This window comes from Erythrolamprus reginae, chromosome 1 (assembly GCF_031021105.1).
Source record: "Erythrolamprus reginae isolate rEryReg1 chromosome 1, rEryReg1.hap1, whole genome shotgun sequence".
NCBI lineage: Eukaryota > Metazoa > Chordata > Lepidosauria > Squamata > Dipsadidae > Erythrolamprus > Erythrolamprus reginae.
Genome location: NC_091950.1, coordinates 16,614,666 through 16,758,844, shown reverse-complemented (window position 1 = coordinate 16,758,844; position 144,179 = coordinate 16,614,666). Strand labels below are relative to the sequence as shown.

The window sequence follows — 144,179 nt, the reverse complement described above, 5'->3', positions numbered from 1 at the left end:
TACTTTGTAATCATCCACTGGAGGTTCTTATATCTCTTTCTTTCACAAAGTAACTGTAAAAACATATAATATCTTATATATTCAAAAACCTCTTAAAGTATAGCTTTTCTCTATCTAATATTAAAACATTACGATAACCTTTACATTAATCGCTGGTCATCAAATTCACTTCTTATTTGAATCTTACAAATCTGTTGAGCTCATTATTCCAAAAAGCAAATAAATGTTGACCCCCATCATTTTTCAGAAAAGATTGGACAGCTGTTTGTCCAGAATGTCCAACTAGAGGGGGTCCAGCTAGATCTGTTGCAGCATAGCAAATTATGTTAGGAATAGGATTGTATTAAAAATCTGGACCTCTAGCATAAAAAAAATACTCTGCTTGACCCTGACTCTATAAAACCAGGACAGGAGGACACTAATCTGCCTAATCTGCATTCCTGGGAAACAAAAGGGGCTCAAATAAAACATCTCACAATAAACAAAGTTTTCACCACTTCGGACAGGACCAAAGGGGGGGTTATATAGGATCAATATAGGATTATAGGATCAAAGGGGGGAATTTATATTGCCTAAGGCATACAACAGCAGGACAGGGTGATTAAGGAAGATTAGCCAGATAAGGAAGAAGGCTTCAGAGAAATTAGGTGTGGATAAACATCTGCTCTTAGGAAGTTTCTAGGAAATTGTTTCTTGATATCTATGGGAAAGGAAGAACTCAAGAGATACTTTTGAAGTTGTGTTGCTGGATGTATCATTTGACATGTATATGTAATTATCCCCCATTTCCTGTTCCTAAAGCTTCTGAACAGTCTTCATTCAAGTGTAGCCCCACAGAGGGCTTATTATGGGAATCTTATCCAAAGGTCACCAAAACGTGACCAGGTTACATTCCTCACTTTTCTTCAAAACGTGCATCTCACATTCTAAAAATCAGTCATCCCCTTGCTTGGACCAAAACCATCCCCTTTCTGGTTTGCCCCTACAAAATGGGCGTGAACGAGAACAATGGATGGATTCCTCCATTCATTCACACGTCGATCCTTACAATGCCTCTTGTCCCCTTTTGACCCGGAGTCATGGACTCCTCTGGGTTTCCCCCAAATCGGCCCAGAAACCCCTCTGAATAGCAGAATCGCAGCTTCCCCTGTCAAACCCTGGGCAGATCACAAGGGCAATAATAATAATTATTATTATTATTTATTATTATTATTATTATTATTATTATTATTATTATTATTATTATTATTATTATAGAAACATAGAAGACTGACAGCAGAAAAAGACCTCATGGTCCATCTAGTCTGCCCTTATACTATTTCCTGTATTTTATCTTAGGATGGATATATGTTTATCCCAGGCATGTTTAAATTCAGTTACTGTGGATTTACAAACCACGTCTGCTGGAAGTTTGTTCCAAGGATCTACTACTCTTTCAGTCAAATAATATTTTCTCATGTTGCTTTTGATCTTTCCCCCAACTAACTTCAGATTGTGCCCCCTTGTTCTTGTGTTCACTTTCCTATTAAAAACACTTCCCTCCTGGACCTTATTTAACCCTTTAACATATTTAAATGTTTCGATCATGTCCCCCCTTTTCCTTCTGTCCTCCAGACTATACAGATTGAGTTCATGAAGTCTTTCCTGATACATTTTATGCTTAAGACCTTCCACCATTCTTGTAGCCCATCTTTGGACCCGTTCAATTTTGAACGGGTAATAATAACAAACAACAACAACAACAACAACCAATCCTAGATGCTTGGGAAATATTCAACTTATGATATTGTGATACGAAATCCAACATACAAATCTCATTTGCTATGTATTACTCTTTTTTGTCAATAACAATAACAACAATAATAATACATCACACAGTCCTAGACACTTGGGAAGTGTTCGACTTGTGATATTGTAATACGAAATCCAGCATATCAGTCTTGTTTGTTGTATATTACTGTTTTATGTGAATAATAATAATAATAATAATAATAACAACAATAACAACAACAACAACAATAATAATAATAATAATAATAATAATAATAATAATATATCACACAGTTCTAGATGCTTGGGAAATGTTCGACTTGTGATATTGTGATATGAAATCTAGCATATCAATCTTGTTTGTTGTACATTACTGTTTTTTGTGAATGATGATGATGATGATGATAATGATGATGATAATGATGATGATGATGATGATAATAATAATAATAATAATAATAATGATAATAATAATACACTACACAGTCCTAGATGCTTGGGAAATGTTCAACGTGATATTGTGATATGAAATCCATCATATCAATCTCATTTGTTGTGTATTACTGTTTTTTATGATGATGATGATGATGATGATAATAATAATAATAATAATAATAATAATAATAATAATAATAATACATCACACAGTCCTAGATGCTCAGGAAATGTTTGACTTGTGATAATGTGATACGAAATCCATCATATCAATCTCATTTGTTGTGTATTACTGTTTTTTATGATGATGATGATGATGATGATGATGATGATAATAATAATAATAATAATAATAATAATAATACATCACACAGTCCTAGATGCTTGGGAAATATTTGACTTGTGATAATGTGATACGAAATCAATCATATCAATCTCCTTTGTTGTGTATTACTGTTTTTTGTGAATAACAACAACAACAACAACAACAACAACACAGTAATAATATTCTTTCCTTAGAGAAACCTTTCTACTGGACCATTGACTGGGAATGAATAGAACTCCTGTATCAAATGTGTTCTTTTCGCAAAAGGACCAAGGAATCTGAGCTGGGATGGGCGGGAGAGAAAGAACCGCTTATTTAGAAAAAACGGGCCATTGTTCCTTCTTCTGAAGCCTTTTCTGATCTTCCTGGACCTTTATTGTCTTTTTCCTCCCCTTCATTTCGGGACTCCACCACCCCACTCTTCCTTTTGTCTCTCCTTCCCTTTTCATCTCTTTGTCTGGCAGCAAACTCCTTCTCCCGTTCTCTCCCTCCACTCCTCACCTTGAGAAATTCTGTCAAATGCTATTTCAAATGCATGGGGGTTTTCCCCCATGCTCCCTCCCGCTTTTTGTCCCCCAGTCTAATAGATCCCTTTGGATTCTCTTTGCTGGCTCTGTTATTGGGGTTTTTTTGGGGGGGGCACACCACCCCGCCCGATTACAAAGGGAAGGTTGCCGAACGAGCGGACGTAACCCGTTCCTTAGCAGGCAAGCCAGCCAGCCCAGTTCAATCTAGGTTAGGAGATCTTGGGATTACGGTCGGTTGTCAAGAGATAACCTCCAGATTCCCCCCCCCCAATTCTGCATCGGATCCCACCTACCTTTGATCTTCCCAACGACAACGCCGTCCTCATGCTGCCTTATCCAGAAGATCCCTCCAACGGCTTTTCAAAGCGGAGGTCTTCACCTCTGCCCATCCCATATATATATACACATAAATGACCTATTGTTCTATTCGGGGGTTTCAAAGGCGGGGAGGAAATAAACATTCCGATGCGTCTGGGTTTCTCCTTTTCAGGGGGTCTCCCCATTGCAAATGACAGGTCATGTGACTGGATGGATCGACGGCATAGCTTTGCACGCTCACACACACACATCCACGTGAGTGTGCCGCTCCCCCTCTCTTTGCTAGCATCCCAGTCTGGCTTTCTCTACATAGGGAGCTGCCTTCCATGCAGTGATGGGCTCCTATAGGTACCCAAAAACCGTAGAAAAAATTTTCTTTTTTTTTCTTTTTTTCCCTTCTGGGCTCTGGGTATGTTTTTCCTATCGCAGTAAATGAGGTTGAATGTGTATATAGGGTGGGTTCCAAAAGTAATGCAATATTTTTTTAAAAAAGTAATTTGCACAAACACTTAAAATTCTTCAAAGTACTGTCCTTGGGCCTCTACACATTTTTTTCCAGCGACTCTGCCATGACCGGTACGTGCTCTGGAAGGCGTCTTCGGGGACCTCTCGCAAGATCTTCGTGACTGTTTTACTGACTTTGACTTTTTGTGTGCTGATTTTTCCCTGCTTTGAAACTAAACCAGAGCAAAGTGTGTTTCACTTTGTGAAAGAAGAAGGACTGTGAATTGCCTCACAACTGCAAGCTAAGTATCTCAGAACTGATAAGGGACTTGTACAAATTACCAGTTTGTTTGGAGACGAGTGCTCTTTGCTATACCAAAAGAGGGCTTGGTTTAAGTGAATTTTCATTATAAAGAACATTGTTTGAATTTTCAAACGTGTGTGTGTCTGAAATTTGCTTCATACATCTAACATCTGCCTTGTACATCTGACATTTGCCTTGTACATCTGACATCTCCGGGACCATCTTCTGCTGCACGAATCCCAGCGACCAGTTAGGTCCCACAGAGTGGGCCTTCTCTGGGTCCCGTCAACTAAACAATGTTGTTTGGCAGGACCCAGAGCAAGAGCCTTCTCTGTGGCGGCCCCGGCCCTCTGGAACCAACTCCCCCCAGAGATTAGAATTGCCCCCACCCTCCTCGCCTTTCGTAAGCTTCTTAAAACCCACCTTTGCCATCAGGCATGTGGGAACTGAGATACTCTTTCCCCCTAGGGCTTTACAATTTATGCATGGTATGTTTATGTTTGTTTTTATAACAAGGGTTTTTTTTTAGTTGTTTTAATATTGGATTGTTACATGCTGTTTTTTTATCACTGTTGTTAGCCGCCCCGAGTCTACGGAGAGGGGCGGCATACAAATCCAATAAATAATAATAATAATAATAATAATAATAATAATAATAATAATAACAATAATAATAATAATAGTCATCTGACATTTGCCTCATACATTTGACATTTGCCTCATACATTTGACATCTGCCTCATACATCTGACACCTGACATTTGCCTCATACATCTGACATCTGACATCTGCCTCATACAACTGACATCTGACATCTGCCTCATACATTCCAGCGGCCGGTCAGGTCCCACAGAGTCAGCCTTCTCCAGGTCCTGCCAGCCAGATAATGCTGCCTGGCGGGGCCTAGGAGAAGAGCCTTCTCTGTGGTGGCCCCAGCCCTCTGGAATGAGCTCCCCTCAGAGATCCATACTGCCCCCACTCTCCCTGCCTTCTATAAATCTTTAAAGACCACTGCCTACAGGCCTGGGGCCATTTATATTTTAACACCTTGCCCCACCCAATGAGTGAATGTGTGATGTATGATGTATGAATCTGTTGTTAACTTTTAATGGTGGGGATTTTCATCTGCAAATTTTATTTAGGTTTCTATAAGTTGTGAACCGTCCTGAGTCTCAGGAGGAGGGCAGCATAGAAATCAAATCAAATCAAATCAATAAACAAACAAACAAACAAACAAACAAACGTATTGTTACAAGTGAGCTTATGAAGAGAAGAAAAACAATGGGATGCAGATCTCTGTGGGAAGAATGAGAAAGTACAGTAGAAGGGGCAAAAAAAAAGAAACCCACCCGACTATTAATTTTCTCTATCAACTTCTGGGAAACAATTGGACACCATCCGCTGTGGTTACCCAAGGGAAAAACCTGGGCTTTTACTAGTTGGCCCCATTTTCCTTCCCAACATTTTCCCCTCTGCCCTCCACCTCCCTCTCTCCTTGTATGCTGATTTATCCCTCCTAAAGGACAGGCGTGCTTTGAGTGACACATCAAGAAATGAACCAGCTGTTTTGCTTCTAAGGACAAGGGGCGAAGGAGAGATATATTAAGGAACTAGTAGCTGGATACACACCCTTCCCTATGAAACTGAACTCCTTAGCATCAAGTAGAACAGGGATGGTGAAGCTATGGCACAGGTGCCACAGGTGGCACACGGAGCCATATCTGCTGGCACGCAAGCTGTTGACCTAGCTCAGCTCCAAAGTGCATGTGTGTGCCTGCCGGCTGATTTTTGGCTCACACAAAGGCTCTGGGAGGGCATTTATGGCTTCTAGAGAGCCTCCGGGGGGGGCATTTTTACTCTCCAGGGAATCCTTTGGAGCCTGGGGAGGGCAAAACATGAGCCTACTAGGCCCACAAGAAGTTGGGAAACAGGCCATTTCTGGCCTCCAGAGGGCCTCCGGGGGGCAGGGGAAGCTGTTTTCGCCCTCCCCAGGCATTGAATTGTAGGTGTGTATGCTCTTTCGGCACCCGAGTGAATAAAGGTTCGCCATCACCGGAGTACAATGTCTAAACTCCCAGCCTGCATACTGGAGGAGTCACGCACTGGCCACGCCCACTGGCAGTTGGAAGAGAGTTCTTTTCAGGTGGGGAGGGGGAGTAGAACGCATCAGAGCATGTTAATAACAGTACAAGAAATAACGAATGATCTGATGATCCTTTCGAAAAATCCTTTCTTAGAGAGCCCCTAGATGCCAAGAGGAACGTACGTGCCCAGTTTCAAGTCTGTAGGCTTTATGGTTCTGGAGATTTCATGATGATGCGCAAGTGGTATTGGACAGTTGCCAACTGGCTCTTGTGGGTCACGTGATCCCTTTTGTGATCTGACAAGCCAAGTCAGATTCAATTAACAATTCTGTTACTCATTGAATGACTCCAGTGATTTCCTTAACAGCGGCAGGGAAAGGTTGTAACAATGGGGCAAAACTCACTTAAGAACTGTCTCACTTAGCAACAAAAATTTGGGGCTCAATTGTGGTTGTAAGTTGAGGACTAGCGGGATATATTTTTAAAATCTTAGCTGGATTGGAGGATGGTTTGTTCCTGGCTCTTAGGAATGCTGGCTGTAGGGCATGTCCCTGTTCCCAGGCAATCTACTGAGACGAACCAACCGGGTGTGGGGTTCCCAAGGACAGGACGGCTTTGCTCTAAGGCTGAGTAGACACTGGCCTAAGGCATTAAAGCTTCAATGGGGCCCACGCTGCCCTGTCCTTCCCAATCATTCTGAAAATGCAAATGTTAATTGCCGGGAGATGAACAGCATCGGTCAATGTGGAGGCCTAGGGTGCCATGTACCCTTGAGCTGACACTGCCCAAGGATACTGTCAGAAACGGATCCTTTCCTTTGATAATACAGGGTCATAGCCGGGAGCTTGATTAAGTATACTTAGGTTGTGAGAACTCGGAAACACCCTTCCTTCCTTCCTTCCTTCCTTCCTTCCTTCCTTCCTTCCTTCCTTCCTTATTTCTTTACTTACTTACTTCCTCTCTCCCTCTCCTTCCTTCTTCTCTTCTTTTCTTCCTTCCTCTCTCCCTCTTCTTCTTTTTTCTCTTCTTCATTCCTTCTTTCCTCTCTCCCTGTCTTTCCTTCCTTCTTTCCTTCCTTCCTCTCTCTGTCCTTCCTTCCCTCTTCCTTCCTTCCTTCTTTCCTTCCTTCCTCTCTCCCTCTCTTTCCCTCCTTCCTTCCTTCTTTATTTCTTTACTTCTTTACTTACTTACTTCCTCTCTCCCTCTCCTTCCTTCGTCTCTTCTTTTCTTCCTTCCTCTCCCACTTCTTCCTTCTTCTCTTCTTCATTCCTTCTTTCCTCTCTCCCTGTCCTTCCTTCCTTCCTTCTTTCCTTCCTTCCTCTCTCTGTCCTTCCTCTCTCCCTCTCTTTCCCTCCTTCTTTCCTTCCTTCCTCTCTCCCTCTCTTTCCCGCCACCCTTCCTTCTTTCCTTCCTTCCTCCCTCCTTGTCCTTCCTTCCTTCTTTCCTTCCTTCCTCTCTCCCTGTCCTTCCTTCCTTCCTCTCTCCCTGTCCTTCCTTCCTTTCCCTCTCCCTTTCTTTCCTCCCTTCTTTCCTTTCTTCTTCTCCTGTCCTTCTTTCCTTCCTTCCTCTCTTCCTGTCCTTCCTTCCTTCCTCTCTCCCTGTCCTTCCTTCCTTCTTTCCTTCCTTCCTCTCTCCCTCTCTTTCGCTCCTTCCTTCCTTCTTTCTTTCCTTCCTTTCCCTTTCCCTTCCTCCCTTCTTTCCTTCCTTCTTCTCTCCTGTCCTTCCTGTCCTTCCTTCCTCTCTCCCTATCCTTCCTTCCTTTCTTCCTTCCTTCTTTCCTTCCTTTCCTTCTCCCTTTCCTTCCTCCCTTCTTTCCTTTCTTGCTCTCGCCTTCTTTCCTTCCTTCCTCTCTCCCTGTCCTTCCTTCCTTCCTCCCTCCCTCCCTCCCTCTCTCCTCTCTTCTTCAGTCCTTCCCACCCACCCACCAGAGAACTGTCTAGCTCACCTTGGATTCCACTGACTCTTATCTATTGCCAATTTGCTTTAACCGCTAGATACTTCTTTTAGGGAGTTTACGCTTCCAATAAATCCTCATATTAATTTGAACTGCCTGGGTTTCCTGGTTTCCTTGGCACTTGACACGCTCCATGTTTTGACCTAATTCCTTCCTACTACAGTATTGGTAAAGAAAATGCTTTTTTCATTCCCTGCTGTTTTGTTCCATTACCCATCTGTTAGGAGAAGGGCCTCCAGGCTGAGATGAACCATAAATGCTGTCTAGATCTGTTTTCTGTCAATTCCGTATTCATTCTTTTGGTATCCATCTGCCTCCCTTCAATACACAGCTAGTCCTCCACTTATGGCAGCAATTGAATCCAGAATTTATGTTGCTAAGTGTTCTGTCGGGCTCTCTGGTAGACTCCTCCCAAAAATTCACAGGTACAAATTTCAGAGTTGAAGTCCAAATATCTTCAAGTTGCCAAGGTTGGGAAACGCTGATTTACAGGGCAGTTTTGGATCGGGGTGGAATTTACAGGTAGCCTGCAACATCATAAATATGGATCAGTGGTCAAGCATCGAAATGTAAATGACACAGATGCTGCAATCCATGTGATTGAAAATAGCTGACACTGATTTAATGACACATGTGAGTAGAGCTAGTCTTCAACTTATAATGGTCCATTTAATGACAGGTCAAAGTTACAACGGCACTTGTAAATGTGACGTACCACTGTTTTTCCAGTTGCCATTTTTGCAGCATCCCCAGGATCGTGCGATCAAAACTGTACAAGATGCTTGTACAACTGGTTCATATTTATGACTATTGCTATGAACCAAGGTCATGGGATCCCCTTCACTTAACCACCAGGTTACTAACTTATCAACTGCAGTGATTCACGTAACAACTGAGGCAAGAAAGCTCATAAGAACATAAGAACCTAAGAAGAGCTATGCTGAATCGGACCAAAGCCCATCGAGTCCAGCATTCTGTGTCCCACAGTGGCCCACCAATTGTCCTTGGGGATCTTGAGCAGAAAGAGAAGGCAAAACCCTCCCTTTCCCTTGACCCCCAACAAGTGGTACCCAAGGAAACCCTGCCTGCCTCAACCAACATAGAGACGACACTTGGACATCCGTTTCAATAACCACCAAGACACTTGGCATCCATGAATCTGTCTAATCCTGCCTTGAAGCTATCAAGTCTGACAGCTGTCATGACCTCTTCTGGAAGGGAATTCCATAAACCGACAACCCTCTGGGTGAAGAAATATTTCCCTTTGTTTGTCCTCACTGTCTTACCTAGGAGCTTTAGGGAGGGCCTCCTCATCATAGTATTGTGTGATAGAGAAAAGAATTTTTCTCTATCCACCTTTTCTATCCCACGCAGGATTTTATACACTTCGATCGAGTCACCCCTTAAACGCCGTCTTTCAAGGCTGAAGAGACCAAGGCGTTGCAACCTGGTTTCATAAGGGAGGGGCTCCACTTCCTTGATCATACTTGCCGTTTTTTGCACCTTTTGTCATAAAACAGGGCAGAACTCACTTAACAAATGCCTCACTTAACAGCAGAAATACTGGGTCCCATCCATGGTCATAAGTCCTTGACGTACAATCATAAGGGGGCCTAATGTGAACAACCTGGTTGTATGACCATTTTTAGTAGCAGATAAATAATTGTCAAGGGAACATCTGCTTTTCTATCGGTGCTATTTTGTTGAAAACCAGAAAAATTCAATAATGCACCACTGACAGAAGCTCAGTTACTGGATGATTATAAATACAAATCATCTATATAATATATAAACATTATTTAAAATATCTATTACAGTAAACCGATAAATACACAAATTAGGACCTCTTCATGTCTAGTTCAAAGGATTCATGTTTTTATTTACCACAAAAGCATTAAACTAATTACCAAGAAACCAAAAACAAGACATTATTCGGTGATTTTTTTTAATTGACACTTTGAATGAACCAACTCCCCCCTGTTTGAATAAATCTCTCTGAAGGACTTAGTTATAAAGCCGAGTGATTCTATCGAGGGATAAAAATTAATCATATTCCATTTTGTCTCATGAAAATTGTCAATTGCATTATCGGGAATCTTTGCATTTTTAATTCCTTGGTCAATTACTCAACGAAAGCAATAACTCAGATCTTTTTATATCAGATTTTGATTACAGATACCACTGTAAGATTTGATCTGGTTTTTAGTTTTGCAGAAAGTGGATTGGAATAAGAAACTCAGCCCTTTATAGGTAGTAGTAGCAGTAATAGTAATAATAATAATAGTAATAATAATAGTAATAACAATAACAATAACAACAACAACAACAACTATTATTATTATTATTATTATTATTATTATTATTATTATTATTATTATTATTATTACGCACTTCTATTTCTACTAGTTTTTCTCTTTATTCCTATCATCCTTTTCCTCCCACTTAGGACTGTATGACTGTAACTTGTTGCTTGTATCCTAAGATTTGTATTAATATTGATTGTTTCTTCATTGCTTATTTGACCCCTATGACAGTCATTAAGTGTTGTACCACATGATTCTTGACAAATGTATCTTTTTCTTTTATGTACCCTGAGAGCATCTGCACCAAAGACAAATTCCTTGTGTGTCCAATCACACTTGGCCAATAGAATTCTATTCTATTCTATTATAACAACAACAACAACAGAGATGGAAGGGACCTTGGAGGTCTTCTAGTCCAACCCCCTACTTAGGCAGGAAACCCTACACTACTTCAGACAGATGGTTATCCAACATCTGCTTAAAAGGTCTACAGATAGTGCTCGACTTAACAGTATGGCCATAATTCATCAGAACAAGTAGACACAAGAATAATTTTCCCCACATGCCATCACTCCATTAAACAACTAATTGCCACAATATTGTCAAACTACGTTGGGCAGCATAGAAATCAAATAGATAAATAGATAGATAGATAGATAGATAGATAGATAGATAGATAGATAGATAGATAGACAGACAGACAGACAGATAGATACATTGATACATATATGATAGGTAGGTAGGTAGGTAGGTAGATAGATTATTATTATTATTATTATTATTATTATTATTATTATTATTATTATTGTTATTAATTAGATTTGTATGCTGCCCCTCTCCGTAGACTCGGAGTGGCTTACAACAGTGATAAAAACAATATATAATGACAAATCTAATAGTTAGAATATAAAATAACAATAATACATTTAAAAAGTCTAAAAAACAAGGAACCCCAATATATAAAAACATAGATAGATAGATAGATAGATAGATAGATAGATAGATAGATAGATAGATAGATAGACAGACAGAGATAGATAGAGAGAGAGAGAGAGACAGACAGACAGACAGACAGACAGACAGACAGACAGACAGACAGACAGACAGATTAAAAAGGCAACTTTGGGTAGCACACTACCACGACAGCAAACCATAATATTAGAGTAACCACATTCTTACCATCCATTTTAGCTCCTCTGTTAAGGGAAAGAGATTTCTCCATCATTACATTTATCTGGGAAAACTAACTGGCATGGGAGATTAGCCAATATTTTGCTTTGCCCAAAAAAAAAAAAAAGTAAATAAAAAAGGCACTTTTAATTCCCATTTTTTCTCTCAGTTAAATCAGCTGCTATAACCAACTGCTTTTCCATTTTTAAATTGCTGGTTTTCTTTGTAGCGCTTGACTTGTTTAGAGTGTGTTTATGCTTTCAAATATAATGTTTTGGTGAGATCTGCCGTTTTATTTTTAAATAGATTGCCTTGGTGTGACTTGCCATTATATTTTCAAATTTATTATCCTGCGGAGGTCTACTATTTTATTTCCAGATCTATCATCCTGCTGAGCTCTATCATTACGTTTTCAAAATTTCCCATTTCTGAACTATCCATCTCCCTCAGAAGCATTCTGGCATCTTAATACAAAAATATTAAAATACGGTGGTACCTCTACTTAAGAACTTAATTCGTTCCGTGACCAGGTTCTTAAGTGGAAAAGTTTGTAAGTAGAAGCCATTTTTCCCATAGGAATCAATGTAAAGGCAAATAATGCGTGCAAACCCATTAGGAAAGAAATAAAAGCTTTGGGTGGGAGGAGGAGGAGGAAGACGATGAGGAGAGTCACTGCCAAAGGAAGAAGGAGAGGCAAATTTGGGTGGGAAGAAGAGGAGGAGGAAGAGGAAGACAGTTGCTGCCGAAGGAAGAAGGCGAAGTGAGGGGAATCAAAAAAATCCAAAACTTTAAGACTTTTTTAAAAAAAGAGGGACTCTGAGGCAGCGAGGAGGAGCATATGTCTCCCATACACCTGGCGCGAGGCTGCCTCCCATACACTGCGCCAGAGAGAGAAACCCAGGTAGGCGAGAGGGGGGAACCTCCCGCTCCTTTGACCAAAATGCAGCTGCTACTGCTGCTGCTACCTGCTTCCCGTTCCTTCCCATGCTGAAGGGCTCCCCTCTTCTCTTTCTCGCTCGCTTTGTAGCCGGCACCTTTCCTTCACTGTGGTGACTCCTTGGTTTGGCTGAAGCCGAAAGGCTCCTCTGACAGCCCAGAAAAGCCTGAGATAACTGGGAATTACAGGGGGAATGGCAGGAAACTGGCTGGACCTTCGTGCCGCTCTCAAATTTCTTGAGAAATTTTTCCGGGCTCGGGTTCTTCAGTAGAAAATGGTTCTTAAGAAGAGGCAAAAATATCTTGAACACCCAGGTCTTATCTTAAGTAGAGCTGTTCTTAAGTAGCGGTACCACTGTATTATATTTATATATACAGAATGTATGTACACTGCTCAAAAATAATAAAGGGAACACTTAAAAACAGAATATAACTTCAAGTCCATCAAACTTCTGTGAAAGCAAGCTGTCCACTTAGGAAGCAACACTGATTGACAGTCAATTTCACATGCTATTGTGCAAATGGAATAGTTGTGCAAAGGGAATATTCAATGAGAATATTTCATTCATTCAGATCTGGGATGTGTTGAGCGTTCCCTTTATTCTTTTTTTAGCAGTATATGTATGTATGCATGTATTTATGTATGTATGTATTAGGTGGGGGTTGCTACTTACTGCCGCTACCGCTAAGATGTACGTGTAGTTCCGTGTTGCCGGCGTACACACACACACGCTCCAGCGAGATTTTGCTTCTCCTCATGCCCAGAAAACTAAATTTTGCAAGAGGACTCGCACACGTGAGATTTTGGCGAACAGTCATACATGTGATAAACAGTCATAAGTCCGTTTTTTCTGTGCTGCTGTGACTTCAAATGGTCACTAAATAAACCTTTGTAAGGATTCCCTGTACATTTTCAGACAAAGAGTAATATAGAATTACTGGAAGCAACTAAAGTAATCTGAGTTTAATTAGGCCCTAGAGAAATGAAAGCAATCTGGGAGTGAAACATTTAGAATAGAATAGAATTTATTTATTTATTTATTTATTTATTATTTATCAGATTTGTATTTATTTATTTATCAGATTTGAATAGAATAGAGTAGAGTAGAATAGAATAGAATAGGATAGAATAGAATAACAGAGTTGGAAGGGACCTTGGAGGTCTTCTAGTCCAACCCCCTGCTTAGGCAGGAAGACCTACACCGCTTCTGACAAATGGTTTTCCAACATCTTCTTAAAAACTTCCAGTGTTGGGTCATTCACAACTGCTGGAGGCAAGTCATTCCACGGATTAATTGTTCTAACTGTCAGGAAATTTCTCCTTAGTTCTAAGTTACTTCACTCCTTGTTTAGTTTCCACCCATTGCTTCTTGTCCTATCCTCAGATGCTTTAGAGAATAGGTTGACTCCTTCTTCTTTGTGGCAACCCCTGAGATACTGGAACATTGCTATCATGTCTGGAGGACAGAAGGGAAAAGGGGGGGGGGGACATGATCAAAACATTTAAATATGTTAAAGGGTTAAATAAGGTTCAGGAGGGAAGTGTTTTTAATAGGAAAGTGAACACAAGAACAAGGGGGCACAATCTGAGGTTAGTTGGGGGGGGGAGATCAGAAGCAACGTGAGAAAATATTATTGTATAATATTATTATATGTGAGGACCCGGATTGTGGGGGCAATAGGCTGGCTCTGTTAAAAAGTGCTATTGCTAACATGTTGTAAGCTGCCCTGAATCTAAGGAGAAGGGCGGCATAAAATTTGAACGAACGAACGAATGAATGAATGAATGAATGAATGAATGAATAAATAAATAAATAAATAAATAAATAAATAACTGAAAGAACAAACTTCCAGCAGACATGGTTGGTAAATCCACAGTAACTGAATTTAAACATGCCTGGGATAAACATAGATCCATCTTAAGATAAAATATAGGAAATAGTATAAGGGCAGACTAGATGGACCATGAGGTCTTTTTCTGCCGTCAATTTTCTATGTTTCTATGTTTCAACAGGGAACGAGATTTCAAAGGCCTCGGTTGTCATTTCAGGACCTTGGACAGAGGCAGCCTCCAGTCCACCTAGCGTTGATTCTCACCAGCATTTCTGCTCCTTAACGCTTTTCGGGACTATTCGATTACAGGCGGAGAGATTCCATTTAACTACGTGGGAATCAGAAGATAGCCCCACCTGCTATGAGTCACCGTTTTACACATAGTTTCCCTTGGCAGGCTGAAAGCCCTAGTAAATATCACACACGCAGTGAGAAAATCCTGAGCTAGGTGGGCCTTTCATGGGTCTCACCAGAAGGTCCTTTTAGGAAGTCAGATGGTGCCGCATGGTGGCTTATTTGCAAACGATTAAAATCACATGCAGAGTCATCCATATGACAGCTAAGTCTCATATTTTCTCTCTGTCTTTGCTACCCTCATCTATATTCCCAGCCTCTGGGGCATCCTTGTTTCCCAATTCCTTGTGCTAAAATTAGAAATGAGGATGAAAGTTCTAGCCGGAAAGTCAGTCCACTGAGCAAATTAAATAGGTATTACCTATCAGCCCAGGTGTTTTCAGAGGAATTGCTAGTCTGGAAGAGCAATCATTTTATATTTCCTGATGCTCACTGTGTTTCATTGTCCGAGAGGGGCAGACAAAAGGCTTATTTGGAAAAAACAGCGTAAAAGGGGTAAGATCAAAAGCAACGTGAGAAAATATTATTTTACTGAAAGAGTAGTAGATCCTTGGAACAAACTTCCAGCAGACATGGTTGGTAAATCCACAGTAATTGAATGTAAACATGCCTGGGATAAACATAGATCCATCCTAAGATAAAATACAGAAAATAGTATAAGGGCAGACTAGATGGACCATGAGGTCTTTTTCTGCCATCAGTCTTCTATGTTTCTATGTTTCTATGTCTTCTATGTTTCTTTGTTTATATCCTGCTTTTACTATTTTTATTGAAAATACTTACTGACCCCTCACATCCTGGAGATAAATTGTTTCAACTCCTAACCTCAAAATGATGCTGTAGAGCACTGCACACCAAGACAACTAGACACAAGAACAGTTTTTCCCAAACGTCATCACTCTGCGAAACAAATAATTCCCTCAACACTCTCAAACTATTCACTAAGGTTGCATTACTATTACTATTAGTCTTCTCATCGTTCCTATCACCCATCTCCTCCCACTTATGACTGTATGACTGTAACTTGTTGTTTGATCCCGCTATATAGAATGCTGGTGAGACCACATTTGGAATACTGTGTCAATTCTGGAGACCTCACACAAAAAAAGATATTGATAAAATTGAACGGGTCCAAAGACGGGCTACAAGAATGGTGGAAGGTCTTAGGCATAAAACGTATCAGGAAAGACTTCATGAACTCAATCTGTATAGTCTGGAGGACAGAAGGGAAAGGGGGGATATGATCAAAACATTTAAATACATTAAATAAGGTTCAGGAGGGAAGTGTTTTCAATAGGAAAGTGAACACAAGAAGAAGGGGGCACAATCTGAGGTTAGTTGGGGGAAAGATTAGAAGTAACGTGAGAAAATATTATTTTACTGAAAGAGTAGTAGATGCTTGGAACAAACTTCCAGCAGACGTGGTTGGTAAATCTGCGGTAACTGAATTTAAACATGCCTGGGATAAACATAGATCCATCCTAAGATAAAATACAGGAAATAGTATAAGGGCAGACTAGATGGACCATGAGGTCTTTTTCTGCCGTCAATCTTCTATGTTTCTATGTATCCTTACTCTTTATATTAATATTGTTTCCTGATTGCTTATTTGACCCCTATGACAATCATTAAGTGTTGTACGTCATGATTCTTGACATTTGTATCTTTTCTTTTATGTGCACTGAGAGCATATGCACCAAAGACAAATTCCTTGTGTGTCCAAACGCACTTGGCAATAAAGAATTCTAGTCCATTCTATTACAAGTAATTCAAGGCAGCATATCCAACGCACCTTCTTCCTCCTACTTTCCCAACAACAACCCTGTGAAGTGGGTTGGACCGATAGATAGATAGATAGATAGATAGATAGATAGATAGATAGATAGATAGATAGATAGATAGATAGATAGATAGATAGATAGATATGAGAGAGAGAGAGAGAGAGAGAGAGAGAGAGAGAGAGAGAGAGGGACTACGGTAGCTTAGGCGACTTAGGTCACTCAGCTGCTGGCTTTCAAGCCTAAGGCAGGACTAGCACCCACCATCTCATGTTTGGTATATTTGGTCTACTATTGGAGGAAAGACATGATAACTTATGTATCTAAGAGGATACTTAACAAAAATAAATAAATCCTTGGGATAAAATGTATGGAAACTTTAAAAAGCAACAATAAAAAAAGAACAATTAGAGAAGGAATTTACTAAATTTGGATCTCAGCAAGTGGTATTTTTTATTTTTCGTTAGACAGTTAATACTTGAATTATTTTTAGTCCTAATTCTAGATGGTTTACAGATTATAAAATAAGGATATAATGCAATTACATTAACCATCAGTTATTGGATGCCGACTTTATAAAAGGAACCAAAGGATATAATTGTTTTAATTGGGTGGGTGGGTGGGTGGGTGGGCGGGTGGAAGGAAGGAAGGGAGAAAGGGAGGAGAAAGAAAGAAAGAAAGAAAGAAGGTGGAAAATGAAAGAAGAAAGAGAGAGAGAGAGAAAGAAAGAAAGAAAGAAAAGGAAGGAGAGAGGGAGGAGAAAGTGGAAAGAAAGAAAGGTGGAAAGAAAGGTGGAAGGAAAGAAAGAAAGAAAGAAAGGGAAGATGGAAGAGAGGGAGGAGAAAGGTGGAAAGAAAGAACAAAGAAAGAACAAAAAGAAGGAAAGAATAAAAAGGAAGGAAAAAAGGGAGAAAGAAAGAAAGGTGGAAAGAAAGAAAGAGAAAGAAAGAAAGGGAAGATGGAAGAGAGGGAGGAAAAAGGTGGAAAGAATGAATGAAAAAAAGACAGAAAGGGAAGATGGAAGAGAGGGAGGAGAAAGGTGGAAAGAATGAATGAAAAAAAGAAAGAAAGGGAAGATGGAAAAGAGGGAGGAGAAAGGTGGAAAGAAAGAACAAAAAGAAGGAAAGAAGAAAAAGGGAGGGAGGGAGAAAGAAAGAAAGAAAGAAAGAAAGAAAGGTGGAAAGAAAGAAAGAGAAAGAAAGAAAGAAAGGGAAGATGGAAGAGAGGGAGGAAAAAGGTGGAAGGAAAGAACAAATAAAGAACAAAAAGAAGGAAAGAAGAAAAAAAGAGTAAGAAAGAAAGAAAGAAAAGGAAGATGGAAGAGAGGGAGGAAAAAGGTGGAAAGAATGAATGAATGAATGAAAGAAAGAAAGGAAGGAAGATGGAAGAGAGGGAGGAAAAAGGTGGAAAGAATGAATGAATGAAAGAAAGAAAGAAAGAAAGGAAGAGAAGATGGAAGAGAGGGAGGAGAAAGGTGGAAAGAAAGAAGAAAAAGAAAGAAAGAAAGAAAGAAAGAAAGGGAGAAAGAGAGAAAGAAAACCTGAACTTGAAAGAATAATGGGGAGAGAGAACAAAGAAGTGGCTACCGTGTTGGGTCTCCCGTCTCCAGCCTGCAGCCCCTCAGGGCGATTAAACAAACAAGCTGTTGTGATCCATTTCTGCTGACTGAAATTTCATCTGAGTGCCAGGGAAAAGGGCAGATGAAAGGAGAAGGAAGGGAGAGAGAAACCCCAACCAGCACAAACAAAGCAGCCCCTAGAGCCCCCCCTTCCCCCCTTCTCCATCCCACGCCCCCCCCTCCTGCTTCCCTTCTGCTTTCCTGAATGCAACATGTGTCCCCGCCAGACTGAGGATGGGAGGGGGGCCAAGATGGGAGTCCCAGGTGGTGGTGGTGGGGTGGGTGTTATTAGTGATCCTTTCCCACCTCGCTTGGCTTTCTTGCTTTCCTTCGATTTGACGTCTGCGGATTTAATTGAGTTATTCCCTTTCGGTATTTGGCTCTTTACTTTCATTGCAGGTAGTCCTCAAGTTACGACTGGTTGCTTAGCAACAGTTTGAAGAGCCAACAGACCCCAGGTAGCAATAGCAAAAGCACTTAGGTTTACTGTATATAGAAACATAGAAGACTGACGGCAGAAAAAGACCTCATGGTCCATCTAGTCTGCCCTTATACTATTTCCTGTATTTTATCTTACAATGGATATATGTTTATCCCAGGCATGTTTAAATTCAGTTACTGTGGATTTGCCCACCACGTCTGCTGGAAGTTTGTTCCAAGGATCTACTACTCTTTCAGTGAAATAATATTTTCTCACGTTGCTTTTGATCTTTCCCCCAACTAGGGGAATATACCCGCCCCATAAATCTCTAAGCAGTTTCTAGAGTTGCCCCCAACAATCTGGGCCCTCATTTTACTGACCCCGGAAGGATGGAAGGCTGCGTCGACCTTGAGCTGCATCAGGATTGAACTCATGGCAGTGGGCAGAGTTTGCCTCCAATGCTGCACTCTAACCGCTGTGCCACCATGACAGGAAGGAAGGAAGAAAGGAGGGAGAAAATGGAGGGAGAGACAGAAAGAAAAGAAAGAAAAAAGGAAGGAAGGAAGGAAAAGGGAGAAAATGGAGGGAGAGACAGAAAGAAAAGAAAGAAAGGAAGGAAGGAAGGAGGGAGAAAATGGAGGGAGAGACAGAAAGAAAAGAAAGAAAAACAGGAAGGAAGGAAGGCAGAAGGGAGAAAATGGAGGGAGAGACAGAAAGGAAGGAAGGAAGGAAGGAAGGAGGGAGGGAGAAAATGGAGGGAGAGACAGAGATAAAAGAAAGGAAAAAAGGTAGGAAGGAAGGAAGGAAGGAGAAAATGGAAAGAAAGAAGAAAGGAAGAAAAAACAAAGAAAGAAAGAAAAACAGACTTATATACCACTTTACAGAGTTTTACACTGTGTTATTTTGTAGATATTTTATCTATTCAAGGACGTTTCTATTGGGCTTTTAAAAAATCCTACCGTGAATCTGTATGTCAGGCCGAAGCCATCATTTTTGAGTTAAAGACTTTGGCCTCCCACAAGTAGAATAGTACTGGGGGAATTGGGGAGGGGTGCTTGCATGAGAGGGAAAGATACTAGCCACAACATATTCTTCCCAGAAGAGTCAAGGTCATCCTTTGTACAGCACCAGACGGAAGTACAAGGGAAGATTGTGGACGTTGGGAGAACCGGAGTGGTCCGTGGGATGAACTTGTGCATGTGGGGATGAGGGATGAACCTTAACAGGTGGAGAACTGTAGGAAAAATTAGTATTGGAATGACTACAGTTTGTAACCTGTTCTGTCTGGGTCCCCCCAGACGCCAACACCAACCAAAAAGAGTATCCAGACACACTGGTAAAAAGCAAAGGCAATTTATATAATTCAAAGCAAACACAGGCAACAAAAACTGTTCTTACAGACAGGAACACTATGAAGCTTCACAGAGGTTTCACGAAGGCCAGGCAATAAAACAGGATTCTTGCTGGCAAAAACAACGCTGGAGATAATAAAACCCACGCCTCCCCCAAGTCTTCCAGACTTCTAGGCCACAAGCCAAGATCAGAGACGCCGAGAATCGAAGCAAGGTCACAGGACTCCCAATTGATAACTCTCCACAAGACTGTAAGGGCGGGCCTGCCTTTTCAACCCTGCTGAGGAGAACCACACCCAAACCCAGCTATTGCCAATTCAGGGATGGAAATACCTTTCTAATTGGCCCCTTCTTTGAGCTGCACGTCGCTGCCTCATGTCTATTACAGTATAGCCTGTGCGTCTTCATCCAATGAATCCAGGCTACTAGCTGGGGAGAGCCCCCCCCCCCCCGACGTTCCTCTCCCCCATCTGCCTGGTCCTCCCCCTCCTGTTCACTGTCCTCCTCCTCTGGGCATGGATCTGGCAGAGATCCAGCCGGTCCCTGATGAGCCTCAGGCTGAATCACAACATAACCCAACATGACTCTGTCAATAAATTGGAACTTATTTATCTATTTGTTTATTTGTTCATCCTTCCATCTATCGATTCATTGATTGATTGGATTTATTGGATTTGTATTTAACTTGGAAGAAGGACAAGATTTGGACTCTAATTTATTCTTCAGATGTTATTTGGGACACCGTATTGATTTGGCCCGGACACATACGTACAGTCAAGCTAACAATCTGCATAAATGCATAAGTAAAATATTCCCGTTGGACTTTTTCCAACTCAGGTCAATAAAATTCCGGACACCAGAGAAATCCATAGCTTTTCCCTCCCAGTGATGCTCCCTCCCAGGGATCGACATCAAAGCAAGATGTTGAAGGAGTGAGGATGCCCCGTCGTCGCCCAATCAAAAGAGAGTGGGATCGCCATGGCAACCAGACTGACTGTTACCTAGGTTTATCCCCAGCTAGCTTAGCTTTCTCTGCACTGGCAAATGGGATCCAGAAAACCTGGAGAGGATGAAAAGAGAGGAGACAGGGGCCAGGTATGTTAGGACAGTGTTTCCCAACCTTGGCAACTTGAAGATATTTGGACTTCAACTCCCAGAATTCCCCAGCCAGCGGATGCTGGCTGGGGAATTCTGGGAGTTGGTCCAAATATCTTCAAGTTGCCAAGGTTGGGAAACACTGCGCTACAAAGAACATCAATCTGACTACATCAATGATGGGGAAGCTTTTTTTTTTTTGCCCACATCCATAATTTTTAAAATATACAGTGGTCCCTCTACTTAAGAACTTAATTCCTTCCGTGACCAGTTTCTTAAGTAGAAAAGTTTGTAAGTAGAAGCAATTTTTCCCATAGGAATCAATGTAAAAGCAAATAATGCGTGCAAACCCATTAGGAAAGAAATAAAAGCTCGGAATTTAGGTGGGAGGAGGAGGAAGAAGGGGAGGAAGACAGTCGCTGCCCAGAGCAGAGGGAGAGGTTTATTCCCTCTCCAAGCGCCCAGAGAAAGGAAAATGCTTTGTTCGCTCTGGACTGCCAAAGCCTCCTTAAGCGCCATCTAAAGGCTCCTCTGGCAGCCCAGAAAAGCCCAAGATGGCCGGGATTAATGGGGGAATGGCAGGAAACTGGCTGGGCCTTTGTGCCACTCTCAAATTTCCGTCGCTACAGAGCATTGCACACCAAGACAACTAGACACACGAACAGTTTTTTCCCGAACGCCATCACTCTACTAAACAAATAATTCTCTTAACACTGTCAGACTTTTTACTAAATCTGCACTTCTATTTCTACTAGTTTTTCTCTTTATTCCTATCATCCTTTTCCTCCCACTTAGGACTGTGTGACTGTAACTTGTTGCTTGTATCCTAAGATTTTTATTAATATTGATTGCTTCTTCATTGCTTATTTGATCCCCATGACAATCATTAAGTGTTGTACCACATGATTCTTGACAAATGTGCAACAAGACAAATTCCTTGTGTGTCCAATCACACTTGGCCAATAAAATTTTATTCTATTCTATCCTATTCTATTCTATTCTTAATATGGCTGGGAATGAACAGAATTCACAGCCATTGAAATAAAAAAGAGGGTTTAGAACCATACCTGTAGCTCGTTTTTTCCCCACTACTTTCTGGAGGGCTGTTAATGATGGAGAAATTTCCTAGAGAGGCCATTCCAGAAGACAGGAACGTCAGAGGGGCTTCAGAAAGCCCCCCTCACTCCTCAAAATTGGGACACTACCAGTAATGGGCTGCTGCCCCCAGAGGGGGGGGCACAGTGGGGGTAGTAAGTTTATGCACTATTTATTGAATACTTAATCTTTTTTTATTGTCCTTCCTTCTCTAGTACCTTAGTATGATCCTTAATTTCGTTTAAAATAGGAGATAATTCAATAGTATGTTTTTACCCATAAACGTTTTAATCATTTTCATCATTATCTAGAATTGAACGTTTATAGCAATTAAGGAAAATGGAGCTACAGTGGTACCTCGAGATACGAGTTTAATTCGTTCCGGACCTGGGCTCTTAAGTCGAGCAGCTCTTATCTCGAACGACTTTTCCCCATAGGAATTAATGTAAATAATTTTAATTGGTTCCAGCCCTCAAAAAACTCACAAAGTTAGTCTAAATTATGCAGAAAGACATGTTTTTAATGAAGAAATGTACATGTACATATAAATGAATAATGAAGTTTCTTTCACTTAACTTGTAAACTTTCTTAAACTTTTAAATTTACATATGTTCAACTTCTCTGCCACCCAATCCTGTAGGACAGAGGTCCCCAACCCTTTTTGCACCAGGGACCGGCTTTAAGCGATCAAGAGAGGAATGGGTGAATGAATGGACGGAGGGTGGGAAGGAAGGAAGGAAAGAGGGAAGGGACAGGAACAGAGGAAGGAAGCAAGGAAACTTATGAAAGGGGAGAGTAAGAGAGGAATGAGTGAAGGGAGGGAGGGAGGGAAGAAGGTGGGAAGGAGAAAGAAAAGAAGAAATAGAGGAAGGGAAGGTAAAAGAGAGAAAGAAAAAGAGCAAGAAAGAAAGCAAGAAAGAAAGAAAGGGGGAAGGGACAGGAACAGAGGAAGGAAGCAAGGAAACTTATGAAAGGGGAGAGTAAGAGAGGAATGAGTGAAAGGAGGGAGGGAGGGAAGAAGGTGGGAAGGAGAAAGAAAAGAAGAAATAGAGGAAGGGAAGGTAAAAGAGAGAAAGAAAAAGAGCAAGAAAGAAAGCTGCAAGCACCCCCCCGAGCCCCCCAGGCCAGCTGCAACCTTTTAAAACACGCGCGCCGCTTCGCAGCTGTCTCCTGAAGCCGAACGCGGAAGTTAGCGTTTGGCTTCAGGAGACAGCTCCTTGGCGCTTGTATCTCGAATTTGGGCTTGTAAGTAGAACAAAAATATCTCTCCCCTCCCAGCTCTTATCTCGAGTTGCTCTTAAGTAGAGCAGCTCTTATGTCGGGGTTCCACTGTACTTGCCTAATCTGTTATCCTACTGAATCTTGTGGGTTCAGTACAAAACCTTAAAATGTGACTGTGCTCCTTCACAAATAATGCTGTCTATCATTTGTCCTTTTGGGGGCTATTCAAATTATCTTGGTCGGTAAGCCACTCCCACCCAGTCCCATGACTTTTAAGCCCCACCCCCTGTTACATGATTGTCAAGCCACTCCCACTGGGTCACATGGTCGGCAAGCCACTCCTACCCGGTCACATGACCATCAAGCCACACCCACAAAATAAGCCACGCCCCATCGTGTGGTAGTAAAAAAAACATTTCAGCCCTTCATTGGACACTACTAATATTTTCTCCTAGGCAACTGATGCCTTGCGTATCTCGTGCCCAAAAACGTGCCACAGCTAAAGCAACCAAAGCACTTTGAAGATGCAACATAAATTTTTTAGCATGCAGACCATAAAAGAGTACAACAGTGCAGTACGTGGGCCTTCTCAGAAAGTACTGGCAGCTTTATTTTATTTATTTTATTTATTAGATTTAAAGGCTCAGGGAGGCTTATAAGGGTTGGCACCAGGGATGAAATACTTCCGGTTCACTGATGCTGTCAATCATGGAGAGCCGGTCGCAAAGGGAATGTGAGGCTCCGCCCACATGCCCCGATGTCACCATTTGGGTTCTTTATTTATTTATTCATTCATTTGTCCAATACATAAATACATAGGAAGAAAATAGACATGTGATCATTTAAAAGAGGGTGAAAGTGAACTTAGAGGAGAGGATATATGAAAGGAAGAGAATATATAAGAGAGGTGAAAGAAGGGAAAGACAAGTGGACAGGGGACGAAAGGCACACCAGTGCACTTATGTACGCCCTTTACTGGCCTCTTAGGAACCTGGAGAGGTCAATCGTGGAGAGTCTAAGGGAGAAATGTTGGGGGTTAGGGGTTGACACAATTGAGTCCGGTAATGAGTTCCACGCTTCGATAACTCGATTGTTGAAATCATATTTTTTACTGTCAAGTTTGGAGCGGTTCGTATTAAGTTTGAATCTGTTGCGTGCTCTTGTGTTATTGCGGTTGAAGCTGAAGTAGTCATTGACCGGTAGGACGTTGCAGCATATGATCTTGTGGGCAATACTCAGATCGTGTCTTAGGCGTCGTAGTTCTAGGCTTTCTAGGCCCAGGATTGTTTGTTTGTTTTGTCAAGTATGTATCGGTGGTATACAAAGATATAACAATATTTATATACACAATACTAGTAAGAGAGAAACATTAGGACAGGGAACAGAAGGCACTCTGGTGCGCTTATGCACGCCCCTTACTGACCTCTTAGGAATCGGGTGAGGTCAACAGTGGACAGTCTAAGGGTAAAGTTTTGAGGGTTGGGTAATGATACTACAGAGTCAGGTGGTGAGTTCCATGCATCAACTACTCGGTTACTAAAGTCGTATTTCCTGCAGTCAAGTTTAGAGCGGTTTACTTTTAAGTTTGTATCTGTTGTGTGCTCGTGTATTGTTGTGGTTGAAGCTGAAGTAGTCGTTGACAGGAAGGACGTTGTAGCAGATGATTTTGTGGGCCTATGCTTAGGTCGTGTTTAAACCCATGTAGTTCTAAGCTTTCTAAACCTAGGATTGTAAGTCTAGTTGCATAGGGGATTCTTGTGTAGGGCAAAGCGTTCTGCGCATGCTCAGAGAATATAGGAACCCAAATGATGGCATCTGGGTGGGTGGGTGGAACCTCACGCTCCCTTTGCGACCCCCTCTTCGACGACCGACAAGCACGAGCAAACCAGGAGCATTTTACCCTAGGTTGGTGGCCTGAGCAAAGGAGAGCAACAGCGTATCTACTTTTGGCCTCCTACTTTACAAAGGCAGGAAAAAGCAAAAGGCAGAACCGATGGGAGTGACAGCCCGATGTTGGAGCATTTTTGATAAAAAAGATCCGAGTGACCTCCTTATTTGTCCCTTCAGCATCAGCAGCAGCAGCAATGTTTCACTGAGGACAAAAATCCCGTGTGACTCCTTTTTTTAATTTGGGAAAGATAGTCGAGAAGAAAGATAGTCAGTAAGGACTGTGATGTTGATGCTATTATACATCATGGCACAAACAATCTGTCCCAAAAAGATGTACAGTGGTACCTCTACCTAAGAACGCCTCTGCTTACAAACTTTTCTAGATAAGAACCAGGTGTTCAAGATTGTTTTGCCTCTTCTCAAGAACCATTTTCCACTTACAAACCCGAGCCTCCGAAACGGTAACCGGAAAAGGCAGGGAGAAGCCTCCATGGGGCCTCTCTAGGAATCTCCTGGGAGGAACAGGGCTGGAAAAGGCGGGGAGAGGCATTTGTGGGGCCTCTCTAGGAATCTCCTGGGAGGAACAGGGCTGGAAAAGGTGGGGAGAAGCCTCTGTGGGGCCTCTCTAGGAATCTCCTGGGAGGAACAGGGCTGGAAAAGGTGGGGAGAAGCCTCTGTGGGGCCTCTCTAGGAATCTCCTGGGAAGAAACAGAGCTGGAAAAGGCAGGAAGAAGCCTCCGTGGAGCCTCTCTAGGAATCTCCTGGGCGGAAACAGGGTCTCCACCCTCCCTGTGGTTTCCCCAATTGCCCACCTTAATGTAATGCTTTTACATTAATTCCTATGGAAAAAATTGCTTTTTCTTACAAACTTATCTACTTAAGAACCTGGTCACGGAACGAATTAAGTTCGTAAGTAGAGGTACCACTGTACAGTACTCCTAAAAAAGATGTAGCTTTTAAGCAGATATTGGATAACCATCTGTCTGAAGTAGTGTAGGGTTTCCTGCTTAAGCAGGGGGTTGGACTAGAAGACCTCCAAGGTCCCTTCCAACTTGGTTTTTATTATTATTATTATTATTATTATTATTATTATTATTATTATTACTACTACTACTACTACTACTATTACTACTATTACTATTATTACTATTATTGTTGCTGTTGTTGTTGTTATTGTTGTTGTTGTTGTTATTATTATTATTATTATTATTATTATTATTATTATTATTATATCCATCAGGAACATTCAATGGAGCCTCCAGAGAGAGAGGCAGTCTACCTCCGCACGTCAGAGAACGGAGCAAATGACAAGGGAAGGTCACCGCCTTCTTTCGGCTAGGCTTGGCAAACTCCTTCCCAACTGCCTGACTTCCAGCCAGCCACATCGGGTACCGACCGAGAGAGAAGTGACCCGTATCTCTTGCAATCCAAGAAGGCGGCATCATTTCCCCCTGCTGGGCCAACCCACCCCCTCCTGAAAGGCGGCATTTGCTCTTGTTCCCCAAGGGGCATCATCTCCCATGAGCCTCGGCCAACAAGCTTTGGGAAAGGGGAGGATGGGTGGAGGAAGATGGCACCTTTTGGCCCTGGATCCCTACGGAGCCTCCGTCTTTGCCAGACAGACAGACGCTGCCAATTGCAAACCCGACGCTTCCACTCCCCAGCCTTGGCAATCCTTCCCATCACTGGACAGCAAAGGGGAGCAGAAACGGTACACGACCATCGCTCACAACAGGAAGGAGAGAAGGGACAACCCCTAGACAGAGCACACAGAGAGAGAGAGAGAGAGACAGCACACACAAACACACACACACAGAGAGAGAGAGAACACAGAGAGAGAGAGCACAACACACACACACAAACACCACACACAGAGAGAGAATACACACACACAAACACAAACGCACACACACACAGAGAACACATAGAGAGAGAGCACATACAAACACAAAACACACACAGAGAGAGAATACACACACAGAGCACATACACACACACAAACACACAGAGAGAGAGAAATAGAGAGAGAATACAGAGAGAGCACACCCACCCACATACAAACACAGAGAGAGAGAGAGAGAGAAAGAACACAGAGAGAGAGAGCACACATACACACACACAAACAGAGAGAGAGAGAGAAATAGAGAGATAATACACAGAGGGCATACATACACACATACATACAAACACAGAGAGAGAGAGAGTAAGAACAAGAGAGAGAGCACACACACACAAACAGAGAGAGATAGAGAGGGAGAGAGAACACATATACACACACTCAGCCCAAACACACAAACACACACACACAGAGCACATACACACACACAAATAGAAAGAGAACACACAGAGAGAGAGAGAGAAATATAAAGAGAGAACACACAGCACAAACACACAAGCACAGAGAGAGAGAGAGAGCACACACATACATACACACACACAAATAGAAAGAGAACATACACACACACAGAAATATAAAGAGAGAACACACACTCAGCACAAACACACAAACACAGAGAGAGATAGAGAGAGCACATACACACACATAAAGATATAAAGAGAGAACACACAGTCAGCACATACACACAGGGAAAGAGAGAGAGAGAGAATACACACAAACACACACTCATATGTGCACAGATCCTATAGCACAACCCAACCCAACATGAGGCAAGCCACGACGCTACTTGTCTAGCGGTGGCTCTTCAAAAACCGCAAGGTGGGTTGTTAAAAATAAAAAAACTGCAGTCTGGGATGGATCGACGACAGACACCCTCCCAATTTATTCTCTGCCTCCCCACCCACCCACTCTTGCTGCTCCTGGGTCCTTGTCATGTCCCCTGCAGCCCCGGAGCAGAGGGTCCTCCGACTCTTGGTTTTAATATGCTGCTCAGGTCGGCCCTGGCTGGCACCGGGAGAAGGTTGGTGGGGCCAAGGCTGGGAAGGCATCTCCTTTCCTTCTTCATCTCCCTCCCTCCCTCCCCATCCTGCTGCATTGGCCCCCGCCTGCAAGAAAGGCTCCCCCCACCCCAAATGTATATATATATATCAAAACACAGCGAGGGGCCTTACCTCCTCCCCGAAGAAGGTGGAATGGAGGAAGGAGAGGACCCACAGGAGACCCATGTAGTCCCCCGCATCCTTCTGCTGCCGCTCCGCCTGTCTTGCTCAGATGGGCTTGGCTTTCCGGGAGAGGGGGAGAAAAGCCTCGCAGTGCAGGCCTGGAGGCAGCAGGGGGCAGTGGGGAGCATCTGGTGGGGAGCTGGGAGGGGACGGGGAGAGAGATGCAACATTGGCAGGGCCTTTAGGGCGCAGCTGGGCCAATCTGATCGGATAGGAAGGAGCTGACATAATCTTCTACGCTGGGTAGGTGTGCCTGAAATGTGGAGCTCGGAACTCAAGATGCTGAAGCAGTTCTACGGAGGAATCATTGAGTCTGTTGTCTGCACCTCCCTCACTGTCTGGTTCGGTTCTGCAACCCAATAAGACAGACACAGACTTCAGAGGAGAATCAGTACTGCAGAAAAACCCATGGCTCACAACCTGCCTTCCATTGAGGACCTGTATACCTTAAGTCTGCGGAAAGGGGCGGCATACAAATCTAATAAATAATAATAATAATAATAATAATAATAATAATTAATATCACATTAGTGTTTGTTCTTTGGGTGTGAGCGCCTAGAGCCCCTTGGTAGTTGGGCGGCATACAAATCCAAATAAATAAATACTCTATGCCAGGGGTCCCCAAACTTGGCAAATTTGAGACTTGTGGACTTCAAGAATAACTGGCTGCAGAATTCTCGGAGCTGAAGTCCACAAGACATTACTCCAAACAAACTTTACTTCTTATAACCCATATAAACACAGCAACAAGATTAGCAATAGCACAATTATGGAAGAACGAACAGACCCCAACGGAAAATTTAATAATAGATAAAATATATAATTGTGTGGAAATGGACAAAATTACTAATTCAATTAAGGGAAATAAAATCAACAAATCAAAAAGAACATGGCAAAAATGGCATGAATGGATTTAAAAGAGAATATAGAAATAATATAATAACAAGCAACAGTACAATTGAAAAAAAAAATGACAGATACCTTGTAAATATTTTTATGTATTACTCAGGAATTGTAATAAATATTAGACAACAAATGTACAAGATATAATGCACACTAAGGAATGTAATAGGTTAAAAAATAATATAATTTACTAACAAAGATGGTTTGTGATCTGTAAAACGGAACAAAATGTGATCTGAATTTTCTTCAATGTGAAAATTTAATAAAGAAACTTTTTTTTAAAAAAGTTGCCAAGTTTGAGAACCTCTGGTCTAAGCCATGATTTAGATTGTCCAAACCAACATTGTAAGATTAATTAATGGTTATTGTTTCATAAAAACTCAGCCGGCAAATTTGATAAGCCATAGATAAGCATGTCAGGGAAGGCCAAGACTGAAAGGCATCTAAAGAACTTAAGCTACATCTGTGTGTATATACAGGTAGTTCTCAATTTATGACCGCAATTAAAGCTGGGACTTTAGTCACATCCAATAATTGCTGCCAACCTGCCGTCCATTGAGGACATGTATACTGCACAAGTCAAAAAGAGGGCGGGGAAAATATCTACTGACCCCTCGCATCCTGGACACAAACTGTTTCAACTCCTACCCTCAAAACAACGCTATAGAGCCCTGCACACCAAGACAACTAGATACAAGAACAGTTTTTTCCCCAAACACCCTCACTCTGCTAAACAAATATTCTCTCAACATTGTCAAAAATCTACACTAAGGCTGCCTTACTACTACTATTAGTCTTCTCATCGTTCCTATCACTCACCTCCTCCCACTTATGACTGTATGGCTGCAACTTTCTTGCTTGTATCCTTACGATTTATATTAATATTGTTTCCTGATTGCTTATTTGTATCCTGTGACAATCATTAAGTGTTTTTTAACTCATGATTCTTGACAAATGTCTCTTGTCTTTTATGTACACTGAGAGCATCTGCACCAAATTCCTTGTGTGCCCAACCACAGTTGGCCAATAAAGAATTCTATTCCTATTCCTATTCTCCTCTATTCTCCTTCTATTCTATTCTATTCTATCCTAATTTTCTATTCTATCCTAATTTTCTATTCTATCCTAATTTTCTATTCTATCCTAATTTTCTATTCTATTCTAATTTTCTATTCTATTCTAATTTTCTATTCTATTCTAATTTTCTTTTCTATTCTATTCTATTCTAATTTTCTATTCTATTCTAATTTTCTATTCTATTCTAATTTTCTATTCTATTCTATTCTAATTTTCTATTCTATTCTAATTTTCTATTCTATTCTAATTTTCTATTCTATTCTAATTTTCTATTCTATTCCATTCTATTCTAATCTTCTTTTCTTTTCTAATTTTCTATTCTATTCTAATTTTCTATTCTATCCTAATTTTCTATTCTATCCTAATTTTCTATTCTATTCTAATTTTCTATTCTATCCTAATTTTCTATTCTATCCTAATTTTCTATTCTATTCTAATTTTCTATTCTATTCTATCCTAATTTTCTATTCTATTCTAATTTTCTTTTCTATTCTAATTTTCTATTCTAATTTTCTATTCTATTCTAATTTTCTATTCTATTCTATTCTATCCTAATTTTCTATTCTATTCTAATTTTCTATTCTATTCTAATTTTCTATTCTATTCTAATTTTCTATTCTATCCTAATTTTCTATTATATTCTAATTTTCTATTCTATTCTATTCTAATTTTCTATTCTATTCTAATTTTCTATTCTATTCCATTCTATTCTAATCTTCTTTTCTTTTCTAATTTTCTATTCTATTCTAATTTTCTATTCTGTTCCATTCTATTCTAATTTTCTATTCTATTCTATTCTATCCTAATTTTCTATTCTATTCTAATTTTCTATTCTATTCTAATTTTCTATTCTATTCTAATTTTCTATTCTATTCTATTCTATCCTAATTTTCTATTCTATTCTAATTTTCTATTCTATTCTAATTTTCTATTTTATTCTAATTTTCTATTCTATTCTATTCTAATTTTCTATTCTATTCTAATTTTCTATTCTATTCTAATTTTCTATTCTATCCTAATTTTCTATTCTATTCTAATTTTCTATTCTATTCTAATTTTCTATTCTAATTTTCTATTCTATTCTAATTTTCTATTCTATTCTATTCTATCCTAATTTTCTATTTTATTCTAATTTTCTATTCTATTCTATTCTATTCTAATTTTCTTTTCTATTCTATTCTATTCTAATTTTCTATTCTATTCTAATTTTCTATTCTATTCTATCCTAATCTTCTATTCTATTCTAATTTTCTATTCTATTCTAATTTTCTATTCTATTCTAATTTTCTATTCTATTCTATTCTAATTTTCTATTCTATTCTAATTTTCTATTCTATTCTAATTTTCTATTCTATTCCATTCTATTCTAATCTTCTTTTCTTTTCTAATTTTCTATTCTATTCTAATTTTCTATTCTATCCTAATTTTCTATTCTATCCTAATTTTCTATGCTATTCTAATTTTCTATTCTATCCTAATTTTCTATTCTATCCTAATTTTCTATTCTATCCTAATTTTCTATTCTATTCTAATTTTCTATTCTATTCTATCCTAATTTTCTATTCTATTCTAATTTTCTTTTCTATTCTAATTTTCTATTCTATTCTAATTTTCTATTCTATTCTAATTTTCTATTCCATTCTATTCTATCCTAATTTTCTATTCTATTCTAATTTTCTATTCTATTCTAATTTTCTATTCTATTCTAATTTTCTATTCTATCCTAATTTTCTATTCTATTCTAATTTTCTATTATATTCTATTCTATTCTAATTTTCTATTCTATTCTAATTTTCTATTCTATTCCATTCTATTCTAATCTTCTTTTCTTTTCTAATTTTCTATTCTATTCTAATTTTCTATTCTGTTCCATTCTATTCTAATTTTCTATTCTATTCTATTCTATCCTAATTTTCTATTCTATTCTAATTTTCTATTCTATTCTAATTTTCTATTTTATTCTAATTTTCTATTCTATTCTATCCTAATTTTCTATTCTATTCTAATTTTCTATTCTATTCTAATTTTCTATTTTATTCTAATTTTCTATTCTATTCTATTCTAATTTTCTATTCTATTCTAATTTTCTATTCTATTCTAATTTTCTATTCTATCCTAATTTTCTATTCTATTCTAATTTTCTATTCTATTCTAATTTTCTATTCTAATTTTCTATTCTATTCTAATTTTCTATTCTATTCTATTCTATCCTAATTTTCTATTCTATTCTAATTTTCTATTCTATTCTATTCTATCCTAATTTTCTATTCTATTCTAATTTTCTATTCTATTCTATTCTATCCTAATTTTCTATTCTATTCTAATTTTCTATTCTATTCTAATTTTCTATTCTATTCTAATTTTCTATTCTATTCTATTCTATTCTATCCTAATTTTCTATTCTCTTCTAATTTTCTATTCTATTCTAATTTTCTATTCTATTCTAATTTTCTATTCTATTCTAATTTTCTATTCTATTCTATTCTATTCTAATTTTCTATTCTATTCTAATTTTCTATTCTATTCTATTCTATTCTAATCTTCTTTTCTTTTCTAATTTTCTATTCTATTCTAATTTTCTATTCTATTCTAATTTTCTATTCTATTCTATTCTATCCTAATTTCCTATTCTATTCTAATTTTCTATTCTATTCTAATTTTCTATTCTATTCTAATTTTCTATTCTATTCTAATTTTCTATTCTATTCTAATTTTCTATTCTACTCTAATTTTCTATTCTATTCTATTCTATTCTAATTTTCTATTCTATTCTAATTTTCTATTCTATTCTAATTTTCTATTCTATTCTAATTTTCTATTCTATTCTATTCTATTCTATTCTAATCTTCTTTTCTTTTCTAATTTTCTATTCTATTCTAATTTTCTATTCTATTCTAATTTTCTATTCTATTCTATTCTATCCTAATTTTCTATTCTATTCTAATTTTCTATTCTATTCTAATTTTCTATTCTATTCTAATTTTTCTATTCTATTCTAATTTTCTATTCTTTTCTAATTTTCTATTCTATTCTATTCTATTCTAATTTTCTATTCTATTCTAATTTTCTATTCTATTCTAATTTTCTATTCTATTCCAATTTTCTATTCTATTCTATTCTATTCTAATTTTCTATTCTATTCTAATTTTCTATTCTATTCCATTCTATTCTAATCTTCTTTTCTTTTCTAATTTTCTATTCTATTCTAATTTTCTATTCTGTTCCATTCTATTCTAATTTTCTATTCTATTCTATTCTATCCTAATTTTCTATTCTATTATAATTTTCTATTCTATTCTAATTTTCTATTTTATTCTAATTTTCTATTCTATTCTATTCTATCCTAATTTTCTATTCTATTCTAATTTTCTATTCTATTCTAATTTTCTATTTTATTCTAATTTTCTATTCTATTCTATTCTAATTTTCTATTCTATTCTAATTTTCTATTCTATTCTAATTTTCTATTCTATCCTAATTTTCTATTCTATTCTAATTTTCTATTCTATTCTAATTTTCTATTCTAATTTTCTATTCTATTCTAATTTTCTATTCTATTCTATTCTATCCTAATTTTCTATTCTATTCTAATTTTCTATTCTATTCTATTCTAATTTTCTATTCTATTCTAATTTTCTATTTTATTCTAATTTTCTATTCTATTCTATTCTAATTTTCTATTCTATTCTAATTTTCTATTCTATTCTAATTTTCTATTCTATCCTAATTTTCTATTCTATTCTAATTTTCTATTCTATTCTAATTTTCTATTCTAATTTTCTATTCTATTCTAATTTTCTATTCTATTCTATTCTATCCTAATTTTCTATTCTATTCTAATTTTCTATTCTATTCTATCCTAATTTTCTATTCTATTCTAATTTTCTATTCTATTCTAATTTTCTATTCTATTCTAATTTTCTATTATATTCTATTCTATTCTATCCTAATTTTCTATTCTATTCTAATTTTCTATTCTATTCTAATTTTCTATTCTATTCTAATTTTCTATTCTATTCTAATTTTCTATTCTATTCTATTCTATTCTAATTTTCTATTCTATTCTAATTTTCTATTCTATTCTATTCTATTCTAATCTTCTTTTCTTTTCTAATTTTCTATTCTATTCTAATTTTCTATTCTATTCTAATTTTCTATTCTACTCTAATTTTCTATTCTATTCTATTCTAATTTTCAATTCTATTCTAATTTTCTATTCTATTCTAATTTTCTATTCTATTCTAATTTTCTATTCTATTCTATTCTATTCGAATCTTCTTTTCTTTTCTAATTTTCTATTCTATTCTAATTTTCTATTCTATTCTATTCTATCCTAATTTTCTATTCTATTCTAATTTTCTATTCTATTCTAATTTTCTATTCTATTCTAATTTTTCTATTCTATTCTAATTTTCTATTCTTTTCTAATTTTCTATTCTATTCTATTCTATTCTAATTTTCTATTCTATTCTAATTTTCTATTCTATTCTAATTTTCTATTCTATTCTAATTTTCTATTCTATTCTATTCTAATTTTCTATTCTATTCTAATTTTCTATTCTATTCTAATTTTCTATTCTATTCTAATTTTCTATTCTATTCTAATTTTCTATTCTATTCTATTCTAATCTTCTTTTCTTTTCTAATTTTCTATTCTATTCTAATTTTCTATTCTATTCTAATTTTCTATTCTATTCTATCCTAATTTTCTATTCTATTCTAATTTTCTATTCTATTCTAATTTTCTATTCTATTCTAATTTTTCTATTCTATTCTAATTGTCTATTCTTTTCTAATTTTCTATTCTATTCTATTCTATCCTAATTTTCTATTCTATTCTAATTTTCTATTCTATTCTAATTTTCTATTCTATTCTATTCTAATTTTCTATTCTATTCTATCCTAATTTTCTATTCTATCCTAATTTTCTATTCTATTCTAATTTTCTATTCTATCCTAATTTTCTATTCTATTCTAATTTTCTATTCTATTCTATTCTATTCTAATCTTCTTTTCTTTTCTAATTTTCTATTCTATTCTAATTTTCTATTCTGTTCCATTCTATTCTAATTTTCTATTCTATTCTAATCTTCTGTTCTATTCTAATTTTCTATTTTATTCTAATTTTCTATTTTATTCTAATTTTCTATTCTATTCTATTCTAATTTTCTATTCTATTCTAATTTTCTATTCTATTCTAATTTTCTATTCTATTCTAATTTTCTATTCTATCCTAATTTTCTATTCTATTCTAATTTTCTATTCTAATTTTCTATTCTATCCTAATTTTCTATTCTATTCTAATTTTCTATTCTATTCTAATTTTCTATTCTATTCTAATTTTCTATTCTATTCTAATTTTCTATTCTATTCTAATTTTCTATTCTATTCTATTCTATTCTAATCTTCTTTTCTTTTCTAATTTTCTATTCTATTCTAATTTTCTATTCTATTCTAGTTTTCTATTCTATTCTATTCTATTCTATTCTAATTTTCTATTCTATTCTAATTTTCTATTCTATTCTAATTTTCTATTCTATTCTAATTTTCTATTCTATTCTAATTTTCTATTCTATTCTATTCTAATTTTCTATTCTATTCTAATTTTCTATTCTATTCTAATTTTCTATTCTATTCTAATTTTCTATTCTATTCTAATTTTCTATTCTATTCTATTCTATTTTAATCTTCTTTTCTAATTTTCTATTCTATTCTAATTTTCTATTCTATTCTATTCTATCCTAATTTTCTATTCTATTCTATTCTATCCTAATTTTCTATTCTATCCTAATTTTCTATTCTATTCTAATTTTCTATTCTATTCCAATTTTCTATTTTATTCTAATTTTCTATTCTATTCTATTCTAATTTTCTATTCTATTCTAATTTTCTATTCTATTCTAATTTTCTATTCTATTCTAATTTTCTATTCTATTCTAATTTTCTATTCTATTCTATTCTATCCTAATTTTCTATTCTATTCTATTCTATCCTAATTTTCTATTCTATTCTAATTTTCTATTCTATTCTAATTTTCTATTCTATTCTAATTTTCTATTCTATTCTAATTTTCTATTCTATTCTAATTTTCTATTCTATTCTAATTTTCTACTATTCTATTCTATCCTAATTTTCTATTCTATTCTAATTTTCTATTCTATTCTAATTTTCTATTCTATTCTAATTTTCTATTCTATTCTATTCTATCCTAATTTTCTATTCTATTCTAATTTTCTATTCTATTCTAATTTTCTATTCTATTCTAATTTTCTATTCTATTCTATTCTATCCTAATTTTCTATTCTATTCTAATTTTCCATTCTATCCTAATTTTCTATTCTATTCTATTCTATCCTAATTTTCTATTCTATTCTAATTTTCTATTCTATCCTAATTTTCTATTCTATTCTATTCTATCCTAATTTTCTATTCTATCCTAATTTTCTATTCTATTCTAATTTTCTATTCTATTCTAATTTTCTATTCTATTCTAATTTTCTATTCTATCCTAATTTTCTATTCTATTCTAATTTTCTACTATTCTATTCTATCCTAATTTTCTATTCTATTCTAATTTTCTATTCTATTCCATTCTATTCTAATTTTCTATTCTATTCTAATCTTCTATTCTATTCTAATTTTCTATTCTATTCTAATTTTCTATTCTATCCTAATTTTCTATTCTATTCTAATCTTCTATTCTATTCTATGAGCCGAGTAGTTTAAAGATAGTATTCTCCCTCACACACACACACTAAAGCTACCCATCTGGGGCCCTAAAGTCAGGGAGGAATGTTCTTCCTGCTTTTCCCAGGAGGACTGTGGGGTGGGGTGGGCAGGAGGGGAGGGGGGGGGAAGAGAGAGAGAGGGAGTAGCAAAAAAAATCACCCTGTTGGCCATCAGTTAAGGTGGGACCTCAAGTCCACAGGTGATTGAATTCAGCTCTCAGGCTTTCCAGCCTTTTAAATCAATCAATCAATCAAACAAACAAACAAACAAACCAATGACCTCTTCTTGGGTCTGAGTGTCCTTTTAGACAGCTTGGGATACAATTAAAGGAAAAGATGATATTTTTAAATGTTATTTGTTTTATTTAAATGGCATCCTCTCCTTCCTTCCTACCTTCCTTCCTTCTCCCACTCATTCTCTCCTTCCTTCCTCTCCCCCTCCCCCTTGTTTCTTCCTTCTTCCCCCTCTCCCACCTCCCTCCCTCTCCTTCCTTACTTTCTCCCTCCTCCCTCTCTTTCTCTCCTTTCCTCTCTTACTCTTTTCTTCTTTCCTTCCTCTCTCCTGCCTCTCTCTCCTTCCTCCCTCTCCTTCCTTCCTTCTTTCCTCTCTCCTTCTCCCTCTCTTTCTCTCCTTCCTTCCTCTTCCCCTCTTTTCTTCCTTCCTCCCTCTCTCCCGCCTTCCTCTCCTTCCTTCCTTCCTTCTTTTCTCCCTCCTTCTCCTTCTCTTTCTCTCCTTCTTTCCTCTCCCCCTCTTTTCTTCCTTCCTCCCTCTCTTCCTCCACCTTCCTTCCTTCCTTTCCTTCTCCCTCCTTCTCCCTTGTTCTCTCCTTCCTTCCCCCCATCTTTTCTTCCTCCCTCTCTCCCTCTTCTCTCCCTCTCCTTCCATCCTTCATTTATTCATTTCTTTCTCCCTCCTTCTCCCTCTCTTTCTCTCCTTCCTGCCTCTCCCCCCTCTTTTCTTCCTTCCTCTCTCCCTCCTCCCTCTCCTTCCTTCCTTCCCTTATTTCTCTCCCTCCCTTTTCTCCTTCCTTCCTTTTCTTTTCTTTGTCTTTCCCTTTCCCTCCTTCCTTCCTTTCTTTCTATCCTTTCTCTTTTTTCTCTTTCTTTTCTTTCTCCGTCTCTTTCTCTGCAAGCTAATGAGAGGAAAAGAAAAAGGCCTGGGACTTTTATTTTTTATAACCTGCTTTGACGGTTTGTATAAACTGAACCCTGGACTATAAACTCATTAATAAGTAAATAGTCTTCAAATTCTAGGCCAAGAAGGCTACAGATGGTGGATATGAGGAATCAAATGGCGCTATCCAGATAACCTGACCCAGACCTTTGCATCACAGACTGCTTTAAATCCCCCCTTTCCTCCCCACTCACCTGCTTTCCCCATCTCACCTGCTCCTAACTGCTCCAGACTGGAATCTCCGCCCTGGCCTTTATTTATATCCAAATATACCCCAGAAGGAAAGCACTTCCTGTTCTTTCTGCTTGCTGCCCTTGACAAGAGGAATGATCTTGACAGGCACCCATTTGTTCAGGAGATCTGGATCATCATCCCCTCCAAAATCTGACATCCATAGAGCAGATCTGGGTATTTTACCTGTGCTAGGTGAGTGTGCTGGAATTGCAGTCTCGTGGCATGGTTTGGGGTCTGGCTGAAGCTTGCAGACTTATTTTTTTTTTCCAGGGATCTGAAATCCACCTCAATCTTGCTTTGGAAGGGGAATAAAACCAAGAATCCTGGTGATAAAATTTGCCTAGGAGATTCCTCACTTCTCACAAGGCAAAATGGAAGTGTCTTATCCTTTTGTCTCTCGCCTACAAAGTTCAGGTGGAAAGTTCTCATATAATTTGCCTTTTTCATTAGAGCAGGAGTTATCCAACCTTGGCAACTTAAAAACCGGTGGACTTCAACTCCCAGAATTCCCCAAACAGTCAGCACCTCTGAGGTTACTATGGCTGGCTGGGGAATTCTGGGAATTGAAGTCCACACATGTTCAAGTTGCCAGGGCTGGACATCCCTGCCTTAGAAGCAACAGCTGGTTTCAGCTTCTTTTGACACTTAGGGGAAAAGTTAACTCTTTTGTTAAAATAGGGCAATGAAGCAAATTCTTTCTCTCAGTTAATACAATCGTCTCCAGCTTGCTTCTTGGAAATTGTGATTAGTACTGTAGTTTCAAGCTTCTAGTCCTGCTGAAGGATTGTGCTCAAAATGAGGCCCTGGGTTTTGAATTAAATTAACACCAGGCATTGCCAACCCATTTTAGATTATAACCCTGAGTCTTAATTATTTTTAGAAAGAAAGAAAGAAGGAAGGAAGGAAGGAAGGAAGGAAGAGAAAATGAAAGACGAAAAGAAAGAAAGAGAAAAAGAAAGAAAGAGAAAGAAAGAAAGAAAGAAAGAAAGAAAGAAAGAAAGAAAATCCCTCAAAGTTATTTAGATCAGCCTCCTTCAACCTGGAACCAGACTAATAGTTCAGAATCTCATATAATTTAGAATTTGCTTACTTCAATTTGCTTAATTTAAGATTTGCATAGCGCTGAGGTGACCAGATTGAAAAAAAAACCCCATGGATTTAAATTATGATATGGGAAATGACGTTGAAGGCTCTTTTAATATCGTAATTGCAGCCCACTGTGTATTTAAATATACTATCTCCCTTGGAATAATATTTTTAGCAACTGTCATTATAATTTGTCCTTTAAATGTGAATATAACTGGCTCAATTCCAACTGTTAATCATAATTAATTATCTGGAATTCTATCTCCCTCCTGGGCTGTGGTTTGCCACCCACTCCTAAAGAGCTTCCAGAAGTGTCCACAAAATTCAGAAAACCCGTGAAAGATAAGAGGAATTGTTTTCACTCTAAGCCAGGTATCTATGGAGATTCTTGGTTACCAGAAAGTCCATTTGACTCTTGAAAAAAACAACCTTTGGAATGTATAAATATGTATGTTGTTGACATGTTATTGACATAAAAATGGAAATTGTGGATATTAATGTAATGTAATTATAAATCCAGCAAGTCTGAGTAAACAGATCTCTAAAGATCTCCCAGGAGCTCTGGAAATAAAGGTTCACAGGCCACCCATCCTCAACTTTTCATTGTGCGAATCCGGTCAATTGTGGCTTATTTGGTGAACAATACCTTAGTGTGATGTTTGAATATAACTTTCTCCCTTGAGCCAAGCTTTGAACTCCTGCTCATTACTAAAGGGCTGTCTGTTGTTGCCATGCCAACAGTGCAGAAGTGGTTTGCCATGGCCTTCTTCAATAATGTTTTTCATTCTCTTGGCTACTCTTCTACTGTTCCCTATCCATGAATTAGCCAGGTCCAACTTGGTTTAATTGGGGGCGAGGGTGGGGGATTATCCAAGATCAGCTATTCATGGCCGAGTAGAGTAGAGTAGAATAGAATAGAATAGAATGTGCGAGTCTGCGGAGAGGGGCGGCATACAAATCCAATAAATAAATTAATAAATAATAATAATAATAATAATAATAAGAAGAAGAAGAAGAAGAAGAAGAAGAAGAAGAAGAAGAATAGAATAGAATAGAATAGAATAGAATAGAATAGAATAGAATTCTTTATTGGCCAAGTGTGATTGGACACACAAGGAATTTTTCTTTGGTGCAAATGCTCTCAGCGTACATAAAAGAAAAAGATACATTTGTCAAGAATCATGAGGGACAACACTTAATGATTGTCATATGGGTCAAATAAGCAATGAAGAACAATCAAAATTAATAAAAATCTTAAGGCTACAAGCAACATTACAGTCATACAGTACTAAGTGAGAGGAAAAGGATGATAGGAATGATGATGAAAAAAAACTAGTAGAAATAGAAGTGCAGATTTAGTAAATAGTTTGACAGTGTTGAGGGAATTATTTGTTTAGCAGAGTGATGGCTAAACACATCATTCTGGTGTCTAGTTGTCTTGGTGTAGCGACGTTTTGAGGGTACAAGTTGAAAGAGTTTATGTCAAGGATGCGAGGGGTCGATAAATATTTTCACAGCCCTCTTTTTGACCTATGAGGTATACAGGTCCTCAATGGAAGGCAGGTTAGCAGCAATTGTCCGTCTTGGAGTGAGCGGCATATAATTGCAACAAATAAATAAATATTTTCTGCAGTTCTGATTATCCTCTGAAGTTTGTGTCGCTTATGGCCTGCAACTCCCAAAGGTAATTTTTTAAAGAGGCAACTGGACTTCCTTCTGGAGAACGCCGAGAAGCCCCCCGGCTGTTTAAAAAGGTGACAGCCAGGTGGTGACGCTTCTTGGCGGCCTCTCGAACTCAAACCCGAACTTTGCCGAACCTCTGGGTTCAGGTTTGGGAGAATGCTGAGCAGCCCCCCGGTTGTTTCAAAAGGTGACAGCCACGTGGTGGCGCCCAAAGGAGCGCTGTTTTTGCTTTTTTTTTTTCCTTGCACGCATTACAGTGTTCCCTCAATTTTCGCGGAGATGCGTTCCGAGACCGCCTGCGAAAATCGAATTTCCGTGAAGTAGAAATGCGGAAGTAAATACACTATTTTTGGTTATGAACAGTATCCCAAGCCTTCCCTTAACACTTTAAAACCCTAAATTGCAATTTTCCATTCCCTTAGCAACCATTTAGATTATTACTCACCATGTTTATTTATTAAAGTTTATTAAAAAATATATTTATTAAAGGCAGATGAAGGTTTGGCAATGACATATGATGTCATCAGGCAGGAAAAAACCCACAAAGTATTTTTAAATTAATATTTTTGAAAAACCATGGTACAGTGTTCCCTCGATTTTCGCGGGGGATGCGTTCCAAGACCGCCCGCGAAAGTTGAATTTCCGCGAAGTAGAGATGCGGAAGTAAATACACTATTTTTGGCTATGGACAGTATCACAAGCCTTCCCTTAACACTTTAAACCCCTAAATTACCATTTCCCATTCCCTTAACAACCATTTACTCACCATTATTACTGGTACTCACCATTGAATAAGACACTTAGTGATCCTGATATTTATAAACATAATTATTTATTAACAATAATTTTTTTTTTTTTTTATTTGCAAAAATTATTAGTTTGGCGATGATGTATGACGTCATTGGGTGTGAAAAACCGTGGTATAGGGGGGGAAACGCGAAGTATTTTTTAATTAATATTTTTTGAAAAACCGTGGTACAGTGATCCCTCTATTATCGCGAGGTTTCCGTTCCCAGACCCCTCGCGATAATCGATTTTTCACAATGTAGGGTTGCGGAAGTAAAAACACCATCTGCGCGTGCGCGCCCTTTTTCCCATGGCCGCGCATGCGCAGATGGTGGAGTTTGCGTTCCCCGCCGCCCACGCAAAGGGGAAACCCCGATTCGGCTCCTCGCTGCTGCTGCGCTACCGAGCAGATCAGCTGTTGGGCGGCCGAAGGAACCTTCCCTGGGTCTTCCCCTCTTGCTGGCGGGCGGGCGAGCGGCGGGCATCAGCGAGGAGCCGGGGTTTCCCCTTTGCGTGGGCGGCCGGGAAGACCCAGGTTGGGGGTTTGGGGGGGTGCTGGGAAGCCCCCCATGCTGGCGGCGACCTTTTAAAACAGCCGCGCGGCTTCCCAGCTGAGTCCTGAAGCCAAACGCCAAAGGTGAACTTCCGCGTTTGGCTTCAGGACTCAGCTGGGAAGCCGCGCGGCTGTTTTAAAAGGTCGCCGCCGGCATGGGGGGCTTCCCAGCACCCCCCCGAACCCCCAACCCGGGTTTGGGGGGGTGCTGGGAAGCCCCCCATGCCGGCGGCGACCTTTTAAAACAGCCGCGCGGCTTCCCAACTGAGTCCTGAAGCCAAACGCGGAAGTGGTTTTTTTTTTTTATTAATTTTTTTTTAAAATCGCGATATAGCGTTTCGCGAAGATCGAGATCGCAAAACTCGAGGGATCACTGTATAGACTTTTCACAAAGTTTGAACCCACGAAAATCGAGGGAAGACTATAATCCCTTTTACATTGTTTCCTATGGGAAACATTGTTTCGTCTTATGGACCTTTCGCCTTACGAACCTGCTCCTGGAACCAATTAAGTTCGTAAGACGAGGTATCACTGTACTAACAAGTTGCCTCTAGAAATAGCATCCTAGAGATACTTGATTGAGATTCTCCAAAGACACCAAGGGGTCTGAAAGTAAATTGGGACAACTGAAGGACATTTTGACACCATTCTCAGCTGGGCCTGGAACTTTTATTTTAAAAGGCACCTTAACTTCGTTACTGCTACATAACGATAATATGGAATGGAACGGCTTGCCTCCAGAAGCTGTGGGCACTTCATCACTGGAGGGTTTTAAGAAGAGACTGGACAATCACCTGTCTGCGATTGTATAGGGCAGTGATGGCGAACCTATGGCACGGGTGCCACAGGTGACACATGGAGCCATATCTGCAGGCACGCAAGCCATTGCCCTAGCTCAGCTCCAGTGTGCATGTGTGTGCCGGCTAGCTGATTTTTGGCTCACACAGAGGCTTTGGGAGGGCATTTTTGGCTTCCAGAGACCCTCCGGGGAGATGGGGAGGGTGTTTTTAGCCTCCCCTGGCTCCAGGGAAGCCTTTGGAGCCTGGGGAGGGTGAAACATCAGCCTACTGGGCCCACCTAATTTGGGAAACAGGCCGTTTCGGGCCTCCAGGGGGTAGGGGAAGCTGTTTTCGCTTTCCCCGGGCATTGAATTATGGTGTGGGCACTCACGCATGTACAATAGTGCACACACAAACTCTTTCGGCACCCGAGGGAAAAAAGGTTCGCCATCACTGGTATAGGGGAATGATAGCAAACCATTTTTACCTTGGGTGCCAAAAGCAATGTGTTCATGTGCTATTGGCCTTCTCCGGGTCCCGTCGACTAAACAATGTCGTTTGGCGGGCCCCAGGGGAAGAGCCTTCTCTGTGGCGGCCCCGGCCCTCTGGAACCAACTCCCCCCGGAGATTAGAATTGCCCCCACCCTCCGTCTTTCGTAAACTACTCAAAACTCATTTATACCACCAGGCATGGGGGAGTTGAAATATTCCTTCCCCCTAAGCCATTACAAGTTATGCATGGTATGTTTGTGTGTATGTTTGGTTTTATAAATAAGGGTTTTTAGTTGTTTTATTATTGGATTGTCACATGCTGTTTTTATCATTGTTGTTAGCCGCCCCGAGTCTACAGAGAGGGGCGGCATACAAATCCAATAAATTATCATTATTAAATTATTATTATTATTATTGTGCATGCATAAGTGCCCACACCCATAATTCAATGCCTGGGGAGGGCAAAAATGTCCTCCCACATCCCCCCGGAGGCCTTCTGAAAGCCAGAAATGGCCACTTTACCAACTTCTGGTGGTTCCGATAGGCCTGTTTTTTGCTGTCCCCAGGCTCGAGTTTACCTGGAGAGGGTGAAAATACCTTCCCCTGCCCTCTTGGAGGCCCCCGGAAGCTGAAAATGTCTTCCCAGAGCTTCCGTGGGATCCGAAAATCAGTTGGCCAGGGCACATGTTCGCACTGGAGCGGAGGGAGGGCAACGGCTCATGTGCCAGCAGATAAGGTTCCTTGTGCAACGCGTGCCATAGATTCACCATCACTGGTTTAGCATCTCCTGCTTGAGGGGGGGCTGGACTAGAAGACCTCCAAGGTCCCTTCCAACTCTAATCTATTCAAGGGCATGATTGCAACAAACGTGAGCTGCTAGCATAACAAATCACTGTATTTTTGCAATATTTTCCATCGCAGCCGAAAGCCACCACGCTCAACGCCATGGAGAAAGAAACGGTCGTAACTCTGCTCAGCGGCACCCCCGGTCAAGCCCCACGGCTGTGCCGAGTCAGCCTGGCCAGCCTCGCAGTTTTCCGACTGGGATTCCTGGTGTTAGGCGCCACGACGGTTTGGCGGGACGAGTCGGCGGACCTGCGGTGCAATTCCACCCAGCGGAGCTGCCTGCTTGCTTGTTGGGATGAAACCTTCCCCATCTCCCCTTACAACCTCTTCCTGCTGCAGGTGGCCAGCCTCCTGACCCACGGCTTGGCCTGTGTGTTGCTGTTTCCTTCCCCGGATGTCCAGCGCAAAGGCCTGCGGGGCAGCGGTCCAGAGTTCAGATTGCATTTGGTCAACCTCTTGGCAAAGATTCTCCTGGAGGGCCTCTTCGTCTTGACCTTCCATAGCCTCTACAACCAATATCCAGAGACCCTTTACTTCCCACCGTCTGCGTCTTGTCCTGAAGCCACACGGTGTACGATCCAGGGGGCCAACTGGAAGGAGGCGTTCGGCCTCTTCATAGCCGCGGCATCCTGGGCTTCTATCACGGTGGCCGCCGTTGCTTTGTGTCTTGCGATCAGGGAAATGCTACAAACCGCCCGCTCGGCCTGCAAAATGTCTCCAATGGGAAGGCCTCTTCTGAGTTCGGTGCGCTCGCCACCTTCCGAATGGGACCCAATGTGGAAGAGATCTTCCAGCGGGGGTCCGGTTTAAGGCGTCTGGTCATTTGGAAATCTTCGTCGTCACCTCAGCGGCCTTGTATGGAGATCAACCGCTGGAAGTCCTCAACTGACCAGGACTGGGACCAGAATTTGTTCTTTAGCAAAAGCAGTTGTGTTCCATTTTAAAACTTTTTTCTCATAGTTGTTAATTGTGTGGTTGTTAAGCAAATCCAGCTCCACCCCCCCAAATTGATTTTGCTCATCAGAAGCCGGAAAAGATAAGCTCAGACGATGATGTGACATCTCAATGCTGCAACATCATAAGGACATGAAAGTTGTTGAGAGCTCAGAAATCAGATTGTGAAACTAGAAACATAGATTGACAGCAGAAAAAGACCTCCTGGTCCATCTCGTCTGCCTTTATACTATTTCCTGTATTTTATCTTAGGATGGATCTACGTTTATCCCAGGCATGTTTAAATTCCGTTACTGTGGATTTACCAACCACGTCTGCTGGAAGTCTTTTCTGATAAGTTTTATGCTTAAGACCTTCTACCATTTTTGTAGCCCGTCTTTGGACCCGTTCAACTGTGAGGGATGCTGCGGTGGTCAGAAGTGCAGGTCTTAAAAGTCACCGTCTTTCAAAGCCACCGTAACTTGGAACGATTGGTTAAAGAACGTTTGGTAAATTAATGATGGTTAAGTCAAGAATTACCTGCACAGGTACCTTACAAGGAGGTGGTGGTAAATATGTTGAAAGTTTGGGACCTTGTGGTGCTCCATCACCATCAAAGCGACTGTGGGCTTATTTATCTATGCAGGGTTTGAAATGCAATCTGTCTGTATCAGAGGTCTTCAAACGTGGCAACTTCTAAAACTCCACAATTCTCCAATCAACATAGGCTAGTAATGCTAGTTGGTTGACATTGGGATAGTCCAGAGGTCTTCAAACTTGGCAACTTTAAGACTTGTGGACTCCAACTCCCATAGCTGGCTGGAGAATTCTGGGAATTGAAGTCCACAAGTCTTAAAGTTGCCAAGTTTGAAGGCCTCTGCACTACTTGATGAACTGAAAATCCTACACACTCAAAAGCCAGACGTAAGTGAGTCAGGGGCCTTCTTACTCAGAGATCAGACCAAACCAGCTGTTTGGGAAATGTTTTTATTTACACATAAAAATACCCTTCCCCAAAACTCTTTTATTTCAGAGGAATGAACCGAGAGGAGTGGGTGGCTCCGATTCCAGGTCGGCCGTGTTTCACCGGCTTGTATGTGATGGAAAATTCTCCCAAATAGTGGCCAATCATTTCAGGCTGAAAGAGGAAAAGAAAAACAAATTAGGTTTATTATTTATTTGTTTTATTAATTGGATTTGTATATGCCGCCCCTCTCCGTGGACTCGGGGCGGCTCACAACAAACATAGAATACATAGTAAAACAATTTGATCCAATTATCTTTGCCGTCAGGCCTGGGGCCACTAGATCTATCCCCCTGACCAATGAGTCTGTTTAGAGTGACCTGAATGAATGATAAATTGAATTTTTAAAAAGTTTTTAGGATCCTTTTAAGTCTTTTTAAAAGGATCCTAAAAACTTTTAAAAAATTCAATTTATCATTCATTCAGGTCACTCTAAACAGACTCATTGGTCAGGGGGATAGATCTAGTGGCCCCAGGCCTGACGGCAAAGATAAGTGGGGAGAGCTAGTTCCAGAGGGCTGGGGCCCCCACAGAGAAGGCTCTTCTCCTCTGCCCCGCCAGCCGGCATTGTCTGGCTGACAGGACACTGAGAAAACCCACTCTGTAGGATCTCACTGGATGCTGGGATTCGTGTGGCAGAAGTTAAGATTTGTCTCCATCAAAAATGTAACAGAAGTGGAGTCTTTCGGCAGGAAAATTGGGAGAGTGGTAGTTTTATAAATTAGGCGGAAAATAGGCATGAGGGACACAAAAGGAATATCAAAGTACATTTTTCTGTTAATGCAACAAAACAAAACATTAGCTTCAGAACTAAAGTACAGCTTGTCTTCAACTTACATTCTTTTACTGACTGTTCAACATTACAACAGTATGGGGGAAAAGTGAATTATGACCCATTTTCACTCTTATAACCATTGCAGCATCCATGTGGTCGGTCACATGATCAAAATTTAGATGCTTGGCAACTGGCATGCATTTATGACGGTTTGCAGTGTCCTGGAGTCACACGATCCACTTTTGTGACTTTCTGAAAAGCAAAGTGGATGGGGAAGCCAGATTCACTTAACAACCATGTTACTAACAAGTGCAGCGATTCATTTAATAACTCAAGCAAGAAAGGTTGCAAAATGGGGCAAAAAGTCAAATTTTTCACTCAGTAACAAAACTTTTGAGTTCATTTGTCGTATGTTGAGGACCACCTGCATCAGGATGTCCAGGGGGAAAGCATTTTGAAATTCCAACATTTCCCTGTAATTTGTGATCTAGTTAAGGCGCAGTTGTAGATGGCGTCATACTAAACGGCTAAGCCATGGAGAAATATCTGTAACTGAGGAAGCAAGTTGTTGCCACAATTATGCTCATTTTTGCTTGACTCTGACAAGTAGTGCAATCCGTTTTTTTAAATAAATGATTTTTCCGACTTTTAAACATTTTAATAGTTTCTTTTTTCCCCCTGATTCGTATTTTCCGGCCTATAAGACGACTGGGTGTATAAGACGACCCCCTAACTTTTCCAGTTAAAATATAGAATTTGAGATATACTCGCCGTATAAGACTACCCCTCTTCTGACTGTCAAAAACTGAGTCTAGGTCTATGATGTACTTGCATTGAGAAAAAAATCATTTCTGAACATGATAACACAATATTTTAATTACTAATGATGAAGATCTTATTGTTAAAATTATGAATGAATTATTTAGAGAGAGAGAGCCAAGTGGGAGCACTCTTCTGTCTATCTCTCCATATGTCTCTGTCTATCTGTCTTGTCTGCATCTCATATTTTTCCTCACCACAATTAAGTTTATTATTATAACTCATCATAATTTGTCAACACAAAAAGGTGAACCTGGCTATTTTTCTTTCTCCTACCATCTATTCTGTAGGCATCTTTCAGTCTAACATGCAGTATGCTGACACCTATGTGAGAATCTATTATGGAATGAGAATCTGTATGTGATATCATGATATGGCAATCCAAACAGCCCATCCATTTTTTCCTCTTTCCGCACTTTCTGTCTTTATCCTCTTGCAATGTCACTTAAACAGATTTTAACTTGTCGGGTTTAATTAGTGACCCTGCCAATTTTCAGTACTGTGCAGCGTGCTATGATACAGAGCAGGGTGAATAATATGACCTCAGCTTTTAAAGTTATTTTAAAATGTTGCCTAAGAAATATGGAAAGATGATTCTTTTTGGAGGAAAAGTACATTTTCAATGGTTAAACATAAGAACAAATACAAACAGGCAGAAATAAATGCATCCAGTTTAACATTCAATCATTTCCCTGGCTCTTTTTATTGAAATGAACAAGTTCATACATTCAATTTTGCAACCACTAATAATGTTGGTCAAGTAGGTACAAAAATACCTGGGGAAATGATCAAAGTCTTTCTCTCTGCCCCTCTCTCTCCCTCTCTTTCTCTCTCTTTTTTTTGCTTTCTCTCTTTCTCTCCCCCTCTCTCTCCTTCTCTTACTATCTCTTTCTCTCTCTTTCTGTCTCCCCTCTCTCTCTCCCTCTCTTGCCATCTCTTTCTCTCCCTCTCTTTCTCTCTCTCCCTCTCTTGCTCTCTTTCTCTCTCTCTTTCCCCCCTCTCTTTCTCTCTGTCCCTCTCTTGCTAACCCCGTCTCCCTCTCTTGCTATCTCTTTCTCTCCCCCCTATCCCTCTCTTTCTCTCTCCCCCTCTTGCTATCTCTTTCTCTTTCTTTCCCCCCTCTCTCCCTCTCTCTTTCTCTCTCTCCCTCTGTTGCTATCCCCCCTCTCTCTTTCTCTCTCTCCCTCTCTTGCTATCTCTTTCTCTCTTTCTTTCCCCCCTCTCTCCCTCTCTTTCTCTCTCTCCCTCTCTCTTTCTCTCTCTCCCTCTGTTGCTATCCCCCCTCTCTCTCCCTCTCTTGCTATCTCTTTCTCTCTTTCTTTCCCCCCTCTCTCCCTCTCTCTTTCTCTCTCTCCCTCTGTTGCTATCCCCCCTCTCTTTCTCTCTGTCCCTCTCTTGCTAAACCCGTCTCCCTCTCTTGCTATCTTTCTCTCCCCCCTCTCTTGCTATCTCTTTCTCTCCCCCTCTCTCCATCTCTCTTTCTCTCTCTCCCTCTCTTGCTATCTCTTTCTTTCTCTTTCTGCCCCCCCTCTCCCTCTCTTTCTCTCTCTCTCCTTCTCTTTCTCCCTCTGTTGCTATCCCCTCTCTCTCCCTCTCTTGCTATCTCTTTCTCTCCCCCCCTCTCTCCCTCTCTTTTTCTCTCAGCAGCGGCAGCAGGGTGATCAGCTGTGAGGCGGAGCTACGGAACCGAGGCACCGACGGCGGCGGCTAGACATGTCGTGTGTGGGCGAGCCTGCGCTCTGCGCAGCCGCGCCCAGCTAGGAGGCGGTGTTCCCACCCCCCACCCCCCAGCTGAAACTGACGTCCGGCCGGGGCGATTCTTCCTCGGCCGGACAGGCACGCTTGTGCTGCCAAAGGCAGCGTGTGGGCGAGCCTGCGCTCCGCTCAGGCTCGCCCAGCTGGGAGGCGGTGTTCTCGCCCCTCCCAGCCATCGCAAATATCGGCGCCACTGTCCTATATCCGGCGTATAAGACGACCCCCCACTTTGGAAAAGATTTTCAGGGGTTAAAAAGTCATCTTATATGCCGGAAAATACGGTATTCCATTTTTTTTCACAAATTCCCTGATATTTCCCAAACTACCAATTTCCCTGATTTCCCTGTTTTCAGGTTTGCTGGATACACTGCGTATATAAATGAAAAAACCCTCCCTGACAATATTCCACAAGATTGGAATATTGTCTAAAGAGGTTTAGCGACACAGGATGGATTTGGAAGGGGAATTGAGTCATTCAAATAGTACAGTGTTCCCTAAGTTTTCGCGGGGATGCGTTCCAAGACCGCCCGCGAAAGTCGAATTTCCGCGAAGTAGAGATGCGGAAGTAAATACACTATTTTTGGCTATGAGCAGTATCCCAAGCCTTCCCTTAACAGTTTAAACCCCTAAATTGCAATTTCCCATTCCCTTAGCAACCATTTAGATTATTACTCAACATGTTTCTTTATTAAAGTTTATTTAAAAAAATATTTATTAAAGGTGGACGAAAGTTTGGTGATGACATATGACGTCATCGGGCAAGAAAAACCGTGGTATAGGGGAAAAAACCGCAAAATATTTTTTAGTTAATATTTTTGAAAAACTGTGGTATAGACTTTCGTGAAGTTCGAACCCGCAAAAATCGAGGGAACACTGTACTGATTCCCCCCCCCCTCTCATTTGCCATTACATAATAATCCCAACTTGTTAAAATCTTGCCGATGTACTTGCTATTCTTGTTTATAAATAGTGGGATTGTTCGAAGGTCAGTTGGCGACTGAAGCAACTTATGCGGAATAAAATAAATTTGACTAAATCAGGGATTCTATTCCTTCCAGGATTTGGTGCAGCTGCCAAATCATTTCAAACAGAATTTTGCTTCTCCTTTTCCTTGCTCATATTAAGTTTCAAGGTCTAAATTGGGCAGCTTTTAAGACCTGTGGACTTCAACTCCCAGAATTCCCCAGCCAGCCAGGGAGAATTCTGGGAATTTAACTCCACAGGACTTAAAAGTTGCTAGGTTGGACACCTGTGGTCTAATCCTAACCACAACCGGTACTACATGTCAGGAAAAGTAAAATACAGTGGTACCTCGTGATACGAACCCCTCGTGATACGAACCCCTCGTGATACGAACCCGGGATTCAGAAATTTTTTGCCCCTTCTTACAAACTTTTTTCAGCTTACGAACCCACCGCAGATTGCAAAATGGCGCTCCACTGGGCGCCACCGCCCGGCTGTCACCTTTTAAAACAGCCAGGGGCTTCACGGCGTTCTCCCAAACCCAAACTTTTCGGATTCGGGTTTGGGAGGCCGCCGAGAGAAGCACCGCCGCCTGGCTGTCACCTTCTGAAACAGCTGGGGGGCTTCTCGGTGTTCTCCTGAACGCCGAACCCGGAAGTTCGGGTTCGGGAGGCCGCTGAGAAGCGCCCAGCTGTTTCAGGTTAGTCAGGCTGCGCCGCTCGGCGGAGCGCTGTTTTTACAATCGGCGGCGGCGTTTTTGGCCGATCTGGAGGCTAGAAAGGAGGTGGGGAATCCTAATAGGGAATTCCATGGGTGGAGCTTTGACGGCACAAAGACTGTTTCAGAAGGTGACAGCCGGGCGGCGGCGCTTCTCGGCGGCCTCCCGAACCCGAACCCAAAAAGTTCGGGTTCGGGAGAACGCCGAGAAGCCCCCCGGCTGTTTTAAAAGGTGACAGCAGGGCGGCGGCGCCCAGCAGAGCGCCATTTTGCGATTTTTTTTTCTTTTTGCACGGATTAATCGCTTTTACATTGTTTCATATGGGAAACAATGTTTCGCCTTACGAACCTACTTCCGGAACCAATTAGGTTCGTAAGACGAGGTATTACTGTACAATAAAAGGAGCGATCTTGATTCAATCGAGGTCATCTCATTGAGAAAATTTTCTCCGTTGCTTCATTTTGATGTGGCAATTATGGCATCCTGTGCCTTCCTAGAGGTCGGCCCACTGGGGGAGGGCAGTTTCCCTTCAGTGTCCCCCTTCCAACAAAGATAAAGGAACTGCGCTCTTTCATCAACCGCTTTGTATTGCCTGCATAAACATGGCTCATTTGGTGGGGTCTAAAATGGACCCCTTCCTCCCATCGCAGCCCGGTTGCTCACCTTTATCTCCACTTGGTTGAAGGTCTTTCCGTTGTACACGCCCACCATGCTGCCCACCATCTCTGGAAGAATGATCATGTCGCGCAAGTGGGTTTTCACCACTTCCGGCTTTTCCAAGGGAGGGGCGTCCTTCTTGGCCTTGCGGAGACGTTTCAGCAGCGAGTGCTGTTTGCGGCGCAGGCCACGGTTCAGCCTCCGGCGCTGGCGGGCGCTATACAACTGCATCAGCTGCTCACTGGGGAAGGAGGAGAGAGGCCCCGTCAGGTCAAAAAACGATGCCTGCCAACCAACACGAATTAAGTTCAAGGGACCCTGCAGGACAGCGAAAAGTTTTTTCCAACTGGAAATTGGGTGGACCTCGGAATGTGAGCCAAATTCTGCGGGGTGGGGCAGCCTGTAGAGTGCTGTACTGCAGGCCAGTGAAGCTGACTGTAGGTCTGTAGGTCAGCGGTTCAAATCTCACTACTGGCTCAAGGTTGACTCAGCCTTCCCTCCTTCTGAGGTGGGTAAAATGAGGACCCGGATTGTGGGGGCAAATATGCTGTCTGTTAAAAAGTGCTATTGCTAACATGTTGTAAGCCGCCCTGAGTCTAAGGAGAAGGGCGGCATAAAAATTGAATGAATGAATGAATGAATAAATCTGTAGGAGTAGAGCAAGCACAGCTAGAGATGGAGTTAAACATGTCATCAGCTTAGAGTCCTTTCATTGCCACAAGCAACCCAAGTCCAGCAACCTCCTTGAATTCTCTTGACCCTTATCTTACTCCGGGTGATGCTGTGAATTTATACTATGATAGGATGAATGTGGATGGTTGTTTTTTTTAAGTATTAGGGTTTTAGATTCATTTTAGATTTTGGGTTTCTGATATGTTTTATCTTTGTATTTTGTATTTATCTTATTGTGAGCCGCCCTGAGTCTACGGAGAAGGGTGGTGTAGACGTCCAAACCAACCAGCCAACCAACCAACCAATTTAATGCCAATTCCGATTTGAACTTTATTATTATATTATATTATTATTATTTATTGGATTTGTATGCCGCCCCTCTCCGTAGACTGACCAGATTCTGTCTTGAGCAATGAATCTTTTTGCATTGCAACGTTAACATATGGTCCTGATCCTTTGTGTGTCAACCTTGAAGCTGACCTGACCGAAGTCATCTTGGAGCTGAGGGCTAGGAAGCGGGGGAATTAAGATAGTTGGGACTCTGTAGCCAAAACAAAACAAAACAATTTCTCTTGGCAATCCAGGACATTCTCACACCTGGTGGGAGGAAGGGGTGATGTCACTAAGCAACCAGATGGGGCTGTGATTGGACCATGTGACTGTTTTGGGAAAGTGAAAAAAAACCTTTTAATTAGGTGAAAATCATGGGAACCCCCAGTGGTACCTCGTGATACGAACCCCTCATGATACGAACCCCTCGTGATACGAACGTGGGATTCGGAAATTTTTTGCCTCTTCTTACGAACTTTTTTCAGCTTACGAACTCACCGCAGATTGCAAAATGGTGCTCCGCCGCCCAGCTGTCACCTTTTAAAACAGCCGGGGGGCTTCTCGGCGTTCTCCCGAACCTGAACTTTTTGGGTTCGGGAGGCCGCTGAGAAGCGCCACCGCCCGGCTGTTTCAGAAGGTAACAGCCGGGTGCTTCTCGACGGCCTCCGGAACCTGAACCCGAACCTCCAGGTTCGGCGTTCAGGAGAACGCCTAGAAGCCCCCCGGCTGTTTCAGAAGGTGACAGCCAGGCGGCGGTGCTTCTCGGCCTCCCAAACCCGAAAAGTTCGGGAGAACGCCGAGAAGCCCCCCGGCTGTTTTAAAAGGTGACAGCTGGGTGGTGGCGCCCAGCGGAGCACCATTTTGTGATTTTTTTCCCCTTTGCACGCATTAATCGCTTTTACATTGTTTCCTATGGGAAACAATGTTTCGTCTTACGAACTTTTCGCCTTACGAACCTACTTCCGGAACCAATTAAGTTCATAAGACGAGGTATTACTGTACTTCCAATAAAGTGATGCTTTAACGAATCCACCTGCCTCCGAGTTTTGCTTGCTATGGATCTATTACTTGGAACCTTGACATTGTGACTGACAGGATCAGTATCAACGCCTCTAACTCTTACAAGAAAAGTAGAATTCTTCCCAAATTGTCTGAGACTTAAAAGAAAAAATAACGCTATCAATAATGCAATGAGCATCATTTTCTCCAATCAACCCACTCCAATCCACTTCCAATTCAAGATTTTCAAGAAATGCTTTTGATCTAGATTGGGCTCCAGAGTTTTACTTCCGGACCAGGTCTATCTTTTAAAGCCGCAAGCTCCTCGCTAAACACGTTCAGACTGAATCTTCATCATTATGCTGGCTGCCAAATCTGAAGTAAAGGAGCCGAGGCGGATAAATGAGAGAAGACAGATCTTACTAAGACATGTCGAGGAGCTGGTCCAGGTCCACACCTCGGTAGGTGAATTTCCTGAAGGTTCGCTTCTTTTTCTGCTCCACTTCCGCCTGTTGCAAAAACAGAAACACACATTTATTTATTTATTCATTCATTTATTTATTGGATTTGTATGCCGCCTCTCTCCGTAGACTCGGGGCGGCTAACAACAGTAATAAAAACAGCATATAACAATCCAATATTAAAGCAGTTAAAAACCCTTATTATAAAATCAAACATACATACAGACATACCATGCATAAAATTGTAAAGGCCTAGGGGGAAAGAGTATCTCAGTTCCCCCATGCCTGGTGGCAGAGGTGGGTTTTAAGAAGCTTACGAAAGGCAAGGAGGGTGGGGGCAATTCTAATCTCTGGGGGGAGTTGGTTCCAGAGGGCCGGGGCCGCCACAGAGAAGGCTCTTCTCCTGGGTCCCGCCAAGCGACATTGTTTAGTTGACGGGACCCGGAGAAGACCCACTCTGTGGGACCTAACTGGTCGCTGGGATTCGTGCAGCAGAAGGCGGTCCCTGAGATAACTGTATCCTGAGATACGGAGAAGAAGTAAGGTAACCTGGACGTTATGTACTCCTATGTCTTTGACTCCAACCTATTATGCATCTGGCCAAAGATAACTTATGATTTAATATATCCAGTCAAGTGTGATTTATTCAAACTAGAAAACTTCATTCAGAGAAATTGTGGCTAATCACACTATGTAGGACTGGATAAAACATATCAAGAATGGTTGCAGGAACCGGGTATGTCTAGTTTAATGAAAAGAAGGACCAGGGGAGACATGATAGCAGTCTTCCAATATCTCAGGGGTTGCCACAAAGAAGAGGGAGTCAACCTATCCTCCAAAGCACTTGAAGGAAGGACAAGAAAAAATGAGTGGAAACTAATCAAGGAGAGAAGCAACCTGGAACTAAGGAGAAATTTCCCAACAGAACAATTTATTAGTGGAGCAACTTGCCTCCAGAAGTTGTGGGTGCTTTAATACTGGAAATTTTAAAAAAGAAATTGGACATTCTTGTCTGAAATGGTTTAAGGCTGTAAGCTATAAGCTCACCTCCAACTTATGTGGAGGCTCTTACAGGAAGTTTTAGGCCTCTGGAGGGCAGGGGAGGGAGTTTTTGCCTTCCTCAGGCTCCAAGGCCTCCATGGTCCTTTCCAACTCTGGTATTCTGTAGGGCAGTGTTTCCCAACCTTGGCAACTTGGAAATATCTGGACTTCAACTCCCAGAATTCCCCAGCCAGCATTCGCTGGCTGGGGAATTCTGGGAGTTGAAGTCCAAATATCTTCAAGTTGTCAAGGTTGGGAAACACTGCTGTAGGGGATGTAGAAAGTGCAATTGAGAAGTTTCCCGAAGTTGGTGGTCCTTGAGAGGAAGCATGAAATGAGCCCCTCCTAGTGTGTGTGTGTGTTCCCACACATGTACAAATGCTATTGGGATGAGGAGATCCCACAGGCATTCAGGTCCTGAGTCATGAATAGAATAGGATATAGAATAGAGAATAGAAAAGAATAAGAGTTGTAAGGGACCTTGAAAGTCTTCCATTCCAAACGCCTGATTAGGCAGGAGACCCGATGCCTGTGATGGCAAACCTGTGGCACACACAGCCATATTATATTGGAGGGCTTGCAAGACTTTGCCCTGTGTAAGCCAGCTAATTTCCGACCTTGGAAAAGGCCATTTTGTCCTCCGGATGCTCCAGGGAAGTATCCCTGAAGCCCTGGAGGCAAAACAACTGCCCAACGGACAAACTAGATGTTCGGAAAAACCCACTTCCTGTTTGCCATTGTGCTGGTTTTTTTGCACTCTGGAGCTTCAGGAAGCCTCCGGAGGGCAAAAAACAACACAACGGCAATTCAATTAAATTCAATAGATTTGTATGCCGCCCCTCTCCGAAGACTTGGGGCAGCTCACAACAGTAATAAAACAATATTAACGCGAAACAAATCTAATATTAAAAGAAGCATATAAAACCCTATCATATTAAAAAGCAAACAGCAAACAGGAAGTGCGTTTTCCTGAACCTCAGATTTGCCTGTTAGGGCATTTTTTTCACTGTGGCGAGTGTGTGAGTGCATGCGCAGTTGGGAGGGGTGTGGGCACGTGCGTGCATGCTAGCACGCCCCCTTTCACCATTACTGCCCTATACCATTTCATACAAATGGTTATCCAACCACTTATTAAAAACCTCCAGTGTTTGGCGCATTCTCAACTTTTGGAGGCTACAATACTGGAAGTTTATAAGAAGGGATTGGACAGCCATTTGTCTGAAATAAAATTTACAGCCCTTATCCTGCTCACCAAAGCAAGCCATGCTTTCCCATCACTCCAATGGATCCACATTCTGGCTACACTTGCCCCTCCACCCAAAAAAAAGAATGCAATTTCCACCCCAGCTATCGCCCTTTCCACAAACGCTTGTGTGTTTTAGAGCCCATTATCTCCAACCATCTTTCAGCTGTGGCGAGGGGGGCGTTTGCCCAGGTTCGCCTGGTGCACCAGTTGCGGCCCTATCTGGACCGGGACTCATTGCTCACAGTCACTCATGCCCTCATCACCTCGAGGTTCGACTACTGTAATGCTCTCTACATGGGGCTACCTTTGAAAAGTGTTCGGAAACTTCAGATCGCGCAGAATGCAGCTGCGAGAGCAGTCATGGGCTTACCTAGGTATGCCCATGTTTCACCATCACTCCGCAGTCTGCATTGGCTGCCGATCAATTTCCGGTCACAATTCAAAGTGTTGGTTATGACCTTTAAAGCCCTTCATGGCATCGGACCAGAATATCTCCGAGACCGCCTCCTGCCGCACGAATCCCAGCGACCGATTAGGTCCCACAGAGTGGGCCTTCTCCGGGTCCCGTCAACTAAACAATGCCGGTTGGCGGGTCCCAGGGGAAGAGCCTTCTCTGTGGCGGCGCCGGCTCTCTGGAACCAACTCCCCCCGGAGATTAGAACTGCCCCTACTCTTCCTGCCTTCCGAAAAATCCTTAAGACTCACCTTTGCCATCAGGCATGGGGAAACTAAACATCTCCCCTGGGCATGTTAATTTATACATGGTATGCTTGTGTGTGTGTTTGCTATTACATGGGGTTTTTCTTAAATCGTTAAATATTTTAATTAATTGGATTGTTGTGACTGTTTTTACTTGTTGTGAGCCGCCCCGAATCTTCGGAGAGGGGCGGCATACAAGTCCAACTAATAATAATAATAATAATAATAATAATAATAATGGGGAAGGAAATCCATAGAATACGGGGTAACACGCTCAACGCGCAGAGGTCCACAACTTGTAATGGATACACAAAAAGGAAGAAATTCAGAGAGCGAGGCAGGAAACCCCCTTGCTATAAAAGTCTCCCCCACATTTCTCTCTTGGCCATCAGCAAGCTGTAAATTCAAGTACTAAAATGCTATTAAAAGACTCAAGAAATAAAATATAGAGAATAGAATATAGAATAGAATATAAAATATAGAGAATAGAAATATAAAATATAGAGAATATAATAGAATATTGATTATAGAGAATAGAAATATATAATATAGAGAATATAATATAGAGAATAAAATATACTGCTCAAAAAATTTAAACTAATACATAAATTGAATTAATAAATCCAAACCACGTGCATTATGCACATTTATTTATTCATTGCATTCACCTTCCTTTTCTGGCTTTGGGCAACTCTGATAATGCTCAGAGGCACTGCTTTTCTACGCTTTTTCCAGATCTCCCTAGATATTAGGCATACAACTATTATTATTATTATTATTATTATTATTATTATTATTAAGTTTGATGTACTTGAAGTTATATTGTTTTTTAAGTGTTCCCTTTATTTTTTTTGAGCAGTATGCATACATATACAGTACAGTATATATATAAATATAATACAGTGGTAATAATAATAATACTAACAACAACAACAACAACAATAATAATAATAATAATAATATACTGGATAGGAACTCCTGCTTAAGCGGGGAGGTTGGACTAGATGACCTAAAATGTCCCTTCCAACTCAAACAAAGAAACAAATATGAATAAAATAAATACTGTTCTGAGGCTTTTATGACAGCTCCTCTCCCAAATTATAGTTCTGGCAGGATATACTACTCTGTTGGGTCCACATAATGCTCGCCAGCCATTCCTTCGGCTTTGGCTCATCTCTCTTCTGACATTTTCTCCCGATTTTTCCCTTCTTTCCCGTCTCGGCTCTTCTCATCTCCTTCCCCCATCCCTTTTTCACAACCAAAGCCACCCAAAGGGCCGCCCTTCCTCTCCCTACGGTCGGATGGATGCCGATTTCAACGCCCGAGCGAAACCTCCACCAAAGAATACGCACCATCTTAGCCGCAGTCTTCTTCGAGAAAAGGCCGAACTCCCGCGCGACCCGAGCTCTCGGTATCGCGAGAAACACCAGTTCCGGTCGCACGAGAATGATGACTTGCCTATGCTTCTCCCTCCCTTCCCTCTCGTTTCGAAGAGATCGCTTCCGCCCACAGTTGGGAAAGGACATGACGCGCATGCGTAAACTTCCTAAAAGAAATGTTTCTCTTTTACCAGTAGCATGTATATAAATATTGTTATATCTTTGTATACCACCAATGCGTACTTGACAAAATAAATAAATAAAATAAAATATTATTGGGCGGTGTTTTTTTTTTTTTTTTACCACTTCGATTCCTCCATCGGACACTATTACCTCAACAATGGAAAATAAAGCACGGCGAATGGGAATATTCGTTATGGACATTGGTATAATTTCAAGATGCTGGAATACTAATTACGGAAAAGATTTAGGACGATTTTATAAAATCTCTTCGGAATGAGGGTTTTAAGACGCTTCTGCTGGGATTTTTAAAACCTAGAAACATAGATGATTGACGGCAGAAAAAGACCTCATGGTCCATCTAGTCTGCCCTTATATTATTTCCTGCATTTTATCTTAGGAAGGATGCATATATGTTTATCCCAGGCATGTTTAAATTCAGTTACTGTGGATTTACCGTGTCCACTGGAAGTTTCTTCCAAGCATCTACTATTCTTTCAGTCAAATAATATTTTCTCACGTTGCTTCTGATCTTTCCCCCAGCTAACCTCAAATTGTGCCTTCATGACATCGGACCAGAATATCTCTGGGACCGTCTTCTGCCACACGAATCCCAGCGACCAGTTAGGTCCCACAGAGTTGGCCTTCTCCGGGTCCCGTCGACTAAACAATGGCGTTTGGCGGGACCCAGGGGAAGAGCCTTCTCTGTAGCGGCCCCGACTCTCTGGAACCAACTCCCCCCAGATATCAGTTGCCCCCACCCTCCTTGCCTTTCGTAAGCTCCTTAAAACCCACCTCTGTCATCAGGCATGGGGGAATTGAGATATCCCCCTCCCCCTAGGCTTATAAAATGTATGCATGGTATGTCTGTATGTATGATTGGTTTCTTAAATTGGGGTTTTTTTACATTACTTTTAATATTAGATTTGTTCATATTGTCTTTTTGCTATTGTTAACCGCCCTGAGTCTACGGAGAGGGGTGGCATACAAATCTAATTAATAAAATAAAATAAAAATATATTAGTCTCCCTTTTCATTAGCATCAAAAATGTTACATATAGAATATACACAGTACTGCTCAAAAAATAAAGAGAACACTCAAATAACACATCCTAGAGCTGAATAAAAGAAATATTCTCATTGAATCCTTTGTTCTGTACAAAGTTGAATGTGCACAACAGCAGGTGAAACTGATTGTCAATCAGTGTTGCTTCCTAAGTGGGCAGTTTGATTTCACAGATGTTTGATTTGCTTGGGAGTTATATTGTTTAAGTGTTCCCTTTATTTATTTATTTTTAGTAGTGTAGTTTGTCGGCTATAAACATTTAACTGCCTTGGAAATTAATTAATTAATTAATTAATTAATTAGTTTATTTATTTATTTATTTACTTACTTACTTACTTACTTACTTACTTACTTACTTATTTATTGGATTTGTATGCCGCCCCTCTCCGCAGACTCGGGGCTGCTAACAACAATGGTAAAAACAACATGTAACAATCCAATTTAATAAAACAACTAAAAACCCTTTTTATAAAAACCCAAACATACACACAAATATACCATGCATAACTTGTAATGGCCTAGGGGAAGGAATATCTTAACTCCCCCATGCCTGGCGACACAAGTGGGTCTTGAGTAATTTGCGAAAGACAAGGAGGGTGGGGGCCGTTCTAATCTCTGGGGGGAGTTGATTCCAGAGGGCCGGGGCCGCCACAGAGAAGGCTCTTCCCCTGGGGCCCACCAAACGACATTGTTTGGTCGACGGGACCCGGAGAAAGCCAACTCTGTGGGACCCTGGAGGGGCCGAGAAGCAAAAAAAGGAAGCCGTATGCTCCCTCTCATATTTGGGTATACAGTACTAGGATGATTTTACAAAAAAAACCAAACATATATATGGCAGAAAAATACAGATGACTTTTGTTTTTTCACACAGGTTTGATTGGATAGATCATAGCAATCTTGCAAAATGTTTATGGTACCTCCAGATTCAGAGGTAGAAAATGATTTTTAGGCAGGTAATACGACGCTTGGAACTAATCAGTTTTCTTCTGCTTTCTTAGGTAAGACACAAATATAGAATGACCATAGAACAAGAAGGTTGGAAGGGAAATCTTGTATCATCCCGGTCAAATGGTTTCAATCTATGTTTGAAAGCCCTGAGGATCTGGGATTAGACAGACCTTTGGTGTGAAAAAGAAACATTTGTTTACAATTCAGCAGGACGTCCAGTTGCTTAAAGTGGCAGCATCTAGATGAGTAGACCAAAAGCCCTTTTAATCCGAGCAGGTGGTATTTGATTTGATGATGAAGCTGTGGTTAAACATAGAAACATAGAAGATTGAGGGCAGAAAAAAGACCTCATGGTCCATCTAGTCTGCCCTTATACTATTTTCTGTATTTTATTTTAGGATGGATATACTGTACGTTTATCCCAGGCATGTTTAAATTCAGTTACTGTGGATTTACCAACCACGTCTGCTGGAAGTTTGTTCCAAGCATCTACTCCTCTTTCAAATATTTTCTCATGTTGCTTCTGATCTTTTCCCCAACCTCAGATTGTGTCCCCTTGTTCTTGTGTTCACTTTCCTATTAAAACACTTCCCTCCTGAACCTTATTTAACCCTTTAACATATTCAAATGTTTCGACTATGTCCTCCCTTTCCCTTCTGTCCTCCAGACTAGACAGATTGAGTTCATGAAGTCTTTCCTGATCAGTTTTATGCTTAAGACCTTCCACCATTTTTGTAGCCTGTCTTTGGACCCGTTCAATTTTATCAGTGTCGTTTTGTAAGTGAGGTCTCCCGAACTGGACACAGAATTCCAAATGGGGTCTCACCAGCGCTCTATGCCGCGGGATCACAATCTCTCTCTTCCTGCTTGTTATACCTCTAGCTATGCAGCCAAGCATTCTACTTGTTTTCCCTACCACCTGACCACACTGTTCACCCATGTATGGGCATCGTTGTCACAGCATTTGCACCCCTGGCTTTGCAGTGCTGGCTTTTCTACTGCTCCGAATGTTCTTCTGGAATGAAATGAAGAACATTTTGGAAGTATGGAAGAACCTGACAACTATCACTTTTGGGCTCTTTGAATTTAATTCCATAGAAACATAGAAGACTGACGGCAGAAAAAGACCTCATGGTCCATTTAGTCTGCCCTTATACTATTTCCTGTATTTTATCTTACAATGGATATATGTTTATTCCAGGCATGTTTAAATTCAGTTACTGTGGATTTACCAACCACGTCTGCTGGAAGTTTGTTCCAAGGATCTACTCTTTCAGTGAAATATTTTTTCACGTTGCTTTTGATCTTTCCCCCAACTAACTTCAGATTGTGTCCCCTTGTTCTTGTTCACTTTCCTATTAAAAACACTTCCCTCCTGAACCTTATTTAATCCTTTAACATATTTAAATGTTTTGATCATGTCCCCCCTTTTCCTTCTGTCCTCCACACTATACAGATTGAGTTAAGTCTTTCCTGATACGTTTTATGCTTAAGACCTTCCACCATTCTTGTAGCCTGTCTTTGGACCCGTTCAATTTTGTCAATATCTTTTTGTAGGTGAGGTCTCCAGAACTGAACACAGTATTCCAAATGTGGTCTCACCAGCATTCTATATAGCGAGATCATAATCTCCCTCTTCCTGCTTGTTATACCTCTAGCTATGCAGCCAAGCATCTTACTTGCTTTCCCTACCGCCTGACTGCACTGTTCACCCATTTTGAGACTGTCAGAAATCACTACCCCTAAATCCTTTTCTTCTGAAGTATTTGCTAACACAGAACTGCCAATACAATACTCAGATTGAGGATTCCTTTTCCCCAAGTGCATTATTTTACATTTGGAAACATTAAACTGCAGTTTCCATTGCTTTGACCATTCATGGTCCATCTAGTCTGCCCTTATACTATTTCTTGTATTTTATCTTACAATGGATATATGTTTATCCCAGGCATGTTTAAATTCAGTCACTGTGGATTTACCAACCACGTCTGCTGGAAGTTTGTTCCAAGGATCTACTACTCTTTGAGTAAAATAATATTTTCTCATGTTGCTTTTGATCTTTCCCCCAACTAACTTCAGATTGTGTCCCCTTGTTCTTGTGTTCACTTTCCTATTAAAAACACTTCCCTCCTGAACCTTATTTAACCCTTTAACATATTTAAATGTTTCGATCATGTCCCCCCTTTTCCTTCCGTCCTCCAGACTATACAGATTGAGTTCATGAAGTCTTTCCTGATACGTTCTATGCTTAAGACCTTCCACCATTCTTGTAGCCCGTCTTTGGACCCGTTCAATTTTGTCAATATCTTTTTGTAGGTGAAGAAGTAGCTGAATTCATTCCCTCAGTTCTGGCTGGGAATCTGAATGGAGTGGCACTCTCCCCGGAGGAATACAAGTAGTCCTCAATCTGTGACCACAATTGAGGCCAAATTTCCAGTCGTTAAACAAGACAGTTGTTCATTGAGTTTTGAACCATTTTATGACCATTCTTGCCATAGTTTTTAACTTAGTGACATGGTCCTTAAGTGAATATGGCTTTCCTCACTGTCAGAAGGTGGCAAAGGAGGATCATGTGACCCTGGGACACTGCAGCCGTCATAAGTACAAGTCAATTGCCAACCATCTGAATGTCAATCATGTGACCAGGGAGATGCTGTAACAATTGTGTGAAAATGGTCGTAAGTCACTTTTTTCAGTGCTGTTGCAACTTTGAAGTCACCAAACGAACTGTTTTAAGTTGAGGGCTACTGATGCATTGTGAGGTGGAAGTTCTATTTTCACAGGTGTTGGTAGGTGGGCAAGTGGAGCTCTTCCAGGAATGGGACATCTGGGCAAAAGTAACCCACACCTTCAGTGCACCCATCTGGGGCAGTGACATTATTCAGAAACTGCCACAGCAGAGCAAAATGCAGCTGCTCACTTGCTGGAGGGTTAAAAAAAAATGACACTAGAGTTGTGAGTTACACTGACCGCCAATAGTGTTTAACAATACAATTTAATGGGATTTGTAACATTGTGTGTGTGCGCGTTTATAGCTTGACTCCCTAGGGCAGTGGTTCTCAACCTTTCTAATGCCACTACCCCTTAATAATAATAATAATAATAATAATAATAATAATAATAATTTATTAGATTTGTATGCCGCCCCTCTCTGAAGACTCATGCAGTTCCTCATGTTGTGGTGACCCTCAACCATAAGTCTAGCGCCAATTCCCCCAACAGGGCTTGAAGCTGATTGGCAGGAAGGTCAGAGGGACACCCCCACTGTAAACACCTGATTGGTCGGATTGTAAAAATATGTTCCAAGGCGCCAGAATAGAAGCTTTAGTTCCTAACACATGGGGAAATTTGTCTTTTCCTGCGGTCTTAGGCAACCCCTCTGAAACAGTCATTTGACCCCCACAAAGGGGTCCTGACCCCCAGGTTGAGAACCACTGCCCTAGGGACAGGAGACAAGATTTTCTATCATTCTCCCATCCTTTTGGAATAGCTGAGGTTCAGATGATGCACTCCTTCCTAGTGGTTAGTAGATGGTTAAGATAAGGCTGTTTCACAGATTTTTAAATCTGCAATAACAGCTACTTGGACTGGGGACACTAGATAAGGTTGGTGGCTTTGTCCCTTTGGAGTCATTGATATTTTGACAATGTCAATTTGCTAAAAGTTCTTAGAATTGGATAACATACAAATAACCTGTTAAGTCTGCAAAGATAGACTGAGTGCATCTAACCTGCAGATACTATTGATCATATTAGATTTTTTTTCTCTTAGAGCAAATCATTTTAACACGCAACACAAACCAATTATGCCCTGGTGATTGACATGCTCTGCATGGAAAGGGGATTGTGAGCACTTTCACACTTGTGACAGAAATGGCTGATTTAAAAGTTGCCACGTGGCCTTTAGCCTGAATGACATTTGGGATATCGGAAATAGAAACATAGAAGATTGACGGCAGAAAAAGACCTCATGGTCCATCTAGTCTGCCCTTATACTATTCCCTGTATTTATCTTAGGATGGATATATGTTTATCCCAGGCATGTTTAAATTCAGTTACTGTGGATTTACCAACCACGTCTGCTGGAGGTTTGTTCCAAGGATCTGCTACTCTTTCAATAAAATAATATTTTCTCATGTTGCTTTTGATCTTTCCCCCAACCCCTTGTTCTTGTGTTCACTTTCCTTTTAAAAACACTTCCCTCCTAAACCTTATTTAAACCTTTAACATATTTAAATGTTTCGATCATGTCCCCCCTTTTCCTTCTGTCCTCCAGACTATACAGTCTTCTTTTTAATAATACCATTTTCCTGTTTTGTTCATTGTGTGTAGCACTGAGCAGGAATCATTTTGGGCAAGTAGTATGTGAGCTTCAATGAATCAAACAGCATAAATCTACCCAGTGGCAGAAGGGAGAAATATGAAAATGGCTCTTGACCACCAATACAATGCTCAAAAGTAAATTGTAGCTTAGAAGGTCCTAGGAGAAATTCAAGTTTGTTTGTTTTTTGTAAAAAAAGAAAAAAGTGGAGACAAGTTTGCATTTCTAATCCAAATGTACTTTTCTTTATTCAAACCAGGGGTAATCGCTGGCTAGTGCAAAACGCACCCCCATTTTTAATTTTTTTTTAAATATATTTTTTTTTTGCCTGAGGGAAATCTACATCTTCGCAAGGCTTCCATTAACCCCCTTAAAGAAATTCATATCCCCAAAGAATTTTTTTTTTAAAGAACATGAAGCCTAAATTGAAATGCTGTGCTTCAAGAAGTGATACGGTGACCCCTTTCAAACAACTCTGCTCCTGGACTTTTTTAATCAGATCCAAAACCAGTAACAAAATGACAAACGGACATACTTAAAATTCCTTTCCTGTTTCCCCTTCCCACTTTTTTTTTTTTTAATAACTCCCAGTTTCTGGACCAACCACACATTAACAAAAGGAAGTTCAAAACCTGACCCTCTAAGCAGTGCTAATGGAAACCCTGTTTTTTTTTCTTTTAAATTAAAAAATAAGCCTGCATACATAGTAGAAAATTTCTCTTAAAAATCTCACAATCTGTAAATGTATATATTTTTTCTTCTTCTTTGAACATAAAAGTTTACAATATATGGTAAAACAAAGGCTCAGGGGAAAAAAATAAATTCTCAACAAAAATAAAGAAACCTGAAGTTTTTTTTTTAATTAAAGCTGAAGACATTTTAAAAACCCTGTAGTTTGAACCAGTGACACACTTTATTTTGTGCTGATGGGTTAAAGAAAAGATTTTTTGTTTAAAAAAAAATGCAGTCCAAACACCACTGACAACTTTGCTTTCAAAAGCTGCCTCCTCTTCCTCCTCCCCCCAACACCCCTCCAAAAGATGTTACAATTGTGGTCCCTCCCTCCCCCTCTGGTAAAGTAGGTGATTGTCACAAGTTCATAAGTCTGGGCTTCCTGGGTTTCAGCTGATACCAGATATCCTGCTCTGGACAGAACTCCCTGATTTCTAGGTGGGCACGCTAGCGTCGGTAGGGGTGAAAACCTTGAACGTTATGGTTCTGTCCACGGCCAAAACCACTGCCCCCTGCGGGCGGCCCACTTGAGGGTGGTACTGAAGGGCCTCCATAGGAGGGGGGCTGTTGGCTGGGGTCGGCAAAGCCTTGTCCAAAGCCACTCAAGTCTTGTCCATATCCTGAAAGGAAGGGAGAAAATAAAAGAAGAGGGTTGATGAAAAGTCAAGAGAAGGAATCCTATCAACAGTCAGCAAGCTGAACTCCAGAGAAACTAGAATAATAATAATAAAATAATAATTAAAATAAATTAAAATAAAATAAAATAAAATAAAATAATAATAATAATAATAATAATAATAATAATAATAATAATAATAATAATAATATAAAGGAAGCACCGGGGTGGTCTCCAGATTATACAGGTAGTCCTCAACTTAACAACCACAACTTAGCCCAAAATTGTTAAATACTCTAGTTGTTAAGGGAATCTGGTTTGCCCACTGTCAGAAGGTTGCAAAAAGGGGACATGACCCAGGGACACTGCAAGCGTCATAAGTGTGAGTTAGCTGTCAAGCATCCAAATGTAAATTACCTGACTTCAACAGTCGTAAGTCTGAAAAAAGGTCACGAGTCACTTTTTCCAGTGCCAAATGTCTATGGAGATTCTGTCCTCCATGTCATCCTTACCCCAAAGGTGTTTTTTTCTCCAAGAGGCAACTAGACTTTCTGGTTTTTCTTCGAAGCCATTTCATTTCTCATCCAAGAAACTTCTTCACCTCTGATTTCCCCCTCCCCCTTTCCCCCCCAGTGCTCCTGTAACTTCAAAACGTCACTAAGTGAATTGTTGTGAAGCGAGGACTCCCTGTAGTTCCCATTGACTCTAACCACTGGTCTTACTAGCAGAGCGGGGTGATGCTGGTGTTGCAGAACACCCTTCTCCTGGTTTCTTATAGGTAGTCCTCGATTTACGATCACAACTGAATCCAAAATTTCTGAGACGGTTAAGTCAGTCTCGCCCCATTTTACAGCCTTTTTTTGCCACAATTGTAGCTGTTAAGTTAGTAGCAGGGATGTTAAATGAACCTGGCTTCTCCGTTGACTTAAATTTGTCAGAAGATCGCAAAAGGTGATCACATGACCCCGGGAACCAGCAACCATCATAATTATCAGCCAGTTACCAAAGGTCCGAACTTTGATCATGTGACAATGGGGGATATTGCAATGGCCGTGAAGTGTGAAAAATGGCGATAAAATTAACTATTGTCGGTGCTGTTGTGATTTCAAACAGTCAATAAACAAAAGGTTGTAAGCCGAGGATTACCTGTATACAATTGATATGGTCACTCATCTCATTATAGATTCTGGGTGACTAGAATTACGCATAATATACATAAGACATTTTAAAAGCCCAGCCTATATTTAAACCATCACCGAAGTAAGACACTCGTCTATAATAATTCAAAGTAATTAACTCACAACCCGCAATCCTTCCACTCCTGTGAATCCAGGATAAATGTCCGTTTTCAACACTTTCTAAAAAGTTGGCAGGGTTAGGGCCTATCCAACCTTGAGATGGGTATACCATTGGTTGATTAGTTAATAGTACTCAGCAGTTCTGGGTCTGTGGATAGGTCAGTACTTTAGTAGGGAAAATGGGATGGGAAAAGGAACACTTTCCCACCAATTTTATACTTCTCACAGTTAAGTTACTTCCTGGTCATGTCCAGTCTTATTGCAAGGTAGTCTGTTATCAAACTAGAACCAACCAAGATGCAGCTTGATTTAATTTGCAAATAGACTTCTCGACAAAACGGTTCTGACTTAATCTGCAGACTTACTAACAGAAATAGGAATTGGGCTGCTCATTTCTTTACTGCAAGGTCACTTCCCCTGAAAACCCCACCTAACTTAAAAAATCATAAAAGAGAAGAAATTGAGGAGCAAGGAGAGCTGTGAATTCCAAAAATAGGGAATTGCATTATGTCAAATTTGAACAGTGGTCCAGACAGCTCCCTCCAGTCTCTTCTTACTGGAACTGGGACTTCGTTTTTGAAATTTCAGGAGTGTTTCCCCCCTCATTTCCTTTCTGATGCTGCTCAATGGGAAGTGCCAGGGGCTGATCCTAGGACCTTCCAGATATGGGCATGTATACTAACTTATGTTCCTACTCTCAACTATTAGCATCCCGCTTTCACAATTGCCGAGTGCACAGATTGTCAATTGCACTTTTTCCCCCTCAGGGAAAAATTGTACTCTAATTTATAGATAGGAATAAATAGGAACATCAGTTTCCTTGTTTGCTACAGCACACAGGCTGTTTATGTGCAAACTTGCACAACTGAGCCAACTGGAATAACGTTTTCAGGTTTTGCTTTTCGCTTCCTTTCAAATATTCCTTTCTGAAGGAGACTCCTTGAAATCTGTCATTTGCCTTCTTAAGAAAATCCAGAGCAAGGAGGCATGGAAGACGAAGCAGATATCTTGAAATAAACAGAGCGTCACTGCAGCTCCCTCTCTAAACTGTATCAAATAAGTGTATCTGTATCTGTAAGTAGACATATAGGCCAGTGTTTCCCAACCTTTTTTGAGCTGCAGCACATTATTCACATTTACAAAATCCTGGGGAACATTGAGCGGGAATCGGGGGGGGGGGGCCCTAAAAAAAGTTTGGACAAAAAAATCTCTCTTCCTCCCTTTCGCTCTATTTCTCTCTCTTCCTTCCTCTTTCTTTCCCTCTCTCTCTCCATCCCTTTGTTTCTCCATTTCTTTCTGATGCTGCTCAATGGTAGGTGCCAGGGGCTGATCCTAGGACCTTCCAGATATGGGCATGTATACTAACTTATGTTCCTACTCTCAACTATTAGCATCCCGCTTTCACAATTCCTCTATTTTTTGCTCTTTTTCTCTCCCTCCGTCTTTCCCTCACTCTCCTTCCCCCCTCTTTCTCTCTCTCTCTTGCTGTCTTTCTTTCTATCTTCCCCCTCTCTCTCCCTCTCTCTCTTTCTTGCTATCTCTTCCCCTCCCTATTTCTCTCTCTCCCTCTCTTGCTATCTCTTTCTCTCTCTTTTGCTTTCTCTCTTTCTCTCTCCCCTCTCTCCCTTTCTCTCTCTTGCTATCTTTCTCTCTCTTGCTATCTCTCTTTCTCTCTCTTTTTTTTGCTTTCTCTTTCTCTCTTTCTCCCCCCTCTCTCCCCCTCTCTCTTTCTCTCTCTCCCTCTCTTACTATCTTTTTCTTTTTCTATCTCTTTCTCGTACACGACGCTGCAGCGGTGGCATTGGGCAGTAGCCGTGGGGCGGCGGCAGGGTGGTCAGCTGTGAGGTGGAGCTTCAGAACGGAGGCACCGACGGTGGCGGCTGGACGTGTTGCTAGACGCCGTACATGCTGGCGTTGCGCTGGGCATGGGCGTGGGGCTGGAGCCTCTGTCCCAGCCCAGCCAGTAGGCAAGTGCCAGCCACGCAATGCCAGCATGTATGGCGTACAGCAACATGTCCAGCCGTCGTCGTCGGTGCCTCTGTCCTGGAGTTCTGGCTCGCAGCCGACCACCCTGCTGCCGCCCAGCGGCTACTGCCCGGTGCCGCTGCTGCCGCCTTCCCGCTGGGCCCCAAAGCTCACCTGCTGTCGCTGCCAGGGAAGCTCCAGCCGGGCGGGGCGCTGTAGCTGCCGGAAAACTTGGAAGGCACAAAGAAGGAATCTCAGCTTCCGGTCTCACAACTTTTTGCTCTTCGCACTCTCAGCAAAAAGTTGCGAGACCAGAAGCTGAGATTCCTTCTTCGCGGCACACCTGACCATGTCTCGCGGCACACAGGTTGGGAAACACTGATATAGGCTACAGAAGCCGAGATAGTCTTGTGTAGTTCTCTATTTGCAGTGTGTTTCTTCCTTTAATGCAATTAGTGTTCAAATCTACCAAATAATTCTCAAAAACTCACTTAACTGTATCTGAATGTATTGAGAAGTGCTGCACTAGGGCTCTCCCAGGTGACTGTTGTGATTGTGTGACCTTTTTTTTAAACAGTGGTTGCGGTTGTTAAGTAAACAAATGGTTTGCTATGGGCCAGGATTTGCTGAAATCAGTAAATGCCTTTCTTGCAAAAACATGGTAAAATATGTGATGTGGCCACGGGATGCAGCAAATGGCCATAAATGCAGGTCATGTGACTGCCACACCCCAGATGTCATAATTGGGTTGCAAGTACACCGGGGAGGCTGTTGTAACTTCCAATGATTGCTAAGCAACCAGTCGTAAGTCGAGGACTACTTGTATGATCTCCTTCAAGCTTGGTCAGCAGTTCCCTTCAGAAACGTTAAGACTGCAGCCTGCAAAAGTTTTCAATCAGCTTGGTTCCCAGGTGGGGGAGACCTGTTTAACCAAAGGTATCAAGAATTAAAGCTGGGAAGGGGGAGAGAGAAAGGAGAGGATCGAAAATACACCCTCTTCTTTAAGGTACTGGCAATTCACTAATAGTAAACTAATAGACCAAAGTAACACGGAAATTTAATTTAAGATCGAAGGTGTGTCTATTTCTAGAAAAATCTTATTTTTCTGTGTAGGATTGCCTATAGAAAAAGATATCTAGAATTTCATTCCAATAGTTAACCTGAGACTCTGTCCCCCCCCCCCCCCTCACTTCTGGGTGTCTTTAAGTTAGTTTTTGATTTCTGGTGACTGCCTGAACAATCCCTGAAGTTTTCAAGGCAAGGTTTTGGGGAAATGTTTTTTCCTTGCCTTTTTTTACCCCCTCCTAAGGCCGGGAGAGAGGATCAAACAAGGTCACCCAGCTTCGCTTTGCCTAGGGTAGGATTTAGAGCCCATGGTATCTTGATTTCTAACAAGATCCCTTTACTCCTGCACCTGAAACCTATGTTACTGAAATTGCAAAGGGGTAAGAAAAGATTAAAGTTTAACCTTTTAAACTTATTTTAAATTAAGTTTTAATTCGTCAGAATGTTAGAAACCTCTTTTAGGTTTCTGAAAAACAACTTCTGATAATTTTATAGGTAGTCCTTGACTTACGACTGCGATGGAGCCCCAAATTTATGTCGCTAAGTGAGACATTTGTTCAGTCAATTTTACTTTTCTTGCCACAGTTTGTTAGTGAATCTCCGTTTTCCCTACTTGACTTTGCTTGTCAGAAGATCGCAAAAGGGAATCCCATGACCCCAGGGCATTGTAACCGTCATAAATCTGAGTCACCTGTCAAGCATCCAAAACTAAATCATGTGACCATGGAGATACTGCAATGATCGTAAGTGTGAAAAATGATCATTAATCATGTTTTTCAGTGCCGTTATAATTTCTACTGGTAACTAAAGTGAACTGTTTGAAAGTCGAACACCACCTGTACTACTTCTTCTATTTTTTTTTTTAAAATCTTCAGCATGTGTTTGGCTCAATCAACTTTGCAAATTTCATACTTAACAACATCCCCGTTGCCCCCAAACCCCTAATTTGTTGAGACCTATAACTCCACCTCACTACACTGCTTCTCCGCTAAACTTTTATCAGAGGCATTTCATTCATTTAATTCCCCTGCACATTAAATTGTACTTGTCACATTTATTTTTAAGAGGAAAAAAAACCTGGACTGTGCTCCAAATTGAAGGTGAGATTATCATAGGCCATATAAAAGCAAGTACAGTGATACCTCGTCTTACAAACGCCTCGTCATACAAACTTTTTGAGATACAAACACGGGGTTTAAGATTTTTTTGCCTCTTCTTACAAACTATTTTCACCTTACAAACCCACCACCACCGCTGGGATGCCCTGCCTCCAGACTTCCGTTGCCAGCGAAGTGCCCATTTTTGCACTGCTGGGATTCCCGAGGCTCCCCTCCATGGGAAATCTCATCTCTGGATTTCTGTGTTTTTGTGATGCTGCAGGGGAATCCCAGCAGCGCAAAAATGGGCGCTTCGCTGGCAATGGAAGTCTGGAGGTGGGGTTTCCCAGCAAGGGGAGCCTCAGCATCACAAAAACACAGAGGTCCGAAGGTGGGGTTTCGAGGACTTGGTGTTTTTGCGATGCTGTGATTTCACTGATGCTCCCTTCGATGGGAAACCCCACCTCCAGACTTCCATTGCCAGTGAAGTGCTCGGTTTTGCGATGCTGGGATTCCCCTGCTGGGATTCCCCTGCATCATCGCAAAAACACAGAAGTCCGGAGTGGGGGTTCCCATGGAGGGGAGCCTTAGGGGAATCCCAGAAGGGCAAAAACGGGTGCTTCAGCTGGCAAAAGGGGTGAATTTTGGGCTTGCACGCATTAATCGCTTTTCCATTGATTCCTATGGGAAAAATTGTTCATCTTACAAACTTTTCACCTTAAGAACCTCGTCCCGGAACCAATTAAGTTTGTAAGACAAGGTATCACTGTAATTATTTTAAATAACCTTTTTTTCCCTTGCAACCAAGTTAAGTGTGGGAAGAGCGAGTCTCCTTCCACACACAAACACACCCAAATTTGTAAATCTGTAATCCAACTCATTATCATCAATACATTTTCTAAAAATTGTGGTGCTGTCGTCTATCCACAAACCTTGATATTTCACCTACACGCTCCCCCAAGAGAAAATCCTCTTTAGCTAATTTTATGAAATGTACGTAACAAGAACAGGAGGTTAGCACACCTAAACCCCAGTAAGCAGATATGCATTAAACAAGTGATAGCAAACTATCTGCGTATGGTACCGAAACAAGCTCGGGTGAGATGAATGACTCCTTGAAATGATTTTTCAGTGAAAAGAATGCCTTACCCTCTCCATACATTGAAAGAGATTACACCCCTGCAATGAAAAGAAAAGGTTACTTGCCTCCCACCCACCCCCTCCCCACAAGAGATTACAAGTAAGAGGATTTGGTGTAAATAGGCTCCACCTACCTACGGTAATTCACTTCTCAGCCTGACCATAAGTGTGAAAACAAAGTATTGGCCCGAAGCCTGAAGGTTCTTGAGAATAGGTACCCAGCCCTGGTAAAAAATGGAAACCAGGGTGACTAAACCCCCAAGAGAGCCCTGTACAAAAGCTACAATTCTCTTGGAAAGGCGGCAAGGATGACTTACCCATATTGCAAACTTAGGATCACTTTTGCATTTGAGATTGGTGCTGAAGAGTCTGGACTAGTGCCAGTGCCTCTTTTTTTAAAAAGCCATAACTATAGACCCCACTACTGCAAGTATCTTAGAAACAACTATGTATTTTTGAAATGGTAACATGCAAAACAGGGGAAAAAAACCCCACCCTTTGATTATATTGCTTAAGTATTTGTGTAGACATATACATGAAAAAAGAACTTATTTAGTCTTAAATGCATAATTTTTGCTAAGCTGTTAAGTAGGGATCTTATCAGGTTCTGGATACATATGTTTGACAGAATGCTTTGCTATACTCAGATCTTTATTTTTATTTTTTTTGATAGAGGAGGTATACTGGAGTTATATTAAAGAATATAACAAGTTTCATAATCTCCCTGCATTTTTCCCTGTCCTTCATTCTCTCAGGTTCCTGCCTTGAAAAATTAGTGATTTAATCGAATGATAGACTATGCAAAACGTATGTCAAAATGTTAAGAAAATATTCCACATAATTATAAAAGTGTGTGCGTGTGTTAATATGGGTTTATTAGAATATGACAAATATCTATCTGTTACCTTATTCTGACTTTTAAAATTCTCTTAAATTTGATTCTGGCAAAGATAAACTAAGAATTGTGCTAATATAACGTGAGATATTAAGTGCACTTATCATAACAATTCAGTTAGTTCTGGCAAAAGGCCACCTGTCCCTCAACAATATTCCTTGAGTATAACTCGGTGGCTCCCAATCTTTCTGTTTTCATGGACCGCTGGTGCTGGGTGGCGCTGGTGCTGGGTGGCGTGCAACCTAGATCCTGTGCATACACGAATGAAGCTTTGTGCACTCGCCCGCAACTCGTGCAGATTGGTTCACTACAACCTGCAGACTGATATAGGTCCACAGACTGAGGTTAGGGACCCCTGATAATTTCTTCAATATAAGAATCTACCCAGTGGGACATTTAAATAGTGTACATTTGTACTGCTTTCCTTTGTCTGACATAGAGAAAAGGATGTCAAAACATGAATTCCACATGCGCCATCCATTATGTGCAGACAATTTCAATAAGGCACTTCTGGGCAATGCTGAATGGAGAAGGTTTCCTAATGGGAGTGGAAGATACTTCCATTCATCTTTGTTTTTTTCCATCCCATTCATTCATTCTTTGCCTACCACTGCTCAAAAGTCAAAAGATTTCTAAGCCACTTGATAAAAGTAAAAAATTTAAATAGCGCAAGTACTACTCTTAACTTAAATAGCTGCCTTTAAGATTAGAACAAAAGATGGAGATATTAACGAAGAATATAAAACATCCAAAATAAATTTGAATTGATGGGGAAATGGTTTTAAGATAGAGAAAAAATTGAAGAACTGGCTATCACTATGACTAACATGAACTGCATGTTATATCAGAATTATGTTACGACATAGAAGTAAAATTAAGAAGGACATGTTAAAGTGAGAGAAATCACAATTGTTATTGGAATGAATATTTTGCTAAGGATGATTTCTTTTTGTTTCAAGCAATGCCTATTCTGACATCTGAGGTACCTTTTAAACAAAGGCAGAAAGATATTTCTAAGTTTGTATGGCAAGATAAAAGAAATGGGCTGAATATGAAATACAGTGATACCTCGTCTTACAAACCCCTCGTCATACAAACTTTTTGAGATACAAACCCGGGGTTTAAGATTTTTTTGCCTCTTCTTCCAAACTATTTTCACCTTAAAAATCCAAGCCGCTGCCACTGGGATGCCCCACCTCTGGACTTCTGTTGCCAGCGAAGCGCCCGTTTTTGCACTGCTTGGAATCCCCTGAGGCTGCCCTCCATGGGAAACACCACCTCCGGACTTCCGTGTTTTTGCAATGCTGCAGGGGAATCCCAGCAGCGCAAAAACGGGCGCTTCGCTGGCAACGGAAGTCCGGAGGTGGGGTTTCCCAGCGAGGGGAGCCCCACCAGAGGTGGGGTTTCAAGGACCTCCGTGTTTTTGTGATGCTGCAATTTCGCTGAGGGTCCCCTCACTGGGAAACCCCACCTCCGGACTTCCCTTGCCAGCGAAGCACCTGTTTTTGTGCTGCTGGGATTCCCCTGCTGGGATTTCCCTGCAGCATCACAAAAACACGGAAGTCCGGAGGTGGGGTTTCAAGGACCTCCGTGTTTTTGTGATGCTGCAATTTCGCTGAGGGTCCCCTCACTGGGAAACCCCACCTCCGGACTTCCCTTGCCAGTGAAGCACCTGTTTTTGCGCTGCTGGGATTCCCCTGCTGGGATTTCCCTGCAGCATCACAAGCTGGGATTTCCCTGCAGCATCACAAAAACACGGAAGTCCGGAGGTGGGGTTTTCCATGGAGGGGAGCCTCAGGGGAATCCCAGGAGTGCAAAAACAGGTGCTTCAGCTCGCAAAAGGGGTGAATTTTGGGCTTGCATGCATTAATCGCTTTTCCATTGATTCCTATGGGAAACATTGTTTCGTCTTGCAAACCTTTCACCTTACAAACCTCGTCCCGGAACCAATTAAGTTCCTAAGACGAGGTATCACTGTACTTCAGCATACAAAGGATCAAGGAGGACTGGAATTGTCCGATTTGAAATTGTATTTCGCAGCCTGCAACTTAGTTTGGGAGAAAGTGTGGGTTTTGTTGTGAAATAAAAGAATTTTAGAATTGGAAAAGCACAATCAGAGATTTGGATGACATGGTTTTCTATCTTACGCTGAAAGCAAAGGAGATTTTAAGAATCCTAATATTGGAAATGCCATATAGAGGAAGAATATGGAACATAATATTCAGGAAGAATGCTTGGGGAAGAAAAAAAGAAGAGTCACAATCATTGGAGGAGTTTTCTTGATTTTCCCCATCAACCTAAAAACGGGGAGCAGCACGTCTATCAATTGTGTCATCAAGGCAAAGAGAGAGAAAATTTGGGCTCATCAAGAAAATGAACTCTGGAGGATATGCATGTGTAAGATTGTACGGAGGGGGGGGTGGACGAAGGGACAGGGCAGGATTAGTTCAATTGTAACTAGCTGATCTATGAAGATCCAGTCATGAGTATTTCACATCCAGCTAATAAAAGCTTTACAGATAGTCCTCGAATTACAACTATTTGTAGCTGTTTGAAATTACAACTGTTTGAAATTACAACTGTTTGAAATTACAACAGCCCTGAAGGAATGGTTGTTGTAACTGGACCTCCGCATTTCCATCATCCAAGCACTGCTGCACTAACATGGTTATGACCTAGGCACTGGGCAACCAGCTTGCATTTATGATCAGTTGTAATGCCCCACGATCACATGATCACCATTTGCGAACCCCGCCCCCTGGCCCGATGGGATAGGTCTCCCCCACACATCCACCCTTCCTCAGCCCTTCTGCGTTTGTGCATGGTTCCTATGGTGCTTCATTTGCACCTGGTACCTGAACACCCTCCCTGAGGGGTCTATGACAACCCACCACAGACAACTCGTCACGGAACAACTTCCATCGGACAACAGTTATACTAATATCAATAAATGATGGAATGGAATCATTAAAGGATGCAAGGGGAGGGACAAAACCCCCCCATGAATGAGTAAAAATTACAATTATTTTCTAAATAATTTTAAATGATTAAGCTGAATTATTAGATTGTCCTTTGAGTTGTCACGTGGTGAGGTGGCCAGGGTGAGTTGTCCCTAGGCTTTGCTGTACCTCCTTCCCACTTCCATGCCCCCTCACCGTATCTCACATCCCTGTGCGCCCTCACGTCACTTCCTTTATGCGTCCCCTGACACGCCTCTCAACTCAGCAGCATCTACTTACCTGCCTACCAGCCTACTTGCAAGCCGCCTGGACAGAGGTGGGCCGCTAAGGGGGAACGGTGACGTGTGCTTTACCTCGTGGCTTTGAGTGCTAGCAGAGTCCAGCGCAATTATGGAACTGCACCTGGGTAGGGAGCGAAATCGCACCGAAACACGGGTGCACCTGCATGTCCGCGGGGCGATTTTGCTACCTGCCCAGCTATAGTACCACAATTGCACTGGACACCGCTGCCAGGCATGGGGGAGTTGAGATAGCTCTTCCCCCTAGGCCATTACAAGTCGTGCATGGTATGTTTGTGTGTGTGTATGTTTGGTTTTATACTAGGGGTTTTTAGTTGTTTTTTATTATTGGATTGTACATGTTGTGTTTATTATTGTTGTTAGCCGCGGCATACAAATCCAATAAATTATTATTATTATTATTATTATTATTATTATTATTATTATTATTATTATTAGCTCTCAGAGCCATGGGGGCGAGCACACGTCACTGTTCCACCTTAGCAGCCCACCTCTGCACCTAGAACTTGCCAATTCCTGCTGGCTTCTCCATGGACTTGGTTGAGAGAAACCATCAGGAAGTTGCGTCACTTAACAAATGTGGGATTCAGTTATTAATGATGGCAACCGGGACTGCAGGGATTGCTGTTGCTAATGATTGCCTTTGATGACTGCACTGCTTAGCGACAGAAATTCTGGTCCCAAATGCTGTCGTAAATCGAGGACTATAAGTATCTTGCTTCTAACATAGCCTTAGCCTTTATTATAAAATAATTTCTGCTAGATAAGAGGAGAATTTTTTTTCTCATTAGTAGATGGAATCCCTGCAATCCCAGAAGGAAGTCAGCCTGTATCTAAGAAGGCAAGGGAAGAATCTTTATGGAATATCTGATTAAATATTAGGACATTAGCATTAGTTATTAACTAAAAAGCAGCACTAAGGTTACTATACAAGAATAGCTCCGAACAGTGGTGAAACTGTACTGTTTAATTCAAAATTCTGTAACGTCATCCAGTTTTGAATGTTGAAAATTGCAAGTATCTTTCTCAAAGGATTGTGTATTCATATACACACAATTTTTTGCAACTAACATTTCCATAAAGAACTTATGCATCGTACAACTTATTTTTCCAAATCTAATTTTGTTCAGATGATTTTTAAGTGCCCTTTAATTCAAGAAATATGGAACTTGTTACTGGTGATAAATTCATTTTGACCTAGATTCAAAGATACTGCAAGTGCCCCTGTGCAAGGGGTTGGACTAGAAGACCTCCAAGGTCCCAGATTATACAGATTAACAGAGTTGGAAGGGACGTTGTAGGTCATCTAGTCCAACCTCCTGCCCAAGCAGACCCAGTACCACTTCTGACATCCCTTTCAAACTCTGCTTTTCTGCCACCCCCAGGCCGAACCATTATTCTTCAAGGCGGCAACGATAGCTACAACTTTAAATGGCAAATGACTATCTCCTACTATTCCCTCCCCATGAATAGGCAACGTATTCACAGAACATAACTATCCTGTCTGGATCCCCAGGGATCAATTACCTTGACAAATAATGATCGATCCTAAGTTCCTAGAGCTGGCAAGCTTTTAAAATGTGAAACTGATACCACAGGGGACAAAGGGTATATTACTCGCATACAGCCCCCTAATTCTATTTCCCAACAATATTATTACAAACAAAATGAAAGGAAGCAGAAAGGAAGACAAGCAGCAGGGAAAAGCTGGGGCCCGGAACCAGGGCCACAGCTCTTGGAACTGTCACTTACCAAACTGGCTATAGGAGAAATCTGGTTGGGCAGCTGGAGGCTTGTTCATATCCTGAGTTGGCTGAGATGGTGGTGGAGGTGGAGGGAAAGCGAGTGGCGTTGCCCCAGGGGTGGCAGGTGGTGGAGGAACAACCGGAGGAGCAAACTGGTCCGGTGGAGGTGGTGGTGCACCATACCCAAAGCCTAAAGGGAGGAACAGAAACCAGGTAAGCTTTTTCAGTAAAATTCACATCCAGGTTCCCCAGCTGTGGCGGCGCAGTGGTCAGAATTGCAGTACTGCAGGCTACTTCCGCTGCCTGCCGGCTGCCTGTAATTTGGCACATTAAATCACACCAGGCTCAAGGTTGACCCAGCCTTCTATGCTTTTGAAGCTGGTAAAGTGAGGAGCTAGGTTGTTAGGGGCAATATGCTGACTCTGCAAAACCGCTTAGAGAGGGCTGTAAAGCACTATGAAGCGGTATATAAGTCTAAATGCTATTGCTATTTTACTGACTTGAACCAAGGCTAGGGAAACAAAAGGAAATGCCACTTGGCAAAGATTTTGCCTCAAATTAAAACCAAGGATTTTCCACCACCCCCTTTTAATAACTCTGTAATCCCTTGCATCAGGGCGCAGGCAGGGCGACTGAATGGAGCTGAGCCTTTACCGGCCGGATGTCCTTCCTGACGCCCGTATGGACTTCACAGCAAGTATTTTCTGGAGAGAAATATCTGCCTCCTGACTGTGAGGTGACATCTCCAACTCTAGGCTACAACCCCGCTCATCAAATTAAAATCAAGGAATAAAGCAGTAATGGCGAACCTATGGGCATGGGCATCACAGGTGGCACGCGGAGCCGTATCTGCTGGCACGCGAGCTGTTTCCCTAGCTCAGCCCCAACGTGCATGTGTGTGCTGGCCAGCTGGTTTTTGACACACACAGAGGCTCTGGGAGGGGGCTTTTGGCTTCCAGAGGGGCTCCAGGGGGATAGGGGATAGCATTTCACCATTCCCAGGCTCCAGGGAAGCCTTTGGAGCCTGGGGAAGGCAAAACACAAGCCTACTGGGCTCACCAGAATTTTGGAAACAGGCCGTTTCCGGCCTCCGGGGGGGGGGGGGAAGCTGTTTTCACCCTCCCCAGGCATTTAATTATGGGTGTGGGCACTCGCGCATGCATGGTAGCACACATGCATGCTCTTTCGGCACCCGAGGGAAAAAAGGTTCGCCATCACTGGAACAAAGCTAGGAAAACAATAAGAATTTGCAGCAAGCGGACACCAGCATCATCCCAAAACATGAAGCCTTTGGCTCAAGTTCAAGCTTAGTTTTAATAACATGCTCTCCGCCTATCCTGCCTCACAGGTGGGGTGGGAGCCAGATTTGTGCCGTGAGCTATTTGATAAAAGCTGGGATGAAAAAATTGTTACGTGCAATGAGAGCTTGAAGGAGTACTTACTGAAAGGTGGAGGGGTGCCGTATCCCTGTGCGAAACCCTGCGGGGGCGGGAATCCTCCGGGAGGTGTCGAAACAATGTACGAGGTAAAAGGCGGCGGTGGAGGTGGCGCTCCTCTACCTGGTGGAGGGGGACCATACCCACCTGGAGCCAGTAAGAAGTGTGTTGAGAAAATTAAAGGCACTTAACAGATGAGCCAACCCCAAGAAAAAAGGGTGATCCCAATCTATTGCACTAGGCATCGTATTTCTCCAAAACTTGGAGGCGCTAAAGTCAAAGAGGGATTGTGGAATTAGGCATTCAAGCTATTGAGATTGTGGGAGGAATCCAATTTAAACCATTACCTTGGTGTGAGGAAATAGCTTTTGCGTGAATGTTTCTTCCTCCCTCTTTTAGGAATTGATTCTACAGCACTTGTATCTAGTAGATATTTAGTATTTTAAATGGTCTCTCTCCAACTACCATTTCTTACATTCAAACTGAAGAAACCAGGCACTCAAATTGTTGGTGTTTTTCAATACTGAAGAAGAATGTTCTCCACTGTGGGGAGAAGTCTCTTCTGGCTTTTTGGTACTCAGGAGTTCAATGCCATTCTCACAAAGTACCATATTTTTTTTGCTCCATAAGATGCACTTCCCCCACCACAAAATTGGGTGGAAATGTCTGCGTCTTATGGAGCGAATGAAGCCTGTCCTTTGGTGAATAGCAGCCAGGCTGCGGAGTCCTTTTACACTGCTGAACCCCACCTCTTCTGTCTTTGTCACTGTTCCCCTCTGTGGTCCTCTCAGGCTCCACTCCTGCCCTCACTACACTACTGCTCCATATTCAGCCTTCCATAGTCACAGTGAGATGGCGCTCCAGATTCATATTTTTTTCCCTTGTTTTCCTCCTCTAAACCTAGGGGCGTCTTATAGTGCAAAAAATACGGTGTTTCATAAGGACACTAGTTCTCTTCTATAGCTTTAATCACACAGCTGATGAAGTTCCAATGACATGCACTTGAGCTCTTTGAAAATAGATTATAGGTCACTCTGTGACTCACCTATGATATATTTTTCATCCTATACATTTGAGGATAGTGCAACTGATGCCCCAATGGTAACAGTAGGCAAAAACCTGTAGCGTGGTAAAAGATTGTTCCAGTGAATTCCGGAACATTCCATTGCCAGACCATCAAATGGTCCACCACACCCCTTTTTAAAATATATTTTTTTAAAAAGCAACCTTTATCTAAGTACACTGGTACCTCTACTTAAGAACGCCTCTACTTAAGAACTTTTCTAGATAAGAACCGGGTGTTCAAGATTTTTTTGCCTCTTCTTAAGAACCATTTTCTACTTAAGAACCTGAGCCAGGAAAAAATTTCCAGGAAATCTGAGAGCAACATGAAGGCCCGGCCAGTTTCCTGCCATTCCCCCTAGGTTTCTCTCTCTGGCGCAGTGTGTGGGAGGCAGCCTTGCGCCGGGTGTATGGGAGACACATGCTCCTCCTCGCCACCGCAGTCCCTCTTTCTTTTAAAAAAAGCCTTAAAGTTTTGGATTTTTTTTATTCCCTTCCCCTCACCTCACCTCACCTTCTTCCTTTTGCAGTGACCCCTCTCTTCTTCCTCCTCCTCCTCCCACCCAAATTCCGAGCTTTTATTTCTTTCCTAATGAGTTGGCACGCATTATTTGCTTTTACATTGATTTCTATGGGAAAAATTGCTTCTACTTAAGAACATTTCTATTTAAGAACCGGGTCACGGAACGAATTAAGTTCTTAAGTAGAGGGACCACTGTACAAGAATGCACCCAGTTTAAAAAGTTGTCATAGATACAATTCTATTTGCTTTAAAAATGGAGGGGGAATGGAGGGGGTGTATGGAATATGTGAAGGTCAAATCCAACTTCAGGTTGGCAGCAGGGCTCGCCAGAATAAAAGGGATTCTTAATTATTATTCAGTTCTTAATTATTTTATCCCACTTACATACCATCAAGCTCATATGAACTGGTCTGTTACATTAAGATTAAAAATACAGAAATCAGTTAAGCCTAAACTCAGCAATAAACGTAAGTAACAGTAACACAGCACCCTATCCAGAATGTGTCAAGAAAAACCATACACCAAAGGGCCCGTTAAGCAATATTTGTTTATCTTGCCTTAATTATTTTTATAAATAACTCAAGATGGCAAACATGCCTAATGCTCGCCTTCCTCCTCCCATTTTGCCCACAACCACCACCACCCTGTGAGGTGTGTTGGACTGAGTGATTGGCCCAAAGTCACCCAGCCAATTTCCCATGCCTACGGAGGGACTATTCTCTTGGTTTCTAGCCTGGTGCCTTCACCCAGTTTCCCAACCTTGGCAACTTGAAGATATCTGGACTTCAACTTCCAGAATTCTGGGAGTTGAAGTCCAAATATCTTCAAGTTGCCAAGCTTGGGAAACACTGCCTTAACCCACTAGACCAAACTGGCTCTATTGGTTTTGATGCCTTGTGAAATAGCTACAGGAAGGGTGCAAGGTGTAGCTCCAAAAGCAGCCGGATCCAAAGCTTGGCGGGGTTGCTACTGAGAAGGAGCATCAATATAATCTTGATATTAGATCCCCCATGATTCGATGCAGGGAGGGGGGGGGCTCAGCCTTCCCACCCCACATGCACACCTGGCTTAGGGCAGATTCCATTTCACCCGCCAGGTATCTTCATCAGCAACGCCATGCAGGGCCTCTGTAGCCATGCAGCACTTTGTATCAGAAATGTAGTGGTAACCAAAGGAGCAACTGGAGCAGAGGAATTCTATTACAGGAGGAACCCGCACCTGCTAGTATCCTGGCCATTGAATTTTGTGCCAATTGCAGTTTCCAGGTCATTTTCAAAGGGAGCCCCATGTAGAGCGCATTCCAGTAATCTAATTATGTGGAGATGGATTACAGCCTACACATGGAGAATCTGTAACTGGAGATTTTATTTCTAAGTACAAAAGATATAAATGCACAAACCCCTGTGCATAAGGAAACTGGGCTAAGGTTAATATCTACTGTCCTGTTTCTTTCTCCATACATGGAACAACTTCTATGCAGGGCTACTGTGATGTCGTCGGGTTTAAGCTATTTTCCACATGGCCGTAGACTCTACCTTCTATTTTGGTATTAGAAGAACGGCCTCTTTGTGCACAAACACACCATGTGGGAAGAAAAAGGACTAGGCCACTAGGAAAAAGGGTGGTTCCCTATCTCCTCCAGATCTTCTTAGTTATCTGACAAATGATTAAATATACACACACATACATATATGCTCACACAAGCTTTGATTATCTATAGGAAGTTCTAAGGTTCAATTATTGTCTCCCACCTCAAGAAACCTATGAATTCTTGTTCAAAGGGCAAAACAACAGATGCAAAAAGGTTTTTGGAGAACAAAGGCAAGAAATGCGCACGGAATAAGATTTTGCTAAAAGTCTGAATTTGCATAATTACTATTTCAATACTGAATATGCACATTTTTAAAAATTCTTAGAACATACTTACCAAGTGCTTGTCCAGCTGGTACCCACATACCTAAGGCAGATGAAAGAGTAGGAAAAGACACACGACACACACACAAACACACACACAAAACAAAACAAAAAGTTACCACAACCGTTTCTTCAATTCATTGTCATTGTTATGCATTTATTATTCTGCAACATTATCTATTGAGAAAGGTACTAATATAACACCCGCCCCGAGTCTGCGGAGAGCGGTGGCGCAGCAGGTAGAGTGCTGTACTGCAGGCCACTGAAGCTGACTTGTAGATCTGAAGGTCAGCGGTTCAAATCTCATCACCGGCTCAAGGTTGACTCAGCCTTCCATCCTTCTGAGGTGGGTAAAATGAGGACCTGGATTGTGGGGGCAATAGCCTAGCTCTGTTAAAAAAGTGCTATTGCTAACATGTTGTAAGCCGCCCTGAGTCTAAGGAGAAGGGCGGCATAAAAATCGAATAAATAAATAAATAAATACAAATCTGATTAATAAAATAATAAAATAATAATAAATAAACACACAATTACTCTGAAGATGTAAGATGTAGGGAAAATGTTACAGGGAATTCAAGATACAGCCCTAAACTAATACATCCATGAAACTGGATTTGGATAAAAATGGGATTTAATTTTCCTTGTTACAAAATTCAAGGCGATTCTTTTTTTATAAAGCTTATGTCCGTTTTCAGAAAGCAAGAATGAATTTCTTCATTCTGAACAAACGAGAAGGCAGAGCTTGGTATTGTCTCACACCAAGTGCTTAAGGTTTCCAACAGACAGTTCTCGACATGGGAGCCTGCCCACTACGGCTGTATGTTGTGATGGTCGTAAAACGGGCCAGTCACATGACCAATCCAATTGTATAACACTTTATGCAATGGTCATTAAGGAAACCAAAGGTTAAACAAACTGGTTTTCAGCATAACTGTCACAAATGTGACCAAATGTAACTGTGGCTATGTGATTGGGTGTCTGAAGTTCAGTCATGTGAACCTGGACGGGGCCACAGTCTCAGAACTTCAGATCCAGGTTGTAAGTCCCCTTTTTCAAGTCTGGCTGATAAGTGAGTGGTTGTAAATCAAGGACTTTCTATACTCAATGGATGAAGGAATTTGTAATGTCCATCAAGATTGCAGAAGTCTGGCATTAGTCAGAAGTCAGAGCCGGAGTGGCGCAGCAGGTAGAGTGCAGTACTGCAGGCCACTGAAGCTGACTGTAGATCTGTAGGTCAGCGGTTCAAATCTCATCATTGGCTCAAGGTTGACTCAGCCTTCCATCCTTCCGAGGTGGGTAAAATGAGGACCCAGATTGTAGGGGCAATATGCTGGCTCTGTTAAAAAGTGCTATTGCTAACATGTTGTAAGCCGCTCTGAGTCTAAGGAGAAGGGCGGCATAAAAATCAAATTAAATAAATAAATAAATAAATTATAGCATAGTCAGGTGGTACAAGAAACCACATAATCCTGCACATAATCTCCAAAGACTCGGGGCGGCTCACAGGAATGTGAGCTGCCCCGAGTCTTCGGAGAGGAGTGGCATACAAATCTAATAAATAATAATAATAATAATAATAATAATAATAATAATAATAATAATAATAATAATAATGTAAGGCCCAATCCTGATTTGAGTGAAGCCAGAAGTGGGCCTGTGTCAAGGCAGACTGAAATCATCCAGGATTCCCAAAACCTGAATGGAAAACTGGTACCTTGAGGCCCGTATCCTTGTTGCCAGGTAGGTGGGGGCTGTCCTGCCCAGCCATTGGCAGCACTTGGCATGATCCGGCTTCCCCATTGGCTCGTGCCTGTTGGCCCTGGAGTCTGGCTCTTGCTATCCCGAGGTTCGGCTCGCTTCACCTCCACCTAAACAAAGAGGACAAATGCTCAGCCCTAGGGGGCAGAAGGACAGCTTGCCCCCCTTTACCCATCACACACACCCTTATCTTTACACTTAAAAACTTTATCTTAGCACGTTATGACTTATGGCTAAGTACTTAAAAGTATTGCAAGCTTATATTTTAAGGCTGCTAATTTAATCAATGTTTCTCAGGTACAATGGGTAACAGAGTAAACCAGCTTGGAAGTCTTAACTTCATACAGTGCTAGGATAAAATATGCCTGCTCGTGATTTCTCTTCTGTTTCGTTACTTTCTTCGTCATTTTAAAGCAGCAGTACCATCTCCTCAGTGGGTTTTCACTCTCTGTACGTAAATCTTGATACCAAGGTAGGCCAAAATGGTTGTTATAAACAAGGGTGAAGAGAACATTATGGAGGAGGTACTAAGGCTTTAGCCGGTCCTTGGGGCAGGATTGTTCTGGACAATGTTGAAAAAAGAAGTTAAATTGATAGTGAAAATCTATCGCAATTAAATTGCTCCTTCATTTTTGTTCATACCTGAGAAACACACATCGTATGCATGTTGTCTGTTGGTTCCAAATCCTTTTTTATCTTAAAGATTTTTTAAAATTATTATTTAAAAGTCTAATGGAAGATAGAGACTTACCTTCCCCAGGCTAACGCTTAAAGAACCTCAATTAACTCAAACAATGTCAGAAGGAATGGATGTGATAAGAGAACCTTACATTACATCTAACAAAAAAAGTAAACAAACATGCAGGTAATAAAAAATGGACAGTTGAGTCAATAAGAAGCAAAACCTTCATACTGTGTTCAGTCATGGAACAACATTATTTGCAAAGAAGGGGAGGGAAGACCAAAAAGGAAGGGCACCGCTGTATGGTGCGACTTTAAAAATGGTCCTGGCCTATGTAAAATACAAGGCTTGACAGTTCAGGTTCTCTCTAGCTACATTTCAAGCATTTTTACTATCAGAGTTTGTTTAAATGGGCTCAGGACATTCCTTAAAACTAAGTGGGCCTTATTGTGGGAGACAATCAAGAGTCCTTCACCTCCTCTTGTGAATTAACCTGGCATGTGAATGGCAGAATTAAAATAAAACCCCATCTAATATTCTAGGCTGCGCTTCTATGCTGAACAAATCAATTTCTGCCTTCAAATGTCCTGGAATCTCCCAAAGGTTGAATATTCTAAAACCAATTTGGTACCATCTGTATAAGAGGGTGGAGCAGGATGCTGGCTTTCACAATGAGTTTTCAGATCACAGGGAGCACAGGAAGTCTTCAACTTGCAACAGTCCGTTTATTGACTGTTCAAAATTACAACGGCACTGGGAAAAAGTGACTTATGACCGTCTTTCACATTTACAACTGTTGCAGCATCCCTATGTTCTCAAAATCCAGTTGCTTGGCAACTAACTCATATTTAAGATGGTTGCTGCCTCCCGGGGTCATGTGATCAATATTTGTGACCCTCCGACAGGCAAAGTTGGTGGGGAAGCCCGATTCACTTGGAACAAAACTTATTACTACTTTAGCAGTTGCACTGATTCACTTAACAACGGTGGCAAGCAAAGTTGTAAAATGGGTCAAAATTCATTTTGGCAGGCCCCAGGGGAAGAGCCTTCTCTGTGGCGGCCCCGGCCCTCTGGAACCAACTCCCCCCGGAGATTAGAACTGCCCCCACCCTCCCTGTCTTTCGTAAACTACTCAAAACTCATTTATACCGCCGGGCATGGGGAGTTGAGATAGCTCTTCCCCCTAGGCCATTACAAGTTATGCATGGTATGTTTGCGTGTATGTTTGGTTTTATAATAGGGGTTTTTAGTTGTTTTTTATTATTGGATTGTACATGTTGTGTTTATTATTGTTGTTAGCCGACCCGAGTCTGCAGAGAGGGGCGGCATACAAATCCAATAAATTATTATTATTATTATTAATTATTATTATTTAATGGGCCTCACTTGGCAACAGAAATTTTGGGCTCAATTATGATAGTTGTCAAGGTCTACCTGTAGATAGCTCATTATTTTAAATATTTTCCCAGTAAGATTTAGGACATTTGAACTCCTGCAGTTTTCCCAATGATGTTTCAAGACTGAGGAAAAATAGGGTGGGAATCGGGAAGGAGTTGGGCGGACTATAAGTATAATTTATAAGCCCAGAGTCCGGAAGGGGTTGGGTGACCTATAAGTATAACTAATAAATAAAATAAAGATTTCTCAAGATGTTAGCAATTTGCATTTCACCACCCAACAAAACCTTTAGCGTCTGAACTCTGTTTTGCTCTTGTGTAGCATACATTGTTTAACTGTACTTTAGTTTGGTCCACTTGAGATTTGTGACTCCCGTTTGTGAGGATGCTTCTTCAGGAGGCACCATGAAGGATGCTACTTTTGAAACTGGTCCAGGAAGCCCTGGTGGTTTGCCTGAACTGCTCTGACACGTGGATGCGTTGCTCTCCTGGCTTCACTGGACTTAGCGTTAGCAGCTCCTGGATTTAATTAGCACCCAATCAAAGATGTAGTAGTTCCAGTTCTTGCTTGGAAATAAACTTCACTAATTGTTTAAATGACATTAATTGCTCATGCTTTAGTAAGGATATCCTAGAATTTAATTCCAGGATCCAGGAAAATTTAATGGGCCTTCACAAGAAATAATTTAAACTTGGAAAAAAAAAATATTGAACAGTTGTAAAAATATAAACCAGAATGCATCAGGAGGATAGGATACCCTGTTTTTCAATAATCAAATATTTTTGGAAAAAAAATATTCCACTTGAAGGCTTAGCTGTTTGGCAACACAATCCATCAAAGTGACAAAACTTTCATATATTTTATCATTACACCTGTACACTGCTGCTGTTTCATTTCTGGAGACTTTGAGCAACTAATGATTTATGTTTGGTATAAGAGCCTTCGATGTTCCCTTTTCAGCAGACTTTTCCTACAAAGGTCAAAGCTGCACTCTGTAGTCCTTACTCTTCCTCTGGCCTGGTTCCTAAAGCGAAACCATGCTCAAAGGCGAGTTCCTTAAATCAGAGTAGAAGCGGAAAGAAACCTTTTCACCCATAAAACTTCTTTAGAAGTGCTGACAACACAGTATGAAGATAACAACAATCAAAAGGTCACTTAACTGTACTGTGGTTAAAAAAGTACTATTAAAAGAATATGTGGATTCATTTCAGAGCCTCACAGTAAGTGACCCATTTTTTTTTTTAAATTTCAACCATTCCTTCAGGATGCTCTGTCAATTAATTGGTTGCTTATGTTTAGTTCCCCTTCCTGCCCTCTCCCCCCAAATCCCACCACCCCGAGTTTGAAGGTGAAACAAAGAACACACATCTGAAGGAATAGTAATGGGAAGCTGAGCCTTTGGCAACATAGAGATTTCACTGTCGTTTCAAGCAGAAAATTAACTTCCATTCCCTTTTTATATTCTGTACGTTCAAGGTACAAAATACGTGTGAACAGTAATGACGGTACAACGTGGAATTTAGACAAGCAAATGCAATGGTCTTCAACATATTAAGACTTCAAAACTCAATAAAAGTGGTCTTAATTATTGAAGTCAAGGTTCTCAGAGATATATTGTAGCTTTTCTCCATGTTGGTTTATTTGAAGCGTTTCATACTTCAAACAGACAAATCATGTCTGTTTTTCAGTATTTCCTATTCTGTACTTGGGGATGAAGAATATCTAATTCCAATCATTGCCTGGTGTGAGGGGGTCCCTGGTGCTAGCTGAGCTTGGTTTTTTTGTTTTTTTTTTGCAGAACTAGGGAACCTCATCAGTGCTAGTAACCAGCACTGATGATGTTACTTAGCTGGGAAATGAAATGTCTGCAAGGAAACAAACAAGTTCAGAGAGTTCTAAGAACCCCTTATTTCAATCCTGAGCTACAAATATTGATTGGCATTGTAGGGTGTGATGAGCAAGTTGGGTCAGATCAAATATGGCAATTGCAATCCAATAAGCCATTCTGCTGCCATTTGGCTTCTGTTCTCTCTCACACACATCTTGATACAATGTGGTCTTATGACCCCCCCAAAAGTCTCTTGCGAAGGTGCAAGAGAAAAATGAGTAAGTAGAAGGAATACTTCGTTTTCTGAGTCATAACCTTGGTTTATTGGACCAAGTTCACGATGCCTGAACTCAAATATTAGCTTTTATGGAAGTTGGTCTGCCACGATTCTTCTCAAAAGAAAGGAATCTAGAGGCAGCTGTAGCATACATTTCTTTAAAATCTAAAATGAGCTAACTTATAAAATGTGTTTCTGGATGTAGTTTTACCCACTCAATTTTTTTAAAAAATAAAACCCATCTACTCTACAACCCAGTTTCTACTCGCCAGCCAAATTGCTAGTTGCCTCAAGACTCAGCTTTGTCTTAAGGTAAAATAAAACTACAACTACACACTTTTTTGCCCATGATGTCGTGAAAATGCATGTTGACAGCCTGGTCCACTGATTGTTCGTCCTCGAAAGTAATAAATCCAAAACCTAGCCAACGACGAAGAGTGAATCAAGGTAGCAGGGTGTTGTGACACAAAACAGGATGATGAACAGTATTAGGGGCGGACCAAGGGTTCAAACAAGGGCTTCAGGTGGATTTGGGTTGTGGGGGAGCTCAGTGCTAGTTTGCAATTGCCGGACCATCTTGGATCAGGGGAATAAAGTGGTTCGCTCGGCACTCCATGCAAAATTAACTGATGGAGAAAACAAGGCTCAGTGCCCATAGATACACCCTTTTTTGCCCTTCTGACAAATGCTGGGGGGGAAATTTCCGATTTACGGCATCAAGTTACTGTAGCCAAGTCAATTCATAACTTCCATTACATGATATTCGTAAATTTGTTCGTTTAAATGCCATTTGGCAAATTTAGAAAAGCAACTGAGCAATAGCACAAAGTGACAGAGAGAATATTAGTGGACAAAACATTTCGGGGCAGGTTGCTTATTGGTTCACTCCCTCCCTCCCTCCTCCCCAAAACCCGAGATTTCCCCCTTGGTTTCATTTTGCTTTGCAGCTAGTGCTGACAGCAGCCATTTATTGCTCTAAAGCGTTCAACAGAAAAACAGATACAGTCTCTGTAACAGTTAGTGCCTCTCTAAGCTTATCCAACGTGGTTGGGTAAACTCGTAGAGCCTTATTGTAGAGATTTATACTTAATAAAGACACAAAGATACAGGCCAAGATCGGTTGCAGCAGGTCAAAATTCTGCTGTCGGCAACTAGAATAAGAAACAAATTAAGAAATAAATGGGAGTTGAGGAGGCGGAGGAGGAAACTTTTAAAGCATCTCCTGCAGGCAAGTGTTTGCATTAATGACCAAACGGGAATTGAACCAGTGACGTGCGAGCTTTTAAAGTACAAGAAAACTTTTCAAAAGCCAAAATATGAGTCTGGGAAATATTTTTTTAAAAAAACATGTCTGCCCCCAATGATAACACGATATAAAATTTTAAATATTGATTGTAGAGGGAAATATAGAATACGTAGTGTGTTGTTTTCCTTGCTTGTGGTTAGGAGAAAAGAAAAAGGCACCAAAAGGAAGAGAAAACACAGCAACACCTAAAAGAATTTGAGCCAGACTTGATGATAATGTGTTTATGGGATGGACCAAATGGGCAGAGATGGCATCATACACAAGTCTGTGAAGCGAAAGGGGGGAATCTCAAGAACTGAAGAATAAATAGAGACTGGATGAAAAAATGGTGCACTACACTGTACTTCATATTCGGAGCAAGGCAAAGAGAGAAATGCCCCTTGAAAAATACCTTTAAAAGCTTGGAAATATTGATGAAATAATCTGAAGAACCAGATTTTGAACCTGGTTATGAAGATTTTAAAAATTAAGAGTTAGAATTGGACTCAGACCAACAGCAAAATGGGGGGGGGGGGGATTTCTTTAAAAGAACAGAGAACATGTTTGTATTAATTTCTTCCTTACAGGTTTCTGTTTCTTCATAACAAAAAGTCTATGGAGAAAAGAGAAAAAAGAACGAAGATATTTTTTCCTCACCTCCTCAAAACAATTTCTCCCCAAGATTAGAGTCAAAGTGGCTTATAGCATCCTTCAAATTGTTGTAAGACCCAAATAGGCAAGTGTGTGGTGGCAACCAGATGATTTGGTTGGTAAGAACCTAAGTGTTTGACGACAACTTGCCATCTTGGTAACAGCATAGGGGAATTCTACCTGGAAGCACTAGGTTGCCTATCTCTGCCATAAACAGCCAGGTAGCTCAGTGGAGATATCTTCTCCGCCTCTTTTCAATCAGATCCAACTATCAACTGTCCAATGATAAACCCTGAGGCAAGGGAAGTCCATCTGTTCCTCAACAGCTGGGATGAGATGGAGATGATGTCAATCATCTCCATCAGTCAATGGATGCATGCTCTTCGAATACCAAGAACCAAGCTGCACATTTTTCTGAGAGTAGAGATGAAAAGGAGAGACTGGAAACCTACAAGCTACAGGCCTGTATCGCCAACTCCAAGTTGATATACAGTGTTCCCTCGATTTTCGCGGGTTCGAACTTCGCGAAACGTCTATACCACGGTTTTTCAAAAATATTAATTAAAAAATACTTTGCGTTCCCCCCCCCTATACTACGGTTTTTCCGGCCCGATGACATCATACGTCATCGCCAAACTTTCGTCCGCCTTTAATAAATTTTTTTTTAATAAACTTTAATAAATAAACATGGTGAGTAATAATCTAAATGGTTGCTAAGGGAATGGGAAATTGCAATTTAGGGGTTTAAAGTGTTAAGGGAAGGCTTGTGACACTGTTCATAGCCAAAAATAGTGTATTTACTTCCGCATCTCTACTTCGCGGAAATTCGACTTTTGCAGGCGGCCTGGGAACGCATCCCCCGCGAAAATCGAGGGAACACTGTAATTCAAAGGAGATTAGGCTCTTTAGCTTGGATGACAGTTATGCATAGGCAGCATTTTAGAGGCCCTCCAGCAACCCTCAAGAGGCACCCTGGTTACAATATGGTGCCTGCAGGGAGAGCTGAAGTCAAGAGGGTCAATTTCCTCCACGGCTCCGAGTCTTTCAGAGGGGGCAGCATATTTGACAGCATAGGCTTGCAGGTCAGAAAAGGGAAAGAGCTGACGATTAGGCGGAAAGTGTTTTATAAAGGACTTTATAGGTGAGCTAAATGTGTTTTTGTGATAGTATGTAGGCAAATCAAAGAGTTTCAAAGCCACCCATCACAAATGTCTTAGATTTATATTTTATTTACTGAGAATATGGGGCGGGATGATGCAAAATATAGATCCTTTGCTCATGTGTCTTGCTCCCAAGACTCTGGGGAGGGGAGAAGGAAGGGAGTTGCAATGTGAGAACAAAATGGTGGACCGGGTTAGGCAGAATTCTTACAGCTGATTTGCTCTACTAGCTTAAGCATATAAGTACACACAGATAGGTACAAAAAGATGCTTCTCTTTGCTGTGTCAGTGAATTTTTCTGTTGAAATAGTGCAAAGCTGTCGCAAAACAAATTAGAGCAACTGCCCCTCGTAGCTCCTCCCACACCATGTAGTAAAAACGTTATTTACACTCCATTAAAGACAAAGCCCGGTCCCTCCTCCGTTTGTGGAAATGGCCTGTACCTCTGTGATAATCTATCACCTAGAGAGAAGAAAATCTAAAGAGATATTAATCACAAATCAGTTTACAGAGAGAGAAAAAAGAGAGGGAAAGAAAGATCTTAATGTTTACTGTACTTTTACTATGAAACACTTATATATGTCACTAAAGATGTGTCTAAATTAAAGATAAAACTAATACTTAACAGCTTAATAAATATGAAGTGAAGAATTTATATATATATATAAATATCTATATATATTTATTTAAATAACAGAAACAAGAAGGAGAAGTGGAAAGTCCAGATGGCAAACTATTTTCCAGCATGTTTCACATGCTATTGTGTGGTTGAAATACAACTCACACTGATGATGTTTTAAAAGTATTGCTTCTAAAAAAAATTACTAAAAAGTGACTGGTGCAATGAACAGCTAGAGAACACAATGGCCACTTTCTGCTGAGACCAAAAATTAATTATGCAATTGCCTCAGGTCTGCCAAATAAGAGAGTTGCTTTCTCCAACATATATGCGGAATCACAAAATTAAAAGTGCCACAGTGACTCCCATCCACATAATGTGTCAAGCAACAAATGGCTTTTGGCTCCAAATTTCAGCCGTAGACAGTTAAAAGAAAGAAAATGTGAGAAATGTAGCAAGCATTAACATCTGTTCCAGTCTGGCACCTCACAAGGATTCTTACCCTAAAACCAAAAATAGGCCCTTGGTTCTTAATGGTGCCCACATTTAAAGGTGGAAAAAATCAAAGCTATCCAGTTACTCCCTTCTCATGGCTTTGAGTTATTTGAAAGGAGCAGGATCAATGCAGGTGCCATGACTTTGTTAAGGAAAACACCTTTTCAGAGTGGTATAAGTGAACAACATGGCAATGTAGTATCTGACTTCTAAAAATAATAACACTAGATGAAATAGCATGAAAAGCCTCTAAGTCTGCTCAGTGAAGTAAATTCCTGAGGCAGCTTACAAAAGATATATATACATATATGAGCACATATGTCCATACATATATATGTGGATGTTGTGTAAGTTTGCCATCTGACATAGGAAGAGGATAAAGAAATTTCAAAGGTTAAATAGATTCTTCTTTACCTCGGGGTCGCTGTTTCTCTGCGTCATAGATCATTACTACTTCGGTCACCTGAAAAAAAGATAAAAAGGAAATTCTACTAATGGTTTTATCAGGCGAAACTTAAGATGGACCTGATTTTATCAGCTTAACCTTTATCAGCAGGATGATAGATGGTTGTATGACCAAACTAGGTGATATGCAGATGTTTCACGTCCAAACTAGATGACATCATCAGTGCAGCATTGCACTGCACCAGCACTGATGATGTCACCTAATTTGGTCGTGAAATGACTGCAGGAAAATAACCAAGCTTTGAGGTTACCAAGAACCCCACAGAGTTCAACCCTAAGCTACAAATATAATCTTCTATCATGAACTTTTGCTTTGTGGATAAACGTAGACAAATCAGTCCCCTTTCTTCAAATGGGGCTTTTATATGGAGGAACATTTCATGGCTTCCTTCCTTCCGGATTAATAAAATACAATGGTTCCTGCAGATTGCCTGTTGTGGTTAGCTCTTGCCCAGCTCCTGCCCCAAGGACTGTGGCTGTGGGGGAGACATCCACATGCTGCAGGCCTGTTCCCCCCCCCCCCGGTGGAATCTGCTGATGAAGGCTCCTCTGACCAAGAAGACATGAGTGACAGGGAGGAGAGGAGTGTGGCAGACAGCTCAGAAGGAGATCAATTATCTAGCTCCTCCTTGGATTCAGAACAAGAGTTAATGACACAGCCACGCATGCGGAGAGCAATGCATAGGCAACAAGTGAGAGATTATTATCAAAGAAAATGAGGCCACCTGTGGTTGGGTGGGGCTGTGGTAATTAGTGAGGCTGCTATAAAGAGCAGCCTGTGGGTTTGGCCATTGTGGAGGATTATCTGATTGTTGTGTTTCATGACTGCTTTACTGACTTTGACCTTTTGTGTGCTGATTTTTCCCCACTTTGAAACTAAACCAGAGCAAAGTGTGTTTCACTTTGTGAAAAAAGAAGGACTGTGAATTGCCTCACAGCTGCAAGCTAAGTATCACAGAACTGATAAGGGACTTGTACACATTACCAGTTTGTTTGGAGACAAGTGCTCTTTGCTATCCCAAAAGAGGGCTTGGTTTAAGTGAATTTTCATTATAAAGAACATTGTTTTGAATTTTTAAATGTGTATATGTGTCTGAAATTGTATCTGTGCATTTTTGGGAGGATTCTACCAGAGAGCCCGACAGAACATTGCCCAGTCTGGCTACTCCCAGTGTGAGAAAAGAACCTTGAATAGGAATAAAAGCCACAAATACATAGGAGGAATGAATTGCAGAATCCTTTCCCCAGCCATGCCCACAGAACTGGTAGGGAAAATTTTTGCTGTGATAAATAGTATGCTGCCATTACTATTATTACTGGTACTGAATACTTATGAATAATCAGTAATTTAAATACCAGCAGGACAAGACAAGGCCCCTCTTGAGAATCCGGTACATAATCTACTACTCTGAGCCCTTTGAAAGCATGCAACAGATGTGGCCATGGTTAATTGTGCTGAAGCAGCAGAAAAACATCTTATTAAAAAAGGAAGAAAAGCAGGTAGCTCTGGGGAATAAGGACTGATGCCTTCACCAGATGGAAAAACAAGGAACATTGAGTACAATGTACTTTACAATATGTCTTTGTAATTATTTTAAACAGGTAATTCAACTCCCTAAGGTGACAGAGCCTGTTAGCCTAAGTAGCTGTCTTGCAATAACTATCCTTACTCACCTCTGATTTGCTTATGTATTCAAGAAGCATTTTAGAGACTGCTTCTTCTACCTTGAGACAGCATGCTTCCCTCAACTTTCAACCCCATTTCCCTCTTTCTTTCACACCCTATAAAAGAAGCTGAACAACTTTATACTTCAGATATGTGATTCTTTAAAATCAGAAAAGAGTTAGTGTTAATCTGTAAAGACCAGATCAATATTTTCCTCTATTTAAAAAGAAAAGAGCTTCGGTAAAAAGGGGGGAGGGAAAGAATACAGTGATACCTTGTCTTACAAACTTAATTGGTTCCGGGACGAGGTTCTTAAGGTGAAAAGTTTGTAAGACGAAACAATGTTTCCCATAGGAATCAATGGAAAAGCGATGAATGTGTGCAAGCCCAAAATTCACCCCTTTTGCCTCGAAACCCCACCTCTGGACCTCTGTGTTTTTGCGATGCTGCGATTTCACTGAGGTTCCCCTCGCTGGGAAACCCCACCTCTGGACTTCTGTTGCTAGCGAAGCACCAGTTTTTGCACTGCTGGGATTCCCCTGCTGGGATTCCCCTGCAGCATCACAAAAACACGGAAGTCCGGAGGTGGGGTTTCCCATGGAGGGGAGCCTCAGTGGAATCCCAGCAGTGCAAAAATGGGTGCTTCGCTGGCAACGGAAGTCCGGAGGCGGGGCATCCCAGCGGCCGCAGTGGGTTTGTAAGGTGAAAATAGTTTGTAAGAAGAGGCAAAAAAAATCTTAAACCCTGGGTTTGTATCTCGAAAAGTTTGTATGACGAGGCGTTTGTAAGATGAGGTATCACTGTACATATCAATCTAAGATAAAGGAAGTCAGTCAACTCTTCACTGCATCTCAACCAGTACCTGCTACAGCAAGAGGCCCTCTCACATATAGAGGCTCTTTTGTTGAGGAGCAAGAAGCTAGTTTTCATGAGGGGAGGCTGAACCTATGCGGCTGGAAGAACAGCAGCGCATAAGATCATTGGAAAGAAGGGAACATATGGATCATTCAAGGGCTTTTAAGGATTGTTTGTTCTAAAAGCTGCAAATTTCCCCCTCGGGAGGCCTTTTAGGCCCAAAGGACAACTACATAATGAAAAGGAATAGGCAGGGGTGAGGGTTTAGTGTTAATCTGAAGACTGTTTAGTTGCCTTGGTTCAAGTTACCAAACGCAATCCTTCTATTGTGAATTAATTCCCCTTTGGGGCCTACCCAACTATACCTCGACATCTGTCCTCTCCCCAAAAGGAAAGTCAAGTTTCTGATTCAGCTGGGCAAAATAGTTAAAAGCATCCCTTGATTCCCTTTACTTGTACCTTGCGTTTTGTGTGAGTTCAAACCGATTTACCTCAGATCTACCCTAATTTTACCATCTAGTACCAATTACTGTACTTTGTGGGAAGCGGGTTAGGCAGAGAAGAAAAAATAAATGGACAAGCTATTCAAGAAGTTCCACAATCAAGTACATAATCTACATCTCTCCAAGCTCAGCATTCTAACCATTATACTAAAATGGCTCTTTGTCTATGGTGATTCTCAGTCATCCAGATCATGGCTGTCCCAAAGGAACTTTTTCAATAGCCAACTGGATTTTCTTCATTTTTTCAGACTATCTTCTGCCTCACACCTCCCAGAGACTGGTTAGAGCCTACAAGATTGGCCTTCTCCAGGTCCTACCGGCCAAACAGTGCCGACTGGTGGGACCGCGTGGGAGGGCCTTCTCTGTGGTGGCTCTGGCTGTCTGGAACCAGCTACCTCTGGAGATCCACACTGCCCCCACCCTCCTGGCTTTCTGGAAAGCCTTCAAAATCTGGCTCTACTGGCAGCCTGAGGCCGTTGAGCAAAATAGCATCTAGCTCCAGCCCAGAATGCTTTTATTAAATGGGGGTTTAAACTGTTTTTATACTATTTTTATCTGTTGTACGCCGTCCAGAATGCAAAAGTAGTTGGGTGGCTCACAAATCCAATAAATTAAATTAAGACGTTTTATTTCTCATTCAAGAAGCTTTTTCAGTAATGACAGTTCTGACTTCTTTAGTCAGCACTGAAGAAGCTTCCTGGTTGAGAAGTGAAATATCTTCAAAAAAACAAAGAAAGTTGCCTTTTGAAAAAAAAACACTTTTGGTACGCTGGCTGTTTTATTTTGCAAACTGCTGAAAGCTGTTAGATTTATCACATAAAACTTAGTAAGATAACTCAATTCATATCTGCCAGGCTTCTCTAAAACGTGTTCATAAGCTTAACGCTTCTTGAAAGTAGTTAAGCTTACTGCAAATAAAAATAAGTATGGTTCCAGGCTGGCAAAATATAAATAATCCTTTTGCCATATCAACTATTTTAAAGATGCAGCTACACAAAGCAACTGCTTTTAGAACATTACACTAATCTTTCATATGTGCTGGTTCACTATTTATCCAAAACTTCTAAAGGAAGTTATCCAAAAAACTTACATTGCCAATTTCTTTCACACTGCATTTTTAAAAATGTACCAGTAATACTGTTTAGCAGGAGCTTAGGAATAGTTCTGCCATTTAGGCACACAAAAATCTTACAAATAAAGTGATAAATTGCATTTCGCTATATAATGAAATACTTTTACTTACCTTATTTTGGGAAGTGAAGAAAGAAAACTAAGGGATAGGGGTGAGCAGAGGAGGAAAGTAATATAACCCAATGCAAGGTGTGTGGATATTTAATGAAAACTGAATAATCTTGCCAAAGAAGCAATGAAAAAGTTATTTGGGGTAAGAGGCAGAGTTGGTCCTCCTTATGTAAAAAGGCAAGACCCGCTGAGTATTAACACCCAGGATCAAGAATAGAATACCGTATTATAATACAATACAATAGGTTACATCTTCTTAATATTCCTATTATAAATTTCCCAATTTGTGATCTTTCAAATATGCTGACATTAAAACATTCATCACCCTAACTAAATACTAGGGGATTAGGAGCCAAACTTGACTAAAAATCCAATCCAATCAAAACAAAACAAATAAACAAAAACCAAATGCATCTGCAAATGATCCACGGCAACAATTGCAAATTTTATCAATTTTTATTCATTTTATTGTTGTCTAAGCAGAAAGTTGTCGAGTCCTTACTAAAGGCTTCAGATTATTACTTAAGATACTGTTTGATTTAACTCTCCCCTCAAAAAAACATTATTTTTGCAGCAAAAGCACTGTTGGAATCATATGAAAGTAAACATGTAACAAAGCTTTCTAATACTGCAAAATTCTATTGCCAAATTACTGTAATTTTTGCACTATAAGATGCACTCCCCCCCCCCACACACACACACCCAAAAAAATGGGTGGAAATGTCTGTGCGTCTTTTGGAGCGAACGCTACGGCTGGAAGGGGGAGGGGCTTGTTGCGGTGGCGGTACTGCTACTGTTTGCCGCCAATCGCTGGGGAACTGGAGCCTTCATTCCAGTTGGATCAGTTTTCTGGAATCCTAGCTGTTCTAGGTGGTAGAGATCGCCACCACCTATCACTGCCGTTCGCCATGGTGATCGGCGACGGCAGCCTTGATTGGCAGTGATCCCCACTGCCTAGGACAACTGATCAGCGATATTTCAGAAGGCCGATCCAACTGCCAATCAGCTGTTCGGCAGCAAAGATTCCAGTGTTCCCCGGTGGAGGCGGCAGTTCAGCTCAGCTGACTGGTAGTGGGCACAATGGAGCGGAGCTCTGACAAGCCATGTGCTGGGGCTGTGATAATATGTTGAAGCTGACCAGGCTGTTTGCTGCAAGGACGCTAGCCAGATGAATACCAGATGGATGCTGGGAGGGAAAGGCAGATTTATTCCCCCTTGTTTTCCTCCTTTAAAACTAATGTGCGTCTTATGGTCAGGTGTGTCTTTTGGTACATGGTGTCCAGTTAATAAGAATGCCAGAAGTAGAGATTAAAAGCACAAGCTCAGAAACTCTTAAACATAATAAGTTCGAATTAAGGGCTTTTTTAAACATAAGAAATATCATTTTAAAAATAATAAACATCAGCCACCCACAATATTATTTGACATTTATCCCAGCAAATGAGAAAAGTAATATTTTAAAGAGTTGGGAGGGGAAGGACAACACCCCTTCATGCAATAATGTATTCCAGCACAATAACTCACCACTCCGAACTTCTTGAAGTATTCCCTGAGCTCCGTTTCGCCACAGTTGTGAGGGATCCCACCAACAAAAATTTTATGGGACTTGCTATCACTCCTGGATCCTTTCTACCAACAGAAAAGGGAGAGTTGTACTGAAATGAGGATTTATCTATTTAAAAAGTTATTTCCTGACTTGTGGAAGTTGACAAGAATATTTCATCTCCTGCTGGTAATGATGATGGTGTTTAAAATAAATTGATTGATTGAACAAACAAACAAAGTGTAAAGTGTTACCTTGATTCTCCTCAAGGCATTTGAACTGAAATTAACGACATGTAATACATAGAACAAAAGAGACAAAAGGAAAAAATTCAGCTGTAATAGCTAATGCAGAAAAAAGCAGTTACAGAAAAGACAAGGAAAAGGCTGATGAAAAGAAAGGGCAAAGCAGGGATTCGTAAGGCAAGAAGATTTCTGTGCTGTAAAAACAACAGCAACACAACTGGGGGGGAAAGGATGAAACCAATGACTTGAAGGAGAACAAAGAAACATTAAGGGAGGTAAGAAGTATGATTCAGAATCACTTTGAACTTTGAGGTGGGTGGCAATAAATAAATAAAAATTATTCAAGTTGGAGAACATTTAGATAAACATCTACAGTTCGCTTACCCTGCCTTACTTAACTGAGTTATCCTCTTTGCCTTCACAACTCTTCATGATATGGACCCAACCTAACTGAAAAGTAAATTCTCCTATAGATCTATTGGTCCTCTGAGAATATCATTGACTTTATAAAACAAATTTTTGCAAGTATCAGTGGCAAATTCTATTATGGATTGGTGGGTCAAAGGGAATTCCAATAGTTTATATAATCTACAAGCAGCAGGCAGGAAGTTAAGAAAATTTTATTCAAGATTTTTTTTGTCAATGCATTTTCTGGTTTGTAATATTCATTTATTTTTAATGGAATCAACCACTGTCACAGATGTAACAAACTGTAACTACTGATCCAACTGTGGCTGGTTTTTTTTTTGAGTTTTCTACTTTTGTTTTGAGAAACAGTTTAGAATAATATCTGAATGGGAGATTTCACGCCTACCTGATATTAAACCTCGCACAGTAGAATGAGAACATGTATCACATCAAATGCAGTTGAATTTTCAGATTTTGCATTTTAGAATTACTGATCTTGGGAAACAAACCCCTCACATTTCAATGAAGGCAAGAAAGAAAATGAGTATGAAGCAATGCGAAGACACTTCCTTACCCATCCTTCCTTTGGTCGTGTTCTCTCAGGCTGCATTCCTCGAGGGGTACAGGGTTTGGGATCAATCTGTCAATTGAGGGCAAAAGTGAAGAGAGCTTAGTGGTACCAGCATTTGAGAAAATAAGGCAGCGTTTTTAATTTCTGCCATCTCACTTTCAAGACAGTGGAATAAATTACATATTAAGATGCTCATATGATGACATAATGGAAAGCACATGGGTCAATAGTGGTAGAGGCATGTGCAACTGAGCAAAGTTATATTATTCTCCTAGAAAAAAACTAGACAGCTGTTACACAAAAAAGAACTTTCAATTAAAGGAAGGCTTTATTAAAAATAATTTGTTAAAATGTCACCGTGGAAAGATGCCAGGGGACATGCCAGGGGAAAAGTAGGAAAAGCTGGAGATGACCAAGTAGAGATGAAACTATAAACCAAAATAAAAAGTTTCTCTTTTTAGAAGCTATTGGGCCTTAAATGGTATACAGTATGGCAGTGTAGTACACAATCACTGTTTAGTAACATTGGTGCATCCAAACTTTACCATCATATTTACTTTGATGACGACTCACATAGGAATTTAGAAACTCCCAAAATAAGTGGGGGGGGGGGGCAATAATTGTAGTAATAAAGACTGATTTCTTATATACATTTATTAAATTGATTTATACAACTGCCCAGCTGGTGAAAGCAAGTCTGGGCAGCAATAGAACATTAAGACAATTAAAAAGGTTAGCAAATAATAAAAACCTACAGTGGTCACCAAAGAGAAACTCAAATAAAACTATCAACAAAAACCTCTCCATCTAATGTCCCAAACCAGGTTCTGGAGCAGATTATATTCAAATAATAGGAGCAGCATGTAAAATAAAGCTGAGGTCTAGTAGGTACTAGTCTCCAGCAGAGTCAGGCTGAAGCAAAAACATTATCACTTAAAACGCATTATTTAAAATCATATTCATTTTAAGAATCAATCGGGCATGCGGTTGTATTCCTGTATCCATGTGGAATAACTTACATTTCGGCCATCTAACGTATGGGGTCTGCTGGCCAGGACAGTTCCCACACAGTTGGGATCTTTAAACTTGACAAATCCAAATCCTCTTGACTGATTTGTAGTCTTATCTTTCATTATTACACAGTCGACAACTTCCCCATACTGGGAAAAATAGCTACGGAGAGTTTCTGTTAAAGGAAAAACATACCTTTGGTGAGATTAGTCTGTCAAAAATAGAATATGGGACAATATGGAAATAAATGTACCCTGGGAAAAAAGATAGTTTGCAATTTTACGGGAGGATATTTTCAGGCATAAGTGAAGACATACTTCTGGGGATCCAAAATACTGTATGTGGCCCTCCAGTACTCCTTTTGTAATCCCAATGTTGGAATAGGTATTTCTCCGCTGGTTCATTATTTTTCAAGCTAAAAATGCCTTTGCAAGTGTCAACCTTCCTGTCAAACATTGTTCAGAGTATGGTGTTCGACACAAAGCAATAAACCCACAATGACTTGAGTCAACCACAGTTATATGTCCCTTCTTTAGGACATGGAGAGCAATGTATAAAATAGTATAAAATGGGTTTTCAACCACTTGGGGCTAGAGAGGTAGTGAAGCTCTGCTCAGAACAAACTAACAAAATCAACTGAAGGGGATATGTGATGATAATGATGGTCAATGGGCCAATATACACAAGCAGGATTTTAAAGATCAAGGGAGATTTCTGAAGGTCTTTATTTGAGCCCTAGGAAGACCAACCTACCTATCCTTTCTTTCTGTACCTTAAAGGAGAACCATTAATGAGTGGATTTTGGGGGTTGTGCCGTTGGAAAAGAAACCACAAAAGGCTTAAAACAAGTCCTTCTTGGGATCATATAAGCTGCAGTCCGGTCTGCAACTGGGAGAAAGCCATACTTTTAACTATGATTTTCAGATAGTTTCAAGTTAAGATGTTCAGGACCAATCTAGGAGGCAGGTCAATTTACCTTGTGTGGTGCTCCAATCTAGGCCTCCTACAAATAGTTTCCTGAAATTCAAAAAATAAGTTAATTATTTTCCATTCCAAACATAACGGATTCTCAACCACAAAGCACTTTCAGCACTCATTATCCCAAAATACCGCCTAAGTGATCTGTAACAATCAGCAGGATGCTAACTGTTGCTCTTAGATTAAATGGCTTTTCTGTTGTGATGCTTGCCCTCTGGAATAATATCTCCCCAGAGATTCATTCGGCTTTTACCTTAATGATGTTTCAAAAGTCTTTGAAAACCTGGGTGTTTATCCAGGCAGTCATCAAACCTTTATAAGGTTTTTTGGGGTTTGTTTTGCTGTTTATTTTTTATTATTCTTGCTTTTAAAGTGTAAATCACCCAGTGCCATTTGGAGTTAGGCAGCCCCTAAATTACAAACAAACAAGCAAAATTTCTAAAAAAAGCTAACAAAAGGGGGGGGGGGAAGGCAGTAGGGAAACAAAACAATTTGGCCACCTCTTCTAAAAAGTATAACTTTATGATTAAAGAACAGCAGCACTGGTTTATATACTTACAGATACTGAAGTCATTGCTTTTCTACCTTTATATCATGAAAACTTTTTTTAAAACCTCATCTTTAAAAAATAAGATAAGCCAATAAACATGCATGGAAACACTGCAGGCGATGTCTACTATAAGATTTCATTAATAAAATATAGCATATATGAAATAATGCATTTTGAGTTAACAGACACTAAAAAGAATTCACTCTGAATTAGATATTTTTATTCCCATTTTACTGATTCCACCACCCCACCAAAGGTAGCAGTTTGTCATTTCAACCAAAAAACTCTCAGCTGGGCTGAAGTTTAATCTCTTACTAATACTGTCAGTGAATGTTTTGGAAAACCATTTTGGTGAACTAAATGTTTTCCTCTAAGTATTTCATAAAGGTTCTGAGCACTTGAACCATATCCAGAAAATTGTCCAGTGACATTTCCTTTACCAGCAAACTACTTGCATGTTTATCTTTGGATTTCTTAAATACTGTGTGGGGATTCCACAATTATGTATCATTCAAGCACTTACAAATATCTAAACAAATATCTAAATCCCAGCTAAAGGCTTGACCAACACAAGGCCTTCCTTGTATGTTTCCTTAACTCCTCAACCTGTTGCTCTCTCTTCATGTTACTTTTGAAATTTCTCCTCCTCCCCCCCCCCCCCATGGGATGAATGAAGAGAGTAGTTCTGGAGAACCCCTGACGGTTGAAGTCTGTTCTTTACATTACATCTACTACATTAAAACCTCAGTTGCACAATAACACAACAGTGTAACTTGAGCACTACTGACATATGATCATGGTAACACAAAAGCTGTGACTCGGTATGGTTGCTATACCAATAGAACAATTACAGGCAATTAACAGCAGCCATTCACTACATCAACAATATGCCATAGGGAACAATTATCTTCTTATGCAATTTCCCTCTCTGATACCTTATTAGAAATGCATTCTTCACCCTCCTAGTGTCTTCATAAATATACACAATTTTTATTTACTATGCTGTGAAGAAAATCATCTTCAATAAGAAAATTACATTTTGCTTCAAATCTGAAAGTTCGGCCAAACTATTTCAGATGAGTGCTGGCTATGTAGAAACAAAAAAACCCGTTAAATGATGTTGGTTGTTCAGAAAACACAAAATGTAGGAGATCCCAGAGTGATTTTAAGGTTCAAGCACGGATACCCACCCCCATCTTCTCAGAATCTTTTCTCTTCTGCTTCTCCTCAACCACTGATAACCCAGCATATCATATCTGCCCACAATTCTGCCTCACACACCCATTCCCTCCTGCTGTTCCCTTACTTGTCCCTGCTGCTTGTTCCATTCCTTCTCTTGTAGTATCTCCTCCTGGAAGGAGAAATTACTTTCACAGGCAACTTTTACAGGTAGGGAAAGCAAGTAGGATGCTTGGCTGCACAGCTAGAGGTATAACAAGCAGGAAGAGGGAGATTATGATCCCGCTATATAGAATGCTGGTGAGACCACATTTGGAATACTGTGCTTAGTTCTAGAGACCTCACCTACAAAAAGATATTGACAAAATTGAACGGGGCCAAAGACGGGCTACAAGAATGGTGGAAGGTCTGAAGCATAAAACGTATCAGGAAAGACTTAATGAACTCAATCTGTATAGTCTGGAGGACAGAAGGGAAAGTGGGGACATGATCGAAAGATTTAAATATGTCAAAGGGTTAAATAAGTTCCAGGAGGGAAGTGTTTTTAATAGGAAAGTGAACACAAGAACAAGGGGGAACAATCTCTGAGGTCAGTTGGGGGAAAGATCAAAAGCAACATGAGAAAATATTATTTTACTGAAAGAGTAGTAGATCCTTGGAACAAACTTCCAGCAGACGTGGTAGATAAATCCACAGTAACTGAATTTAAACATGCCTGGGATAAACACATATCCATCCTAAGATAAAATACAGAAAATAGTATAAGGGCAGACTAGATGGACCATGAGGTCTTTTTCTGCCGTCAGTCTTCTATGTTTCTATGTAACCCCCAACTTACCTTACAATCACAACTGAGCCCAACATTTCTGTTGTTAAGCGAGAGAATTGTTAAATTAGTCTTGCCCCATTTTATGATCTTTCTTGCCTCAGCTGTTAAGTGAATCACTGCAGTTGTTAAATTGATAACACAGTTGTTAAGTGAATATGGCCTCCTCACTGACTTTACTTTTTTAAAGGTTGAAAAAGGGTATTAAACGATCCGGGGACACTGCAACCATCATAAATATGAGTCGGTTGCCAAGCCTCTGAGTTTTGATCACATGATCATGGGGATGCTGCAATGGTTGTGAGCAGTAATAAGCCTCTTTTTTCAGTAACAACATAACTTCAAATAGTCACTAAATGAACTGTTGACAGCAGCTGATTAAAGCTGCTAAAGGAAGACGTGGGCCCTTACTGATCAAGTTCACAAAAGCTTTACAAAGGGAATGGGAGATTCTTGGCCATCTAGTCAGGGTTATCTCAAAGATGCTTTTTCAAAAGGCAACTGTTTTTTTCTTGAAGACATTTCGCTTCTTGTCCCAAAAACTTCCTCAGTTCTGAACTGAAGAAGCTTCCTGGAGGAGAGGCAAACATCTCCAAGGAAAAATAAAGGAAGTCCAGTTGCCTTTTGGAAAAACACCTCTGGGATTTACAATGGGAAGGCAAGGACAGCAAGCCCAATCCTGTTCACCGCTGAAATCCAAACTATGAAATGGCAGGCAGGGAGTTTCTAGCCTCTGCTTCAACATGCCTGGTTCACTACCACCCTTAATAACCTTGGTGTTGGTTCCACACTGAAACCATACATTCAAGGGGGGGGGGGGGGGGACAATCTTTCCCATTTGCTTTCCTGCAATTTCTGACGATTATAAGTAATCCTTGACTTACAAAAGTTCACTTAGCAACCATTCAAACTTACAACAGCACTGATAACAGTGACCCACAATTCAATTTTTCACACTTGCAACAGTTGCAGCCTATCCATGGTCATGTGATCAAAATTCAGGCACTTAGCAACTGGCATGTATTTATGACGGCTGCAGTCTAACGAGGTCAGATAATCACCCTTTATGACCTTCTGACATGGAGTGTCAATGGGGAAGCCAGATTCACTCAATTACCGTGTTACTAACTTAACTTCAGTGATTCAATTCCAACTTAAGTTTTAAGTTTTATTAAATTTATAGGCCTCCCAACTCCTGACCGACTCTGGGCAGCGCACAACAATAAAAATGATATACAATAATTAAAGTCCAAATGAAAACAATCATCACTTCTAGGCTGGAGTGTTATAGTTCAATACCCCCAGGCCTGCCGGCAAAACCATGTTTTTAAGGCTTTCCGGAAGGCCAGGAGGGTGGGGGCGGTGAGTATCTCCAGGGGTGTTTGATTGTAGAGTGAAGGGGCTGCCACAAAGAAGGCCCCCCTGGCAGTCCCGCCAGTCAGCACTGTTTGGCTGACAGCACCCGGAGAAGGCCAGCTCTGTGGGCTCTAATCATCCTCTGGGAACTGTGACAAGAAAGGTTGTAAAATGAAACAAAACTCACTTTACAACTGTTTCACAGCGAAAGAAATTTTTGGCTCAATTGTACTTGTAGGTCAAGGTGTACCTTAATGAAAGCATTGTGATGATATTTACACACAATTCAATAGAGGCAATAAAAACATAGAAAGAAAAACCAATGACTAGAACACCTTCCCTCCAGCAGCCAGCAGCACCAGACAATCAATCAGACAAGAGATCAACACCAGACAATCAATCAGGCAGAATGAAGGAAACCGTATCTCCAACAAAACTGGCACAGCAAGCAACTACCGTATTTTTCAGAGTACCTTTTTATTCCCTAGAAGAGGCTGAAAATTCAGGTGTGTCTTATACTCTGAATGTGTTTTTTTTAAAAAAATTGCAGCCCTAACTAGGCATAAAGGATCTTCCCAGCTCTTACCTTGCAGGCCCTTTCATTATTTCTCTCTGCAAAGAATGTTTTCCAAGCCCTAAGTCTTTGCAGGGTTTTTTTCATTACTCTAACTTGCTCTGAGTAAGTTTCTTTCCACCCCTAACCAGGTGCTAACAATGTTTCCAGCTTTTACCAGCTTGCAAGCTCTTTCATTGTTACTCTCTGCAAAGAATGCTTTCCAAGCCCTAAATCTGTGCAGGTGTTTTTCATTGCTTTACTTACTCAGAATGTTTTTTCCAGCCCTAACCAGGTACTAACAATGTTACCAGCTCTTAGGAGCTTGCAAGCTCTTTCATTGTTTCTCTCTCCGAATAAGGTTTTTTTAAAGCCCTAACCAGGGGATAAAATAATATGCTGAATCTGATCAGACTAAGGAATATCTTGTAGGCAGATTTCCCCCCCCCATTTTCCTCCCCAAAAACTAAGGTGCATCTTATACTCCAAAAATAGTGTGTGTGTGTGTGTGTGTGTATATATAGCAGGTAGAGTGCTTTACTGCCGGCCACTGAAGCTGACTGTAGATCTGTAGGTCAGCGGTTCAAATCTCATCACCGGCTCAAGGTTGACTCAGCCATTCCTCCTTCCGAGGCGGGTAAAATGAGGACCCGGATTGTGGGGGCAATAGGCTGGCTCTGTTAAAAAAAGTGCTATTGCTAACATGTTTTAAGCCACCCTGAGTCCAAGGAGAAGGGCAGCATAAAAATCAAATAAACAAACAAATAAATAAATAAATAAATAAATAAATATACAAGCAAGTAGCAAACCCACAGTCAATCGCATTGATGATACATGTATTTTATATTTGAATAATGAAAAATCTACAAGCAAACAGACAGGTTTAGAGAGCACTAAATGCTTCACATATATTCTCTTCTATTGGAACTTCGTTCTAGTTTTACAAAGAACCATAAATCATTCTGGCTATGGTTTGAGCACTGGATCACCTAATAAAAGAAGCATTGATACTTAATTAGTGTGTTGAGCCATTGTGGTCCACTGCAGGCTACTTTTGCTGACTGTTGGCTGCCTACAATTTGGCAATTCGAATCCCACCAGGCTCACGGTTGACTCAGCCTTCCATCCTTGCAAGGTGGGTAAAATGAGGAGCCAGATTGTTGGGGAAAGTATATGCTGACTCTGTAAACTGCTTAGAGGGGTCTGTAAAGCAGTATACATGTCTAAGTGCTATTGCTATTAATTTGATTCGTGATGGACTATTTTGGCAAATCTTTTCACAACAGCTAGATGAAACATTATAATAATTCCCTAGTTTTAAGTATGGTGCAACAAGGTTTCCTAAAGGTTTGATACCATAATGAGATATTTGAATAAATAAAACTCAGATTTTGTTTTCCCCAAAAAGCCTCTCCCCCATGTAGTCACATTAATATAATGGCATAACTGGTGAAAACAAGTCTGCACCCTTTTCTAATAAGCATTTTTTATCCCTTTATTATTTTTTATTTAATAACTCAAAGTGGTGAACACATCTAATACTCCCTTCCTCCTCCCACTTTCCACACAACCACCATTCTGTCAGGTTAACTGGGGTGAGAGAAAGATACTGGTTCAAAGTCACCCAGCTGGCTTCCATGCCTAAGGCAGGACTAGAATTCACAGTCCTCATATATTTATTTATTTATTATTTAGATTTGTATACCGCCCCTCTCCGCAGACTCGGGGCGGCTCACAACAGAATAAAACAATTTATAACAAATCCAAATATAATTTAAGATATTTTAAAAAACCCGGTTTGATTTTTAAAAACCCATTTACTAAACAAACATACATACAAACATACCATGCATAAATTGTATAAGCCCAGGGGAGATGTCTCAGTTCCCCCATGCCTGACGACAAAGGTGGGTTTTAAGGAGCTTACGAAAGGCAAGGAGGGTGGGGGCAGTTCTAATCTCTGGGGGGAGTTGGTTCCAGAGAGTCTGTTTAGTTGACGGGACCTGGAGAAGGCCAACTCTGTGGGACCTAATCGGTCGCTGGGATTCGTGCGGCAGAAGGTGGTCTCAGAGATATTCTGGTCCAGTGCCATGAAGGGCTTTAAAGGTCATAACCAACACTTTGAATTGTGACCGGAAACTGATCGGCAACCAATGCAAACTGCGGAGTGTTGGTGAAACATGGGCATACCTAGGTAAGCCCATGACTGCTCTCGCAGCTGCATTCTGCATGATCTGAAGTTTCCGAACACTTTTCAAAGGTAGCCCCATGTAGAGAGCATTGCAGTAATCGAACCTCAAGGTAATGAGGGCATGAGTGACTGTGAGCAGTGAGTCCCGATCCAAATAGGGCCGCAACTGGTGCACGAGGCGAACCTGGGCAAACGCCCCCCTCGCCACAGCTGAAAGATGGTTTTCTAATGTGAGCTGTGGATCGAGGAGGACGCCCAAGTTGCGAACCCTCTCCAAGGGGGTCAATAATCCCCCCCCCCAGGGTGATGGACGGACAGATGGGATTTTCCTTGGGAGGCAGAACCCACAGCCACTCCGTCTTATCCGGGTTGAGTTTGAGTCTGTTGACACCCATCTAGGCCCCAACAGCCTCCAGGCACCGGCACATCACTTCCACTGATGATGCCTCAAAACACCAGAACAAACTGGCTCTAGTTTTACAATGCAACTAAAGGAAGTTAGGAGAGCTTAGTCACTATACAATTTAGAATTTGCCAGCTAAGGCTTCGGACATCAGAGATACAATTTTTATTCTCTTGAATGGACAAAGAGGCAATCTATCTCCCTAAATGAAATTGTCTTTCAATTATCTTCCACACCAAAGGATCGAGCGCCATTAAAAATAAAATCCAAGCAGCAGCCCTCTACCAATTTTTCTGTGAAAATATGCTGACATCCAAGAGTTTAAGGAGGCATTAATAAACTAATTTAGCTAGGCTGACTGTATCGATTTAATTAGAAAGCTCGGTGTTGCCTTCCCTTGTGTATCCTACATTTGCCTTTCCCCAATAACTCCTTTATATAACTGGAGATTTGGCTTCAATACATAATAAGCCATTTTTAATTGAAACCGTCCCTCTAGCAAGTCAGCAGGGTTATACAGCCTTCCTTTGTGCTTGGCAATAGGTTATTAAAAATTGTGAATTTCTGATCACCGGGGATAAAGATCTTAAGACACCTATTTTTTCTTAGGCATAGAGGGACAAACCCTTCATAGGTGAGGTAACAAATTTCTATGGACAGATAAGGAGAGTGGCACGAGATACAGTCCGATTTGTGGCCATCTGTTAAAGGTAGTTCTCGATTTACAACCATTCCATTAAATGACTGTTCAAAGTTACAACGGCATTGAAAAAAGGACATGACCATTTTTCACACTTTATTACCATTGCAGCATCCCCTTGATCATGTGATCAAAATTCAGATGCTTGGCAACTGGCTCATACTTACCACTATTGCAGTGTTTCACTTAGCAACATAAATTTTGGGCTCAATTGTGGTCCAGGACTACCTGCATAAGCATGTTATGCTATCAGCTTCTAGGTAGCTATCATATACAAAACCCTTCAGGCTTGGATCGGCTATCTGAGAGGCTGCCTTTATCCTACTGTCTCTGCCCGTCTCATAAGATCCAACAGAATGGGTTGGATCTTATGGGATCCAAATTTAGCAATACCATCCGATAGGATCCAGGAAGCCTTCCTGCCTCTGGAATGGCATTCCCTGGGGATTGAAAAAAAACCCACAATCCTTTTATTCTTCAAGTGAATCTTCAACACCTGACTTTCCCCTCAGGGTTTGGGTTAGATTAGCATTTATGTCCACCTGATCTGAATTATATTTTAATATGTTTGTAGAATGAATGTACACACCAGCTATGATTATCTTTAAAAAGCCTGGTTTAACCTTTCAGTTTTTGCTGCATCAATGTTATGTTGCTCAGAGCAGTTGTAAACTGTGTGGTTGTATCCATTTAAAATATAAATAAAGCTTTTACTGTGGAAGCTTTGGACGAAGGAATCTGCCAGTGAGGTTTTAATATAAACTGCTCCCACTTTGTATCAATCAATTATCCACTTCACAAAGGAAACCGAGCCAAAAGAGAAGCTAAGTAGTTCTGCTTCTTTTGTCATTTGTTTTCATATAATACTGCCACACATCACAGATTATATTTCTCTAAAGTATAGTTTGTATACTATAATAGCTGGGTGACAAACCATCCTAAGCAAAAAAACAACACCACGATGGCTTTGACATAGTAGCCTTATGAAAACAAAGGAAGAAATAGTAACCAAATTTAAAGTTATCATTCTGAAAGATAGCTAGGATTCCTAAATGCAGTATTTGCCCATCAATGTTGTTATGCGTTTCCAACACGCAACTAGCAGTAATATTTATTTATTTATTTATTTATTTATTTATTGGTTTGTTTGTTTGTTTGTTTATTTATTTATTAGATTTGTATGCCACCCCTCTCCGAAGGCTCAGAGCGGCTCACAACAACAAAACAGTACAAATCTAATAATTAAAAACAATTTAAAATCCCTTAATATAAAAAACAGTCATACATCTCAGACAAACCATACATAAAACGGAAACGACCCAGGGGAATCAATTTCCCCATGCCTGAAGGCACAGTTGGGTTTTAAGGAGAGGTGGGGGCAATCCTAATCTCCGGAGGGAGTTGATTCCAGAGGGTCGGGGCTGCCACAGAGAAGGCTATTCCCCTGGGTCCCGCCAGACGACATTGTTTCATCGACAAGACCCGGAGAAGGCCAACCTTGTGGGACCTAACCGGTCACTGGGATTCATGCGGCAGAAGGCGGTCCCGGAGATATTCTGGTCCGATGCCACGAAGGGCTTTAATTTATTTATTTATTAGATTTGTATGCCACCCCTCTCCGTAGACTCGGGGCGACTAACAACAATAATGAAACAACATATAACAAATCTAATATTTAAAATAATTAAAAACCCTTATTTAAAAAACCAAACATACACACAAGCATACCATGCATAAATGGTATAGGCCTAGGAGGAAGGGAATACTCCCCCATGCCTGACGACAAAGGTGGGTTTTAAGGAGCTTATGAAAGGCGAGGAGGGTGGGGGCAATACTGATCTCTGGGGGGAGTTGGTTCCAGAGGGTCGGGGCCGCCACAGAGAAGGCTCTTCCCCTGGGTCCCGCCAAACGACATTGTTATAGGTCATAACCAACACTTTGAATTGTGACCGGAAACTGATCGGCAACCAGTGCAGATTGCGGAGTGTTGGAGCTACATGGGCATACCTAGGGAAGCCCATGATTGCTCTCGCAGCTGCATTCTGCACGATCTGAAGTTTACGAACACTCTTCAAAGGTAGCCCCATGTAGAGAGCATTACAGTAGTCGAAGCTCGAGGTGATGAGGGCATGAGTGACTGTGAGCAGTGACTCCCGGTCCAGGTAGGGCCACAACTGGTGCACCAGGCGAACCTGGGCAAAGGGAGAGATGGGGAGTTAACAGCATCCCAGTACAAATGGCATTTTTCACTTTTTGCTGGACAGTTTTATTTATGAGACTTCATTCACAATAATAATACAAGAAATCAATCTCATGGATATTACTTACTCATGGATGGGCAAGCTAAGTCCTAGAGCAGTGATGGAAAACCTTTTTTTCCCATGGGTGCCAAAACACATAATACAATGCTCCTCCCACATGTCCAGCCCCTTGCACATGCCTGTGTGACACACCCCTCCCAATTTTGGCCTCACATCCCAAAACAGTGGTGGAAGAGGGAAAAAGCTTCCCATCCCCAAACAGAACTGGGGGGGGGGGGGGGAACCTTGTGTGCCCAAGCAGCGTGGGGGGAATCTCTAGAGATCTGGGAAGGCAATTGCTGCAGACAGTGAGGAGAAAGCATGAGCTTGTCTGACCTGAAAATCAGCTGGCAGGTGGGAGGCATTCACACATGCACAATGGAGCTGAGCTGGTCAACAGCTCACGCGCCTGCAGAGAGGGCTCTGCACACCACTTGCGACACGCGTGCCATAGCTTCACCATCATGGTCCTAGAGGTTTCTAAATGCAGCCCTGGTCCAAGCATATGAATTTGGGGACAGAGGGAAAGAAATTCCAACCCACTCACTTTCTAAGAGTCTAATTGGGTTCAGTAAGATGCATTGTTAGTGCTACCCTTCTCTATTACCATTCCTGACCAAACTGGCTGTGGTGCCGAGTATGATACAAAATTTCAGTTCAGTAGCCCTTGGGGACCACAATATTTACAGGGAGTCCTCGATTTGCAACAGTTCATTTAGTGACTGTTCAAAGTGAGATGAAAAATGTCATTTACAACCCTATTTCCTAGTGATGAACTTTGCAGCATCTCCACGGTCACATGGTCAAAATTCAGATGCTTGGCAACTGGTTTATACTTACGACCATTGAAGTGGCCAGAGGTCATATGATCACTTTTTGTAGACTTTCTGACAAGCAACGTTAATGGGGAAGCCAGATTCACTTAACAACTAGGATACCAACTTATCAACTGCAGTGATTCACTTAACAAGAAAAGTCATAAAATTGTGGCAAGAAAAGTCATAAAATGGGGCAAGACTAATTTAACAATTCTCTCACTTAACAACAGAAATTTGTGGCTCAATTGTGGCTGTAAGTCGAGGACTACCAAATAAGGTCAAATGGAGATTCCATTGCTTCTATCAATGCCACAATCAGGTCAACGTATAGGGAATTGCAGGCTCTTGATCTAATCCTGGCCTAAGAACAACATGTTAACTACCTGGACAAGGCAGAAGCCAGCTTCTGGAGACTTGTGGCTTTGTAGCCTCATTGTCCACCTGAAAGAGTAAGGAGGGCCCAACCCAGACAATTGTAGAATGTGTTGATTTCTTGAATGCTCTGGAAGATTTTACCAAAGCCATAGCAGAGGTAATGTCAGTATCCTTGTCGGCCTATAACAGTGATGGTGAATTTTTTAGACACCGAGTGCCCAAACTGTGCATGCCCAAACTGAATGATGCGTGAACATGTGGATGGGCAGCAGAGAACCAAAGACCAGCTGGCTGGCGGGAGGTGGGGCATGCCAACGCCGGCAATGTATGTATGTATGTATGTATGCATGTATGTATGTATGTATGTATGTATTTATTTATTTATTTATTGGATTTGTATGCCACCCCTCTCCGTAGACTCGGGGCGGCTAACAACAGTGGTAAAAACAACATGCGACAATCCAATACTAAAACAGCTAAAAACCCTTATTTTAAAAACCAATCATACATACAAACATACCATACATAAATTGTAGAAGCCTAGGGGGAAAGAATATCTCAGTTCCCCCATGCCTGACGACAGAGGTGGGTTTTAAGGAGCTTACGAAAGGCAAGAAGGGTGGGGGCTATTCTAATCTCTGGGGGGAGTTGGATCCAGAGGGTCGGGGCCGCCACAGAGAAGGCTCTTCCCCTGGGTCCTGCCAAACGACATTGTTTAGTCGACGGGACCCGGAGAAGGCCCACTCTGTGGGACCTAACTGGTTGCTGGGATTTGTGCGGCAGAAGGCGGTCCCGGAGATAATCTGGTCCGGTGCCATGAAGGGCTTTATAGGACATAACCAACACTTTGAATTGTGACCGGAAACTGTAGCAAGATCTTTTTCTTTCGTGAGCTTCTGTTTCATCATTTGCAGGGAAACAGAAGTTCACAAAAGAAATACCATGGAGATCTGACCTGGGGCGATGGTGTGTGTGCCCGCAGAGAGGGCTCCACATGCCACCTCTGGCACTGCGTGCCATAGGTTTGCCATCAAGGGCCTATAGAAGGCCAGGCTAGAAGCAAGGCTAGAAGCAACACCTTAGAACTGAAAGCCAAATGGATGCATAGATCCCAGCGGCCGATTAGGTCCCACAGTCGGCCTTCTCCAGGTCCCGTCAACCAGACAATGTCATCTGGCGGGGCCTAGGGGAAGAGCCTTCTCTGTAGCGTCCCCGGCCCTCTGGAACCAGCTCCCTCCAGAGATTCGCACTGCCCCCACCCTCCTTGCCTTTTGCAAGAGTCTTAAGACTCACTTATGTCGCCAGGCATGGGGCAGCTACATCAACCCCCCTCCCCTGACTATTATATATCAACCTTCCTGAAGTGTGGCCTTCTGTATCCAGAATTTTCCAGCCAGTATGGTCCTTCTTGAGAATTTTTGGAGTTGGAGGTCCATATAGCTGAGAGTTGCTAAGGTTGTAAAAGAAGATATTATTTCCAAGATTCTTTCCATTCTAGGATTTGATGTGCTCTTAAGAGATGATGGCTAGCTTATTGTCATCTCCTCCAAAAATTTCAATGCTAGAACTACAAAGACAAGTTTGTGAGGCATTTTGAGAATGAACTCGCTTATCTTCAAGCTAACTTGACTTCAGTTCTTTATAGTTTCCTATAAAAGGGCCTGTACACGTTCTTGTCTAAATCTGTGGGATCACTTTCAGTTTAAGAAATCCAAAAAAGGAGGGCATTTGTAGCTCTCTGGCCCATCATCTTAGCTCATTTGTACATGTCAAAAGTGAAGGACTGGGTAAATCCAGAAAAGAGATACATGGGTATATGATGGAATGGTACCATTGATCTTAAAGAAGGCAATGTTCTTTTTGCTCCTGAAGGCGGCTTTCCCAGTTGTTGCCAAATATTCTTCTATTAACAATGCCCCTTAAACAAAGTCTTTAAGAGAGTGCTGTCTGCAGCTGCAGATGTACTTGTATATGCTGAACTTTTTAATCTACCGGTAAGCTCTAGTTCACGCTGCCCTGAACGTCACAACAGATGTCCCCTTAAGGAAGTGCAATTCTTTTGAAATTATCTGATCTTTCTACAACCTTTGATACTGCCACCCAGGGCTCCTATCTGGTTATATATTTAAATTAGGGGCACTCTTATGTAGTAAGGTTCTGATCTTACTTGCAGTGATGGTATCAGAAAGTAGTATGGGTAGTCCTCAACCTACGACCACAATTAAGCCTAATATTTCTGTTGCCAAGTGACACACGTGAGTTTTGCCAACCTGCCTTCCATTGAGGACCTGTATACTGCACGAGTCAAAAAGAGGGTGGGGAAAATATTTACTGACCCCTCACATCCTGGACTGTTTCAACTCCTACCCTCAAAACGTCGCTATAGAGCACTGCACACCAAGACAACTAGACACAAGAACAGTTTTTTTCCGAACGCCATCACTCTACTAAACAAATATTTCCCTCAATACTGTCAGACTTTCTACTAAATCTGCACTTCTATTCTACTAGTTTTTCTCATAATTCCTATCACCCATTTCCTCCCATGTTGACTGTATGATTGTAACTTGTTGCTTATATCCTAAGATTTTTATTAATATTGCTTTTTCATTGCTCATTTGACCCCTATGACAATCATTAAGTGTCGTACCACATGATTCTTGACAAATGTACATTTTATTTTATGTACGCTGAGAGCATATGCACCAAGACAAATTCCTTGTGTGTCCAATCACACTTGGCCAATAACATTCTATTCTATTCTATTTGATGACTTTTCTTTCCACAGCTGTTAAGTGAGCCACTGTCTTTGTTAAGTTAGTAACATGGTTATTAAAAGAATCCCATTGACTTTGCTTGTTAAAAGGTCGTAAAAGATGATCACATGACTCTGGGATAATGCAAAAGTAATAAATATGAATCAGTTGCCAACTGTGGATTTTGATAATGTAACTATGGGGATGTTGCAATGGTCTTCAGTCTCTTTTTTCAGTGCCATTGTAATTTTGAATGGTCACTAAATGAACTAGGACTGCCTGTACGAAATGACCATGCTACCATGTAGACCGGCAACTGCAATACAAGACAGTAAAAGGCATTATTTTACCTTCCATATTATTGAAATATGCATGAAGATACCGACAATAGTGATCAGTTATTTTGGAGCTGAATGTCATTAATATGCCGAAGATAGTCTATTTTTCCACAACATCTCAATCACCACTTCTCCACAAAAACAGAACCCATTCTGCAAAGCTGCCCAATACACACAGCCCTTAAATCTTAATGTGATAGCAGACTGTCTGTTCTTGTGCTAAAAATAAATCTTTTCAAGCATTAGTTTGGGATCAGACCCCTTATGACTGAAATTCTGTGCAAATAGAAAATGTTTGTTCCATTACAGATGATACTTGGGAGACTGAATACTTTTTATATACAATAATTGGACCAATTCAGAGAAGTCAAAATAGTTACAGATTAAATGTATCAGGCCAGACCTGGAGAACATCAGGTTCAAATCCACATTCGTCTATAAAGTTGAGATGTTTCTAAGATATCAACTCAGCCTAGACTAAGATAAAAGATTATTGGTATATATAAAAAGAGTCTGAGAAGGGAGGGCAACAATTTGCTATATTCCTTGGAGAAAAGGCAGGATAAGCTTGTGATAAATAACTATTGGGAAGAGCATACATAAGCCATGCAATCAACAGAGCTTTCATCTCTTCATTAAGATTCCTTTGTGAGCTGGACAAAGAAATAAAAAAGTGCCATATATTTAGATCTGTAGAATTAGCAGAAGTAGTGGCAGTGCATGCATGCATACCAACTAAGAGCAAGGACTTGCTGGTGTGACTGGAGTGATAAAGCGCCTTCAGAGAAAGTTTTGTGAAGTCCTGAGCAGTTTTACTCATTAAAGAATAGTTATCGTGTTTCAAAACCAACAGGGCTTCCTGAGATGCAAGAGATGTGGGTTTGTATACAGTGAACTCAAGTGTAAGAAACTGTGAATTTTCAGTTCATCTGTCTCCTTTGTAGTTTATTTATTTATTTATATGCCGCCCAATTCCATTGGACTCTGGGCAGTTTATAGTATTCGCCCACGTTTTTTCAACACTCCGTGGCTTGCATTGGCTGCCGATCAGTTTCCGGTCACAATTCAAAGTGTTGGTCATGACCTTTAAAGCCCTACATGGCATTGGACCAGATTACCTCCGGAACCGCCTGCTACCGCACGAATCCCATGACCGATAAGGTCCCACAGAGTTGGCCTTCTCTGGGTCCCGTCGACTAAACAATGTCATTTGGCGGGCCCCAGGGGAAGAGCCTTCTCTGTGGCAGCCCCGGCCCTCTGAAACTAACTCCCCCTGGAGATTACAACTGCCCCCACCCTCCCTGTCTTTCGTAAACTACTCAAGACTCATTTATACCACCAGGCATGGGGGAGTTGAGATAGCCCTTCCCCCTAGGCCATTACAAGTTATGCATGGTATGTTTGTGTGTATGTTTGGTTTTATAATAGGGATTTTTAGTTGTTTTTTATTATTGGATTGTACATGTTGTGTTTATTATTGTTGTTAGCCGCCCCGAGTCTACGGAGAGGGGCGGCATACAAATGCAATAAATAATAATAATAATAATAATAATTATTATTATTATTATTATTATTATTATTATTGACAATGAATACCAATAATATGAAGTACATAGGAATAATAAATATGATAAAACAGTATAAAATGCATTATAACCCTTAAAAAAAACCATACATACACTCACTCATGGTCTCAGGCCTGCCAGAAAAGTAGCTTTTTGGAAGACCAGCAGAATGGGATAACACCCACTAGATCCCCCAGATCTGTCCCGGAAAATCCTCCTCCTCTCCTCAGGGAGTCATAGAACTGCTGGGAGAGTCAAATCCTTTTGCAATGAATGGCATTCTAAATCTTTTTCAAGTGTACACATTAAAAGAAAGCCAGATTTTACTAATGTTCCAGCAAGAAGCTGAATTCACAGTAGACTAATAATAGGATTACTGCAATATGGTCTTTTGGGGGCTGCCCTTGAAGACCGTCCTAAAGAATGACATGCAGTGATGGGCACCCCCGTTTACCCAGCCTTTTACACAAACTGCACTGACTCACAGTTTCTGAGTGCAATTCAAGGTGCTGGTTATTACTTTAAACCTCAAATGGCAGTGTTTCAAATTATTTGCAGGTAGCCTCTCCCAAAACCAGAGCCAGACTGGGTAGGTAGGCACGCTGCTAGTACTTTACGTAAGATGTTGCCATCTTACAGTACCTAGGAAATATACCTTTTCCGTGGCAGAACTGAAGAAGCTTCTTGGATGAGAAGCAAAACATCTTCAAGGAAAAACAGGTTTGCCTTTTTGGGAAAATCAGCCTTTTGAAAAAGCAGCAGTAAGAACCTCACAGTCAAAGTGTACATTTGACAGAGCTTCAGGATGTTAAAAAAATATAATTGAACATGGCAAGTATAAACAGTTCTAGCCCCAAAAATTTGGCAAAATAAGTCTCATGAACACTAAAGCAAGGTAAGACAAATTCAGATTAGACCTCAAAGCCAGCAAAACTTAAGCCAAAAGAGAATCCCTACAGACAACGAAAACATAACCCCACAGGTGAGGATGCCAGATGTCCTTCAATAGCTTCTGAAATGAAATTTAAGTACTAGAATACCTAATTGTGTGTTAGTTTTCCAGGGAAGATTATTCAAAATGAATCTAACTGAATACACTGACTATTCTCCCAGGGGTTGGGGGCAAGTTAGTTGCCAAGCCCCCACTTGATGGGCTTGTGGATTCATTTGCTTGTTAAAGCACATTAAAACTAAGTTCAGATTCAATCTGAACACAACAAACCAGGAAACTGGTGATTTCAAGTTAGACAAGTTTTTATGTCGTTGATCTTGGGTCTTTGTGCTCTACCACTTAGTTTGATTGTGTCAGAATCAATTTTAACATAAAACTAGACAATTTCGGCTCATTGTTTCAGAAATATTTCCTTAACCTAAACAGAGAAATTGAATGATCAAGAGTGGGTAAAAAGCATTAGGAATCGGACTGATTTCTGATTACTGCTGGCTTTCCATTTGAGCTTCCTACATTGGAAATCATGGAATTTGGACACATTCTGAAAGTCAGTCCATTTGAGGTCAAAAATTGTACCCCTACGATGAACCATTTTGCCCAGTTAAATTGCCATGACAACAAGAGTTTAGTAGTATCGACCCTGTAGATCCAGTTTGATGTAGTGGTTAAAGTGCTGACCTAGAAATCAGGAGGCTGTGAATTCTAGGCCATGAAAACCAACTAGGTGATCTTGGGCCAATTACTCTTTCTCTTAGTTTACCTCCTCTCACTACATGTTATGGATAAAATAGGAGGTGGCATGTGTATTGGATATGTTTGCCAGCTTGAGTTGTAACAATAAAAAAGTGCAATAAATACTAAAAAATCTGAAAAGTATATTTTTAACACAGTAGTCCTCTATTTATAACAGTTGAGCATTCAAAATTGCAACAGCACTGCAAAAATGATTTATGACCATTTTTCACATTTGCAACCACTGTAGCATCACCGTGGACACACGATCAAAATTTATTTGCTTGGTAACTGACACATATGCATGGCGGTTGCGTGATCAGGGTCATGTGATCACCTTTTGCAACATTCTGACAAGCAAAGTCAATGGAGAAAAACCAGATTTACTTAACAACCGGGTTACTAAATGTTCAACTGATTCACTTAACAATTGAGCAACAAAGGTCGTAAAATGGGGCAAAACTCACTTAACAAATGTCTCACTTAGCAACAGGAATTTTAGATTCAATTGTGGTCATACCTCAAGGAGTACCTGAACCAGGAATGAGCAATATGTCATATTCCAACAATTAAATTCAATTCCCAGCAGTCTCAGTAAGCAATGCATAACTAATTCTGTCATTTATAGTTTTGACAAGCAGTAATGTAGTGGTTGGAAATGAATGTATCAAAAAAGAGTAACAGAGAACTAAATCAATTTGACTATTTCACAAGATGAAATGGGAAGCCATAGAGTTGCCCAAATGAAAAAGATGAGCATTTTATTAGTACTACGTATCTCTGTATGATTATTTAGAATCATAACTTCTATAATTCTGAGAGAAGGACAAAGAAGTCCAGTTCTGGCTAAGAAGTCAATCTTCTATCTAATAGAATTATTAATCAAACTGGGAAGAGGACCTAGGAAACTTGTAAAAGAGGTACTGTTCCATCTCTCAAGGATTCATAAATTAACTATTAATGAGCAATGCTTGCTTTCTCTTCATTCTGATATGTGTCACACAACAGTGGTAATGAGGTCATAATATTGCAGGTTTAAGTAGTGCCTAAGTCATTCATGGTAGGGCCACACCAACAAAAATGTTTAACAAAAGGCACCTTCCAGTGAAAAAAAAGCACTTGTTTTCTGTTTTTTTAGCCACCGACAAAAGAAAACCAACTCCTCTAACTATTAATGCCTTTATCTCCATCCATCTTGATCCTGATTCATCGGATCTATAGAATAAATAATGGATGTAAAAATATATTATATAGTTTTCAAGGACTATGAATTCAGGGGACTTAGAGATATAACGTTGGGACTGATTAAACTGATTTTATTGGTGTTTATAGAAAATTGAGATATGTGGTTGAATTAGTTGCCTACCAATCACTGCTAACAAGAATGATAGAAATTAAAATTTTCCATTTTAGATAAAATTGAGCTATGAGGTTATAAACTGCACAAGGTAAATGGCAAATTAACTGATGAGAGTGGAAATCACAAAGTGAAAAGAATTCTAAAAATGGAACCAAATTGTTTTCTGATTTTCCACAAGCATCTTTTCTACTGTTTTACTTTTATTTCGATAACTTATTCTTCCTGCTTAAAAGAGAAAAAAAACCTTCATTACAGAAAGGAAATGCACATTTTCTAAAACTCAAAATATATATTTCTGCAAAGAGGTAATAGAAATACAGTCTGCAGTCTTAAGCACTTTGCATATTTACTACAAACTGAATTTTATATTATCTTGGACTAAAAGACGCATAAAATGAATGACAATGTACTGTAATGTCACACGTTCACATTAGTGCACTAGCATTGTGTACTTGACTGCTTACGTGCAACCATTTCTGACACATGAAATAGCAGGTGGAATGCAGATTTTTCCATTCTCCGTGGCCATTGCAGTCTCCCAGCTCTACTTGAAATTATTTATGGACACCTTGATGAATATTCAAAGAAAAAAAAGGCAAGGTTTTCTGAGGTCAAGCAGAGCGGCTGTATATAAACACGGTGATTCTATTTATACATGACTCAATAGATTACCACACGCTAAGAGAGTTTTGATATTTGACTTTGTGATGGATGAATTCTGGTATACTGAGTAAATGTAGATTAACCCAGTGTTTCCCAACCTTGGCAACTTGAAGACATTTGGACTTCAACTCCCAGCATTCCCCAGCCAGTAAATGCTGGCTGGGGAATTCTGGGAGTTGAAGTCCAAATGTCTTCAAGTTGCCAAGGTTGGGAAACACTGGATTAACCAATGCCACAGAACCTGAAGAAAGTGTGTAAAAATAAAAATCTGGATGGGTGAACAAAAAAATTTAAACTAATCAAAGAACACAATTGACTTGATAATTATATCAAGATATTATACAGGTAGGCCTGCTGATTTTTCCTGAGCTTCTTTTTTGGGGTGGGGAATCACTTTGCTTATGTGCCAAATTGTTTCATTTAGTAACTCACATGCTAATTGTGTATTCTGCAAAAAGCAAACACTTTCCCCCAGAATTTTAGAGTAGTATAGGTCCCTCTGACATTGGCTGTCCAATATATTTTTATAGTTCTTGCTCATTCAGTTGTAGTAAAAAAAAAAAAAAAAAAGACCTGTAGTTTTTAATCTGTATCTGACTGGTGGCCTTATAGCTGTAATAAAAGTTTTGACCGTATTTTTGGTATATTTATTTTAAATATTTTCTTTAACAAAATTAGCTTAAACCTACCAAACTGAAACTACAAAAAAAGGAAGCCAAGCAGATGTGATAAATTACAAACTGTATAACAATATCATTAAGCTTTAATAAGTTTTAATAAATAATTTAAAAATACAGTTGGTCTGTTTATTACAACTGACAACTGACAAAACAGAGTTTCAAATGAGTTGCCCATTATAGATCAATGTACTTAAAATGGAGGACAGCTGATCAGCAACTTGATCTGACTCAAAATGGCAGACGGTGTCCTCCTTGAGCCAACAAACCATGCAATGTTTTCATGAGCGTTTCAATATATTGTTTTTAATGGTTCATGAAAACATTGCAGTTTCAACATTTGCTGACTTGAAGGGGGAGAAGGGGCGTTGGTTCTTACCTGATAAGCCCCTTTTCTGAGGATCGAAGGAAGAGTCCAGAATGGGTTATTTTAGCCCCATAGCTCTATGGAATGGCACAAGCTCCCAGTTGAATCCATGAACCATGGCCAGAAAGACCCTGAGAAGCTTGCAGAAACACGAAACGCCAAATTCCCCCGGTGGCCAGCCAAAACCAGACCTAAGGGTGGGTCTGGGCTCTTCCTTCAATCCTTGGGAAAAGGGTATGTCAGGTAAGAACCAACGCACCTTTTCCCACATCAAAGGAAGAGTCCAGGACGGGACACACCAAAGATAAGGAGTCCAGTAGAGCAAATACTTATTCATGACTCCTCAGCTCCTCATGTAGCCACTACAGCACTCGCTGGCCGAACGCCATGTCGGCTGATGCAAATGAGTTGATGCTGTAGTGATGGGTGACCGATGTCCACATCTCTGTCTGGTAGACCTGCTCAAACATAGCCTGTGCAGACCAGGCAGCCAAGGTAGCAGCACTCCTAGTTAAATGTGCTGTCACACCATGAAGCATGGGAAGAGACTACGACTCATACCCTTGAGCGATGGAGGCCTGAAGCCCTCTACCAACTATGGAAGGCAAAACTTTGAGGCCCAAGCCACAAAGGGTGAAAAGACACAAACAAATTTATGGCGCAGTTCTGCACAGAAGCTAGGTAAAATCAACTGCAGGGCACGATGGAAAATGGAATTGATCTTGGCCAGCAACACAGGACCCATCCACAGAACCACCCTGTCTCATAGAAGGTGCAAAGGTCCTTGTGCCTCAACAACAACAATTCCGAGATACGCCCCGCAGATGTGATGGCCACCAAGAATGCCACCTTCCACGATAAAAGACGTAAGCAAACCGCCCTCAGGGCCTCAAATGGAGGCCTGGTCAGAGCCTGCAACACTAGTGTTGCAGGTAGGATAGTGTTCAATGGGCGGAGGCTTAAGATTAGGAGACCCCCCACAAAAAAGGATGGACCCAGGGAATGCCTGTCCCCAGAATCCCAAAGAAGAGGATAAGGCAGCGACCTGTCGCCTTAATGGCCCTTAGCTAGACTGCCTTGAAGGAAGTCTATGACATGCTCAGCCGCCACCCCCAAGGGTCCAAATGGCACTCATCACACCATGTGCAAAAGGCCATCCAGGTCATCTTATGCATTCACGTGATGAAAGACTGCCTGGCCACCTGCATCGCAGACCTAGTCTGTCTGTCTGTGACTCATCCTTAGAGAATCCTTCCGGAGAAAATCTCTCAGACAGGGGGCTCTGCTCCATCCAGAGCCTCAGTGGTTCCATCTAATGATCTGGCATTTGAGAGGAAGCTCCTGACAGGGATGATATGATCATCTCTGATGAGATCATCCAGACCATTCAGTCTGCCAGGTGACCATCACAGACAGAATCTACAACACCACCCAGGTAAGTTTCTCCAAGTGGTATGCTAACGATCTTTTAGTTCTCATACAAGCTTCTGGTACACATTGTCTTAGACTTCCTCCAAGAGGGGCTGGACATGGAGGGGGGGGGGGGCTTGCCCATAGTACCCTGCACAGTCAGGTCGCAGCATTGGCCACAGTAGTTCCTGGTAGTGGACAGGAGTTTCTTGCCCATCATCCCAATACATAAATTCTTATGGGGGGTAGCCACCGTTCACCCACCTGTGGTGCCTCTCTTGGGACCTGCCCACAGTCCTGCAAGCCCTGACTGTTGAGCCCTTTGAGCCAATCAGGGCTGCTACCCTCTGTAACCTAACTCTGAAGGTGGCATTCCTAGTCACTGTTACCTCCTCCAGGCGCATTTCTGAACTGGCAGCCCTGTCCTTCAGAGAGGACCGCTGCCTCTTTCACTATGACAGGGTCATACTATGAATGGACCTGTTGTTTGTGTCAAAGGTCAACATGTGGTTCCATTGGGCTCAGGAGATAGTGTTGCCCAACTTTTGTCCTCGGCTTTTCCATGCCCTGGAATGCAAGTGGCACACACTGGACGTGAGGAGGGCCTCCGAGTTTAAATCAAGAGAACGGCCTCCTCTAGGCGATCTGAGGCACTGTCTCCCTCCAACTAGCTTCCTTTGGATCTGAGGTGTTGTCAACCATCAGCAATGAATACATGCCTACATTGCGGCTGCACACCAGGCCCAATCTCTTCCACTTCCTCGACAGGTGACCACTCACTCAACCAGGCGCGCCGCATCCACCACAGCCTGGGCATCGCCTATGCTGTTTATTTGGCCTTACCGGCTGGACTTGTTTCAGCTGAGGCTTTGTTCGGCAGGAGAGTACTCCAGCAGGTGATCCGGGAATCAGCAGATTCAGCCCCAATGGAGACTTGCCCTTAGAAATGCCAGCTTTGGTATGTCCCATTCCTGAACCATCCTGCAACCTCACTGGAGAAGCGTTGGTCCTACCCGAACGCCTTTTCTCAGTGTAGGATGCAGGATAGGCCAGTCCCACCTTTGCATGACTGTAGGATCTGGATCCAGACAGGCGCATCCAACCTCTGGATATGTCTGTCTTGTCACAGCTGCGCCTTTATTGATAACTGGGGCAAAAAGGAAGGCAACACCAAAGAGGGGGGGGGGCAATAGGGCATGGCTGGAAAATTATGAAACAGTCTCTAGGCAGGACAAAATCACCACCCATGTCTGGCCTATTCTGCAACCTACACTGAGAAAAGGCGTCGAGGTACCACCAACCCTCCTGTTCAGGGAAACACAATACAAGGCATTTATGATGAGATAAAAATATTTTTTTTAAAGAGCTATGCCCAAACCTCTCCTGACGCCTACTTCAAGAAACTGACAGCACTGCAGTGTTTCCCTGAAAATAAGACCCAGTTTTCTATTTTGTGGGGCTCCAAAAAAAAAACAAAAAAAAAAAACACTCGGGCTTTTATCAGGGAAAAAAGTTTTCAGAGTGGTCAGCCATCTGGGTGCCCTGCCCACTAGTGCATGCACAAGAGGTGGCAAGCACAGGGGGGCTGATGGTATCTGGCAGCAGCTGCAGCCCATTGATCCCTTGGTCAGCACACACTGGGGCTGTGCAGAGTTGAGCTGATTACCGATCCAAGCAACAGACGGAAGCAGAGGAACAGAGAGGAAGGCAGGTGATCTCTATGCGCTACGCGGCCCATGGGCAAATCAAGAGCCACCATGATGAGCTTCCCACGGCCGGCTGGTCGTTCTGGCCCACCGTCTCTCGGCTTTCGCATGGCCCATGCAGCACATCCAGATCACCTGCCTTTCCCCTGCACTTTTGCCTCTGTCTGCTGCTGGTGTCACCTGCTCCAGCCAACTAAATTTTGGCTTTCTTGCAGCCCACGCAGTACATCTGCATCACCTGCTTCCCTCACCCCATGCCTCGGCCTGCTGCTTAGACAGGTAATCAACTCACCTTCTAGGAATGGATTGCAGCTGCTCCTGGACACCATCAGTCCATGTATGTCCCCACCTGTGCTGAGCACACTCACCACCATTCCCTAGGGCTTATTTTTAGGGAAACACAGTAGTTAACCTGCCCCTCCATCTGTCCACCGTCAGGCTCAACACCTTCAATACAATCCATCTACTGTTAAGCTTTAATCATGACTTCTTTAACTAAACTGTTTCTTTTATTATTATTATTATTATTATTATTATTATTATTATTATGGTTGGTCACGTAGTCAGCCAGAGTTTAGACTGAATTATATTATGTTGTTGTTACTATCGTTATATAATGTATTATGTTTAAGACATTGTATACTTGGGAGCATTTTATGTGTTTTATATACATAGAAATGTAAAATAAATATTACATGCTAAGATAAACATTTAACAAAATAATCTGTTATTTAGTTATTAAATTTATATGCTATTTCATTACCGTAATTAAAAACCACCATTTTATCATTGCGTAATCACTTTATATAAAATGATTACGCAAATATACACAAACCTTAAAATATGCTGAAATACTATTGACATCACAACCCCAAAAAAGGCATTTAAACATCTTATTTAACATTCGGAATGATGTCACAATTGACAGAATGGTTGCCAGAAATGCTATGTATATTTACCATAATGTATAAAATATCTTAAATGACACCTGCAAATTTAGTCCCTTGAACTGAAATGACAGTCTTGTACTTTTAAGTCTGACATTGTATAGTATTATATTGGCTTCATGATCTAGCATATCCTACATGAGTAAGAAAAATATCTATGAGATGTTATTGGTAATAAAATCTAGAGTAGAGTAGATCCAGCTCTTTCAGAGGGAGCTCTCTGGGTTATTAATTGAGCATACATACATTGACTTAGATTATTGATTCCATTTAGCTATGGTTGCCATTGTTACTTGAGTTTATTTACAAATTGCAATGAATCTAGATTAGATTCACCAAACATTAAGATCAAATCAAAAATTCATCTTGGGATTGGCCAATTAGTAAACCTACCAAAGCTGTCTAAAACCACTGGTTCAGGACATTGTAGCCTTCTTATAAAATCCCAACTTTTTCGGACTCAATCACACAGAGGAAATCCTTTGAATCATAAACCATTGATAAATCTAGGTCATTTCCCTATACTGTAATCTCCTTTCTCCTATATACAAAATTTAAATATACTTCAAATGAGACACTTTCAAAAACACTAGTTAATCTTGTAATATGAGGCTCAATTTTTAAAATGGAAAGGTAAAACTATTTTCCAAAAGGAATATACCTTTATCAATGCACTTAAAGTTTAAAATGTAAATCTAAGTACTTTAAGAGAGGCAAACAATAAAAGTCAAAATGAGAAATGTCACTTGGTGTCATCAATTGAGAACTAAAAACTAAGCTGCAAGGGGAAAAATGGGTTTTGACAGTTTGATTTATTAAAGGATCTTTAGATCATATGGGACCACTGCCAAAGCACCTTTTCTCAAAAGTGGGCCATTTCTTCTGCCAAGCTTGGGTATTTGCTCTGGAAGCTGTTTTCTGTCATCTTTGTTTGCAACTACTTTCCTTCACATTCTTCGTACAGAAGCAAAGTGACTATGCATGCACACAACACATGTGAAAGCAGCAGAAAACAGCTTTCCAAAGCAACTGTGATAAACTGAGTGAAATGTGGCTGCTTTAAGGTATTCTGCATATGCTCTCGTGTAAAGGAGTTCTATAGCCTTAAAAAAAAAAGCAGTATGTGATTCTAAGTACAGAGCCTCATAATACACTTGCAGCATCCATATTTCCTGTCCTGGGATATAATGTGGCTTAATTTGTTAGTGCTTATTTAGTTTGATGCATTATCTATATTGTATGAATGCTCAAAATTAAATATATTTTGATAATGTAGCTTTTATGATCAAGCCATAACAGGGCAAATCTTCAGCTTAAACAATTTTCATGTTAGTACATTATCTCAAGGTTCCAATTCTGAGTTATCTATACTTCATATATTGTAATACAGTATCAGCAGAAAGAATGAGTGACAATTTAAAGTGTTCCTCTAGTGCTCTTCCTATATATACTGCACACATCCTGCACAATATTTGGAAAAAGGGTGATTAAGGAAAACATGCAAACTGACACAACTGATGAACTATATTAGGATTATAAAATAAAAATATAAAATCCATTGATTTTTATGAAACAGAATTCACCTTTTGCAAATTGAGACATTCTCAGGGTAGAAGCTATTATGTTGATATCTATCCAAGAACAAAAAACATGGACACCCAGAAGGCTGGCAGAAAAAACAAGAGTGGTCAAAAGAAAAGATTCATATTAATTTCCAAGCTTCTTATACAGATTTCCAAAGCCACTCGTGCTTTTGGAAGTCAAGAGGAATACACTCAGACCTCATTAGAAGCACTGAGTCACCAATGTTCTGTTCTATACAGTTGTCATCTTCCAACAGGACACATAATACTGTAACACCAGCAAACATCCCAATATTATGATCATTTATGTTTTAAAAAAAGAGGTGAAGGCCATTGCTAATTTGGCCAAGATCTCTCTTAAAATGCAAAGAAACCAGAGAATTAGACAAATTCTGCATTTATATAGAATACAAGGAAGACAAAAGAAGAGTTGCAGATTCTCCTCTGTAAGGTATCATCCTATGACCTTGGGACCTTTCTAGTTTTAACACTGAGTCACCAAGTTGGAAACCCAGTACCCAGAAGCAGACTGGGTTTCAACATTTGTAACAGAAAACTCCATTATGTACATGGGCATAGATAGACTACATAACTAAACAGGTAATTTGTGTATATTTTGATTACATAGTAGTAAATAGAGAGCACCAAAAAAATTTCAAATCACCTTTCAGTATTACACACAGACATCTACAAAGATGCTGGGTGGTTTAATTTAACTTCTCAAATATGTAGCAGAAGAGATGGACCCTAGAATGAGGCTCAAAAAAGTGAAAGCATATGATCTCACGCACAACTGAAGGAACCTGATAACAACAGTTCCTCTGGCCTCCTTAGTCTTTGTCTGCCAAATGTGGAAAAGAAAATGTATTTCTGTAGTACCACAACATTCTTCCCAATGAGAGCCTTAACCATCAGTTTGCTTATTTCTTTCAAAAACCCAGTATTGTTTCTGCCCTGAAGATAGTGATTTTCCTCAAGAACTGCTCTGTTCTTCAAAATCTGCCACATTTAGTCCAGGATGTTGCTTCCTCATATTGCCAGTTTTATCTCACTATCAGGAATTGCTTTGTTGTACAGTATAGCCATCCCTGATATAATTGTCTTAATCTTTCAATGAATCCCACACACTTCCCTTTTAAATGTCCTGAATCTCCACCCCCACCCTCCACAATCTTACACAATAATAGCTCTATTATGAACAAGATCATTTCTCAATGTCTATGGAGATTCTCAATCAACCAGGTCGTGGCTGTCCCAATTTTTTTTTTCCAAAAGGGAATTGGACCTTCTTAGAAGTTTCAAGAAAGCTGCATTTGGGGAAATAATTTCTACTCACTGTCACTTTATACAGCATGCATAATTTCACACAGCATTTGTATTAACACCCTCCCTTTTCGCACCTGCTTATCTTGACAAAGTGAAAGAAAGCAGCAGATCCTCACATGCCAGCTCTCCCCACAACCATTCCATTTTGCTCTCAAGCCCTCTGTGGCCCCAATTATCAGAAAGGAAACTACGGGTAAGCCTCAATTTACAACAATTCATTCAGTGACCAAAGTTACAACCACACTGAAAAGGCAACTTTATGACTGTTTGCCACACTTACAACCATTGCAGCATCCACGCCATCATGGAACAAACTGCGAAGGCTTGGCAATTTGACCTCATATTTATGAAGCTGCAGTGCCCCCAGCATCGTGTGACACCCCCCCTTTCATGATCTTCTTATAAGCAAAGTCACCAGGAAAGTCAGACTCACTTAACAACCATGACAACAGCAATAGCATTTAGACTTATATATCGCTTCATAGTGCTTTTACAGCCCTCTCTAAGCGGTTTTACAGAGTCACCATATCGCCCCCAACAATCTGGGTCCTCATTTTACCCACCTAGGAAGGATGGAAGGCTGAGTCAACCTTGAGCTGGTGGTGAGATCTGAACCACAGAAAGCGAGGCAAAATACACCTAAACCAGGGGTAGGCATGTCTTCTATGACATGTGGACCTCAACTCCCAGAATTCCTCGGCTAGCACGATTGGCTCAAGAATTCTAGGAGTTAAAGTTGGCAAGTCATAGAAGAGCCAACTTTGCCTACCCTTGACCAAAACAATTGTTTCGTTTCCCCACAGAAATCCTGTGCTTAAGTGGCGGTTGTTAAGTCGAGGAATAACCGGCAAAAAGAGGAGTTTTTTTTAAAAAAATACAAGCCATTGGCTTTCTCAACTTCCTTCTCTATCTCTCCACAGCACGCTGTACCCCCCCTACACAGGGAGAGGTTGAAGAGATCAGGGTTAAACGGGGAAGGAGGGGGGGAGAGCACTTGGCGATCTCCATCCCAACTCTCTCTCTGAAGAGAGAGATGGACCATAAGGTCTTTTTCTGCCGTCAATCTTCTATATTTCTAAGAGAGGTAGGTGGTGGTTTATTCTATACCCGGCTCTCCAAACCAACCAGGGCGGCTTGCACGATTTCCCAGCAAGGCCTCAGCGATTTTCACCTGGTTCGGCGGTGCGGAGACGCTTTAAACCCAAGCGCTTGAGTCGGGCGGGGGGGGGGGGTCACCTAACCTAGGCAAGGTGGAGTAATAAAGGGGGCGCTTGGCTCCCCATAGTGGTGGGGGTAGATCGGTCTTGGGAATCCTCCCCTCCGCTTTCCCGGCCTCAAACAAGACCCCGAGCAAGGGAAGAGGGCTTCGTTCCACCTTCTCAGATGCTCCATGCCCTGAGGGGGGGCTTTCTCCCCCCATTTCGACGGAGACTGTCTTTGGGGTGGCTGCCCACGTGACACGACCCCCCGCGGCCGCCTGCCGCTTTCCCTCACGTGCGCCCCCCCCCCCAGCTCGTTCGCCTTCAGGGCCTCACCCGATCTCGTCGGCGCCCCCGACGCTATTCATGGCGGCGACGGGGGCAGAATGGCCTGAGGGGGACGGGGGTAGGCCCGGTCAGCTGCCCCTCCGCCGCCGCTGCTGCTCTTCTTCTCTTTCTCCGACGACAGGGAGGGGGGTGGCGGCTCCTAAGGCCGCTTTCCTCCCGTCCGCTTCTTCCCCTCAGGGGTTCGCCCCCTGCCAAGAGCTCCAGCCGTCGCCGCCGCCGTCGTCCTCGCCTGCCGCCTTCTTCACAGCTTTACCTCACACTAGAGGGGCCCCGGCGACAGTCAGTCAGACAGCCAGCGAGCCGCCGCCGCCGTCGCGCGCCTGCGCAAGCGCACGCGCGCGCGCCACCTTACCTCCCTCTCTCTCTCCCCTCCCCCCTCTTCGCCCAATCTCCTTCCCAAGTTCTCCCTGCCGCCGCCACCAACCGCCGCTGCAAGCAAGAAGCCGGGTACTGCGCCTGCGCGGTACGGTCGCGAGACTCTGTTTCTGTTTTTTCCCCCCACCACCCTCCCAACAGCTGCCAAGCATATCTCATTGGCTGCTGCGGCGTTTCCGGTCGTTGAAGGTGGGCGGGAGGATAAGGAGGAGGGAAGCCCACGCGCAAGAGCGACGATTCGCTTTGTTAGGAGCGGGTAGAGCGGTGCACGCGGTCCGACTTCCGTTTTTAGAGAACAAAGGGTATGATGGGGGATGTAGTTACTGTACTGTTCTTTCTTTTCTTTTAAAGGAAGTTGGACCGCGTGAGCTGGTTTCGGTTCCGGGAATTTGTCTTTTGCCGTTTGGGAAGTGTAGTCCGTTGAAGGAGGAAATCGTGTTTTTGATTCTGCGTCTCTGTGGACGGTTTAAAAGGAGGAAGAGAACGGAAAGCGTCTGCAATGTGGATTGGAAATAGAATCTGTAGAATTATGAAGAAATGATTCGATTTATAAGAGAAAAAAGTATTATTGATTAATCATATGCTGCCTTACCTCTGAAACCCATCAATATGATTTAAAAAATAATAAAGGCCTAAAGTTTCAAAAACTTCACAATATTGTCATGCTATTAACAGCAGCCGTTTTCAAACTAGTGTGATGATGATAATAATAATAATAATAATAATAATTATTATTATTATTATTATTATTATTATTATTATTATTATTATTATTATTATTATTATTAGACTTGTATGCCGCCCTTCTCGGAAGAACATAACATAACGAGAGCCATGCTGAATCAGGCCAAAGCCCATTGAGTCCAGCATTCTGTGTCACACAGTGTCCCACCAATTGTCCATGGGGATCTTGAGCAGAAAGAGAAGGCAAGAGCCTCCCTTTCCCCTGACCCCCAACAAATGGGACCCAAGGGAATCCTGCCTGCCTCAACCAACATAGAGGCAGCACTTGGACATCCGTTTCAATCACCACCACTGCACTACACTACTACACTTAACCTGGTGGCTTCCAGGTAGGGTGGATGATGGGAACTGTGATCCCCACCTCAAGAGGTTCATGTAGAGCAACGGTTCTCAATCTGTGGGTCGCAACCTCTGGGGGGTCAAACGACCCTTTCAGACGCCTAAGACCATTGAAAAACAAAGATTTCTAATGATCTTAGGAATCAAGACACTGCTCCTCTATCTTTCTCTAGGTGGGTCTACCGCTGTAAATATATATACCTTTACCACGGGAAGTGATGTGCCGGTGCCTGGAGGCTGTTGGGGCCTGGATGGGTGTCAACAGACTCAAGCTCAACCCGGATAAGACGGAGTGGCTGTGGGTTTTGCCTCCCAAGGACAATCCCATCTGTCCGTCCATTACCCTGGGGGGGGGGGGGAATTACTGACCCCCTCAGAGAGGGTTCGCAACTTGGGCGTCCTCATCGATCCACAGCTCACATTAGAGAAACATCTCTCAGCTGTGGCGAGGGGGGCGTTTGCCCAGGTTCGCCTGGTGCACCAGTTGCGGCCCTATCTGGACTGGGACTCATTGCTCACAGTCACTCATGCCCTCATCACCTCGAGGTTCGACTACTGTAATGCTCTCTACATGGGGCTACCTTTGAAAAGTGTTCGGAAACTTCAGATCGTGCAGAATGCAGCTGCGAGAGCAGTCATGGGCTTACCTAGGTATGCCCATGTTTCACCATCACTCCGCAGTCTGCATTGGCTGCCGATCAATTTCCGGTCACAATTCAAAGTATTGGTTCTGACCTTTAAAGCCTTTCATGGCATCGGACCAGAATATCTCCGAGACCGCCTCCTGCCGCACGAATCCCAGCGACCGATTAGGTCCCACAGAGTTGGCCTTCTCTGGGTCCCGCCAACTAAACAATGTCGGTTGGCGGGCCCCAGGGGAAGAGCCTTCTCTGTGGCGGCACCGGCTCTCTGGAACCAACTCCCCCCGGGAGATTAGAACTGCCCCTACTCTTCCTGCCTTCCGTAAACTCCTTAAAACCCACCTTTGCCGTCAGGCATGGGGAAATTAAACATCTCCCCCTGGGCACGTTTAATTTATACATGGTATGCTTGTGTGTGTGTCTGTTAGTATATGGTTTTTTAAAAATCTTTAAATATTTTAATTAATTGGATTATTATGATTTGATTCACTTGTTGTGAGCCGCCCCGAGTCTTCGGAGAGGGGCGGCATACAAATCCAAATAATAAATAAAAATAAATAAATAAACTTCTGAGCATTTTTTTGAAATGGTGAGAGAATTCAAACTTTTAGACTTGTGGAGAGAAAGACACACAAAAGAAGCAGACTACACTTTTTTCTCATCACGTCGAAAATCTTGGTCAAGGATTGACATGGCATGGGGAAATAATGTTTTTGATAATACTATAGAAGAAGTCGAGATCGGACCTAATATATGGGCAGGCCACCATCCAATTATAATTAAAATTAAAGAACCCAAAAGAGCATTTTTCAAATGGACCTTAAATCAGACATTAATCAAAGAAAAAGAATATATTGAACACATAAAAAACGAATTAAACTTATTTTTTCAAAACAAGTGGAACAAAGAAACGACTACACAAAACCTATGGGACCCCATGAAGGCGTATGTAAGGGGATTGACAATATCACATTCGGCGAAAATGAAGAAAATCAAATCTCACCAATTAAAAGAGCATCAAACTAAAATAAAACAAATAGAATTAGATATGCAGAAGGATATATTAAACGAAGAACTAAAAGAAGAAGGAGATAAAATTAAACACAAAATTAACTTAGCAACACAAGATGAAGTAACATTCAAATTGAAAATGGCCAAACAAAATTACTTTGAAAACGCAAACAAATCTGGGAGATGGCTAGACTATAAACTAAAAAAAGAAGAAGAACGATATACAGTATTTATTTATTGGATTTGTATGCAGCCCCTCTCCGGAGACTTGGGGCGGCTAACAGCAATAATAAGACAGCGTACAATAATAATCCAATACTAAAAACTATTAAAAACCCATTAATATAAAACCAAACATACATACAGACATACCATGCATAAATTGTATAGGCCCGGGGGAGGGGGGAATACCTCAATTCCCCCATGCCTGAAGGCAGAGGTGAGTTTTAAGGAGTTTGCAGAAGGCAAGGAGGGTGGGGGCAGTTCTAATCTCCGGGTGGAGCTGGTTCCAGAGAGTCGGGGCCGCCACAGAGAAGGCTCTTCTCCTGGGACCCGCCAGACGACATTGTTAGGTCGACGGGACCCGGAGAAGGCCAACTCTGTGGGACCTAATCGGTCGCTGGGATTCCTGCGGCAGAAGGCGGTCCCGGAGATATTTAACATCCTATTAGTGTCCTCTTGCACTTTCTCCCAAAAGTTCTGCATTCCCAAATCATATACAGAAACACGCCCTTATCTTGACACCCTTGCCAACAAGTACTCTGAACATTGTGCTGAAAGTATGAATAACTCTTGACTCCTTAAAGCACCTGGTTTCTTGGCAGGATTTTCAAATATGTGGTTTTTCCCTTGTTCGTCTTCTTTGTGGGTCCGGGAGAAAGAGACTGGGCCAAAGTCACCCAGCCGGCTTTGATGCCTAAGGCAGGACAGGAAGTTTCCCTGTGTCTAATCCGGAGCCTTAACCTACCAGGTTAAGTTGTTTTTATGGCTTGTGTGTACCTGCCTTCAAATGAGTCTTTACACCTGACAACTGCCCAGACAAATCCCTGCAATTTTTCTTGCCAACATTTTTAGGAAATCGTTTGCCGTTGCCTCCTTCTTCCCAGAGGTGAGCGAAAGGAACTGGCCCCAAAATCCCCAGCTAGTTTCCTGCTTTAAGACCGAACTAGAATTTATAGTCTCCCAGTTTCTAACCCAGTGACTTTAACCTATTTGGACCAGGAGTCACTGCTCACAGTCACTCATGCCCTCATCACCTCGAGGTTCAACTACTGTAATGCTCTCCACATGGGGCTGAAGAGTGTTTGGAAACTTCAGATGTGCAGAATGCAGCTGCGAGAGCAATCATGGGCTTTCCTAAATATGCCCATTTCACACCAACACTCTGCAGTCTGCATTGGTTGCCGATCACTTTCTGGTCACAATTCAAAGTGTTGGTTATGACCATGGCACCAGACCAGGATATCTGCGAGACCGCCTTCTGCCGCACGAATCCCAGTGTCCGGTTAGGTCCCACAGAGTTGGTCTTCTCCAGGTCCCGTCGACTAAACAATGTCGTCTGGCGGGATCCAGGGGAAGAGCCTTCTCTGTGGCGGCTCCGACCTTCTGGGATCAGCCCCCTCCAGAGATTAGAATTGCCCCTACCCTCCTTGCCTTTCATAAACTCCTTAAAACCCACCTCTGTCGTCAAACGTGGGGGAACTGAGACATCTCCCCCTGCCTATGTAGTTTTTGTGCATGATATGACTGTATACAGTGGAACCCCGACATAAGAGCTGCTCTACTTAAGAGCAACTCGAGATAAGAGCTGGGAGAGGAGAGATATTTTTGTTCTACTTACAAGCCCAAATTCGAGATACAAGCGCCAAGGAGCTGTCTCCTGAAGCCAAACGCTAACTTCCGCGTTCGGCTTCAGGAGACAGCTGCGAAGCGGCGCGCGTGTTTTAAAAGGTTGCAGCCGGCCTGGGGGGCTCGGGGGGGGGTGCTTGCAGCTTTCTTTCTTGCTCTTTTTCTTTCTCTCTTTTACCTTCCCTTCCTCTATTTCTTCTTTTCTTTCTCCTTCCCACCTTCTTCCCTCCCTCCCTCCCTTCACTCATTCCTCTCTTACTCTCCCCTTTCATAAGTTTCCTTGCTTCCTTCCTCTGTTCCTGTCCCTTCCCTCTTTCCTTCCTTCCTTCCCACCCTCCGTCCATTCATTCACCCATTCCTCTCTTGATCGCTTAAAGCCGGTCCCTGGTGCAAAAAGGGTTGGGGACCTCTGTCCTACAGGATTGGGTGGCAGAGAAGTTGAACATATGTAAATTTAAAAGTTTAAGAAAGTTTACAAGTTAAGTGAAAGAAACTTCATTATTCATTTATATGTACATGTACATTTCTTCATTAAAAACATGTCTTTCTGCATAATTTAGACTAACTTTGTGAGTTTTTTGAGGGCTGGAACCAATTAAAATTATTTACATTAATTCCTATGGGGAAAAGTCGTTCGAGATAAGAGCTGCTCGACTTAAGAGCCCAGGTCCGGAACGAATTAAACTCGTATCTCGAGGTACCACTGTATATGTTTTTTATATATTGGGGTTCCTTGCTTTTTAGATTTTTTAATGAAGTATTGTTATTTTAGATTCTAATTATTAGATTTGTCATTATATATTGTTTTTATCACTGTTGTGAGCCGCCCCGAGTCTGCGGAGAGGGGCGGCATACAAATCTAATTAATAATAATAATAATAATAATAATAATAATAACAACAACAACAACAACAATATTACTTTTGTTACATAGAAACATAGAAGACTGACGGCAGAAAAAGACCTCATGGTCCATCTAGTCTGCCCTTATACTATGTACTGTATTTTCTCTTAGGATGGATATACTGTATGTTTATCCCAGGCATGTTTAAATACAGTTACTGTGGGTTTACCAACCACGTCTGCTGGAAGTTTGTTCCAAGCATCTACTACTCTTTCAGTAAAATAATATTTTCTCACGTTAGTTCTAATCTTTCCCCCATCTAACCTCAGATTGTTAATGGATGAGCAGAGTAATCCTTGTTTACCAAGGTTGTGCACACACAGAAATGTTTAGATTGAGATTAGCTGCGAATAACTACTCAGCCACACACAGATATATTAATTTGAATTAAAGTTTACTTTGAGAAATAACATATTCCTACAAACAGTCTAAAGTCATCCACGTAATAAGTCAGAATAACAATCCAAATATTACCAAGTACACAGTCTTTCTTTCCAATTGTCTTTGTCATAATCAGCAAACAAAAATATGTTGCAGAGAGTTTGCAGAGCTAAAGTAGCAGTGAGTAGCCATTAAAAGTGAGTGGCCGGACAAACAGAAGCAGAGAGGGTGACTCAGAGAAATAAGCTATAAACTCTAGCTCCTACTTGTGGCAATCTGCAACACCTGTAGCCAATATATTGCCAACCCAACAGTTATCCCGGATTATCTCCGGGACCGCCTTCTGCCGCACGAATCCCAGCGACCGATTAGATCCCACAGAGTGGGCCTTCTCTGGGTCCCGTCAACTAAACAATGTTGGGACCCAGGGGAAGAGCCTTCTCTGTGGCGGCCCCGACCCTCTGGAACCAACTCCCTCCAGAGATCAGAATTGCCCCCACCCTCCTCGCCTTTCGTAAGCTCCTTAAAACCCACCTCTGCCGTCAGGCATGGGGGAACTGAGATATTCTTTCCCCCTGGGCCTCTACAGTTTATGCATGGTATGTCAGTATGTATGTCTGGTTTTTATAATAAGGGTTTTTAGTTGTTTTATTATTGGATTGCTACATATTGTTTTTATCACTGTTGTTAGCCGCCCTGAGTCCATGGAGAGGGGCGGCATACAAATCCAATAAATAAATAAATATGGACAAAGTCCTAACAACTCTATAAGTAACTTAGGGTGGTGAACATTTCTCCTCCTACAGGTGATCCTTGACCTATGACCATAGCTGAGCCCGAACCTAAACACAACAACAACAACAACAACAACAACAACAACAAGAGTTGGAAGGGACCTTGGAGGCCCCTTAGGCAGGAAAGCCCTACACTACTTCAGACAGATGGTTATCCCACATCTTCTTAAAAACTTCCAGTGTTGGAGCACTCACAACTTCTGGAGGCCAGCTGTTTAGTTTCCACCCATTGCTTCTTGTTCTGCCCTCAGGAACTTTGGAGAATAGTTTGACTCCTTCTTCTTTGTGGCAGCCCTTGAGATATTGGAAGACTGCTATCATATCTCCCCTGGTCCTTCTTTTCATTAAACTGGACATACCCAGTTCCTGCAACCGTTCTTCCTAGGTTTTAGCCTCCAGTCCCCTAATGGTCTTTGTTGCTCTTCATTTGCACTCTTTCTCGAGTCTCAACATCCTTTTTGCATTGTGGCGACCAAAACTGAATGCAGTATTCCAAGTGTGGCCTTACCAAGGCCTTATAAAGTGGTATCAACACTTCGTGTAGTATTGACTCTTTCTATCCCTTTGTTAATGCAGCCTAGAACTGCGTTGGCTTTTTTTGGCATTCCATTTCATTTGTCTGAAACAGCATCGGGCCTCCTGATTGGACCAGAAGACCTCCAAGGTCCCTTCCCACTCTGATACTCCATTCAACACACGAGCATACGCTGCAACGTCCTGTCTATCAACCACTACTTCAGCTTCAACCACAACAATACAAGAGCACACAAGAGATACAAACTTAAAGTAAACCGTTCTAAACTCAACTGCAGAAAATACGGCTTTAGTAACCGAACAGTGGATGCATGGAACTCACTACCTGACTCTGTAGTATCATCTCCTAACCCCCAAAATGTTACCCTTAGACTAACCACTGTTGACCTTTCCCTATTCCTAAGAGGTCAGTAAGAGGCGTACATAAGTGCACCAGAGTGCCTTCCGTCCCTTGTCCTAATGTTTCTCTTGATTAAGAATTTGGCAATTTATATTGCATTGTATTGTATTCTAATTTGAAGGTATATGGATTTATTTAATTTAGTTTAATTTATTTATTTATTTTGTCCATTACACAATGAGGGTTTTAGTAGGTATACACATAGTAAAATACATAATGGGGGTTATAGAGGATATACAGTACTCTTGGAAAATATATCTAAGAAAGAATAGAAGAGAAGCTATAGGAATAGAACATATCAATGAAAGAATAGAAGAAGAGATATAGGAATAGAAGAAAGGTATAGGAGATATAGGAGAGCAATAGGACAGGGGACAGAATGCACTCTAGTGCACTCGCCCCTTACTGACTTCTTAGGAATCTGGATAGGTCAACCGTGGATAATCTAAGGGTAAAGTGTTGGGGGTTTGGTGATGACACTATGGAGTCCGGTAATGAGTTCCACGCTTCGACAATTCGGTTACTGAAGTCGTATTTTTTACAGTCAAGTTTGGAGCGATTAATATTAAGTTTAGATCTGTTCTGTGCTCCTGTGTTGTTGTGGTTGAAGCTGAAGTAGTCGTTGGCAGACAGGATGTTGCAGCATATGATCTTGTAGGCAATACTTAGATCCTGTTTAAGGCGTCAAAGTTCTAAGTTTTCAAGGCCCAGAATTGTAAGTCTAGTTTCATAGGGTATTCTGTTTCTAGTGGAGGAGTGAAGGGCTATTCTGGTGAAGTATCTCTGGTCATTTTCGAAGGTGCTGATGTCTGAGATGCGGTATGGGTTCCAAACAGATGAGCTGTATTCGAGGATGGGTCTGGCGAAAGTTTTGTAAGCTCTGGTAAGTAGTGAGAGATTGCCTGAGCAGAAGCTATGTAGGATTAGGTTTACTGTACAACTCTTGAAGCCTTCTCGTCTATGTTGTTGCAATGGGCTTTGGCACTTAAATCTTTTGTTATTAGTATACTGAGGTCTTTAACCGAGTGGGGGTTATCTGTGATAATTTGATTATTCAGTTCATATTTGGAGTTCAGATTCTTTTTCCCAATGTGTAGGACAGAGCATTTGCTAGTTGAGATTTGGAGTTGCCATGTGTTAGACCACTCAGAAACAGCGTTCAGGTCTTTTTGGAGAGTAGTGATCCCCTTATATAGAGCGCTGGTAAGACCAAATTTGGAATACTGTGTTCAGTTCTGGAGACCTCACCTACAAAAAGATATTGACAAAATTGAACGGGTCCAAAGAGGGGCTACAAGAATGGTGGAAGGTCTTAAGCATAAAACGTATCAGGAAAGACTTCATGAACTCAGTTTGCATAGTCTGGAGGACAGAAGGGAAAGGGGGGACATGATCGAAACATTTAAATATGTTAAAGGGTTAAATAAGGTACAGGAGGGAAGTGTTTTTAATAGGAAAGTGAACACAAGAACAAGGGGACACAATCTGAAGTTAGTTGGGGGAAAGATCAAAAGCAACATGAGAAAATATTATTTTACTGAAAGAGTAGTAGATGCTTGGAACAAACCTCCAGCAGACATGGTTGGTAAATCCACAGTAACTGAATTTAAACATGCCTGGGATAAACATATATCCATTGTAAGATAAAATACTGGAAATAGTATAAGGGCAGACTAGATGGACCATGTGGTCTTTTTCTGCCGTCAGTCTTCTATGTTTCTATGTTTCTAGTTGTGTTATAGGTGGTGTTGAAGAGTTTTACATCGTCGGCGAAGAGGACACAGTTGCTTGTGATGATAACTTGAAGGTATGTGGATTTGTATTTTTGCAAGGTGTGGAGAAAAAAATAATAACAATAACCCCCACCACCGAACCCTTCAAAATAGAAATAAAATAAATTCTTCTGCTTTAGGGCTTCCAAGAGCAAAGAGCCATTTAAGTGCTGAGGATCTGCAATTGTTCACTTTCTCCAGAAGATGTCTCCTTCTCCTGCCCCACTTCCAAGTGGGAATTGCAAACTCCCACCCTTCCTCCCTTAGCCAACTCTCAGCTTTCCCCCTCTGCTCCACCCACCCTCAACTATTTCAAGCGAAGCAGGAAGCCCAGCGGTGGCTGCCCTGTTCCAGGCTCCTGGAGCTCCGACAGCCTTCTTCTCCCGCCTTCCAGGAACCTTAGACCTTCCGACATGGCTTGTCCCATCTTTGTGGAAGGGGAAAACTGCAAGCCTTCTTGGAAAGAAGCCACTGCGGGCTACAATCCAGCAGACACTCACTTGGAAATCCTTGGCAAGCCAGTGATGGAGCGTTGGGAAACCCCCTACATGGAAGCCTTGGCCAGCCAGGCTGCTTCGCAAGGTAAGATCAACCCTTCTCCTCCTCCAGAAACGTTGGTTTACTACCCAGAGCATACAAAACATTTGTCAGACCAATTCTTGAACACAGCTCATCTGTTTGGAACCCATGCTGCATTTCTCACATTCAGAAGAGAAGGATTTAGGGGTAGTGATTTCTGACAGTCTCGAAATGGGTGAGCAGTGTGGTCGGGCAGTAGGAAAAGCAAGTAGGATGCTTGGCTGCATAGCTAGAGGTATAACAAGCAGGAAGAGGGAGATTATGATCCCGCTATATAGAGCGTTGGTGAGACCACATTTGGAATACTGTGCTCAGTTCTGGAGACCTCACCTACAAAAAGATATTGACAAAATTGAACGGGTCCAAAGACGGGCTACAAGAATGGTGGAAGGTCTTAAGCAGAGGTCTTCAAACTTGGCAATTTTAAGACTTGTGGACTTCAACTCCCAGAATTCTCCAGCCAGCATAGTTGGTTGGTGAACTCTGGGAGTTGAAGTCCACAAGTCTTAAAGTTGCCAAGTTTGGGGACCCATGGTCTTAAGCATAAAAGGTATCAGGAAAGACTTCATGAACTCAATCTGTATAGTCTGGAGGACAGAAGGAAAAGGGGGGGACAT

General features: G+C 41.2%; 4 protein-coding genes across 6 annotated transcripts in view; 2 read left to right on the top strand and 2 right to left on the bottom strand.

Annotated features, from left to right (window-relative positions):
- Nucleotides 1-38,469: 38,469 nt before the first annotated feature.
- On the top strand, nt 38,470-46,963 carry LOC139163948 (gap junction beta-3 protein-like). The gene is made up of 2 exons (XM_070745330.1): nt 38,470-38,655; nt 44,764-46,963. The coding sequence occupies exon 2, from the start codon at nt 44,788-44,790 to the stop codon at nt 45,496-45,498; it is 711 nt and encodes a 236-aa protein (XP_070601431.1). The 5' UTR covers nt 38,470-38,655; nt 44,764-44,787; the 3' UTR covers nt 45,499-46,963.
- RPS15 (ribosomal protein S15) lies at nt 46,593-59,321 on the bottom strand. The gene is made up of 4 exons (XM_070745344.1): nt 59,133-59,321; nt 54,757-54,842; nt 52,339-52,573; nt 46,593-46,759 (listed from the first exon to the last, which is right to left on the bottom strand). The coding sequence occupies exons 1-4, from the start codon at nt 59,313-59,315 to the stop codon at nt 46,646-46,648; spliced, it is 618 nt and encodes a 205-aa protein (XP_070601445.1). The 5' UTR covers nt 59,316-59,321; the 3' UTR covers nt 46,593-46,645.
- Nucleotides 59,322-65,895: 6,574 nt separating this feature from the next.
- Nucleotides 65,896-134,134, bottom strand: DAZAP1 (DAZ associated protein 1). 3 transcript variants are annotated; one of them, XM_070745546.1, is made up of 13 exons: nt 133,229-134,134; nt 104,059-104,099; nt 103,091-103,257; nt 102,075-102,140; nt 100,829-100,933; nt 94,988-95,036; nt 90,701-90,783; nt 86,135-86,288; nt 84,434-84,463; nt 80,928-81,068; nt 79,493-79,675; nt 73,721-73,810; nt 65,896-67,025 (listed from the first exon to the last, which is right to left on the bottom strand). In XM_070745546.1, the coding sequence occupies exons 1-12, from the start codon at nt 133,258-133,260 to the stop codon at nt 73,731-73,733; spliced, it is 1,131 nt and encodes a 376-aa protein (XP_070601647.1). In that variant the 5' UTR covers nt 133,261-134,134; the 3' UTR covers nt 65,896-67,025; nt 73,721-73,730. The 3 variants fall into 3 exon arrangements, with proteins under 3 accessions (XP_070601647.1, XP_070601640.1, XP_070601657.1); XM_070745539.1 differs by lacking the exon at nt 73,721-73,810 and having other exon boundaries at nt 133,229-133,797; XM_070745556.1 differs by lacking the exons at nt 73,721-73,810; nt 90,701-90,783 and having other exon boundaries at nt 133,229-133,605.
- A 9,126-nt stretch (nt 134,135-143,260) lies between these two features.
- GAMT (guanidinoacetate N-methyltransferase) overlaps nt 143,261-144,179 on the top strand; it is an 18,402-nt gene continuing 17,483 nt past the window's right edge. The window contains exon 1 of the mRNA XM_070732334.1: nt 143,261-143,565. Coding sequence (XP_070588435.1) covers nt 143,397-143,565 — 169 coding nt within the window. The 5' untranslated portion in view covers nt 143,261-143,396. The remainder of the gene's footprint in view (nt 143,566-144,179) is intronic.

What these genes read in the sequence shown, in the direction of transcription:
- LOC139163948 (XM_070745330.1), top strand. Translation starts at nt 44,788, where the DNA reads ATGGAGAAAGAAACGGTCGTAACTCTGCTCAGCGGCACCCCCGGTCAA.
- RPS15 (XM_070745344.1), bottom strand. Translation starts at nt 59,315, where the DNA reads ATGCGCGTCATGTCCTTTCCCAACTGTGGGCGGAAGCGATCTCTTCGA. An exon ending in AGAAGACTGCGGCTAAGATG is followed by an intron (nt 54,843 to 59,132) that starts GTGCGTATTCTT and finishes TTTTTGCAACAG; the next exon opens with GCGGAAGTGGAGCAGAAAAA. An exon ending in CAGCTCCTCGACATGTCTTA is followed by an intron (nt 52,574 to 54,756) that starts GTAAGATCTGTC and finishes CTCCTTCCCCAG; the next exon opens with TGAGCAGCTGATGCAGTTGT.
- DAZAP1 (XM_070745539.1), bottom strand. Translation starts at nt 133,260, where the DNA reads ATGAATAGCGTCGGGGGCGCCGACGAGATCGG. An exon ending in ATACGTTAGATGGCCGAAAT is followed by an intron (nt 102,141 to 103,090) that starts GTAAGTTATTCC and finishes CTCAATTGACAG; the next exon opens with ATTGATCCCAAACCCTGTAC. An exon ending in TTTCTCCTATAGCCAGTTTG is followed by an intron (nt 67,026 to 79,492) that starts GTAAGTGACAGT and finishes CCTTCCTTTCAG; the next exon opens with GATATGGACAAGACTTGAGT.